Below are 121,896 nucleotides of genomic sequence, written 5' to 3' on the forward strand. Positions count from 1 at the left end.
TTAGTGACCTCCAGTGCTTTAACTTCTCCCCTTGCTACAGTGATGTAGAAGTGTACTCTAGGGTGTGTCAGTACACCATGACATCACTGTTGGGTGTGGTTGCAGGTGCAACAGAGCACACTTCTGGCCACACCAAACTGGGTGCAACACACTTGACAGGGAACCACTAAGCCTGGTATTGATTAGGAAGGGGGAAACAGATCTAATCTGTTTGCTAGCTCTCTGTTGCTCTGTTGAAAAACAGCAACTTTCCAGCAACCCAACAAAACTATCTTATGTTCATATTGTATCTCGTTTGTATCTTATATAGCTGTATCTTGTAGTTCTTCACTCTTGCAAAGATGACTGGAGGAGTAATGGAAGTTTGTCCATCCAGTCGACACGTGTTTTATGGACTTTGAGAATGCCTTTGACCGTGTCTTGTGGGGCATTCTGATGGAGTACAGGCTGTTTGGGCCATTCAGTTCTTCTATAGCCGGTGTGAGAGCTGTGTCTGTATTCTTGGTTATAAGTGAAACAAATTCTAAGTGGGTGTGGCCTCCGCCAAGGTTGTGCCTTGCAACCAATTCTGTTTGTTACTTTTAAAGAAATAACCTCTTGGTGGATCTGAGGAGTAGAGAGCATCTAGTTTGGTGACCTCAAGATTGCATTTGCTAATGATGTAGTTGTTTTAATTCATCGTACTGTAATTTCTTGCACACACTGGGACGATTTGCAGCCAAGTGCAAAGTGATTGGTGTAAGAGTCAGTGCATCCAAACTTGAGGTCATAATACTCAGCCAGAAAACAGTGGATTGCCCCCTTCAGGTTGGGAGGGTGATGTTGCCTCAAGTAAAGAAGTATCTTGAAGTGGGTGTGAAAGTCAGATTGTCAGTTTCAGAAAGTTACATAAATTGTTGGACACTGAGGTGAGGAGCTTAGCCATCCAGAAAGACCTTGGAGTGGAGATGCTTCTCTATGCCTTGAAAGGAACCAGTTGAGGTAGTTTTCCTGTGGAAGTATTCCAGCCACATCCAACTTTGAAGAGACTCCAGGACAGACCCAGAGCATACTGGAAGGATTATATATCCCATCCTGTCTGGAAACACCTTTGGATTCCACTGGGAGAGCTTCACGATGACACTGGGTAGGAGGCTGTCTAGGCTACCTTGCTGCCACTACTGGGGTTATACTGCCACAGACTGACCAGGGTCAGGCTCAGCCACCTTGTTGCATCCTGAGGGCACACACAGCCACTTTATGCCCCGCAAACCTTTATACCCAAAGAAACACCATTGAAAGTCTCAGGGACAGATGCCTCTCTCCATCTCACCATCTATGTCTCTCTCGTTTTCAGAAATTAATCAGGCAACGTGTACTTGGGAAATGAGGTGACATTTTCCTATAATGAGAGCAATGGGTGGAAGGGAAGGAATCACTGTGTTTCCAGGGCCCACCATCGACAGAGATTGACATTTTCCATTACAGAGTCAAAATGTACATGTGTTGCTCCATCTCAGCTGCTATGTTTGTGTGTGTGTGTGTGTGTTTGTGTGTGGTTTAAGGTTCTTTTGGCAGCAGACGGCAAGGAGGTCATCCATCTTGTTACAGCCATATCCCAAAGTCTATGTGTGTGTACGTGTGTGTGTGTATGCACCGGGGTGTTTGTGCATGTGTGTTGCACTTGTGTGTACTTGGGTGCAAAGCATGTGTGTGTTTGTGTGTGTGTGGAGAGAATGGTGGTAAGGTGAAAAAGCATGATTTATGGAAGGGAGTGGTGCTGGAAAGCTCTAGGTACAGCGACGCCTGTAAATCCTGATAAAAAACCTGGATAGAAGCAATTTAATGCCATCAATCTTCCTACCTAGAAGCTGTGATATATTGGCAGGTAGAAAGGAGTGTGTGTGTATGTGTGTGTGCATAAAGGAATTAGAGGTAAGCTAAACGCATGCCCCAGGTAAACAAACCTGCTTTTAACAACTAGTTCAAATGTTAGTTGGCGGCTGCTTTGTGGATTTTACACGCAGCTATAGATCATACAGTATACCTAAATACACCTTGCTTATACAGGACAAGTGTATATTTTGTTAGCTATTTTCAGTGAAAAAAGTCCAGATATTGGTAAATGTATATTTAGGTGGATGTCATCCAGGTTACTCTGTTATAACAGGGAACATTTTGGTCAGGGACAGATATTTGTCATGTCAAAATTAAACGTTGTCCAAGGGTTACATCAAATTTGTCTTGGAGCCGATGTAAAGGCATTTCCCTTGACATGACATATTTGTTATAGCCTTGCACCTACAATAATGTACATATACAGTGTGTTCCAGGATTGCATGCCTCATCTCAGATATAAATACTTGCTCATCTCAAATATAATTATGCAATAAATCTAAAGCCCAGGTAGTGACCCTGAGAGACTGCAATGTTGCAATTTAAAAGCGTTGGGTGAAACTAACCATTTTGCTATTCCTAACTTACCTACCTACCTTACCAGTATATTTGTCCTAGACCATATGGCAATTAACATCAAAAGGATTGATCCCTTTAGGAGTATGGATGTACTCTGTAAATTTATTAGCTGCCTATTAAATTTGTGTGGACAAAATTGACATTTTGGCACGAGTACAATGCAAGATGAAAGCTGGAGTGTCTAAAAAGTAATCTGGGCTATTTCTTGTGAAGGAGTAGAAATTTGGCATGATGGTGGCACTAGATAAAAGGCCATAGGGTTACCAAAATCATAAAGAATCATCTGTCATCTGGGGATCATGAATGTAATGTAGTTATTTAGGGGTCTTGCTTCAAACAGTGGTTGAGACCTTCCAACACGTCCTCATACCTAAACAACAGACTACTACTATGTCGCTCACCTGACTTCCTCCTTTGCTACCCTTATAATTACTATGGCCACTAGAGGTCGCCGCCTAACAATAAACGTAAATATGGGTCGTAATAAGCTGCTTGCACAGACATCCTATACGGCTGTATTTTTGGGGGAGGACAATCTGGACCTTCACAAGGTGTCGTGAGATTAATCTAAGACATTACAAGATTATTATTGCGATACAAAACGATTTTGGTTTTCTCCAGTCTTTGCTTTTTTTCTTATTGTACATTTTAATACTATATAGTTATATTTCTTCAGACCTCTAGAAGAAATGAAACATTCAAAAGGGGAAAATCATTCTTTGATTTAATTGCACACAACTCCTAGACATGCAACCTGTGACGAGGGATTACAAGCAGACATCGCTTTGTATTATGGCGTCACAATCTGTCAAAAATTGTTCATGTATGAAAGATTAATCGTGTTCTGTCCACAGACATCCATACATTTACACTGATGTGCATGCATGAATACATTGTGTTCTCTATAACTTAAATGCTGTGAATCTAGGGCATAATCTGACCGTGAGCGCAGGCTGAAGGCTAAAAGAATCACCCGAAGTGAAAACAGCCTTGTGTTGTAGGCTCCCTTAAGGCAGATGTGACTTTACATTCACTTGCCTCGGGTTAATAAGAGTATGATTTATAGCATGACAGAGTTCCATCTATCTAACAACAGCTAGTGTCACTACTCAGCTTTGCTGTTCTCCACTAAATGGCACTAAATACTTCAACAGCATCTCAAACAAAAAGCGTCATGTAGACCACTGTTGGGGCATTTTTTGGTAAGAACTTGCGTTAATGTAAACACACTTCCAATAAAGGTTGAAGACAGGAGTTGGCCTTTTAAGTTTTTTGTGGAAGCAAAAACTACCAAACAACAAATTAAATTATAGTGATTACAAATCACATAAACAATAGTTAGACAAATTGTATTGTAAACATGAATCAGTACAGTGACAGGAAAACCGAATTCACAAAAGTATAGACTAACTGTGAAATTGTCATGGCACAGCTCTACCACTCCTGTGGCCTCCGGTGAACCTCCACTCAGAATCTGACACACCTGCTACTCATCTGCTGCTACTCACCTGTTCTCCATCCACCAATCAAGACCATGTAGTATATCTAGCCAGCTCTTCTCACCAGTCTTTGCCAGATCATCTGTTTACACTAGTGGTATGACATCGCGGCCTCTGACCTTGCATTATAGAAAGTTTTCCTGCATGTTTCCTGAAGCTGCTCCATGTCAACCAGCTGTCCTCGTCCAGTCTACCTTCTCACAGAGCTTCCCTCCACACACCTGATTACTCTTTTGACTTGTTCATACAATGAACCGAAACTAACCACTTCAACTCTCTCTGTTGTCAAGTCATATTAGTCAGTTATATTTTGTATTAATCTGAATCTGTAAAAAGTAACCAGTAACTATAGCTGTCATGTAAATGTAGTGGAGTAAAAAGTACAATATTTCCCTCTGAAATGTAGTGTAGAAGTATAAAGTACCATAAAATGGAAATACTCAAGTAAAGTACAAGTACCTCAAAATTGTACTTGACAGCACTTGCGTAAATGTGCTTAGTTAAATTCCACCACTGACTATGTCACATGTGCATACCTGGACATGATGTTTACATGCTCCAGATATTCCAAAGTGCACTTGTAAAGAAATTAACTGACAATATGATCAGTACAAAAGCTTGTTAGGGTCACTGTTTGGGTAAAAATTTTGATTTTTGGGTGCATCCCAGTGGTTCACCCAGTAGTGCACACACCCCATGTAGAAGGCTGGGAGCTTACTGCAGCGGCTCAGGTTCGAGTCCAACTTGTGACCCTTTGCTGCATGTCATCCCCCTCTCTCTCTCTCTCTCTCTCTCGCTCTCTCTTTACTTTGGATGACAGAAACTTAAAAAAATATTAAACGTGATCAAGGTCACGCGGAATCATTTAAATATTATATTTAATTGTTCAATTTGATCCAAGACCAGTTAGTTCCTCTGTGGTCTGCTCCAACAGTGTTTTGTGTGAAGATGAGGTTGCATCGACAGTGTTATCTTTCTGTGTGACAGACTTGACAGGAGAGGCCTTGAGAAATGATTTAATTTGACTCCGCAGGCACTAAATCACACCCAGTAAGAACATCTACTCTATACACACACACACACACACACACACAAGTGCACTTAGACACACACACACACACACACACACACAAAATCAAGCACAGGCAAACATCCCACATAGACATAAACACCTGGCACACAAACACACTGACAAGACAGTAAACCATGAGCCTGTCCACACTGCTGTATTGCTGAATTCTCTCTCTCCATCTCTCTCTCACATCAGATTTCTAACGGTTGTAATCGTCTAAAAATGGAGTGACAGAACTAAGCTGAGCAAGTGTTCTCGCCACACGAAGTACGACTTCAGCAGCCTGAGATTTAGGAGACAGCACGCTCCCTAAATGTGTTAAAATACCCAGCAGATCCCCCAAATCCTAAAGTTTCCTTCCACCTTACTGGGTGACTTTCAAATCATGAACAGTGAGCGGGGAAAGAAATTTGGGAATGCTGTTTTACTCAATGACCAATAAAATGCCACGTTTATGTCAGATGGGAGTTACCGCAACTGCCAGCTTCCAACTTGTAAAAAGCAGTCATGTCAACATTCAAGTTGCAATAATGACTGGGAAACTGATTTTTTGGAAAGCTTCAATACATCTGACAGAAGTGCCTAAATAATACATAAATATGGATGCCACATGCCGGCCAAAGTCTGTCATTGAAGGCAATTAAAACCAAATTTAATGGCCATAGTGCTATCTAGTGCAGAACTATATCCACTATAGTCCAGAGTTGCTAGTTTGAGGGTATTTTTAAACTTCACACGACAAAATCTGCAGTCTTACAACCCTCTTGAGTTGTCTGGTCATGTGAGCACTCACCAGTCATAAATATAAGAATGCGTGTTTATACAACGCCGAGGGGCGTGACAAAACGTCAGTATTTGACGCCCTGGGAATGAGAACGCGCTGCTGTATAAGCACAAGTGCAGCCATGTTGCTATTTGCCAAAGGTTTGGGTAAAGTGGTGTATAAATATAAGTATATTTAGCGTACATTTCATTTAATGGTAATGCTTTACAGTATTTCACAGGTCTGTGAATTCCTCATAATTTTCCAATAATTTCCTAGAAAGTTTCCTGGACAGAACCATACAATTTTTCACTAATTATAGGTCTAATAGAGGCAGTGTTATATTTCCAGCTAATTAATTCTAATTAATTGCTAATCTAGTGTAACCTAGAGTCTTTTAGTCAGTGCACAGCAGGTCAAGTTTCCAATAATATATGAATGATGAATAGATATTTACTACCCAATAAAATTCACTCACATTTGACTTTCAGAAAAGGTTCGCACTGCGTAGCACAAAAACTGTTCAGGGTAAAAGGAAAAATGTATGGACTGTGGTGCTATGACAAAATATCTAAACTTGACTTGAATGTGATGTCTTTGACACCACTGGTGTTAAATTTTGTTTGTTTGTTTGTTTGTTTTTTTGCACACTTTTGTCTGGCATTTAGAACCAGAACCTGATTAGTATAATTCAATTTCATAATTCAAAAGACTCACTTTTCCACCAACAGTAGATTTTTGATTAATCTTATGGGAATGAGGCATCTGATCATTTGTGCATTATTTCATTTCAATTTGTTTGTTGGTGTCTACATTTCTATTTATATCCCATTTTTCTTAGCTGTTCCTAATTTATATTTGATGCCTCATTAGCCCCCATTCTCTAACTAGGTTTATTAAAGTTTAATTTTGTCATGGATGTATTTACACCTTTCCCCAACACATAAACAGACACATCATCCGTCGCCTGACAGTGTGTAGAGGAGGCTGAGGAGAAGGTCCTGTGTAGGAGAATAAAGTGTCAGCTGGAAATGTCTTGTGATGGGCATCGGCTGTCCAAATGACATCAGTCCAACATCCCGCCAACTTTAAGCCCAGCGTCCACACACCTCATGACAGATAGATTAAGGTTTTGACAGCCTTAAGCCTTCAAAGCTCACACCTCGACACATTCTTCTTTGAACTTTTACTTTGCTGCTCTATTTCTCTCTCTCTCTCTCTCTCTCTGTCTCTCTCTCTCTTGACCAATGCTCACTCTCTCACTGAGAATGACAGACCTGTACGTGGCAACAGACTGACTGTCAGACAGACACAAAATGTCTTTCTCTGAACTAACCTGGCCTGCCCGTCTCTCTTTTCACACACAGACACACACATGCAAGTCGTAAATGATTCCAATGTAAGACATCATGCTGATTTTTACGAGACATTAACAGGACAGTAAAGATTTAGCTTTTCGATAGAAATGTAGGAATCATGCTTTTAGGTAATATAAAACACTAATGCATGTTGTTTTTTAACTGAAACATAAGGCCTTCAATTATGGAACAGTGTAGGGTTAAAGTTAAAGTTAAATGCATTTATAAACATTAACAATGTAATTGGTGTGATAAGAGCTATTTTTGTTTCAGCATCATGATATTTTAGGCTAAATGCACCACAATAAAATACCCAACAATACACAGTATACCGATAAGTAAAAAATCAACATTTATAGCCAGCGACAGTGACAATTCAAGCCACTATGTGTACAATTTTTATGTCATTATTTGGTGTTTTTCCTGCAGTTCCTGAGTTTAAAGGCAGCCACAGTTACCACAACTTTACAGCAATATTAATAGCTATTTGAAAATGAAGCGATAAAAGTGCCAAAAAGGACTATTGAGACTGGCTGCCTATTTTGAAGCTGATGACTGATCCTAATCATTGGTAGACGTCTCTGATGTGTGTGTCACTAGCACTGACCTAAACTGGTCACTTACACACAGTGGTGGAAGAAGTACTCAAATCTATTATGTTTTACTTTTACTTAAGTAAAAGTAGCAATACTACAGTGTAGATAGATAGATAGATAGATAGATAGATAGATAGATAGATAGATAGATAGATAGTATAGAATATATATATGTGATAGAAGTATTCAAAATATAAGTACTCATTATGCAGAATGGCCCATTTCAGAATAACATACATTAAATCACTGGATTATAATTATTGATTCATTCATGTGTAAGCATGTTGCAGCTGGTAAAGAGCTAATTTCAACCACTGTATATACTGTTGGGTATCTTAATCCATAATAATACATCATTATGTATTAGTTGATTTATATTTTGTGTTAATCATCTGCAACGTAACTACTAACTAATGTTGTAAAATAAATGTAGTGGAGTAGCAATGGTCAATATTGGCTTACAAAATGTAGTGGAGTAGAAGTATAAAGTAGCTCAAATGGAAATACTCAAGTAAAGTACAAGTACCTCAAAATTTCCACTGCATACACAGCAGTGGATTGGTAACTGACTTGGCTAGAGGTACTTCTTAAAAGAATATTTCCATATGTTTACTAAAACACTGTTCACTGTCTGGATTTAGCTTAAGAGGAGCAGCTAAAAAGTCAGATAACATTAACACTGTTTTTTTATAGTAAATATCTAGATGAAAGCTTTAGATGGTTGATTGCCGAAATGAATCCTGTAATCATTCTTTCCAATAGCAACACAAAAGATAGCTGACTGAAAGTAATGTTACATCTACTGTACATCCCTTTACATTAGCTTTAATGTTTGGTTTGTCTTTGCTCTTCACTTATTCTGAGCTTCATGGAATGACAGACAGCTCTGACACCTATCTGGAGTCTGGCTTCAAACACACCTTACACACACACACACACACACACACACACACACACACACACACACTCACCTCCCCTAGCGCTCTGTCACCTTTGTCTATCATCAGCTTGTCTTGACTCCAGACGCAATCACTCAACAACGGCACACTGAACACTTCCAGCAGAGAGACCACAGCCAAGTGACTTTGTGCAACTGCAAACACCTGACACACACACACACACACACACACACACGAGACTCTCCTAGTCGAATCCTCAGAATTAAAGATGAGCAACTGCATGAGAAAATATCTGTGGTTTTTTATAAAGAAGTTCAAGCCTGTCTACATTCAAACTGAAGGAGAAACGTTTACTGTGACTCCAGCATTTTGTTAAGAAACCTCCAATCACTGAGCTTAATATTCTGTTGTGTGCACAGTCAACAGCAAGCAGAAGCAAAATATTAGCTTTGTAAAGACCTGATAAAAACTTTCAGCAGTAGAAATCAGTTCGCTTTCAGATTCTGGGTCAATGTTAGAAGAATTCAGACACTCACACCTCTGGCCGACTTTTTCTCCATATGATAGCCACATTAATTTACAGTGGGGAAAAATACATTGCAACCACTGGCTCTTGCTTTGCAACTCTGCACACTTTGCTCTTCTTGGGGGGGGGTATTATGGACAAGCCTCATCTTGTTTCTACCATAATAGGGTTATCTTGTGAGTTTCTCCTTGTCTTCTCTGAGGGTTTCAGGAGTGTTAGGAAGCCTCTCCTCTCCTCTGCAGTAGGGAGGGCAGGCAGCTTTGTGATAACCTTGCCCTGTCATTGCGTTCTTAGAACAAATCTGCTCTTATCAGGATCTTGTAGCAGGCAGCAAATGCAATTTCCCTGCTCCCCTGGCGGGCGCCTGCCTCAAATCCTCCACGGGCAATCTGCCTGTGTGATCTGACGTCTTTAAGAGGGACTTGAACCGAAGCAGCATTAGCCCATCTGACAACTAGCTCTGCCTCTGACGAAGTGTCAGCCTCGCCCAGTGCGCTCCCTCCCTCTTTCTCTTTTGTTTTCACACTGATTGCTTTCTATCTCTTTCATCTTTTCTGTTTATTAGCATCTCTCTTTTTCTCTCTTACTGTCTTTCTTTCTCTGAGGTGCCACTTGTCTGTTCTCAGGCCACAGATCACAGGAATGTATTAACAACTTCTCTTGTCTATCGTGCCCCTTTCCCTCCTCTCTCACAGGCCACTTCTCTGTCCTCACTAAGTCCCATTTCTCCACATTACAGCAGATCTGTTCAGACAGGCTGCTGAGCTGAGGGTGTGTGCATGCTTGTGCCTGGAAGTGGTTTTGTGTGTGAGTCATGTTTCATGGTGTGAGCCTTATGCTTCAAATAAACTACCTGTACACTTCATGCCAGGACAATGAAGCAAAAACAGGCTTAGTCAGGCTTTTGTTCTCAATTTTACCAATTTATTTTATGATTATTTTCACTGTGTTCATGCTTTTCTGACCTGCTGCATGAGAGGAGAGAAAAAAAATGTACATCCAAGAGACCTCAAAGCTAATTGCTAGACTGGGGTTTGACAAGAGTAGTCGAGCCCTTTGCAAGTTGTGAGAAAGTTGAACAGGGCTCATATTAACCTAAAATCACACAGTAGGGCAGCAACAAAGACAAGAATCCCATCCTCATTGACTTAAGTTTCAGTAACTTTATACTTCTGCTCTGACTTAACACTTCCGTGCTCTTCTATCTTGCCTAATGTTTTAAATTCTGGCAGTAATAGTCACTAACAGGAAAGCTCAAAAATAAAGTGCAGAGAAAGTTGAACAAATAAATGCAAGAACACGTTTTGTTTTCTGTCTTTGCTACAGTTTTGGGTCACAACTTGTTGATTTTACTATCTTTGTCTTATGTGATAGTGAACTGAATATCATGTGCATGAGCAATGTGATATTTAGAAAACAATTCTCACTATTTTCTGACATTTCATAGATCAAATGATTAATCTATTAATTGAGAAACTAATCGAAAGATTAATCAACGATGAAAATAATCGTTAGTTGCAGCCCTAGTTAATATTGTTGAGCCACTTGTGAGATTTTATGATATCTTCACCCGAGTTATTACAATACATCCTGTGGGGAACAAAGGAATCTCTGCATTAAATGACAGTTAATCTAATTGAGAGTTGAGACATTTCACTCAGAACCAAAAATGTTTACTTGCGGGTGGAGCTACATGAATCAGGGGATCACCAATTTAGGATTTACCCTCTGCGAGCCATGAATGTCTGTTCCAAATTTTATGATAATCCATCTAATGGTTCTTTAATATTTCATTCTGGACCATATTGGTGGATTGTCCGACCCACTAACATTGCCATATCTAGCACCATGCTGCCAGCATTGATAAATACATGTAAGATGCTAAACTAGGTGTGAGTGTCAGAGGATTTCTTTCCTAGGACAGAAATAACCCTATTTAGAAATTAGAGCCGCAAAATGGACATTACTCTAAAGTTTGTATGTATGTGCAAAGCTCCATTATATACCTTTCATAGAAAAACACCTGATTAAATCCACAGGAACAAAAGCAAACTTGTTATCGCTCAACTCTCTGGTCCTGGCAATAGCATCACTGCAGGAGCCTGACAGCAGCCAGATAAAAGCTGGAGTCACACAACCCTCAGAGAGATCATGTGGTGCTACTGATGAGATGCTCCATCGCTTTACTCCCCTCGTGGTAACGTGTTGTTCTCTGATATGGAACCAAGAAAGAAAACTGGAAAATAAAAGTAAATATTATTATTATTTAGTGTGTCTAACTTTTCCCCAAATACTTTTTTATAATTGGTTGTGCTGTAAGTAGTTTGAAGTAACAAATTATAGCTTTAGCCACACTTTTTCACTCATCTGCCTGTATTTTTTTTTGTAAGCCTTTTCAAAATAAACCTGATGGAATTCCTTTAAAGAAATCACTCAGCATTTTAGGAAATACACTTATTTGCTGTCTTTCTGAAAGTTGGAAGATCGATACCACTCTCATGTCTGTGCATTTAGTACAGAGCTAGCCAGGAGGCAATTAGCCTAGCTTAGCATAAAGACAGTAAGCAGGGGGGAAACAGCTAGCCTGGCTCTCTCGAGAGTTCAAAAACACAGCTCCCAACACTTCCAAAGATCAGTTATTATACTATTGCATCTTATTGTTTAATCTGTACACAAATGAACCAAGACTACAAGACTGTGGGAAGTCACTGCACCCAGCTGTTGTACAGATTGAGAATGAGAACAAAGGAGAAACAATGTGTTATTTAATGTTTTTTAGAGATCTTGGTAGCAGATTTTTTGAACATTGGACAGAGCCAGACTAGCTGTTTCCCCCTGCTTCCCGTCTTTTTGCTAGGCTAATCACTAGGCTAATTGCTTTGTGGCTCTAGCTCCATACTTAGCGCACAATCATGAGAGTGGTATCAATAGTTTATATAAACTTTACATAACATTTCTATGCTAATTTTGCCTGATTACATCTATGTGGCTTTTAGCAGGAAATCTCCAAATATGACATTAAAGTTTTTGGAAAGGCTAGATATCATACCAACTGGGCAAAAAGGTGTTGTGACAGTGGATGTGGCTCCTTTCAAATGGGTTCACATAACACAAACTGTGCCTATCAGCCATCGCGATCAGCAGACATGAAATAAGGGTAAATCGTTCTGGCCCAATTATTACTGGTTTAAATTAGCTGCTATTAGCTGTTATTAGCTAATTAGCTGCTATTCTTCTTAAACTTGGTGCAGCTTAAGAGGAGCATGTGCATGTATGCACTGTATAAAGCTAATTGGTACAGATATGTGCTGACTGGCTGAAATTAAAATAAATGTCTGGTCTCACATCCCAGTCATGACAGAATATGAACCTCCTGTTGTGAAACAAGCTGGAAATGGACGAAGGAAACAATTATTAAAATTTGTTGAAAATCCAATCTGTGGTGCTGGCATAACAACAGCATATGTTGACAGGTGCACAGCGCTGGCGGAGGTGCCATCTTGTTGATTGTAACATGTTCAGGTAAGATTTCATGAGAAATGTGCAAATTAGAGCACCTTCTCTCAAGTCATAGTGCATTCCTGTTGTCGTGTGCTGTAAAGTTTAACAGTAAACGCTTTCCATGCAGCTTTCAGTCATTCAGTGGTGGAAAATAACTAATAACTAATAATAATAATAAGTATATTTACTCAAGTTCTATACTTAAGTACAATTTTGAGATACTTGTACTGTACTTGAGTATTTCCATTTTCTGCTACTTTATACTTCTACTCCACTACATTTCAGAGCAAAATATTGTACTTTTTACTCCACTACAATTATTTGATAACTTCAGTTACTGGTTAAATTGCAGATTCAGATTAATAATACAGTATATAATCAACAAATAAACTTTGATGTCATATTATAGATTAAGATAAAACTTTGTTGATCCCTGGGAGGGAAATTCACAAGCTACCCAGCAGATTGATCCTCGTGTTCATAATTGCAGACTGCGCAGATGGAACTCTATACTCTACTCTATTCTTTATTAAATCATACCCTCGAATCTACGCTTATGTGATTGGCTGTAATGGAAGGACGCATCTGATGGGCTACATATAATTCCCTTTTGAACAAAATGCATTTGTGAATTCTTCTGTGCACATTCATGAATATCAAAACCCATCTGATTTCACACTGTAAGGCTGTACTCTCGAGATAAATGCTAACGTCAGCATGCAGACACGCTCATGTTGAAAATGCTAACATGCTGATGTTTAGCATATATCATTTTTACCATGTTCACCATCTTGATTTAGAGTGTTAGCATGCTAATATTTGTTAATTAGCTGAGGCTGATGGGAATGTCATTTTGACATGAACCAAAGTATTGGACAAAAATGAAATTTTGACCTGATGATTGCGCTAGATGAAAAGTTCAGAGATCACCAAAGTTATTAGAGTTTATCCTGAAGTGGACAGTTGCCACAATATTTCAGTCTGGACTAAAGTGGTGGACCAGTCTACCTACCGACTGATTTTGCCATCATTAGAGCCATGCCGCTAGCATGCTATTGTATAAAATGAAATAATTCTAATATATAATAAATATAACAAATACAACAAAAATCATCATTTACACCTGTGATGCCTCACCTGGAGATTTATGAAGTCAAAAGGGAAGCTCTGAAGTAAATTTCCCTTTGTTCTCCTACCCTGTGTGCATAGCACTGCTGAAATAAACACACTAAACAGTACATTACATTCACAAGCTGTTCTGCGCTGTCCTCCTCACAGCCTCCCCTGATGGAGGCAAAGTCAACGATCAATTCAATCATAATTATGAAAGTTATTTTGGCCCCAGAGAGCACTCACAATGTGGGGAGAGAGTGGAAGTATACCCATCCTGTCATTTTAATTAGATCCAGATTTACCTTTCACAATCTTAAAAAGCCCCACTGAGGACAGGAGAAGTTCATTTGGCTTTGTGTTTAGTTTCTAAGCCTGCGCCACAGTTTGCTAGCAGAAATAGGATGTTGGCTGGGAAACACAGCTCAACAAGAGGTTTTTTTCTTATTAATATGGTTACAGATAATGAGAAGTTTAAGAGGATGATGCAATGTAGAATTGTTTATATCATTCTTATCTTTACTCTTCACCAGTTCATGAATTGACTGTTGTCATGTTAATAGAGAACATTGCAGACCAACAAAACATAAATCTTGGCTAGAAGTGAGACTCTATTAAAAAAGGTTAATAATGTCAGCTTATTGTAGCTGTCAGCAGAAATATTTCCTGATTTACAAAGAAAGAAAGCAATTTCCTCTCTATGACTTACAACTCTTAAATAAATAAAATATTCTTGAAATAGAAAGATTACACACAAACTTAATCATCCACATTGAAACCCCCCAGTTCCTGTTCTTTTTCCCAAATGCCTCAGCCAGAAATTGCCTTGATTTGTATTTTTTCTGTTATTTGAACCTTTTAAATTGGTCAAACAGAGGAGAGAAGATGGGAAAGGTGGGGAGTAGGGTTAACTGCAAGTCAATTTACTTTATGAACTTAAATAGCCTATGTATTGGACCTAATGGTTCAAATTATAGGAAGTTAAGTAATATTTTTTCACAGGTGGAATGGGAAATGCTCAGGTGACCTAAAATTCTGGTTGTGACCACTGTGCCAAAAATAACCGCAGAGCCCAGCACTGTTGTTTAAGGATTGATCTCTATAGATTCTTGGCAGTGACATCCAGTCTTTATGCAAAGCTAAGCTAATTGCCTTCTGGCACGGTCTTGAGAGTGGTAGCAATCTTCCCATCTAATTCTCGGCAAGAAAGCGAATAAGTGTATTTCCCAAAATATTGAACAATACCTTTAACAAATGAACCTTTCTCCATTTCGTGCACAACATCATCCAGTACTGGAATATTAGGAAGTGTGCAACTTCTGTTGTCCTCTGCCAAAGTACACGATGCATAAACAAGAAGCGTGAACACACCGAATAACCAGGATGTCCAATGAACGGCAAACCATTTGGAGATTGGTTACAAACATCGACAGAACAGAAAACAGACGGTACCTGTAGAGGACTACCAGTCAGCTGTGTTTACTCAACCTGTTCTCTCTGTGAATGTTCCAAAATCTTGACTCAAATAGAAAACTTTGATTTACAAAGGCAGTTCCACAACAAGCATATACAGACACACAAATTTTTACTCACACACACATCAACACACAAACTCATGCCACTTCAATTAGATTCTATTGGATTTTATTAAATCTTCCTTGAGCTTTCACTTCACGGCAGCATCCATCAGAGGATTATTATTTATCTTGCTGTCAAGAACTGGCAGCTCGTGGAATCCCACAGCGACCGAGAGAAAAATTGTGTGTTTGTGTGTGTGCGTGTATAATTATGTGTATGTGTATAGGAGTACTCCTGTGTGCAGATGTATGCATGCTATGTGTTTGTGAACTCTCTTGTGTTAAAGTTTAAAGCAAATGTATTACTCAGAATGGGAAATCATATTCTGTCTAATTGCAGACATTAGCACAGCATATTAGATCCATGCATGTCTATATTATGCAAATATAGTTAAAAATGCAAATATTTTCATTCTGCACTAATCGCTGATCTTAGAGGAGCTTATCTTTGATGTATTGTAGAATAGAAAAAGAGTAATACTTCAACGATAATTGGTGGATAAGAATACTGAAATTATATAATTTATTGTTTGCCCTCAGTGTCTCATTTGTGACCAGTGCTAGACAGCTGACCTTATCTGCACAGGCAAATATTTAATATATTGAATATGCACATAAATGCATTATACCACAGATGTTGTTGTCAGATGCATTTTAATGTTGCTGATAATTTCAATGCTTTAAGGAGTGAAGTAAAAACAGTTTAAAACTCTTTAATGTCAGTTCCCCAGAGTCCCTATATAAAAGGCCCTCCTGTTCCAAAAACAGAATTTTGAAGCAGTGTACCATATTTCTGTGTGTGTGTGTGTGTGTGTGTGTAAAAATGGAAATGTACATTTTTTTTCTGTTTGAAGATTTAATTTTAAGACAACTGTGATGGAAGAAGTAATTAGGTACTTTACTTACATAAAAGCACCAATACCACAATGTAAAAATACTCCATTACAAGTAAACGTCCTGCATTTAAAACCCTACTTAAGTAAAAATACAGAAGTATTTGTTAAATATACTTAAATTATAGAAAATAAAAGTACTCATTCTGTAAAAAATTGGCCCTGATACCTGATATATTAACACATATTTATATTTGATTATTAATACTGATGAATCAATGTTTAAGTAGCATTTTACTGGTGTGGCTGGTCGAGGCTGAGCTAGTTTTAACTAATTTAAAGTTATTTAGGTAATTTAGTCTAGTGGTTCTCAACACAGGTTGGGCCCCATGCAAAGGGTCACAAAATAAATCTTAGGGGTCATGAGATGATCAATGGGAGTAGGAAAAAAGAAAAAACAAAGTTCTGCTACACAAACTTGTATTCATTATTTGGTCTTGCTTTTTTTTGTGCAAATATTGGATTTTTTTTGGGGGCCTCGGACAGCTATTTAAATGAAACCATCTGAGACGTTTAGAGGAGAAATGTCTCTTTGGTGGAACTGCTGACAACCCAGAGACATCTGAAACATGACAAGGAGGTTTGTAAGAGGTCACAAGCAAAGATTGGGAACCACTAGTTTAATCTTTAACAATGCATTGTATTTTAAAAGCCTATCGTGTGTTTTTATGTCAAATCCTAATCTAAAAAGTAACAACGCCTGTCAAATAATTGTAGTGGAGTAGAAGTATAAAGTAGCATCAAATGGAAATACTCAAGTGAAGTACAAGTACCTCAAAATTGTACTCACGTACAGTACTTGAGTAAATGCACTTAGTTACTTTCCACCACTGACAGACAACCCTCCTCCCTTCATGCCACACAATCTCACTCTTCACTACTGCAAGGAAAACAATATGCAGAGATGACGATCACTGTTCTCTCCCTACATAAAATATCCTTTACAGGAAATAATAGTCATCTTGTGTAACATTTTGATGCTACTCTGAGGCATCAAATGATCCCCATGGCACTAGCATTTCTCAGCATTAAAAAGGAAGTGGTTACACTGGGGATTGAAGCACTAAACAACATGGGAACTTCAGTGACCAGTACACGAGGGAAAAAACAGAAAAAACTAAATCTGAGTAATTTAAGTCATTTTTTCCTTCAATTGTGCTTCATCGGGACATCTTAAAGGCTGGAAAGTGTAATTTGCTTCAAATTGCTGGAAGTTGTTGAATTTGCATGTAATTTATGGGTGATATTTGATTCCAGATCCGGAGGTTTGAAAAGTTTTTACCGTTGAAGATGGGCTCTCAGAGCACCTTAAATAGATGAAGAATGAGATGAGTGGTTTGAGGGGAGAATACTTACAGCAGAGATGTTTTTCATTATGGGAATCCTGAAATGCTGTCGCCTGTAGCCTCTCTGTATCTGGTTTGATTGAGGAAACCTTTAAATATGTACTGAATGGGATCTCCTGGACTCTCCTCAGGGATCCCTGGCAAGCCTCAAATTTGATGTTGAGTGCTACTTCCCTTACTGTATGTAAATGTCTCAGCCTCCAGCACAGCGCTGATAAACAGGATCTGCTGGAGCAAATTAGCTGAATCCATCAACCTACCATTACCTAAGGTTAACTGCTGAAACATTATACACCAGGGCCCCTTTTTCTTTCAATCAATTCCCTACATATAGATCTCCACAAACCCCTCTGGGCACAACACCAGGCCAGTGTCCACTCAGTCACACCTATACACACACACAAACACAAAGTAAAGGAATAACACAGGCCAGACTTAAAGGAACAAAACTAAACATACTGCACCTCTGGTCATAAAACAGTAGCTGTCTGCTGCTTTTGTTTCCCAGCAGCTGCCACAGGTCAGAAAGTAGTTTATTGGGGTGTTGTCCTCCTGTATGTGTGTATTGAAGTGCATGTGCTCGTGCACATGCACTTCAATAGAGCTTGTCATAATGTAGCAGATAAGTGCTGATATGGCTGTGGCTGACACTATTATACACCACCACTGGGGAGACGGATATGGATGGAGAGGATGAGGAGGAGGAGGAAATGGGTGGGCGGATGGATGGATGGACTGGAGTGTGTATATAAGCAATTTGGTATAGCAACTTTACATGAACCTATATGTTGTCAGAGACTGAGTGAGTATGAGAGAAAGGGCAATATGGATGGAAAGTGGTGGATTTGCTGGCAGCAGTCTCTTACTCAGCAGCAGAGCCACAAAACATGATGAAAAATGCTGCTGTGATTGTGTGTGTGCGTATGTGAGAAAGAGAGTGTGTACATCAACAACCTGCCATGAACAAAAAGCTCACAGAGAGGCAAGTCTGACACCTAGAGGTTGGTTATATGTAGTGATTTCTCCCTGCACTGTCAAATAACACCAGTTCTACTCTGTATGTGAATGTTTGGTGCAAAATAAGGTCTTCCATGCTATATGATCAATTATTTGTCAGTGATTTCCAATTTGGGAACACTGTTGGCAAACAGATAATGTACAACAGTGGTTCCTAACCTAACTTTCACCTCTTAAGGCTTCTAAAAATCCTTCAAATGAAAGACCCTTCTCAGGAATCCCTGGCAGTCTTCATATCTAGACATCTTTCGACCTGCAAATCACTAAATCAATGCCCACTGAAATATCTGCCCTGCTGAATTTTCCTTCAGCGAGACAGCGAGTTCCTGCAGCAACACGGCTGCCCCGGACACTTTTGGGGGAAGTCAGTCAAGTTATCCAACTCTCTCTGTTTTGTGTGCAACCTGCAATGACCAGTGAGAGCCACGTGAATTGGTACCCATGTTTTTCATCACTCGCACAGGGAGAGACCAGCAATTGTGGACCTGAAGAATCAAGTTCAAAGTATTTAAAACTTTCTCTGTTAATTTGCGTAAACACATCAGCATGATTAAATATGATCACATCATGTTTTAATAGGTTAAGATCAAACGGTTTCTCTCAGCAGTCTGTCACAACAGGTTTGACTATCAAACAAACATTGGATGTAAAAGGATGAAGGAGTGAATTTTAATCAGTCTGAGCAAATTGACCACCCACCAGTTTATCTACAAGACACAATCTGGGCTGAAATTTGTATTTCAAAACACTTGTATTTGTATTTCATCAGAAGGTATAGTCGGTACTAAACGGCCTCACCCAACACATACACACTTTAATGAGTCAAATATTGAGACATTACACAGTATAAAAGCTGTTATTGAAACAATTAACCACAAATACACTCACACTGTAGACTTGCACTTTGGATGACACGTGTTCACATGCAGATTGCTGATCTACAAACATTTCTTGAGAGCTGCTTTGTTGTTGGTTGACTTAACCTCAGTGAGTGAAGCCTAGTTTAGTATCTGGAAAATTTTACGATCAAAGAAGTTGGAGGTTGCATTTATATTATTTTTGCAATCATTTCTGATTTTGAAGTGTAAGCTTTTAAAACTTCAAGATGAACAACTTAGTATGGGCTACACTGATGTTAGTAGCAAGAGCATCAGACTCATATTGGCTACCTTCCCTCGTATCATTAGTCATGAGCATTTGGGATCAGTCAAAAAACAAAAAACAGATGATGTCCCTTTATTTCAACGACACCTGCTCATTGATAGAGCATTGGTGTGTGTAACTACTAAAACACAGTCCAACATTTTAACAGAAGAATGAGAGTTAGGCTTCTGAAATTTCTACAGACTGTTTTGAGGCTGAACTCAGTTGGTTTCAATGCAAGTTTTTCCACGGATGTGACAAAATGCCAGCTATCCCATGTAAACACGGCTTTGGCGTAGAGCTGGGTATCAAACCCCAATACCTTTTAAGTACCGACCGAACTGTGTCAAGTACCGAAAGTTGGCAGAAAACAATGCATTTGAGAAATTTGGCTTATTTTGTGGAAACAGGAAAAAGGGATTTTGTAGAGAAACATGTTTAGATTCCACAGATGGAGGTATCAAAAAATGGATTGTTAGTATTCCCACAGAAACTCCGGTATCATATTGACAACAATATCAAAATTTTTCAAACTAATTGAAGTGCCAGAGAACCAGTGGCTGTTTGATTTTTACCATGAGGTTTAACTCAACCAAAGAGGGTTTTTTCTGCCTCCAAAAGCAGCTCTGCCTGTCTGTAAAATCCCAATCTGCACTGGAATAGGTTTTCAAGGTAACATGATAACACTGCTGGTTAACTACCAAATAAATAGCTTGAAAATAAGGATTTTTAAACTAATCTAATTTGGAAAATTTGATAAACAATTCCACTCTTCTGAACAATCAGCTAAGTAGGCAATCATGAAAAAAAATCATGTGTTGTCCTGGTACTTTTAAAGCTCCTTTTAAATGAAGTCCTGACCTGTTAGTACTCTCTGTGACATTTTATTAGCTTTGTTCTTCTGAGTTTCTATGTTACATCTACTGCTATTTTCCTTTATTTTTGCCTTTTCTTCCTTCCCTTGTAACAAAATTATATCAAGTGTGTCTCGCTTTGAATATAAATAAAGGCTTAATATTAAACAACTTCAATATATTCTGTTCAGTAACTATGAAGCAACTTTACTAACTACTCTAGACTTGAAAACATGAGAAAACATGTAAATTATCTCCAACAGTGAACAAATATTTCAAATTTATTCCCTTTGGTGTAGCTGGTAGTGCTTCAGTATAACTAACTGCAATTTTATATGGAGTTTGGCAACTATGTCACACTGGCATAAGACTTGTAGCATTATCTCCACTGTGTAAACAAAGATGAATGTACTGCTTGTCCATGAAGCTCAGAGTGTTGGCACAAGGCCTGAGGGTGGGTGGAAAACTTGTACCAGGGTGGTTTAAATCCAACAGTGACACCTGGTACAAGCTATTCTTGAAGTAGGCCTTGGGTCTGTGGCAAGTTCAGCTCACATATATATATATATATATATATATATAAAAACTCTTTCGGTCATACAGTGCAAAAGAAGATGATCATTTTTACCAAAAGCTAAAATATGTAACCACCCAAATCTTCTTATCCACCCATTTTAGCAACTTTTGTTTCACAAAAAAAACAGAAAAAAACAGGATGAAAGAGAAAACAGTGAGTCAAAAGAGAGTGAAGATATAGGTCCATGCCACATCGCATGAATAAATTCATTAAAGTCCTCCAAAAAAAAACAAAAAAAAAAACAGAGACAAGACAAAGAGAAACTCACAGCTAATGAACAGAGACAGACTGAAGCTCAGATGAAAGCAGACTGAAAATAACACAAAGAAAAAGCACGCTGACTGTTAGAGGATACATATCAAATGCATTAATGGAGAATGGCCACTATCCTGAGTGGAGTTGGCACATTCAGAAGCTTTCACAAGGCTGCTCATAGCAAAAGGTCAGTTATTCAGAATGAGCCAAAGAGCTTAGCAATATACCTTCAAAGGCCTTACTGAGCATCTGGTTTTATGTACATATATAAAACATATTTAATAGAAGGGTCTGAAAGAGAAAAAGGAAAGAGATGAAGAGAAGAAAGTGAAATTAAAAGACAAAGAAAATAAAAGGGGCTGAGCTTTCTCCAGATGGCAATTCTTTCGTTTCATCTCTCATAGAAAGCAGTTAGGTTGGACTGCCTAAGGGATAAGCCGGGCCAACCGAGCAGAGGAGAGCTGAGACATTGTTGCATAACGTCGATGCAAGTAAAAAGATTCGACCCTTCTCAGTCCACTAATGAGGTCGGTGAGTTAGAGGCGGGCGACAACAGCTTTCTGAGTGGGGAGTTTTCCTCCTAGACAAAGAGACAAATTTGAGATTTGTTTTAAAGGCCTGGAGATTGAACCAAAACACTTTTTATTCCGGCTGGGTGTTTAAGGTCCAACTGACAGCTTGTTTCTTACCTAGAGTGTCTTCCAATGAGTTCACCTTCACCTTGTTGACCTTTAAAGTCCCCTGCCCGACTCTGAAGTAAAAACATTGAAGTGTATGGTTATTTTCAGCACAAAAGCAAGTTGGAGTTCCAGTGTTATTTGTCCTTATACACATTGATGGTCTAAGGATAGAGGGTGTTGAATGATGTACAGATTGTAAAGCCCTTTGAGGCAAATTTGTAATTTTTGCCTAAATAAATAAAATTGTCTTGACACCAATACGCCAGAAAATCTTTGTTTCTTTTCACAGCTCAATTACACAATAAAAGTGAAAATACCTCAACAAATCAGCTCAAAACTTATATATACATATACGTATAGCGCCTTTCTAGTCTTTCGACCACTCAAAGCGCTTCACACACTACATATCACATTGGCACACATGCTCATCAGTTCAAGGAAATTAATTAATCATTCTCACACACACACACACACACACACACACACACACACACCCCTCGGGAGCAACTTGGGGTTCAGTGTCTTGCCCAAGAACACTTCGACATGTGGGCTGGGGGAAGCCGGGATCGAACCGCCAACCTTTCGATTGGACGACCCGCTCTACCACCAAGCCACAGCCGCCCATATGTCACTAAAGAACTGAAGAAAAAACAAACTGACAATTTAGCTTCCCAAAATGCAGCAATAACCAGCATGATATACTGAATATGACCACTATGACCACACAGATAAAATCATGAATTAAGCTAATAGGTATCTGTATCAACATACTTCACATAACATGTGTGGTATTAAATTATTTAGGGCTTCTCGTAGTTATTGTTGTTAACTGCAGTTAACTGTTATTGGAGTGTTGTATTTATAGGTTGTGTTTGTTTTTACTTCAGTCATGATCCTTGTGTCCCACCCTTTGTGGATCAAAACCAACATACCCTTTGATTTTCCGTACAGCTCCGAGTCTTAGCAAAGCTGCCAGAGCGTTCTTCTGGAGGTCAGATGACAACACCTCAGTGTATCTTAGTCTACCTGGATAACGCACATATACAACACACAATTAGTACATTTAGTAGAGGGCTGAAGTAAAAACACAGGCAGAAATAATTCGACAAATGAGAAACTTTTAAAGGAGAGATACCTGCTAGAAGATGTTTGATGATGAACTTGCGGACAGCAGGAATAAACTGTTTTTCTGTCAGAGTCTCAGGGGCCTCCTCACACAGGAACCGGAACAACACCTGCGACCACAAGTACACACATGCAACTATTAAGATTAATGATGTGTTAACAACACCCTCTAGACGTCACCTGCAGTTTAATTCTCACAAAAAAAATGAGTTCTCTGATGATAAGATCAATTTTTTAATGAAAACAAGCATGATGTTTGCATGTACTTTAACTGGTGTACACACTGTATGTGTACGTATGTGCATGTATCTGCCTTAAGACATGTTAAATGCTACCTGGAATTAAATTTAATACCTTGTAAGAATATAAATATATAATCGAGTTTTCAAAGAGTGATACTTGGAAAATAAAGATGCATGATGTACTACTTTTTTTTGAATAATTAAAGAGTGGACATGCAGTGCAAAAATCCCTGTTATCACACGGTGAAAATAAGACTTATAAATTCTCTGATAGATTTACAGATCTTTCCAGAACATTTAAGCTTTTTAAATGTTTACAAAAAGAGTGAAGGATATCCTATCAACTCAATGAAACGTTGTCAATATTTGATGTAAATTAGAAACAGCAAATGGGCAGTAACAAAACATAGCATAAGGAATTTTATAAGACTTCATAAAGCAACGTTTCAACTCTACCGGGAATTCATTAGGCCTAAAAAATGTTAAAACTAAATAAAACATTGTCTAATAAAGTTCAGAAGCTTTAATCCAATGTGCAGATACTTTCTGCTTTTTCTTTAACTCAATCTATTGTGCACACAACAAACCTTCTGTATACACAACACGACACACCAAACATTTACAAAGCTACAGTGTGTGTGTATCCCTCCTCACCTGGTATCCTTGTAAGAAGGGATCTAACATACTGGTGAGGAAGGCCAGTGTTCTGTGTCCTCTTTCTGTTACCAGAACCTCCTGCTGGGTAACCTGCAGAGCTCCAGTCTTCACCAGCAGGTAACAGGCCTCCTCAAAGTCCTACAAGACACACAACATGAGTGAAATATGAAACCCATACTGCATGTCTGAATAGCCATTCAATAATATATTTATTACAGGGCCATATAGTATATAAATGTTGTTTCTTACCTGCACTGTAGCTCCAGGACAGAGGATGAACTCATTGGAGAAAATGTTTCTTAGGAAGCTGAAACTGTTAAAGACCTCCTCTGAAAAAAACCCACATAATAATTAACATCCAACTTTATTTATAAAGCACATTTAAAATAAACAAACAACAGCAGTTGACAGTACAATAGCAAAAACAAAACAACAAAAAAAACTGGAGAACATGCAAGAGAAGCAGCCGATATGTATTTTAACGCCTGTGTAATAGGTAGCTTTTTAGTGTTAAAAAAACAAAAAGGTGTGCTCAGCAAGCCTTAAATTCCTCGAAAGACACGAAAATCTACTGTAAGTTGTGAAAGTTAAAAAACGTTTATTTAAGCACCAAGTTCCATTAAATTAATAAATTCCAGAAAGTGGTGTGAAACTTTAACAACAAAGCAATTTAATTTCTGGTTTTCTCTCCTTTACTCGCATGGGCTGCGTTGTTATATCACATTATATAACAACAGGCACAGAGCAGCACATTTAAACAGCAGCTTACGTTTGTTGTTGGAGGAGGTAGTGTGGATGGCTGAGGCCAGCAGAGCCGGTCGGAGAAAGATGTGCAGTGCCTGGTTCCTGTAGGAGGCACAGGAGAGTATGATGACTGCCTGGCTCAAGAGCTCCTCTTCTGGAGTGACGGTGCTGTGAGGCCCCCCTGGCCCCGCTTGTCCTCCTGCTTCAAGACAAAGTTTAAAGTCAGACGATGGCAAAACAGTTTCTTTTTATCGTTTCTTGCATTGGTAAAGCTTTACCTGTACTTAAATTATCAATCTATGATCACAGGAAATTTGCTTTGTATGTACTGGACTGTGCGTTGCTCGATGTGTAAGTGGCAGCTAGATGCCTTAAATGTACTTAAATGTAACTTAACTTTATAGGATTGCCCCACTGTTACATGGAATAAAAATGACATACAGAAATGAAAAACAGAAATCAAAGCAAGAAACACAAACAAACAAATACAAACCTTGTTCCATTGCCAGCTGCACTCTTCCCTCACAGATCCTCACTAGACCCCGATGCAGGGAAAGACTGGAGGAAACCACCTCTGATGGAGGCATGTGGTCTGAAGGAGAAAAAGAAAGATCCAAATAAACATAACTGGATGAGGAAGAGAAGAAGAAAGGGATGGTGAAGTGTTTACTGGATCTCCCATCACAGACGAATGTCCCACTGCTGCTGTATGTCCCGCCATAATCACATCAAACTTAATCAATATGCAAATCTGTGTTGCAAGCTGGTTCTGATCCAAATCTCATCACACCATCTACATCATATCTCCATGTTTAGGGTCTGTGGTTTTAAGTTTAAGCTTGTATCCTTTTTGGTTCTTGACTTATTGTGTTCACAAGAAATAAATGAGTGTGTGTCTACAAACAGATGCAACCATAAGCATGACTTTTTTTTTACATCTATCATTTAGTCTATTGTCCGTGCAGTTTATATATCAAGTTCACTGTTCCACTAAGTGTTAGAAGTGTTTGTATTTTAATTTATAGTAATTATTTATATTCATTGAATTTCCAGTTAAATTTACTGTTACAATTTGCTCTAATCTTAAAGGGACAGTTCACCCCAAAATCAAAAATACATATTTTTCCTCTTACCCATAGTGCTATCTATTCAACTAGGTTGTTTTGGTGTGAGTTGCCGAGTTTTGGAGATATCAGCCGTAGAGATGGTTGCATTTTTTGAATATAATGGGACTATATGGGACTTGGCTTGTGGTGTTCAAAGCGACAAAAAAATACATTCAAAAAACTCAACACTAATGTCGCTTTCCAGAAATCATGACCTAGTTACTCAAGTTAATCCATACATTTGTTGTGAACACTTAAGAGGGAGTACTGGGCTCATACTGTACCAGGCCAGTGGAGGAAGGCTCCGTACTGCCGGGAAAGGTCCTTGAGCCACACAGTTTGTGCAGTCAGCTCGCCCAACGCTATCCCCCGTTTCTGCCCTGCCACCTGGTTCTGGTGGTGGTTCTGGAGCAGCAAGGAGGCCAGAAGGACCCACGGCTTCAGGACCATGTTCTCCTCCTGGGCCCGCACCAGCCTGTAGGCCGAGTCATTCACAAAGCTGTTGATCTCCTCGCTGGGCTTCCCGGGGATGTGTCTGGACATGGAAAGCTTACAGTTAGTCCATGTTTTTGAATTTTCAACTACATCAAAACTGCATTAAATCAAGGGGAAAACTGATCAAATGATATTCGGTAGATGTGAACACTGAACTCACTTAAGTGTATACAAAAACAGGGAGCAACATTAACATCCAACCAGAAACAGGATGAAAATTAGAGTACAGCAGGTAGCAAGTAGTTGAGATAGTAACACATTTTTTTGACATCCGGCCCCCCAAGGCTTGAGGTGTTTACTTTCAGTTTTCAAGAACGGAAATATCATAGAAATTTTCCAACATTTTTTACTGTAGATTTTTAAGTATGAACATTAGAGCAGGCACAGGACAGAGCGACAATGCAAACGTTTGATTCTGTGATCTATTCTCCATATATTGTTGTAACTTCACACAAGTCATAAACTAGACTGAATGCAGCTCCAAAATATTTCACTTAGTTGAAGCCTACTGGCCTTCCTCTCTCAAAGAAGATAACAGCTTTACTGATGCACAACATGACATGTGAAAAACTATTAGTGCTACTACAGTACATTGTATTCTAACTATTCTAGTAACAGTTACATGCTGGGTTAACAAGACAGACATGAGATCAGTACAAAATGAGATGTCTAAGAGTTCTTTTAAACTACACTCATAATTTAAGGTTGATATATCATACCTCGGTACCAGGTTGAACTGGCTGCGGTTAACTCTGCCCTGTGCTAAACTTCTAACAGACACAGGTTGACCAAAGTACACATGGATACTGCCGTAGTCTTCACTGAGGATCTTTCTGGCTTTAAACAGACCCTACAAAGAAGAAATTACATAGATGTAGTGATGTGCAGTGCAAATCAGAGCAGAGAGCCACATCTCAGCACATATGTACAGGCTTTATTCATGCTGCAAAACATGACTTGTGATTTCAAGATTTTTACAGGTTTTGCATAACCATAAATAGCAGTTATTGTGTTTCCATTTTCCATTCATCATTTATAAACAAGTCAGATGTTTAAATGACTCACTGAAGTGGACTCCTTGGGTTTGGGTACACCTAGCAGCTCTCTGGCATAAAGCGTCTCCTCCAAGACCCTCTCATAGCTGATACTGACTGGGACCAGGCTAACATCAAACACCTCCCCTTTAAGGAATGGATCCATGACTATATTCAACAGACCTGGAAGAGGACAGAAAGATGAGAACTTTATCGAATAAAATGTGTCACGTCAGTCAATAAGTTGCACTGCAGGAAATTAGGAATTTGTAGAACTGTGTCGAAATATGTTGAAAATATACTTTTTGGACTTTGCTAATTAGTAACGATGCTGGGATTCATATATTGTACATTTTCACTTTTTGTGTTGCATATATGTTTTAACAAGAAAATGTACTGACAGGAGAAACTATAGAACAACAAAACACAGGACCTGATCAGGGTCTCATCAAACATCTGACTGCAGATGTTTGACAGGTGACCTGTGGATTAAGAATTTTGTTTTTCCATATAAAGCTAGGCGAGTTTACAATTGCTTTTTCTCGTAACTTACCTAACTTGGGAGTCAAAGACTTGGACGTTCGGCTTCTGGTCCCCTCTAGGAAAAACTCAACTGGTGCAAATCCATTCTGAAGTGTAAAACAAAGGCATAAAAATCAAAAATGTCTCTTCTACATCTAAAAAGATACAGAAATAATAATTTCACATAAGTCGTATGGACCGTGTTCACTCTCTTTGAGCACTGTGACCCAACTAAAGAACAGGGCTTTCAAAAACTTTAAATGACCACAACAAATGTAACTGCTCCTCAACCTTAGGAAAAAAACAGCATCTTCACCTTGAGCATGGTCTTGACATACTCTGAGAAGACAGCCCAGTACAGTTTGTCTCCGCCAAACGACCTCCGAATGAAGAAAGCTCCAGACATCCGCAGCATCTCCCCAACAAATTTCATCCCCATGAAGTCTGCAGGGATATATATAACTGTAGGTTTATGTGCAAATGGTGAGGGTGCTGTGTTGGACTGCATTATATTTGAGGAGTGTTTGTAATAGTCAGCCCCTAATTTGACTGTATTAGAAATACCTTTAAATATACTGCAGTTTACACAGACACTACTACTATGTACAGCCTCAAAAAAATACCATAAAGTAGAATCAACACCTCTCTGACACAGCTTGTATGTGTATATATCTGGTAAGTCAGCGTATACACTCTTGTTCTTTTCTATGCTTACCCATGCCGGCAGCGATGACAGGCAGAGCCAGGTCGTAGGTGTACAGGATGTATGACATCAGCAGGAAGTCCATGTAACTACGGTGACTGGGTAACAGGACCACCGGGTGCTCCTGAATGGCCTGTTGGAGCTAACAATGAAGCAAAGAACAGTTTGTATGTGTCAGTCATCTTAATAGTGTTTTTTAACTTTTCACTCACACTTTAGTGTCTAGCAAGTGTGTATATTCTCACCCTCTGGATGCCCTCTTCATTGACACAGATGCTCCTGAACAAGGTTTTAAAGACCTTGCTGAGCGTGAAGGCAAAGAAGCGAACAGTGCTGAGCTGCAGACAGTGAGCCATCTCCTCCAAGATGGCCGACGCCTCCTCCTGGACATCATCAGTAGCCCTGCCTGTCTCTTTGGAAACCTTGACAATTGAAAATAAAACGTTAACCCGTCCAGTAGAAACAATAAAAAGAAGTTATAAAGTTTTTTGAATCTGGTAAATGTATTCAACGTCTGAAAACTAGAACATATCACTATTTTTCAATTTCCTTCTTTCTGCATTCTACAACTTTGTAGTTTGCCAGCTGTGTATTTGCAATAGCTTTAAAAATTTTATTTTTAGGAGCTAATTTTGCTATGAATTAAGAAACCATTTTCTGTTAATTAGTTATAAAAATGTACATATCTGTACCAACTTGAATATGGTTTAATAATTAAACCTACCAATAATACTAGAGTATACAATGATTTCCCTGTAAGCTGATAAATTAATCATGTCAGCTACATAAAGAGTATAACAAATATTACACTGTAGCTTGCACAAAGCTGCTTTTACAAATTCTTGTATACTATATGAGAGTCAATGCAGAAATCCTCCTGGTTGGATTAAGCAGTCATATCACTGAATCGCTAAATCACAAAAAATGTAATAAAGTCTAGAAACTGCACAAAGTTAGTAATTATCCTAACTACCCTAATCTTGAGACCACATCCAGCAGGAATAACCAGAATGGCAACCTACTGTCAGTCAACCTCTAATTTACCTGATTGATGACATAGTGTAGCTGATCAGACTGAAGCACCATGGACGTCAGCATGCTGGCATTACAGGGCGTCACTCCTTTGTAAAGAACAGGAGTGTAACATCTGAAGGCGTATCTCAGGTCGCTGGAGTTCCTCCTCTCCTCCAAAATGTCCTCAAAGTCATCTCTTTTCTTCAGCATAGGGTCTCTATGCTACAAAAACCAAAACATCATACTACATTAGAATCAGACATCATATCACATATCCATATTTCTCAGTTGTTTATCATTGTAACCATCAAATATTCATTTAATGTACTTTCTTGTTGACAAATTCAGAGTACCAAGCAGTAACTAAAGCCATAATTGGATGGGATATGTTCTGTACTTTTAGTAAAAGTTAAGAGAATGCAATGCCCTGGTTTTCACTCAGACTCTGTGACACTAGAGACTACAAAAAAGACTTATGTGTTGACAGGTGAGGTGTTATTGATGTACAGACAAATATATAGTGTACACGTTAGGGCACCAGTCTCTGCAACCACAGCTATCAAAATGTGTGACCCTTTCTGTGACAAAAAAGGAAAGTAGCAATACCGCAATGTAAAAATACTCTAACAAGTACAATGTAAAATGTTTCATGCTGTACCTCTTCAAGGTGGAGCTCATTTTAAATGCTTTATATACTGTTGAGTAGTTTAATCTATGACAATACTACAACACTAATTTTATGTGTTGCTCATTTTGTATGTCAAATCTTTTAAAAGTAATCAGTGATAAAAGCTCACAAAAAACTATAGTGGAGTAAAAAGTACAATATTTCCCTTTGTGTAGTGGAGATGGGGTATAAAGTACCAAGTACTCAAGTACAAGTACCTCAAAATTATGGTTAAGTACAATACTTTAGTGCATTTTAATGTAAAGCAGATTGAGTTTACTTGTAATTAAAGGTGCTCTGTAAATAAAATTGCCTTCCCTTTAGTTATTTCCACCTCTGCAAGATAGGAAAGAAAACTAGCAGACAGTAATACCTGGAGGAGCAGTATTGGTAAAACACTGTTGCAACTGCAGGGTTACATCTTTTTAAAGCAGGAAATCTGTTCATTATTTCAACTGTTAAATTGTGACGAAACACAAAAACACTGATACAGTAGGAAATCCTGCATACTTGCAGAGCAGCATTAACCACGATGACAGAAACCGAAAGAGTGGTATACCAATACTGTAATAGCTTTGGTTACATTAAAACAAAATGTCCGACAAGCTACATGCATAACGTTACCGAAATGTAAAGTGGTGATTGCTTAACAGTCTTTTGTAGTATTAAACTGCCAAATTAAATTGCACGTGATTCGTGTCAACTACAATACAGGACAGTGTGTTTCGATGCTGTGTTGTTACATGTTGCAAGTATGAATTTGGTATTCACTTGTTTAAATGAAATGTCAAATGTCACACAGTGTGCACTGACCTACAGCAGAGATCAGAAGTTAGCTTAGCCCTCTGGTAAGCAAAGCATACTTACCGAATAAACAGCTTTGGATGCCATACTTTGTCACACTTTACAAACATATAGACGCTGCACCCAGTGAAGTTATACGTGCACGAGTATTTGTACGGTTCTTCCTATTGATATAACATTTCTAGTTGATAACAGCACCTGAAGAACTTCGCATGGGCGTGTAAACTAGTATTTCCGTGGCATTTCCGTAACTACGGCAGCCGGAAAGGACCAACCCGGTCGTGTCCCACGTGCTTTCACAGTTTGTTGTCATTCATAATAAACGGCTGTTATCGTTGACTTGAGTCCCGATAAGTTTGTTTAACTTGCTTGTATCATTCGCTTAAAATGAACTCCAAGACAAACGGAGAAGAAGACGAAGATTGTTTGTTTCTTGAACACGTCTTGGATAAACTTTATGACTTTGGTAAGTGCAGTTAGCTAGGTAGCTAGCTTTACTAGCTACTTTAAACATCTGGTAGTCTAAAACCGACTATTCCTTCTTTCTAATGTGTTTTACCATGTGTATGCTGGGACAGTATAGCTGTTAAAAACAAGAATAACGTCTTCGTTGTGTTACTGATGGCACTTTAACTAAGCTAAAACAATTGAACGTACGTTAATGTTACCATTAACTTAAATTTACCCCATTGCTAACGTTAGCATTGGGGTAGCAATTGTTAACCTATCCATGGTCACCAATCACTGACAGCACAAAAACATTCAATCAAAGTGAGTCGTTTTTATCAATTCATGTCGTAAAGGTGATTGTTAGTGAATCTAGCGTGCTGTCAAACGTTTGTACCTAACGTTACTTAGAGTCCCTGTAGTGTGTTTATTATGGAAAGTTAAATTATTCCCTTAAAGTCCCTCAGGAATATGTTTCAGTTGTGAATCAGTCCTGTAGGCATCGTGCAGGTATTGTGCAGGGCAATGAATTAATAGAACAAAAGGCATTTAAACACGTTTTTTTTTCTAGTAAAGATTGTTAGAATAAATAGATAAACCTCTGTTCTGCTGCAGTTTTTTTAACTACAAACTGTCATGATGGGTATACAGTGCTAAGCCCCAAACCCACAAAGACTTAATTTACCCATGGTTTATTTGCAGGTCTTAGTTGATATACCTGTTCATAAAAATCTACATAATAATTATAATAATACTAAGCACTAACAAACGTTTGCAAGTTGCTCAGTGGCCACTTAATCAGGTACACCTGCACAATCGAATGCAATCCAATACAATCTGTAACACCTACACTAACTACAATCTTAGTAATAAACATATAGTTGAATTAACACCTCTCTGACAGTGTCAATATAAACTGAACATTATGAGCTTTGTAAAGGTAGAATTTAGTTGTTAGAGTTGTCATATTGCATTGTTTAGATTATGTGTATTAAATTAATGTGTAATGACAAACACGTGGTGATATCTGACATCCAGTAGTTAACCGTAGCTGTTGTCTGGATTGAAGGTCATTTTCAGCTATTTCCTCATGTGTCCTTCACTTTACCAGAGAAAGGATGTTAAGAGCACAGGCAAGTTAATCATCATTACTAAAAGTCATAGGGACTGGACTGAGATTTATTTCATGCTCAAGTTGTTGACTGATGGTGCAGGTAACGGGCCAGCATCAAAAAAGAAGCTAAAGTCTCAGAAGAAGAAAAAACAAAAAACATATGAGGAAGAGGAGGAAGAAGAGTTCCCTACAGTCAAGGATATCTGCAGTGACACTGAAGACAACAGAGCAGCTCATGTTGGTACTGAACATCAGCAGAAACAACCAAAGACTGAACAAACAGGTAGGCATCAAAGCAACTGTGTAACACCACCACTCACATGTGATAAAGACTTAATATCTACTTTGACTCATTTTGTTTCCAGGAATCAAGCCAAGGGTGCTCAGATCATGTGTCATGGTATATTGATGTTTAAAAATGCTACATTTAGCACTTAACCTGATCAATAATTAATGACTTATCTGAGCATCCCAGGCTCCATATACTGTATATGCACAGCTGTCACTAAAATATGCTTTCCAGCTCTCTCCTCCTCCAGCCTCCCATCTTCCAACACTCATTTCTCCACTTCTCCTTTAATCATTGTTTCAATGTATTATGTCGTGCTCAGGTCCAACTTTCCGGCAGGTGAGCCAGGTGGAGGTAGTGACATTTCAGGACCCCACAAAGAAACGGAAAACCAAGCAGACGCCAGCCCCAGACAAAATGCCTGTAAGTCTATGCTACTTTAGTCTACTCTGTATACTTCATTATAAAAGCATAGCTGTGGCTGTCAAAGTTCAGCTAAGACTGTTGATATGAAGGCCAAATCCTATTGATTGAGGTAACAATATGGCCTGTTCTCTGGTGCATTAACTGTGCATTGCCTTGCCCCACTAAGGGTAAAGGTCTAAGAGTGACATATTGGAAAATGTGTGTCCATAATAGAAAACTTAGGACCCATTACAAATTGTTATATTCTGGTTTACTGTGTATTATACTTGTTCAGTGTATTATACTTGTTCAGGCCTTCACAACATTGTAATGAGTTTCTTCAGTCTTGGTATGTTATATGGTATGCTCATAAATAGGGCTGCAACTAATAATTATTTTCATTATTGATTAATCTCCTAGTTATTTTGGTCTATAAAATGTCAGAAAATAGTGAAAAATGAGTTTGTTATAATTTCTCACAGCCTGAGTTGATATATAAAAATAACAAAAAAATCATCAAATCCTCACATTTGAGAAGTTGGAACCAGAAAATGTTTTTTTGTATTTTTGCTTGAAAAATATCAAAATAGTTTCGGATTGATTTTCTGTCGATTGACTAATCAGTTAATCTACTACTATTGTTACAGCTCTACTAATAAATATAAAAAATCTTTCATAATAGAGAACTATTCAAAATATGTCAGGAAACCTGGAAACCTCAGTTTTGCCCGTCTGAGATGTCTTTATTGGATTGCATTTTTATAAAAAAAATTAAAAAGACCATAACAAGTGTGACTGATGAGGTCAGTTTTTTTTTTTGTTTTTTTTTTTTGTTTTTTCAGAAAATCATTCTGGTTTCCAAAATGTAATTTTAGTAGTGAAATCCTCTGTTTTCATCCACTTCTACTGAAAAATGTCATGTAAATTGAATTGAAATGATCTGGACCTAAAAATATTGTATCCACCTGTACTGATAAAATTATCAGCTGTTTGCATTGCATTTTACATTGTGTGTTGCCAGTCAGATTTGGTGATAATTTTGCAGAAATTATATACTGCACAAAGTGAGAGTAGATGAGTAGAAAGAGTAGATGGTGGAAGGAGTGAAGTTCATTTTCTTTTGCAAGAGATGTGACAACATCCTCTTTGCCACATGAAGCAACAGAGTTAATGGGAAATGTGGTCTTTTAACTCTTGTCACTAGCACTGACAGTTTTTTTTAACAAAGGACTGTATCACGGTACAACAAGTAATCTATTTGTGCAAATGCAGAACATTTTTCATTATGAAACCTGACCTCCTCCATGCTACTGTGTGACCCCTAGTCAACCTTCTCTGTTCCTGTTCTCCTTGTCACCATCCATTCACTTCACTTTACCTCTTCTCTTGTCTTTGTTGCCTTTGGGTGTGTGCCGTCCTCACTTCAAGGCCCTTCAGATAACTGAGAATATGGAAAGCGACCAGCTAGAAGAACTCAATTTGGAAAAGGTGACAGTTTTCTCGCAATTTACTGTATGTGTTTTTGTCAGATGTTAAGTTCAGCATTTAAATTGATGATGCACAAAAGCTCTTTGTAATTATAGGGTTAACCTTTCAGTCTTGCAGTGTGTGACTTGATTCTTCTCATGGCTTCATTTAGCTGCCTTGTTATGTGGAAATTGTTATTTTGTGATTTTGTATGTGACCATAAATTGTTGTATCCTGAATTAATACAATTACCTTACACTTATCCCTGATATGTTTGGCCTTATACTGTTTTTGTGTATGTTCGTATCAGGCTCGTCTTGAGGTCCATCGGTTTGGAATCACAGGCTATAAGAAGGAGCAGCAGCGTGTATTTGAGCAGGACAGAGCGGTCATGCTGGGGGCCAGAGTAAGGAAAATCCTCTACATATATAATTAGCATCACACCGCTAGGTTCTTCTGTAGCACATACTTTTTAATACCTGAGGGATCAATTCACAACTTAATTATTGTCTCTTAATCAGCCTCCTAAGAAGGAGTATGTCAACTACAAGATGCTGCAGCAGAAGATCAAAGAGAAGAAGCAGAAAGCAAAGGAGGAGGTTCAGCCGGTAAGACTAGCACCTTCAGTCAGTCTCAGGTGTAATCCAAACCAAACTGTTCCAGCTTTACTTACCAGTAACTAGATGTATTTTGTTAATGAAAAGGTTAAAGGGGCTGTGATGTCAAATGAGAGAGAAATTTCCACATTTTAAAATCATTTAAAATAAAATCTTATTGTGCCTATTCTTCTTGTTATACCCTGTACCACTGCTCTGTAGGACCTGAAGAAAAAGAAGAAGCCGAGTAATCAAAGGTGGGTGAGGCAGTCATTTCTGAATAAATCTATAGACATTTTCCTCTAGGATTTGATTAGAGATCACAGGGCAGTGGGTTGTTGTAAAGAGTATTGAGACTAACATTTCATTTGGAAGACATAGGCGGAAACCAACATGTCAGCAAACATTTTCTCTTTATAAGTGTCCTTGTATATCTGTATATTATTAAAATATTGTACATAATTATCTAAGCACAGAACACATCCTACATTAACAATAATTTATCATGATATATGGATAGAAAACACAGGACTAGTATTTTGTCTAACATTCTTCTTCGAGATTTAGCAACAGAAAGTCCACAATTAACATATTTATCCAGGCTGTCTTGTTGCATCTCAGTGGTTGAAACCTGTGTTTACCTGTGCTGCCACCTCCACCAGGGACAAGAAGAAGAAGGTGTCCTCTGGTTCTGGCACGGCCCCCACAGGTCAGGTGGGCCGCTTCAAGAACGGCATGCTGGTCCTCAGCTCCAAGGAGATCCAGAAAATCAAAGGCAACAAGCGACGCAAATAGGTGTGGGTGAGTGTGTTCTTGTATGTGTTGAACATCTAGTGATAAGGTTAAAGGTGACTGAATGTGGTTGCTCAGGTCCTCACAAGTGTCATGGTTGAACTGTGTGTGCTTATGTTTATATTTGCAGGTGAGCAATTAAATCCTCCAGGATGGGAAAATATAAGCAGACCAGAGGAAGAAGTGGTATCAAAGACTCCATCAGTGACTCAGCTTACGGCAGGACTGTTGTATGAGGAAGTGGACAAGAGCTGAATACAACGTGAGCTGTAAGGCTGATCTCCAGAGGAGATGTCACTGGTCTTCAGTAAAATATGGGAGTCTTACTGGTGACAGACTGCTGAATCAAGAATCCAATTTATCGATCTCCAAAATGGACCCTGAATGTACCGTGTGGCCGGACGTTAATGCACAAAACGGGAGACTTTGTCAAATCATATTCCATCACAAGTAATTTATTTTGTTTTATAAATGACCAAAAAAAAGAACACAAATGCGTTTCTCGTGTTTTACACTGTAAAGGTTTTAAAATTATGCAGTTACAATTCATTTCTCATATACAAACCATGTAGTCGTACAAAACATTTACATTGGTAGGAAGGGAGGGGATCATAACAGGACAGATGGGGGGTAATTATTAAAATAAATTAAGAAACGCATACAAACACTCTGAATTGGACCATGAGAAAGCAGCACTGGTCTTGCCAATGTAGTTTTTCTCCCTTATAAACCCATATGTACACGACTTCTTGACAGAAGCTGTGCTCTAGGTGTAAACATTACAAATCTTTACAGAAACCAGTTCATTTCATGTTATTTAAGAGAGAACTTAAAAGTTTATGGATTCTGAGCAACAATGATGATGGCGAAACAAGAGGTGTGATCTGGCAGTGTGCGGCTGGATGAGGTCACAAATTCTCTCACCATTTTCTTGAAGCAGCTTTTGTGTTATTTATATATTTAAAAAAGAAGAGCATGAGGAAATATGAAGCTTATCTGCAGCACATCGCATGTGTTTCAAGCTGTAAGCAAATCTGCTTTATGTTGAGATTTTGCAGCCAGCAAGCCTTTTTTTACCTGCAACAACCCTTGACAATCAACATAAACAGTGTGTGTGTGTGTGTGTGTGTGTGTGTGTGTGTGTGTGTGTGTATATATATATATATATATATATATAAATAATCAGTAGCCATTCAGCTTTTATACTAAACAAATTAAAGAGGGTAATATACAAAAAAAATAGTTATGTAATTAAATATATTTACATACTTTTATAGAGTAAATAAATTTGCCATTTTTAAGTTAAATAGCGAACAGCAGTGACATGCTTTTTTCCAGAACCATATTTTGAAGTTAAATTAGTAAAATATCTCACATTCATGGGTGGGTAAGTGTTGGGTAGAGGGACATGCCATACAAGCAATCTTACAATACCATATCTAGACAGGAGTGACTACAATGTGACAATGTTTTAAATATGTGATTTTTGTCTGTATCTGTGTCACAAAGTATTGTTTTAATATTATTTTAGAAAAAAACTGTATTCGGAAAGGAAAAGGCGTAACCTCATTTGACCTGATACACTGTCTGACTTTCTAAACCTCTGCAATGCTGTGAATCTAAACACCTTAGTATTAGCTTTTATTCCCTCCAGTCATGATTTTGTCTGTACCATTTTGACATCAACACAGCCCGCAGACATGTAACCCCAAATCATCCAGACTTTTAGAAGAAAGAAATGGTTTCAATGTGGTTATGTGATAGACATCTCCCTTTGCTCGTGGGCCTAAAATCTATTCCTGGTTAAGGCTAAATCAACCTTGGGGCAGGTTTCTCCTCTGGTGTGGGAGGTGGGAGGACAGTCAGAGGCAAAGGCTAAGTAGAGTAGAGCCGAGTAGCCTGAAAGCCTCACATGATGCAAATGTAGCCCTTAGATGGTAGCTGGCAGTCTGGGGCACGTCAGGAAAAATTCCCCTTTGGCAGATGGTTAGATGTTTGCTTTCTGGGTTAGGAGAAACTGGTTAAAATCCTGACTTTTACACTAATGCTGCATTCAAGTCATCTGGAAAAAAATGGCAAATGTAAGTGCTAGTGGAAAGCACTGCTAGAAATAGTCTTTGTCTTCAGCAATTCTTGACAGTTTCAGTTGGTAGACCATATACAGATTAATGCCAATTGAAATTAATGTATTTAGATTTTATTGCCTTGATTTATTGTTAGCAATGCAATGAAATGCTTCACTAAACCTGCAATAACTGCTTTTGTTTGGCCATTTGGGGGCAGCAGAAACAAACCTTTTGGATACGGTGAACTATTTACACATCCAGCAGACATGGAGCAACGTTAGCATTCATTTGGAGTCATGTTTTTGGCCAACAGACAAATGTAACTACAATATTCACTCTTCCTTTAACTCTGTTTTTGGTCCCCACCAACTCCTGAGATCCACTATGATTACCAGCTAACTGTGTCAGTCTGCTGTTTAATCCTATTTCACTGAAAATAATGCTGTGAGAGTGAATCAAAACAGTAAAGTTAAAAGTGAGAAAACTAAAACAATGAGCTGAAAGATGCTAAAACGCTCCTTAGAGCTGAGGGGAACTGTAGAGTTGGGTGATAATTCTCTGTGGGTTCATCACTACAAGCAATTCCTTTCACTTTACAGTCATTTGAGCCATTGTTATTAAAAAAAAAAAATACAGATTTTAATGACTGTAAAATAATCTTTCCTACATAATTCAGCATCAGGTGCAAAAACCAGTTAAGATAGTTGGGCTTTTTGCAGACTTTAGTGATAGCCTAATATACTTCCTGTTTGCTGTTCTGGGACGTAAACATCATAAATTTAACAATCTAGGTAACAGCTTTGATTCATAAATAAATACATAATCCCATCTCCCAGAAAGGCTCAATCATTATTCTTCAGTATATTTCTTTGTCAGTTAAAACTAGAACCCATAATCGTGAAGTAAAACTAACCAAAATTGAAAGATATTACCTTATTATACTACTCTAATGATCTACAATTAAATAATTTCAAAAAATGTAACCACAGGCTAACACATTTATAATGTTTCTGCTGTTGTATTGAAAATAGACCTCACTAATTCCAGTAAGAAATACCTACTTTAATTTATTGTATTTCTGTACAGTCACCTGGCATATTTAAAGTTTGTGTTGAATTGAGAATTTAAAAGAATACGGGTGTGGTAAATAAGATATAAGTGCTGCCTGCAATCTTAATAATTTGTCAACATATATAAAAACCTGTAAAATGTAAATGACTGCTATTTTATATCCCTGATTAAATGTTTGAATATCATGAGATAGTTGATGATATAGTAAGAGATGTAAAACTTTCAGAGAAAATCTGACACCTCGTCAGAAAAATGTTTGCTGACATTTTTTAAAAAGTCAGCGATTAAAGGTATGAAACACAGTTTGCTAATCTGTAACAACAGGATTAGTTCAGAAAAGCATTAATCCTGTTGTTTCCACCATCCAACAGCAGAGGGCGAGCTGTGGTAGCAGTTGGCTTTCACATCACTCATTGCAAAGACAGTAATACAGTACACTATTTACAATACAGCTTCAGATATTTTGTAAACTTGTTTGATGCTTAATCCATGCTTGATATCACACATCATAATCATAATTCACATATCAGTATTTACAGTTTGTGGATTTCCCACATAAACCCAATCTTTGAATGACAGGTCTGTCTGTGCCTCTAATTACTTCTCTCTCGCACTCACAACATTATAGGGAATAGAAATATTTCAGATAAAATCCAAGATTAAATAACCTAAAAACAAATTTCTCCATTCTCTGCTGCAATAAGATAAGTAATAAAATATACATGGGTAATGTATGTTAAGACAACGTCATAAGTCCTTTGTCACAGTGGTTTGGTTGAATTTTTTAGCTACTGTCCTCTACAGGCTGCCGTATCCAATCCCTGATGAGAAATGTAGCAGCAAATGGTAGCTTTACCTGATGTGACTTTTCAAGATCATTTTCAGTACGACAGATTAAAGGTGCCTGAAATTTACGCATCTGAGATTCTACAGAGAGACTGAGAGATGAGCACAGAATAAAATTACCATGAGACAACCACACTTTTCTCATCTCCTTTTGATATATTATAGTAGCTATTAAAACAAACAAAAAAAAGTAAGGTCTGGCTCAGTTCCATTTCATTTCAGCATTTTCTGACGTTCATTCCTCAAGGTGAAAACATTTCTTCATGAGACAGGTTGAATACAGAGGCTGGGAGAGGCTGCACGGAAAACATCAAGGCAGGAAATACTCCTGCAGGCGATTCATCTGCCTCGTTCCCTCACTTCGATTAATTCAATAGGACAAGGTACAAATTGTTTGCACACAAGTTTGTAGTTTTGGCAACCAAATTAACACAAGTCCCCACAGTTTATTAAATGCTGCAGCCGTATTTTAACCTCTAACCTCACTGATATGCCCGTGGTTAAGTCATTACAAACTTGTGCTGTGCAGCCAAATATTATCCAAACCCACAGAACTTCTCATTAACTCTTGGCAAGAAGTTAAATAAGTGTACTTCCAAAAATGTCAAACTATTCCTTTAACCATTTTAGATGACAAAATAAAGCATGGAAAGTTGCTGCTCTCATCATCCGGTCTCTGGTGAGTCTCTCCCTTTTATGCTACCACTTGAGGCAGACAGACTTGTAGTGCAAATGAACTGTGACTGGTAAATCACAGTCTGCCAGCAAAAGTGTAACTAAATACCTCCCTTCTTAAAAAGACAACGACAAGCCACTTCAAAAGTACTCAACCAATCCTAATCGAGAGACCACTGACTGCCGTAAAATGCACCATAATGAACTTACCACTTTAGATTGCAAAATAAAACATTTCCCCTGTAGGGTGCTCTGCAGATCTGTCACACAACTGAAATGGAACTAATCCTAATCATTCACAGCATGACCTCAGTGCGCAAACTTCTGTGACAACAGCACCAAACAATCTTTATGCCACTTTGTATGAGATAAGGAAGAAGGAAAAACTGAAAACAGAGAAGACAGTGCTGTTGGAGCCACAACTGCAATAAAAGTGTGCAGCTTTTAAATATTTCATGAGTGAAACATCCCGCGGTGCCACTACAACTCCTACAAAACACCCTCTTCATCTAGTTTTACCTTGAAAGCTGTAAACACACCTGAAAGAGAAGCAGAGCAACCATAAGCACTGCTGAATTGTTTCTCCCTCGTTTTTTCGCCTCCTGAAATCACCTTGTTGTTGTGGACTTTTAAAAATTACTGTGGTGTTTTCTGATGGTATATCTTAAATTAAATTGCTAAAAAGCTCAGAAAATCTCAAATAGCTAAATTAAAAGCAAAAATAATTTTCTAGCACAGTGTGGGAATCTTCACCGCTGATTCTGTCAGTGAGAGGGTCGCTTAGTTTAGTCTCTTGCCTTGAGGAGAAATTTCAGGCTATTTTCCTTCTTGTTAAAATTACTGGAATAATAACATAAGTGTTATTAGTATCCTGGAGTTCACAGGGAAAAAACTGGGATATGAAAAAAGTATGGCAATCCACAGTAACTCCAGTCCTCTCTGTAGTGACATCCACAAGCTTCAGTCAATTTATTTATAGCCAATAATAACTCAGATTTATTCCTTCGTCCCAAATTATGGAGCAGGGTTTCACATTGAAGTGTATCCAAGACAAAGGGCACCTTGAGAAGGATGGGAGAGGGGTAAATCCCATCTGACGTGAGCAAACTGCATATGACATCGTTGGTTTGTATCCAGGGCACGCTCCGAGGGAGGACGGATCTCCTACTGTTTGATATTCTTTGGCACCTCCAGGCCCGTCAGTAAGGTCACCTGAAACACACAAACACAGCAAACACTCAATGAGATCATCACTGACTGAGACTGACGACAGACTGTGAAGAGATCCCACATAAAAGCCTAGCTCTGACAAGTATTCGACATGTAGTTTAATTTGGGGACGACACATTTGAGCACTTGAGTTTTTGAAACACACTTGACAAATACTTGAGATCACACACTTGATAATGAGTTGGATTGCGGTCACATTCACTTGGCGGCCAGCTGGATTAACCCGTACTCAATGAGCTACTCAATGACAGCGATGCTACAAACATATGATGATCTTATAGAATATGATGCATTGCTGTAGATTAAACTACCCAACAGTATATAAAGTAGTTCAAATCAGCTCAACCTTGAACATCTACAGCCGCAAAATGCAACACACACATTAATGCAGCAGTAATATTAATCCACAAACATCAGATATAACAGTAAAACACTGACAGGGACCATTTTACTGCAGAATAAGTGCTTTTACTTTTGAATAAATAAATTAAAAAATAAAAAATACATTTTGCTACTAATACTTACATACTTTTACTTAAGTATGGTTTTGAATGCAGGGCTTTTACGTGTAATGGAGTAATTTCACAGTGTGGTATTAGTACTTTTACTTAAGTAAAGGATCTGAATACTTCTTCTACTTTGCAAATCCAATTTCATGTTGAAGAGGGATCATTCCTGTCTTGCTCTTCCAGATTTGTATTCCTCCTGATTATTACATTATTATCATTATTATTAGTAGTAGTAGTAGTTGTAGTAGTATTAATATTAATATTATTATTATTATTATTATTACAAACTTGTTATTTTTGAATATATAATTAAACATCACTTGACTAATTATGAAGTTTCAAGGATAAGAATGATTTAAGGTAGCTGATTGTCAGCAGTGGCACGACATTGCTGCAGCAGTAACAATCAATATATAGATGCCTGCAGAAGTCTACCAAATAGTCACTGTTTTTTGGTAGAAAACATCAAGAGAGATTATGATTGACATCAGCTGACATTCATCTGGTTGTAAACATTTAAAAGAGCTACAAACTTTTGCAAAAAGATAAGTAAGTGGTTTGATGCCTTCAAGTGCTCGTCCTAAACTCCCACTTCCAAGCTCAGATGTCCCAAATACAACGTGGTGCTTTATCCAAGTGCTTTAGGTCATTAATAGCAGCAAAACAGACTACAGCAACAAGAAGGTCTCCTTTAGTATTTTGGAAATCAGAGGACATTATATGCTACAACAGCAGAATAAACACCAGTCCTGTGACTTATGTTTAGAATGGCTATTTTTATTATCAATTAATTGACTAATTGTTAAATATATAAAATGGCAGAATGAACTGAAAAATGCCCCTCACAAGTTCTCAGAACCCACTGTGACATTTTCAAATTGTTTGTTTATTCAGGATATTCAGTTTACAGTGACATGAAACAGAAAAGAAAAGCAGTAAAGTGAAATGCTGGAACCAGGAAATGTTTGGCAATTTTGCTTTGATTAATTTTTTGTTGATCAACTTATTGATTAATTAATTATTTCAGCACTATTTGCATATCTAAGAGTGTGACTCCAAAGTGCATGATTAGAAGTATAAGAAAAGAAAAAGTAAAACAGATACAAGAGAATGCAATCAGTTGTACTCAAACTTCAGTGCTCTTTGACACTACATGTCTAGTCTTAGCAGCTCTGGTATCAACAGAAAGACACACATACACATCACATACAGGCACACTAAAGAATACATCATAACTGCCATCCTACACACACACACACACACACACACACACACACACACACTGACCTGTACATTTCTGTTGAGGCTGACAGCGGGTACAAAGACCCCGTCCAGGCTCTCGAAGGCAGTCGGTCCATGCTGCTCCTTGTTGATGAAAAAAGTCAGTGTGTGTTTGATCAGATCCAGCAGGATGCCCACAGTCGAGCCCTTAGTGATGCCTCCCTCCGCCCTACACACACACACACACGCACCAACAACAAATAGATCAAACTGGTATATTCTTTCAGTGGACCAAACTCCACCCAAGATGTTTAAAATTGTATTGTTTTATTCTACATAAGCCAATAAAGTGGAATGTGCTTAAAAGAAAAAGAAAAGCATTACAAATTCAAATCACATATTTAGTGATTTAGATTTTTAATCATTTGTGTCCATAAAGTCTCAAACTCCATTTGTTTTTACAAGCTCATCAAAACTTGGGAATTTAGACTACATCAACCCAGTCTAGTCTATGTGGAAGGGTAACAAAAATGGACACTACTGAAAACTACTAATGTTTTATGTCCTGAAAGAAAGATACTGTGCTACTGAAGTTGTGTTTTTGCTTAGAAGCTAAGGTGTGAAATCACCTCTATATACTGTACATGTACAGTAAGTGCTCAAACAGCTACGTTTCTCTAAGCTAAGTTCACAAACACATGACACCTGCCTCAGGACTGGGCTGAGTGAGAGTCAGTGTTCTGAGAGAGATGAAAGAATCAATATGTGGTAAATAACAACACGAAACACATACACGAGATGATTAACAATATGAAAGCAAATGGCACAGTGAATAAATCTGTAGTCTGGATGGACCGAGGTGGAGGAAGAGCAGAGGTTTTACATTTTTCTTGTGAAGAATAGACTTTTTCCTTTTAAATAAATGTTTAATGAGGGTTTGATAGTTTCGTTGTGACACAGAGATGGTGCAGAGAGATGTTTTGATGTCTCCTGCAGTCTTCTTCTACTGCTCCCTGGTGTGTTTGTTAGTTGGTATTGTATGAACCCCGGAGGTCCCTCTGTCATCCTGTGTATGTATCATTATCCTGCGTGTGTGTGTGTTTGTGCGTGTTTACTTCTTTGCTGTGTGAGATATAATGCAGAACACATAATGATGAAAGGAAGAAGAGAATGCCACCTTACAAAGTCTCTGTCTCCTGCTCTTCTTACTGACATATAAGTGCTGTTTATAAATTAACTATGTAACATAATCTTCCTCAGCCAATGGAGTTGCCCTATGTAATTGTAGATGTTTTTCCCGAGGGTTTTAAGGACTTCTCGTCTGTGTTGGTTTCAAAGTTTAGATTAAAAAAGGCGATTGAACTTTCAAGCGAGAAAAGAAGTGACATTTGAACAATTACATGGGGTAACTCCATCTGCTGAGGAAGACCATGTGATACAATTGAAAGTTCCAGAACAGCAACAGAGTGGAGTGGACCTTTTGGCGAGTGTTTGGTCAACATTAACAAAGTATTTAGTTTTAACTTAAAAACACCTTTAAAAATATGCATTATTAGAAAGTGGCCCCAAAGGATGTAAAGGAAATGAGTCTGAAGTTATTTTGTGTGTCTGTGTGTGCATGTACATGTCTGTGCGCGCTGATATCTAATTTCTTATTAAAATCTAATATCAGCTAGTCAGTGTTCTCCACCTACAGCTGGAAGAACACACACTATATACTGAAATAACAAATCTTATCTTTAAGTTATATTCTGCACCTACCTGTTGGTGTGGGAGTTGTTGTGCATGAACCAGGAGCGGTTGTTGTCCACATACATGGCCCACGCCTTGTCATCTTTCCCCAACATCATGTCTTTCATGGTGTTGATCCTCGCCACGCCAAAAGCAGGGTCCGGGTGGTTGTCATAGCGATCGATCCTGACCTCCCAGTAGTGGGTGCCCTGAGATTCAAGTGGAAGTAGAAAACATTTTATTAATCTCGGTGTGGAAACTGATTCAGTCACATACTCACTCATATAAGACAAAACAGTGCACGCTGGTTGAAATCTGATTTACGTATAAAAAGGCCAATCACTAGTGATATGATATCATTATAACAGATAACGAATGTGATACGAAACCAAATTTTAAAAAGTGTGTTGACCTTGGAAAAAGCAGCGGTTCCCAGTACCACACGGTCATCATAGCTGTTACAAGAAACTGTCTGGTTTTCATTGGACAGAACAATGTCCCGATGAGCTGTGCTGGGGTCAAAGGTGAACCAAGCCACTGTAGGAAAGAAACAACATGATGTCACATCCACCTGCTAATCTTCATTTGTTTTGAACAGAGAGTTTTTTAAGAAAGACAGAATAAGACATTCTGAAAGTCTGTGCCACAATTCAGACACAATTCAGACATAAAAATGCTTTTTTTTAAAGTTTCACACTTGTTTATTTAACAAGAAACTTTGATATGTTACAATGATTGAAATAATTATTTTTTTAAGCAGTCAAAGCCTAAAGAAACAGAGCAGATTCACTGTTGTGCTACCCAAATATTTTAGACACAGTGAATAGAAATTGAAAAGAAATGGCAAATGTACACTTTGTCAACACCTTCATTGATTCATTTTTAACAAGAAATAGAAATTCAGTCAGGACATTTGACAGATCATACTTGCTGTCCCTAATATGCACAGGACACTGTGATTGGATTAATATTAGCTGGTATATTAATAATAATAATTATAATATAGAATTCTTCAAATTTATCTTCTGTCAACATAAAATGTAGCCCAATCTTGCCCAATATTTAACATGTTTTAAAAGTTTTTTTCATTAAGATTACTTTCTTAGTGTAAAGTGACAGTATACCTAACAAATAATAACATTACATACATTACAAGTATATAATACATTAGATAATACATGTATTAAGAGTTGGGTCCTTCCAGACAGAGTTACGTATGAAAATACATGTCTGGCAATTTTATATAACATCATGTCCAGCGGGCCACAACTGTGTGAGTGAGTTTAGCTACAGGGTAAAAGCGCACACACACACACACACAAACACACACACGCGCTGAACGCTGAAACATCAGGGACACATTTACTATCTAGGCCTGAGGACAGCGATGCTTCATCAGCTAGCTACAACCTCATGCTGCATCATTGATTAAGTGGTGACACATTCAATACTCTCTCTCTCTCACACACACACACACACACACACACACACACACACACACACACAGAAAGGATTATACCACTATTTTCCTTGTCATGCCAACAAGTCACATCCCATAATTTCCTTTCTCTGTGTAGTTGTAGGAAGCTACAGTCTTCGAGGAAAGAGAGGGAGGAGGCAATGAGGGTGAGAGAAAGAAAAAAGAGGGCGAGCAGACAGAAAGAAACATGACAGAGAAAAAGAAGGCGGGAGGGATGAACGGTTATCAGTCAGAAAACAGACTAATGCCCATTGTTATTGTGGTTGGCAAAGTGAGACAGTGTGTGTGTGTGTGTGTGTGTGTGTGTGTGTGTGTGTGTGTGTGTGTGTGTGTGTGTGTGGAGTAGTTTAGGAAATCTCATCCCACTGCGGTTATGGAAGATTTTGTCATTGTCCCTTTTTTCCCTCCTTTCTCTGACTCCCTTCTCTTTCTTTCTTTTCATTCCCTTCCTTTGCTCTCCTCTACTTTCTTCTCCATTTCTTGTCCTTTCTTTTGTCCTCCTTTGTTTCCTTTTCCATCACTTCCCTTTCTTGTCTTCTCCTCCCCTTTCCTTTCCTAATCTCTTTTCCTTCCCTTTATCATCCTCTCTTCTTCCCTTTTCTTTCCCTTCCTTTCCTTCCTTCTCCACTCCTCTGCTATCCTTTCTCTTCCTTTCCTTCCTTTGTCTGCCTTTCCTTTCTCTTCCTCCCCTCCCCTCTTCCTTCCTTTTCATCGATTCTCCTCTTCTCTCTTCAACGTCTTAGTCCTATAGTATAAAGCACTATATGCTTCTTATTCTGCCTTTACCATAAAAAACCTCCAGACTCATCTTCTAAGAAGCTTCTCTAATCAGTTTTTCATGGTACAAATTAACATAAGTCATGAAACCTGTTTAACAAAGATCATCACAAACAAAACTGTTCACACACACTATACCGTCAGAGGTCTTGAGCACCACAGTCTTGCTGTACGGCCCCACACCGATGGCATTGTAGGCTTTCACCCTGGCATTGTAGGAGCTGTTAAAATGGAGGCCGTCCACCGTACAAACTGTCTCCTTCCCCACATATACCTCCTGGACACACACACATTTTAGTACCATCATTACAAATGCGGATGATGTATGTTCGCTGCTTAAACACACAAGATATATACATGGACTCAAGAATTAGTTAAGGCAAAAACACATGCTTAAAATGTTTGTTTGCTGATGACACACATTTAACTGCACACATATAACACACACAAACTACCATTTGGCTTTAGTCAGAGTTAAGCAGCATAAGGATTATTAATAATTTAAAAAAAAAAGGGAAGACTAGCTACAGAAGAGACATCATTTACTGCATTTCAGTATTGTGTCAAGCCTTGAACTCTGTTTTACACACAGACTTTTCTGACTCAGTGGGTGTTTCTGTGTTGCACCGACCCTGTACTGTCCTCCATTGCCGTCGTCCAGCTCCAAGATGTAGCCCTCGATGGGGCTGCTAGGGAGTGCAGTTACCCTCCAGGCCAGTGTGGCGCTGTTGTTCCTGGTGCAGCACTTCTCCAGCTGCAGGAGAGGAGCCGCCGGCACCGGGGGTCCAGACTCTACTGTGGGGAGAAATAGATGGATGAGACGTAAAGATTGTAATTGGGGGATGGGGGATGTGAGGAGGGAGAGATAAATGGGTGGTTGGATGGTGGAAGAGAAAAGGAAGACAAACAGGGTGATGTTGTCAGCTGGCTGATTGCCTTTAAACAAACGGAAGGGAGAGAAAAAGGAGCTTTAATGTGGATTTGTGCGAAATAGAAAAGAGCCTTAAAGGTGAAAGAGTTTCAGGTTCATTTTCAGGGCAACAGCTGGGAATCAGTGGATTTAAGTAGGCCATGTGAGGACATTATACCCCCAGAAGTGCTAGTGGTGCATAGGGTTAGACCGATAAAAGCTTTGAAGACTAGTAGTGGATATTTTGTAACTGATGTTTCCAGCAGCAATTATTTGAACACTATTTGGCTCATTTCCTGCCAAGAAGTGACCCCAAATTACAAGTATTTAGTGTACATTATGTTCTTGTCAAGGTGGTCTTGAGATACAAACTCCCGATTGAAAGACAGACTGATGAAATAGTTTAAAATTAGTTAAAAGCTTAAGTCAGGGCAGAATTCTTGGCTGGTTAAGAAAGTCATGAAAGGGAGGAACCAGCATCCTATCAAAGGCTTTTTCTAACAAAAAGAAATATCTGTCCAACCCCTTGAGGTGGTAAAACTCGTGCTAACAAATGGGACAAAACTGCATTCCAAAAGGAGCTGAAACAAACACACAAACAAAAACAGGGTAAAACTAACCACTGAACACACAAGTGAAGATCTTGGGGTGATGAAGTCTGCTTCATATAATTTCTTTATTTGTTATCTGATCTTTCTAGACCAAAATAAGAGTAGTGAAGACACAGAGGAAAGGCAGCAGTCATGACAGAGGGAACAACATAGCAGGATCAGTGCAATATACAGTGCATGTATCAATATTTAAATTCAATATTTGTCACAGCATTTGCAGCCAAAGTAGTTCTTTCATTCATGCACAACCACAAGATAATGAACATTATCTGTTGTTAAATAAAGTATAGAATACTTATTTGAATTCATCTTGAAACACAATTTTTATATATTTAAAGAAAAGTAATACATACTTAGATTGTAAATACAATTTTAGCATTTGTATTCATTCTCTTTGCAGGAGGATGTTCTTCTGTCATCATTTTGTGTATGCTATGCTTTAAATCCATATTTTTCCACATATGTTACTATAGATTTATTATATTCTTTTATTTTAATTATTTATTTTATACAACAATTCAATAACAATTTTTTACACAATATATTTTCTCGTTCCGGGAAAAAATAATATTGGGAGGATCGTGTTTTATACACATTTCCTCTGATTATATTTACATCCTGTGTTTTGCATTACTACAATGCAATGCAACAATTACAACAGCATGAACAATGAATGAAAAAGCTTGAATGGTAAGAATGGTAATATGATTATTTACATTAAAAAATCAAAGAATTAGTAACCAAAGACTAGCATGGGAAACAGAGAAGTACTTCAGGCAACAAATTTTTGTAACTTTGTTGGAAACTTTGTGTTCCAGTGAAGGCAGCGCTATTCTGTAGAGGTGCCATTCATTGGAGAGGAGCTGGAAAAACAATAACCATGCAGAGGAAAGAGACCAGATAGACATTGTGGGACAAAAACACCAGTGAGTTTCCAACCAGAATGGCTGTGAGGACTATCGGGGCTGAGGGACGAGGAAGGAGTGACAAAATAAATTCAAGGAAGGAAAACAGAGGTTTACTGGGAAAAGTCTCTGAAATACCTCCTGGGCTCTCTGTCGCCATCTCAGCCTCAGCACTGCCTGATGCCTGCATTTGTTTCAATAACGGATTCTCCTGCACATCTGGAAATATGACGTTGGTTTGGATGTTTTAATACAAGAGCACATGGACAGAAGATGGCGTATAAAGCAGCTGGAACCGACAGTGAGACCAGTGGAGAAATTTAGATTGATTGCATTAGAAATATGATAAGAAGATAAGAAGTCCATATTCACTGAAGCAGTGAAGAGAGTGTGCTGTAACACCAACATGACCACTAAGACATGCTATGTACTAACCACACACAAATTAATAGTCTCCCTAATGGTGGTAAAAAAAAATAAAAATAAAGCCTTATGATCCTTCATATGCAAATGATATGTAAATCTCATTATTTTCGCCATTTCATATTGACTTGTAGGTCAGACAAAATTTTATATCAGAAAATGTTTTACTTACATTATAAGTTATTTTGTAAGATGATGTAAACATTGTACAAAGTTCCATTCATGTAAAATGTAGTGTCATCTGCATATTAGGACACAACACAGGTTTTCACCAAGATATCTGATAGAATAGATCAGAAAACATTGAAACTATAAAGAGACTTCTTCAAAATAAGACGGTGTAGTCCCTCATTCGTCCAGGAGTGTTCTATCGTAGAAAAGGTTTCAGTCGTAGTCATCTGGACACTGTTTTCAGAATCAAGACGTTTCGGCTCCCATCCGGAAGTCATTCTCAATTGTGAAAAAATTGGACGGGAACTGGACATTTAAGCTAATCTGAGTTGCATAAACCCTGCCCTCAGGAAGGAATCTGCCTGAGTATCTGTTAATAGCTAGTTTCACCTGAAACTGACCTAATAGTTTCAAGATGGCCCAGTGATCAGTAATCAGGCCTATTGTTCTCTGGTTCTCAGGCCTATTGTTCTCAGCCAGAGAACAATAGGCCTGATTACTGATCACTGGGCCATCTTGAAACTATTAGGTCAGTTTCAGGTGAAACTAGCTATTAACAGATACTCAGGCAGATTCCTTCCTGAGGGCAGGGCTTATGTAACTCAGAGTAGTTTAAATTTCCAGTTCCCGTCCAATTTTTTCACAATTGAGAATGACTTCCGGATGGGAGCCGAAACGTCTTGATTCTGAAAACAGTGTCCAGATGACTACGACTGAAACCTTTTCTACGATATAAAGAGACTTCAAAGCGCAAATGTGAAGGCTTGGTCATGCATAAGACTATTTGTATGCTTAGTGCTCTAAGTATGTGATGGTATGTGATCTCAACTTGATTTGCATAAATCACTTTTACCTCAAGCAACTAATGGGAATAACAGAAATTTAACAATTCCTTTTGCAATTCCTTTTTTACAATCTGGTTCTTTTTTAATCATTTTCATCATTCCTGTTCTACATTTTACGTACCAACTTAATTGCTGAGATACAAGAGAATTTACCTTTAATCAGAACCTCAAAGGTGTTTAAGTTACAAATTCTTATCTTTACTATTCATTTTTTATCACTTCACACTGGAGCATCAAATATTACAGGGAATACTATGAGAAATTAATTCTTTCTACTGAGTGTTGAAAATATGAAACACACCATTCATTCATTACAATTCCTTAAGATAATATAAACTAGATAATGATAAAAAAACTAAAGCCAAAATTTTGTTTTTCAGCTCTTTTGTAATGTATCCTGAGGTTTTATGTGGTAACGTGAATGCAGCAGGAATATAATAAGAAGCAGTAGTAGTTCTAAACAAAAATTTAAACAGGGTTGTAGCTACCATTGACACTGAGGTACTGTCCTCTGTAGTATTTCTGGGAATGTAGAGGTTTTAGCATTCTGAGGAAGGTTTTACATCCTACAACAAAAACTTACACAAGCTGGATATTTTTTGGGCAACTTTTAGACTAAACTTAAAATGTTACTATGAGCCAACTAAGTAAATAAATAAATGCTTTGTAACAGCATTTAGACCTTCATGTTGGGAAATAAAAGGGTAATGCTTTATTTTATGGGTCAGTGATTTCCTAATAATTTCCTTGGAATTTTCCTGGCAAGAACTATGTAATCTGGTCCTAATTACAGACAAACTTCAGAGGTTTTGTATTAGAGTTTAGTTAGTTGGGTTTATAAGCAGTTGTTGATTTACAGAGGACATCAAGACTTAAAAACATGTGATCCAGAGCAACTCATTAACTTCAGATGGCCAATGATAACTTATAATGATGGAGAATAATTTCGGGTGAACCAGAACACCTCCTACACAGTGTCGACTAAAATTCAAAGACATGAAATCAAATGATCTATCTTTAAACTCTATTGCTTTGTTCTGGATGATCAGTGGGATGTGAAGGTGGAGACATATACAGATGTGTTTGATGTCACCGGCCTTAAAGAACAAAGGAGTTACGACCAAAGCCTCTCTACTACTTACAAGCCTATTCGGATTCACTTGACTGGAGTTCAAATTAGAGAGTCTCCTTTAAGTACAACTCAACCAGGGCCATGACCTGCAGATCTGGGTCACAGTCTTTATTTATGGCCTTGAATTTGTCTCTGAGGTCCTCACTTTTTATGAATCTAATGGTGCTAGAGATAAAAAATTCTTTGAAGTTCAACAGCTTACTTCAAGTGGCTCCCAAAGGGAACCATGAAGCATTATAAGCATATTATAAACCCATTATGAGTGCACAATCACTATAATCACATTATAACAATTATTAACTACACAGCACTAAACTGCATGTAGCTTTTTTATTATGTGAAGATTATATTGCATATGCTTTTAATGGATTTGTAATATTTGTAATGGATCACAACACATTTTGAATAAATGCTGTTTTACAACTCATTAAGCAAACAAAATATTGCATGTAAAGTCTTAATGATTGACTGAAAAGAATAATGGGCATTATTTGATATTTTAGCAAGGTTGAATCAACATCTACAAAGGAAAACACCTGATCTTTAATGCCTCAGTGGAGCAGTATCAAAATAACATGTGCATAGACCTGATTACATATTTAATGTACATTAACAATACATCTGGGTAATCTCAGGGACTGCAATGGAATGAAGGACGCTGTGTTTACCCATGCACACCAACCGGTTGCTGGGTAGCAACAGCCAATGAATAGCTAATCAGTTGTGTACATTGTTGTACATCTTGAAGAAACCTCAGAAGGGAAGAGTGACAGAAAGTAAATGTTGTTTATTGGTTATCAAATATATCATCAAGGGGCATTTTTCTTTGCTTCAGGTCAAGGATGTTTGTGTATGTTTGTCCATGTCAGATTGATTTATTTATAGAGGCCGTTTAAAAGGGCCTTCCTCTTATTTTACACATGATGTTTAGTTTCCTCGTCATGTGGAGTCCTACTCAGCCTGTGAAAACAGCTTTATAAAGTGTGTGCTCAGGAGGAAGCTTTTTAAAGTCTGAGAAAATAACCCTGATGTTATCTCGCATTGGGCTTTGAGACTTCAAAATATTAACAGAAAATTTGTGTTACAAACTGGGGGCATGAAGTTTGAATGACATGGGCATTTACCAAGCAGGGAGGGTCTTATGCTGCATACACGCAATGTCGGCAGAATGGGAAGAACAGGAAAACCTCCCATTAATTAGCTACTTATGCAGTATTACACATTTGAACTAGTGAAACCAGACACAAACAAACTCTATATAGCTCCTTTAAAATTAATGAATCTATTGTATTAGTGTTGATTTTGGATTTTTGGAAGGTAACAGCCAGCAATGGCGTCTTAGCATCCATTTTGTCGATATTCACATGTATGTAGTTCTTTTCACCAAATTTCTGATATTTCCAATCGTAATTACGGTCTAAATAATATGTTGTGAAAGGCATAGTGACACAATTGAGGTGCATTATGGAAAATGTAGGATCCAGGGTTTTTGGAGCTTGACGCATACCATGGACAAGTCAGGATATCTCAGCCTCAGAAACACATTGAATAATATAAGCAATCCTGTTGTCATGACTCAAATATAGTTGTAGAATGGGCCTTAAAACAGGATTTAAAACTGCCAGTTGAAGTGTGAGCTTTTGTGTGTTCACCTTTGCCCTGGCAGAAGTCCAGCTGCAGGATGGTCTGGAGCAGCGAGTCGGTGTTGAGGGTGAGGTCAAACTCAGGGCCTACTTTTGGCTCCAGGGCCCCTTTCACCCATTGGTCCTGAGAAGACGTCACCCGCTTGATCAGAGCATCTGAGATCTAAGCACACACACACATAGACAAGTTAAGGTGTGCAGACATGTAGAAAAGGTTAAAACACACATGTGCACAGTGAAGGAAGATGAGCATGGGAAAAGACATTTACAGTCAAACAAACACAGGAAAAGAGAGCATCTGCATTTACATTTCGTTTACATTTCGCATTTAAATTTACATTTAAATATACGTTGAAGGCTGTGATACCCTCCCTGGATGCAGAACAGCTTCTCTGTTCTGGGATCTGTTCCATTAGCCTGGCTTCATTACGTTGTGACTAACAAGTGAAATGAGGCACGCATCAGTGTAGTTCAAATATTTAAGGCTAAGAATTAGGGCGATCGTCTGCTGGTAAGAGCGTCACTGACTCAGGGAAAAATATCTAAGTGAATACATAACATTAAACTACACTCAACTGCAAAAAATGTGATTGCTGTCTTCTTTAAAGGCAAAACATGAGCCAAGGATTTGAAAATTTATCCTCAAGCATTAAAACGTAAATTCCTTAATTTAGCTTCATTTTTCCACTTCCCACAAATTAGTTGCATTGTCTTTACAAATGTTCCTGAACTTACATTTAGAACTAATATCCACCTTTGATTCCTTAAGAGCCTCTAGTTAGGATTTAGGTGTTGTGAACCATAATGAATCACATAATCAATACATTATAAAATATTCAGATGAAATGGAAGCAAGGGGATGTGTGTGAGTGTATGTATGTGTGTGTGTCCCTTAGGAGTGTCTTTGATCTCTATTTCATCTCTCCCTTTCACCTTACTCTATTTCTCGCTTGCTATCCCTCTCCAGGAAGAGAAATGATTCATAACCAGAAACAGAGACACTAGAATTTCATCTCATATAATTTAATAGAAATCGAAACAGCTATAAATGTAGCTCAGGAGAAGTTTAAAAGATCTTTATGTGTTTGCTTTCTGTAGGAAATGTTTCTTCTTCTTGCCATTTAACCCTTGTGTTTATTTGATATTGGCTGTTTGGGGTCCCATACACACCACGTAAAAATAATAATAATAACTGCAAAATCAACACTTTTCTCCCCCTTTCCTAATAACCTCATTAAAACCCAATATGTAGAAAAATACTGAAGTGGTAACCCTTCCTGATGCGACAAACTGGGCTTGCACATTTGATGAAGGTTACAAAAATGGAAATGAAACCATAAACATAAATACATTTATTACACCAAATAAGGAAATATTTCATGGTTTATAAGTTATATGAGCAATGCATGAAGAAATACACTACCGCTCAAAAGTTTGGAGTCGCCTGTCACAGAAGCTTGACTCGGTACAGTCAGATGGCTGAGAGGAATACTCTATATTTTTGAATGGGGTTTCATGCTTTTAGGTTGTAGAAAGCCCCCCTTCACAAATAGATGTTATTTTGTATGAAGGCTTTGCAAAAAAAGTAACGTTTTGTACATGGAGAACAATGGTTCAACCAGACTGACAATTGAAAGGGCAGAAAGAGAAAAGATACCTACGAGCAACAGTTAAATACGAATATAAGAAATCAGCCGTCATTGGTAAAAGAAAATGGAATCTTAGTAGGTTCCTGTTTCAGTGTCAAGTGCACAATAATGCCTCTAACAAGCTGGAATTAACAGGCGAGTTGCTTTAGCAAAGCTATTCTTAAACTTCAAAACAAAAATAGTAGGGCAGTCTAGGGTTAGCACTACTGGAGTTGGATCACGGAATAGCAGCTTGTTACAGTACAGACAGGCAGGGGACACCGAGCTGGACCAGAATGTTCTTTATTAAATGACAGCCAGATATAGTGGGTGTGGAGAGAGGGAAGTCTGTAGGAGGGAGATCACTGGAGACAGGCGAAACAAAGTGTTATGCCGAGTGGCATAGAGAGTCCTAAACTTGAATGAGGTCGGACACATACTGAGGTGAGTGCAGGTCTTTTATACTGGCTGTGATTGGAACTAATGGGGAGCAGGAGTGTAATTGGGTGCAGGTGTGGGTGATTAGTGGATGGTGGAGCCTGGCGTATCTGTGATACAGCTGAGCATACTATGGACTGACAAATCACAGTTTAAACCTATTCAATCTAACCACTGAGTAGACTGCAGAGGGCCCAAAGACTGGACTGGAAAACAAATTAAAAATCAAAGAGTATTTGGGGGAAAAATGGTTACAACAGTATTCTACCCTGTCAACACTGTGGGGACATTGACTAAATGGAAGTTTGAATCATTTAATTATTCTAAAACTCGTTTGAATGTAAATAATACATTGTATAACGAAACTATTTTTATCTATGTTAAAATAGCCGTTATTGAAGGAAAGAAGAAGAACATCAACGTAACAGTTGACTTCTTTTGTTTGCCAAGCAGTAATCCACAGACAAATAAATGTACAGTATGTCATACATAGTCACGTTACTTATATTTGAGAGGTATAAAACGCCACTAGACTTATTTGGGATTTGGAAGGGGATCTGCTGCATAAAAAGTCCTGTCCACACCGATCACAAATACAGAGCATATACAAATCCACTTTATTTAACCATGTTTTACAGATGTTGTGACCCCAAACAGAAGTAATGTGACTTTTTTTTTACTGAAAAATGTCAGCAAGCAATTCGTAAAAGGTATCAAGCTGATAAAACAATGTTAAGTGTGTTTTTGAGCTTTTAAAGGATCCCAAACAGACCATCAGGGTTAAACAGACATTTTGTTTCTGCATCTTTCTTCTAAGCAGTTGCACATGTCACATTTGACCTCTCTCAGTTTGACCTAACATGCACCGATCAATAACTATTGATCAGCCATTGAGCATCTGAGACTGCTGATAACTAAACATGTCGGGTCAATTAAAAATAGACCAGCTGCAGTGTTAGTGAAGCAAATCAGATGCATCCTGTGTTGGTGTGTGTGTTGGTGCACGGATGCAGTCAGACGTGTGTGTTTTGTTGTTTCTCACTTCAGTGGTGAAGTCTTCCTCCTCTGACTAGCTTCAGAAACATCAGAGGCTCCCTGCAAAGCTGATTTCTCGTCTTAAGTTTTCACGCTTCCTCCTCCCTTTCAACTTTCACGTTTACATTTTTGGTTGTAAATACTTCAGAAAAAGTTTCTTTTTTGAATGTACAGTAAGACCCCATAGTGTGTTTGCCTTGTGTATCATCTCTGAAACTTTAGTCTTAATTTAAGTTGTTTTAAAAGAGAACACTGGAGCTTCTTTATCTTCATGATGATCAGCCATTTCCCTGAAGAAACTAAAACCAAGAATGAATTAATTTTGCCACAGCCTGATATCACGTATGCCTGTGTTCCATAGAACTCCTTTTATTGTTGTTTTTATCATTTATAGATGATAATGAAGTTCAACAGAACAGAGGCTGTAGGACAGATTCATTGTTGGCTTTAGTATCTTCAGAGACACTGTTAATAATAAATAGATTTTAAAAAAAATCTCAACCTCATTCTTTAACATCCTTTAATTTGAATTTTTCATATAAACTAGATGATTACATGTTCCCTTTTGAACTGAGAAAATTCTCCTAAAGTCTTGTACTACACAAACTGTTTAACCCATTGGACTATCTGATAAATGCATTGACAAAAAGCTCAAAACAGGGCTGTTTTTTTTAGCTTGTGACAAGTTGGCATTTTGGAGATACATGTTTTTCACAGGACAGTACAGTTTTGCACTTTGCTACATCAGAAAAGAGAGCTTGCAGCTTTCAATCAAAGCATTACAAGCAAAAGGAGAAACTCACCCAAATGACTAACTGGATTTGATAAGGTGTTTTCTTTATCCAGTTGCTATGTGAGGCCCTACATTAGGAGACCGCAGATGTCAGGAAGGAAGTCTTACACTCATACAATCTCACACACACAGACACACACACATACACGCAGTGGGTCAGATACCTGGAGGAATCCACTGGGATCGTTCTCTTTGAGGACTTCCAGACAGTACTCCATCATGCCGGTGGTCTGACGTAGCTTCATGGTGCAGTGGGTGATCTGGTCACGCACCACCTGACAAAGACACAGATTAGAGAAATTAGTTGCTGAAAGTTATGGCATAGAGCAAGACTTCTGTAATGTTTCCAATGTTTTTAAACCTCAAAAAGACAATTGTTAGACTATGGACCCCTAATGTGACAAGTTTCTTCATGTTGAACTTAAATGCAGAGAGTAAATGACTTGTAGAGATTGTGGCTTGTTTTTCAAACCACATTCTCTACAAGCAAGCAGTCTTAATATACTTGGTTATACTTTGTGTAAAGTATAAAGTTCCATGATATTCCCTAACTTTAGCGAATTTATGAATTTCCTGTATGTAACGGCTCAGTAACCCGAGGACTAGACAAATAAAAAAAAAAATTCACACAGCTTGTCATGGCTGAATCCAATAGAAAAGGTAATGTTCCAAGCTGTAAAAAAAAAAAAAAATAAATAAAGTTCATCACAGCATTTCTACCACCTGCTGCTGTTTGATTATTAGCTAATCAAGATTCAACATCACACTGAGCGCCTCATATGCCGCCTGCTCTCCATTTAAGCAGACAAAAGACAAAAAGACGCTATGGCTAGGATTGCTCAATAGATTATTTGGCACAGTGTGGTTGGAAATGTGCTAATGACATTTAATAGCATGAAGTACACAGGAAAAAGAACTTGGACTGGCAGTTACTCTTGATTGCTCTTCTTCAGGCAGCATGTTGTTATATATATTTACCAGGAGTGTAATTAGGAAATGGGGAGCAGGTGAGTTAGTGGCTGGCAGGAAAAAAGGTGCAAAAATTAAAAACCGGCTGATGGTACGACTGTATAATGCCATATTTGGAGCACATCTTTCAAAATCCCATAGTATTCCTGGCACACTCTCACCAGTAACCCTGTTTCAACATGTGAACAGATCAAGGTGAGGTAAGTATTTTACAGAAACACGTTATCAGCCTTAACCAGACAAAGTTAACTTAATCAGATGTTTCTCTCACTGTTTAGCTCTTTGAATGCCTCTCTCCTTTTTGTCTCACACACACTCAGACACAGACATCACATGCTATCCACTGGCTGAACTCTGAGCAGGAGGGAAATGGGATGTGGACGGGTGTCACAGCCAGTCGTTGGAGGCTAATTGAAACTCAGTGAACTGTCACCGTCTTATTAGCCTTTTGTTTACATTTCGTAATACCTGCACCACATTTCAACAGATCAGCAATCTTTAATTAACTGCTCAAAATCTTGTGATGTTGGTGAATCCAAGATAATTAATTACACCGTTAACCAACGGCTGCCTAAATGAATCAGAGAGTTAATTAGACCGAGTTTTGGTAATTATTCCCCTCGTTTATTTGATGCTTAATGAGATCACAGTTAATTATTCACCTGTCAACTACTGTATAAATTGAAATATGAAGAGCATGAAGAGTCAACTGAAAGAGGATCAAAACAACCTACAATCTGAGCTGAAGATTGTGTGTGTGTGTGTGTGTGTGTGTGTGTGTGTGTGTGTGTGTGTGTGTGTGTGTGTGTGTGTGTGTGTGTGTGTGTGTGTGTATGTGTGTGTTGGGTCAAAGGTCAAAGTGGTAAAATACATTTTACAAAAAACCCTAAATACATTGTTTTTTAACATTTTTGTTAACGTTCCACCTTTTCAAATCACTGTGTAAAAAGCAGCTTAAGACCCACCTGTTTAGACTTTTTTTTTCTTTGTTTCACATTATTATTATCTATATTTTATGTCTTGCTTTTCTTTTTTATTGTGAAGCCCTTTGTGATGTAAAAGCAAACAAAGACAGGAAGTAAAACTACCAAACACGAAGCAAGGAGAATATTTCGAAATAAAACAGGAAATAACCAAACACAGACCCTCAATCCATGACATATAAATAAACCTTATATTTCTTCATTAATTCATTTATTTAATGTATTAGCTATGTGTTTGTCTTTTATTTGTTTTGTTTTTTTGCTTTAATAACTTACAAGCCCAACAAAGGTGCACTTACATGTGTACAAGTTTTGAATTAGTGAAGCAGGTTCTGTAAATCAGTTTTTTTGTTTTTTGTTTCTTTTACATTTTCTATATTTGGTGGTGTATGTATGAAAAGGTTTGGTTTAGAGTTGTGTCTTGGGTTTTGTACAAGGACTTAGAATTAGGAGGGTTAAAGCAGAATCAAAGGTCAATGAAAGGTCATTAAAGGGAAAACATTTAAAGAAATAATGTATTTTTGTAGCTATATGTCACCTTAACAGCTGTAATTCACCTATAGCAAAATACACCCACAGACTCAAATTATTTACCAAAAGAAAATTAGCTTTTCAATTCAAGTTGGCAAAAGCCCGCTCTTATCTCCTGTGTAAACAACATGAAGTATGAAGCATGAAGCCGGAGTAAATCTCAGATTTATTTCAATTTCCTTCTGTCCCGCTGAGACGAGCCGTCAGCTCCCTCCCACACACTCCTGCAGGCCTGGTTCAAGGGCTTTTTCAATACAATACGTTCCACATGCATATGAAATTAATTTGAGGGTGCGAATACTGAAACATGTTAATGCAAGCCCAGATTTGCGATACCAGACAAATTGCAAACGTGACTCACAGCCTCTTCATCACACATTTCAGTTCAGGTTAGACCAATATATTTGGGATGATTTTGGCCATTTTTGGAGCGCAAGTACACAGTCCTTAGATTGGCATGGAATAGTACAGACAATACTGTATATAAATCCCTACATCATGGTTAAGTGGGCTAGAAAAGAAATGCCATCAAAATATTTATAAACCCTGCAGGAGGTTTGTACTGGATGTATGCAGGAACACAAATGCTCATCATGCTTGTTACTGGGCTTTCTTTTGTATTTGTGTTGTCAATTTTGAATGCAATATTTGTGTTTCGGCTGTCTGTAAGTAAAGTGTTACAGGTAACCTCTAGATTTGCACGCATTTAAAGATACTAATCAGCAGCACAAATCATGCAGGCTTGATCTAAAAAAAAAAAAATGACACTATTGGCTTCTGACTTCAATAACCGAGATCAGATGAACCCTAATCTCATTCATAGAAGGTAGGTAAGGGTTGGTGTTAAGCATGTGATGGTTGGAGTTATTGTTTCTCCCTGGCTCCCTATCAGCTAGGCAGTTAAAAGAGCACTCCACAGCACTCCTCGAGCTGCAAGCCTAAAGCAGACATGAGAAGCGGGCTACAGAGTTCTGGTAAACTCATTTGTTTGTAACTTCACAACCCCAGATTTTTTTAATTTTTAAACTTGTAGTCTTCAGCACCAGCTGACACCGACTCACACAGCTCCCCCTGGAGCCACACAAGTCTTTATACAACTTTTTCACATATGCCAGTACTCCCCAAGACCAGTAAACAGACTGATGTATAAAATTGGTGTAGTTGCCCTTTAAAAAATAGGGAGCCCTACCAACTGCTACAAAAAAGGGGTCAGGCATCCACAATGAGGTGGCTGAGGTAAGGCCAAACTATTAGCGAAGGGGATAAGGGTTATGGAATGTAGGTCCTCACAGGTATAGAAGTACAAAAATGTGTGTCTAGTACAACTGGCTCAGAAGAGATCAACAACACAACCCTGTAACACACTGCCACACGCACACACATTCCTTCTATGTTACATTCCTGTATACCACTATATAAACTGCACATATAAAACATTTCTTTCACTGTGACTGTATGTGATGGTGGGCAGTTATATATATATATCTACAGATGGAGGTATATTGTATAACACCATCAGGCATCAATATGTGATATTTAACCCATGTATCACTCTTACACTAACTGTAACCACAACTTAAGCAACAATAATGACAACAATGAAAAGCACTGACACTGTCATCTAAAGTAATTATTGTAAATACTTACAAATGTAATTACAATTTATTTTTATTTTTTTTACCAAATTTGCTATAAAATCGCAATTTTAGCAAAGATCCAGATTATAAACAGCCACATACACTAACACAGACAAATACAGCGAGTATTTCTGGCTGTTCTTAGAAAGAGGAAACCAAAATGTGTTGCTTTTAAGGGATTAAGCTCTGGCTTTGGTGATTTTTATAGACATCTGCCTTTCTTGGTGTAGACACACTCTTTAGATTTATTATCAAAAACAGATTAAAAGGCTTGTAAGTGCTTTAGAAAAAAGGAGAGGGCAGGAGAAGGGTTAGTTCAGCCAGAAAATATGAAGAAATAGATCATCTTTTACAGCCTGATCCTTCCACTGGCACTTTTAAATGAAAAATAGTTATGCTTTCTTGGAATTGCCGTTACATAATTTACATTTTTGCTTGAAACCATCCAAGAACGAACACAAGCTGCGTTCACTCCCATAATTTAAAGATGTATAGTTTGTATTCTGAGTTGTGGGTTTAGTGTGAAAACTGCGAATTATGTGTGAAGATTCCTGGTTAAAATTAAATGTATGACAATATGACATCCACTTTTCAGCCATTTAAATATAATCCAATATTATGTTGATGCAGTTTAGAGGTTTTAGGGGAATGTTATTAAAAATGTGTGCTGGATGTTGTGATAGTGATACAAAGCTACAGTAAATATACACATCCAGTCAAAAAAGAAAAACACTGCGCATCAGCATTTATAAACACATTTTAGTTCCTAACTGCTCTATCCGCAGCATCCCATAAAACTGTAGAGCAGCATCAGCTTCAAAAATCAGGTCTTGAGAGGGTCATACATGCTTTTATATCATTGCATCTTGATTATTGTAATTCACTGTATTCAGGTTTAAGACAAAAAACAATCTCACGCTTTCAGTTAATACAAAACGCAGCTGCTTGGCTTTTAACAAATTCAAAGAGACAGGATCATATCACCCCTGTTCTGGTCAGTTAAGATTTTACAGATTACATTTAAAGCACTGGCTGCTTAGGTATATTGCTGAAGTGCAGCCTCAGATCTTCAGGCAGGGCTCAGCTCTGGAACTCCCTACCTGAAGATCAATCAGGTAACATCTTTTAAATCACCTCTTAAATCTTTTTTTAATGGAAATCCAACGTTTTATTTTTCTAGTTCCACTATGTTTAATGTGTTTTTTATGATATTTTACTGTATTTATCTTATCTGTAAAGCACTTTGTAACGTTGTTTCGAAAGGTTCTATATAAATAAAGTTTATTATCATTATAAATGCAGTACATTACCTCCTTGTTTTGTTTACTCATTTATGTTTTCTATCATTTATCAGTTTGCCTATTTATATTGTCTGTCAAATCTTTAATTTCCTGGAAATCATAATCAGTGTTGGATGTCTGATAAAACAGATTTAAGCATCATCGGCTGCTTTATGTGACTCTCAAATTTTGCTTTTGAGTCGTAAGCATTTAAGCCATTGCTTGTCTGTTTTCTTTTGTCTCTACGTGAATAGGAGCCTGTAATTTTATCAGTTAGAGATAAACAGTGTCCTGAATATTTATTCGTGTAAAAATGTGTTTTAGTTTATCAGCCATCTATAAGTAACTATTCTTCTCTTGTTCCAGCCCTGTCACAGCCTCCAGCTCTTTGCCCTCTGGCTAAATCTCAATCCCCAGCCTGCCGATAATGACAACAGCTGTCCTTGGGGCTTCCGTCCAAACAGACACCCAGCTCCCCCCTCCCCCGCCACCAGCCAGACGGTCAGTCGGTCGGTGGGCACGTTGAGGCTGGGCAGGCGTCCATGTGATTCACTAGGATTTAGGAAAACCCCAGCGGTGGATTTACAGAGGAAAGTAAAAAAAACTAGATTGCTAAATAGAACTACCACTGCTTTAGGAGCTGAGATTTTTTCATGTATAAAAGTCCTGAAAACATATTCTTCTAATCCAGTTCTTCCTTTAAGAGATGAGCGCACTATTAACTGGTTATTTCACATGATGATATTTTTGTATTTGTGTTTTGTCTGTGCTCTTCTCACTAATTTGAATTGGGCATGATGTATTTGAGGGGGATGTTGTCAGGTATTTTCATGCACCAATCAGAATATAACCGCATAAAAATCTGTTAGTAGTTTTGTTAGAGTTTGTAAGTTATTAATATATAACTAAGGATGTTTATTTCTAACTTGATTATTGTTTATTTAGTCATATAAATATTTAATGCTGAAGAGAAATACTTATTATTTGAAACAAAGTTTTCTGAAACTTTACAAAAATGCTTAATTTTTTTTTAGAACCATAACACATTCACCTTGTTAATTCCTATTATAGATCAACAGCCTTTTTTTTACCTGAAGTTATTTTGACAAGTTTCACAGTTTTCTTTTAATCTACTCATGATTATCAAGATTGTGTTGCTGATATACTGAGATATACATGAAATAGTGATGGAATAGAAAGAGAGAGAAACTGGTACTGCACATAATTGCAATTGTGGGTGGTGGGAGCGGATAGGCAGGAAGATAAAGCAGACAGACAGACCAAATACCATTTCTTACAATCAAATAACCCCAAATATGTTGCTCACTTTAAGCAGGAAAGGAAGGAAGGAAAGTTTGTTTTTTTCCTCGTCAGTAAAGAAATTAACCGATGAAGAGAGAACTGTTTGCAGTACTGACAATGGTTATTAGAAATTCAGCAATATATACTTCTCCATCCAGCTGATGGAACCAGAGCTGATTCACATTTTATTTTATTATCAGAGTTATCAGAAGTTCAGTTTATTGAAAGGTTGAGAAGACATGCAGCTACACACTGACAAACCGAGAAACTAAGAGATCAGTCAGTCCCACCTTCAGTTTGTACTCCTTCTCCTTGGTGACTTTGGTGAGCAGTTTGGCTTTCTGTCTGGTGAGCGCCTCGATCAGAGAGTCACACTGAGCCACGAGGCAAGCTTCAAACTCCACACCGTTCTCCTGAAGCAACACACACACACACACACAATCAGAAGGGGCATCAAATTGTATCGGACACTTTTGCCAAAACAAAGCTACTTTAAGGCATCCCAAAGTCTTTTTCATTATGGGTATAATCAACATCGTGACTAAAATAGATCTGTTTGTGTATTTTGCCTCATTTAGCAGCACAGAGCTGCTTTGTGTTTGTTAGTGATATGTTAATTTACCACCCAGATCTTGTTCTATTTTTGTTTCCACCGCACAAACAGTGGTATTAAGTGTTAATTATTTCAATAGACTGCAGACAAAAATTAATTATACATCATGTTTGTACTACTGCCATACTCACCACTATTTTTCTTCAAGACACACATCCATATTATACATCATAAAAATACGGTATACATACAGCACATGGCCAAAAGTATAAGGACACCCAAATTATCCACGTGATTGTTGAACATGTCATTTCTGCATGCACATTACATTCATTTGTTGCTACAACAGCCTCCACTCCTCCGAGAGGGATTTTACAACCCGGCTGCAGGGATTTTTCGGTAGTTTGTTGTTCATATTGGAGAATCTGGGCTTTTACTAATGCTAATGACAGATTTTCTGGGACATAAATCAAATTTAAGAACATAAGAACAATTCTGATTCACAAAAATTTTGATGTGGGTGAGAAAAAGAATTATTGGTCTGCTCATTTTTTATTAATCATGAATTCTCTTTTTCAGTTTTTAGAGACAAATTTAAGACAAAAAAGAAAGCATTTGTCAATGACAGCTGATGTTTTGACCTGACGTGTTTCAGCGCACATATCTCACAAACCACAGCCCTGCAGCCACCTTGTAGCCTTTCTAAATGCATCAGGCAACCCCAGTGTACTGTAGAGACTGTCCTCCCAAGAGCAACAAAAGCATCATTGTGTCAGCAAGTGCCCCAAAATGTCATACATTTATGAAGTCAGGTGATGTTGTTAGAGAGCGACAAAGTCTGTGTAGGGAGGAGGTCGGGGTGGATGGATGGGTCAAAAAAACATTGGACTTTAACACGGGAGATCACTCTTTTGTTTCCCATTTAAAACCCGAGGTCAATGTTGTGCCCTGACCTTAACCAAGTGTTTTATAATGTCACCATGACAACAAAGGTCTCCTAACCTTCAAAAGTAGTCATTTTAACCCAAACAACAATGTTTCCCTAAACCTAACCAAATCGTTTTTTGTGCCTGAATCTAACCAAACCTTAACCACAGAAGCGTCAGATCAGAAAACACATTTATTTTTCAACAGTAATTTGAAACGGTTTTGTAAGGCACAAACACATTATATCGTTCTGCCGATTGGGATGTCAGATGTCGTTTAATTAGGACGACTTGTACTGTTGGTCTGCGTGCAGTAGTTACAGTGGTTTGCAGTTAATGAGAGAAGGATCCACAGGGGCATTTTATCTGAGCATAGAGCCCACATGATGAGGAGATAAGGTTTTAGATAGTAGTGATTTCCAATCAAGCGTCCTCCGCTGAGTTCAGCTCTATAAGAGGATGAGTGCTGGAGATCTTTATTCCTCACTCCCACACTTTTCTTTCTCTTTATCCATCCATCTCTCTCCCGGATCTCTGCCTTACAGAGCAACAAAGAAAATGTTATACAATCTTCTTCATTTTGCAGTAAGACTCTTAATGCCAGCTCGTACTGCTGCAGCTGACAAGATATGATAGTGCAGGCAGTGTGTTTATGTGTGCATAAAAGTGTGTGCATGACTGGCAGCGGGAGAGATCAGCTGCACAGCAATGCCGTCCACAGGCAAAACACACACACAAATATATACACACACTCCACACATTTGGCTGATATGGTTTGTTTTAGCTTAGTGATTCAGTGGATTTGCCTCTCAGCTGCACAGTGTGAGGAGTCCAAATGTGTCTCTGTGACTGATTTATTTGGAGCTTATTGCCCATTAGCAGCAGGTTCCCCAAGGAAAACGTATTTAGTCTAGAAAAACATCAGTGGTAATGTAAATTATGTAAAGACCTCTACATGTGGAGGTAACTGATCAGACATGGATATCGGTTTAGGAACAATCTTGCACAGCCAGACCTTCATTTCTTCAAGCTCATGGAGATCCAGAGAAAATATTGATACCGTCGAAATCCTGAGGTAGCCATGTGATTGGCTGCGGGTTTTGAAACAACCACTTTCAGAAATGGCGCCTCTGGTCTGAGCAAAATCAGGAGTTGTGTCCCAATTCCACCTGCTAAACATCAAACTAACTGTATACAGCAAGTACTATGTATTCTTTATAGTATACTGTTTTTGCAGTTGCAAAACTGTTTTGTTTTTTTGCTTCCAAGATCCTTCTGAAGTTGTTTCACCACACAAATCTTTGTTCAAGCTGTGAGCACTGCCTCAGAAGCAGAAGTTTTTTAGTACTTTTTGAGTATACTTCATTTAGTCACATTTTCTGTGTAATCACACTACATACTCAAAACCTGCATAGAATTAGTATGTAGTATGGTGACAAAAACATTTCATTCTATCAAACTTAAAACTATCTGGACATCTTCTAATCTACAGTTGTAGAGAAAGCTACAGAGAAAAGTATGAACAGTATTTTTCACACAGAATTAAGTGTACAGGTGTTATACAGTGGTGTTACCTGTATCTGCTGAAGCATGTTCTTGAGTTGAACCAGGAACTCCTTGGCATCTTTAGCTCTGTCGGAGACACCGTTCAGTGCTTGGGAGATCTGGCACTGCAGAGACACACAGAAAAAAATAAAATTTTAATAATTAAAATACATAAAAATCGGGACTTTTCAGGCCACTTAAGTCATCTTAAATTCTTTGGCGAGTATTATATTTACTTTTTAATAACTACAAAAAAGAAATATATACATTTTTAGTGACATGAAATCTGTACCAATCAACCAGATTATTGTCCCAGCTACAACTCTAAAAGACATTTTTCAACACATTTAGTAAAGAAAAACTTAAAACTTGTTCTTAAAATCTATAGGAGTCTTTGCCTTAGACATGACACTACGGCCTCCATTTTTTATTTTCCTTTTTTTGATAGAAAGTACATGCAGAGAAGAAGAAAAGGAAACTATTATACAAAATCAAAAGAATTCAAAACACGCCTATTTTTTGTTAGTTATTTCTGACATCACCTCTAAGCAATACAATTTATATGTTACTGGACATAACCGGATATTACTGTAACACTGTACGGATAAGGCTGAATCAAGGCTGCTTTCCTTCTAGGGCAAACTGTGCAACCAGTACAACCAGTGATACACTGAGGCTTTGAGGCTTTTCCTAAGATGTCGGTTATGTAACCATTTAACCCAACAGACTATTCTCCCTGGATGCTCAGATTATGTCTGATCCTAGCCCAGAACAAGGCATTGTTTTACTAATAGGGATTAAATTTATAATACAGATTAGATGAAAATCTAGATTAGAGTCTAGAAAATCCATGCTCAGTTTGAAAACGCCATCACTTGTTACTCTGTCTTTATAGCAACAGTAACACTTCCAGACTGAAACAAATGAGGCAGAATAAAACAAACAAGCAAGAATGAATAAAAAAACTAATCCTAGACATTTGGTTCTGCTAATGCACTGATGCCAGTTCATTTATAAAAATTAAAAAAACATGTCACTTCAATATAAACTGTATATATCATCTTCAATATAAGCCAAATATTTTGTCAGCCAGAGTTTAGATCTGAGTACTGAGACTAATGCATTTGACAAACTTTGATCCTCACTAAATTGTCTCTATTTACTCTCCTAAATAGAGCACTTCCCCCAATTTTCTACCTAATTTCCATGGAATAGCCATAGGGGATGTATATTTGTAATGCAAAATATCCTCTATATCACAATCAACAGCTGTTTGAATCTTCTGTCTGCTACTGATTTGATATGAAGTCAGGGAGCTCTAACAACTCGTCTAAAATGAGTTTGATAACCAACGTTTAATTTGGTTGACTGAATAATCTCATCTTGTTGGTCACCAGTTAATTTCCAGAAATATATGTAAGCCGTATGCAACATATGCATTTTTATCCCATTAATGCATGTTACTAACTCAACATCTTCTCTCTCCCGTAGCTTTGTGCTTTCTCGTTTCTCTCCTCTCTCCTTCTGTCGCTTTCAGCAGGTATTTCTACCTCCGGAGCTGCAGAGTCTGGATCTGTCATTGCAGACCACCTGCTACCCCCCTGTTCCTGCTCGACAACTGCTACTGCAGTTGTTATTATTAGTCTACTACTATTATTATCATTATTATTCCTATCACTATCATTCATATTGTTATTATTATTAATTTATTAATATTAATATTGCCACTACCATTACATTATTACTATTTTTAAAATTCTAGGTGGAATCTCAACCCTACCGGTAGTGGCAGATGGTCGCCCACCCTGAGTCTGGTTCTGCCCGAGGTTTCTGACTCTTAAAGGAAGTTTTTCCTTGCCACTGTCGCCAATGAATATATTATAATGAGTACGGTCTAGACCTGCTCTTTAGGAAAAGTGCAATGAGATAACTTCTGTTATGAATTGGCGGTATATAAATAAAATTGAATTGAATATGGAGGGTAAAATATTGGTGGTACAGATCATACTGCAGCTGTGCAAACTATAAACATAAGTTAATTAATATATTTAACCTCTGCAGTCTTGCTCCTCTGCATATTTAAAAAGCTGATTTCAAGTCTTTAAAGTCCAGCAAACATAAAATGCTTCAGATGCAAAATAAAAGTCCTTAAATAAAAATAAATAATGCAACTGTGCTTGGACTACGCTCTCATGTTTAGTCAGCAGACATCCCATTTTTAAACTTGAAACTATGTTTTCATGGCATATATGACCTTTAACTGTGTGGTGTTGGCTGACATGGACCTCCTCTGTTTTAAAAGTATAAAGAAATCTCTAAACCTACCTACACCACGATGTACAATTCCACCTTAAGGAGTGTGCAAAGTCTTTGAAATATCTTAAAGTTTATGAATTCTCTGAAGTAAACAACAGTTTATGACAAATTAAATTCACCTAAGATGCTAGTTGGATATTAAAAATTAAACTTATATCATATAATGGACAGTGGCATGTGGAAATGGCAGGGACTAACACAAATAAATAAATAACGACACATTGAAGAGGTGGTCCAGATGGTCTTTAGTCAAAACACTGCAGACAAGAAGAGCAAATGATAAAGACACCAAACATTCCCAGTCACCTCTCTGGTCACGAGGCCGCCATTCCAATCAAATACCTAACAGCTTAGGAAGAGTGTGTGTGTGTGTGTGTGTGTGTGTGTGTGTGTGTGTGTGTGTGTGTGCATCAGTCACTGGTAAATAAGAAAAGACAGGACAAAGGAAACACACACACACATGCCAAGCTGTGATGAATCTGCCTCACTGTCGCCACACCCACATTTCCCACCTGCTCCTCTTTCTCTGAACACACACACACGCACACACACACACAGAGCCTGAAGACGATATGAAGTGGGTAGACCTCCTTTTGTGTTACTAGAAATCATAAATAATTTGTGTATTGATTATATTCTTTAGAGATGTCAAATCTTAACTTGACTAATGTACTAGATTCTCAAATCATTGATACAAATGATTTTTAAAAGGATCAGCACAAGCACAGCGCCACATACATCAAACCAACAACAAGTCCTCTGTTTTAAAGCTGTAAGAAAGTGCTGAAAATGAAAAGAAAAGGTTAAAAAAATCATATAATCCTTCTGCCATCACTCAGTTATTATTAATAAATGGTAGCAGAACTGATTAAATGTTAGGCACTGCTGTTATTGTTTAGTAGGAATTGATATAATGTACCAAATCTCTTGTGTGTGCTTTGTATAAGCCCTTTGGCTTTCCCTACACACATCCATTGATCTCTTTTATTATATGTTTTTTACCATTTACTAATAGGATTCTGTGAATCATTAAGGAATATACACTTAAAGTTTAAACAATGTAGAAAACGTGCAAATGAGTTTGATGTGAATTAACATTAAACCATAATCAAGTAACCTTAGGTAATAATCAATTCACCTTGTATTAGTGTTGATTATTATACATTTCTTCCCTGTCACTATTCCCATGGCTATATTTGAAAGTAAATCCATCCATCCAACCACATCTCCACAATAACCACTCCACCCCCACACCACACACAGACACACACACACAGACACACACACACACAGAGTGATATCCATCCCACGTGTGGGGGTCATGGTTCATGAATCAACCCAACCCTTCTGCGGAGCTTCTCACTGTTCCTCACCAAGACGCCATCTGGCCCAGCAAGCTGTCTGGTCTGTGTGCGTGTGTGTGTGTGTGTGTTTGCATGCCAAGATGCTAACAAGGGGATGACGGATGTGCCATACGAGGGCTGCCCTGGCACATCCCCTCCTCTCTTATTTGTACTATCTGGTTCTTCATTCATTTAACTGCAACACTGCTCATCAGGTCAAAGTTCTGAGCTACATCCACCCACCTGCCTGTCTGCTCCTTCGTTTAGACCCCTTTTATTCATTCATTGATTTTCTTAACCAGCTAGTTCTTTTTCAGAGTGGTAGGGAGCTGGAGTCTATCCCAGCACACATTGTGTGGACGGCAGGCTCTTTTTTCTTCATTTAATCAGGTAAAGTCTCATTGACATTAAAGTGGCTGTTCCAAGACAGACATGGTCAAAAAGGCAGCATAAAACACTGTTAGGACAAAAAATAATAATACAAACAACAGCAACACACTTTACTAATCTGAATGCAAACCACGGCCTCTGGTTTCAAAGTCCTGCACTTTGTTGCCCACCATCCACACAAACCACCTCCTATGACTTCTGGGAGGTACATAAATGTATGTATGTATGTCATTCATACAAAAGAATCGTTGCCTGCGAACATAATCTGTAAAGTTAGATACTTTACAACAAGCTGAAAATAGCCACTTAACATTACTTTGCAGATATTCAACTTAAAGCAGTGTCGTCCAGCAGGCAGACAGACTCCTAATGCTAAAACGTGTCTTCACCAAGGCACCAAACTCTCTGCTCATGTGGTCTATTTAATTAGCTATAATTGAGCAGCTGTTTAAATAGATTACAGCACTGATCACAATGTTCTCGACATCACCAGATTTTGTTTATTTGTTAACTCTAAAGAGGCCAAGTCTCCATCATCTGACAGCTGTTTTGTTTGCAGTAAAATATATTTGCTTTCAAATTGTCCTTCAATGGGTTTTTCCTTGCTATGAAATTACCCCTTTAATTAACTAATGGCTTGTTGTTATTGCCTTAGTCTTTCTTATCTTAACGCAGATTAAGGGGTCATGTAGCAAAATTCAACATAACTTGTTTTGGATTGATTGCTATCTACTTTTATTGAAAAAATAACATTCTCAACTGATTTTAGAATAAAATGCAAAAACCTTTCATAAGAATCAATATTTAGAGGTTTCAGTTCATAGGACACCTCTTACCAAGCCTAAATACACTGTCATCACAATATCCAGGTCTAAATTTGGCTAAAGTCACGAAGCAGCAACCTACAATAGACCCCAGAAAAACTGTATAGCCGTGTCGAAATGTGACAAGTCTGCCCTGCAGGAAGAAGACCAGTGAGCCACTGAAGAGATTTGGAACAAAAGAGAAACACCAGAAAATCATGTAAAAGAAAAGGAAATTGAAAGTGAAAAATAACAAGAGATAAGAAATAGAATTCATCTGAATGAGGATCAACGCACCTGCAGAGCAGAACTGTACATTTAGAAATCCAGTTTTTTCCCTCCTTTGTTTCTTTTGTTCTCCTCCCCTTGACCTTTTCATCCTTTATTACTCCTCCAAACAGGAGTGTCATTTTTCTTTTTCCCGCTGTCAGCACCCTTCAGCACTCCTCTCAGAGACAAGTGCTATTATCTCATTATCTTACTATGGGAGCAATGAAGGACCATTTATTCAGTCTGTGACATTCAGAGAGACCAGTGACATTCATGGAGGCACAGCTGTGTTGGTTCACTGATACGTTTCAGCTCAACGAATTGCAGGATACAGGGAAGGAGGCAGAAAAACTGATACAGGAGGAGAACTGCTTATGGTGCTGAAACGGCGGCTAACTGGAGAGCAGGATGAGTGTTTGAACTTCCAGAGACTGTGATTTCCCTGGATCTGTCAGTGTAGATATGCTCCCTTACAACAGACTCAGTATAACAATATGAAATTATTGCTCATATTATCGCTATTATTTGTAAACGGCGACTGTCGACATGCAACGACTGCTGAAAGTTGATTTAATATTTAGTGTAAACGATGATGATGATAAATGTCTTAAGGTACAAACCTTCAGTCCAAAGAAAATGCCTGCACTCAGCATCGAAAAAGGATGTGATGTCACAAGTGCGAAGAGAGTAATAAATCAAATAATCGGCACAGCGATCGCAGACTGTAAACAATCTGTGAGAGCGATGTTGTAGTCTGTTAATGCAGACAATAACAATCCTGTCTACCATGAATTACATTTATATACCACTAAAAGTTTTCGCCAAACACTTTATGGAGGAAATGTAATTTCTGCCTGATTACTGATTATGTTTACTGGCAAGGTTTTTTCCAGTCCATGTCTACCACACATTCGCAGGGGGGAATGGAGACGGGGGTTCACGTCCTGCATTTTGCAGTTGGGTTTAGGTAACCAAAACTCCTTAATTAAGGGGTTGTGATTTTCGTTCTTCAAGTCACTGTCGACTTTTTTAATATTTGTCCAAGAGAATAACCTTTCCCTAACCTTACCCAAGCGCTTTAAGTGCCTAAACATAACCATAAAATCATTCCTTAGTTGCTACGATCAAATATTGGAGGGGAAAAAAATGAAATACTCAGTTCTCAGTAATGTCTCAATGTTTTGCAGATACATTCAGTATAAATATGTTGAAGATATGTTCATTAATGTTTAGGTTATTTGACTTCTGAATTTCAAACATGTTGCACTTTAAGGTATATCGTTTTTAGTTTATCCTATATATTTATTGTTCTTTGTGTGTAAGATTATTGTAAAGTGAGCCTTATGAAACCTGTTCACAGTTTCACTTGTGAATAAATTAATTTATGAAGAAGACAGAAGCTCTGTGTGCTACAACTTATTTTTGTCCTATTTCTTGGATGAATTTGACCATTTATTATGTATGTTTGAGGAACACTTTTACCAGATGTGACCAGACTGGTGATTCAACACTGTTATTACAAAATGTTTCATCAGAAAGGGCCCCAAAACTTCATCTATATATAGGTCACTGACGGAAGGACCTTAGGTCAAAGTTCCACAAGTAGACACTGAGGATGTGCAGAGACAGTTTATCACTGCTGAACAGAAAAAAGTTGAGTGGTTGGCGTTTTTACTTGGACTGAGGTCAGTTTTCAACAATCAGAAAAGATTTTGACTGATGACTTTGAGAATCACGAATGAAACACCTACTTAAGATCATGTTCACATCTGAAAAAAAATGTATGCATTTACTCTCTAAAAACACTGCATGGTTCAATTTGAACCAAGGATTCTTTTGAGTGCATGTGCCAAAAGTTATTGTTCAGCTACTTTTGGAAACTTTGTTAATATTGTAGAAAAACAGTTGTGGTGAGTAATCTCAGAGAGAAGATGGGGGTTACTGTGAACCACAGGAGAACAATAGGCAGCTTTTATGCGTTTGGCTGTCAGCTGGGGAATGGTTGATGGTGGTATTGACCTTGTAAAAAACGATACCCAGGGGACATGGAGGAGGGGCTGAACCCCCTCGTTTACCTCTCCACCTCCCCTTTTATTTCTTCTCATTTGCATTCATAAGCCTTTACGTCCTCCATTATCTCTGTTTTCATTTATCCACCACTCTAAACACTTCTTGCTCTGTTTCTCAATAGGGCTTTTGAATTGGTTCTGATATTTTTCAACATTTTTTAACCTGACTATTTTCATGCCAAATACAAATCTCCCAAAGCTACTTTGCTCAAGTTAGTAAGTGTGGCAGGAGCTGGAATTAGTGCTGACCAATCAAATTATTTCTTCTCTTCCATTATAAAGCTCTGCACCAACAGAAAACTGACTTCCTTGTGCAGAATCACCAGATGTAAACATAAAGTATCTTAAATTAAATAGCACATCAGTTTAACATGTTGCTCAGGTCCTTCAAGATCCATTGCCCAATGTAAGGGAAAATTAGAAAGAAAAAAATTACACCACATGAAGCGCCAAAGAGAATCAGTGGCAGATTGCAGGGTGAGTTTGGCTGCAACCAAGACCCGGTTCCTGATATATTACAGAAGATGCAGCTGCCTCCACAATCTCCACTCTGTGTGTCATGGTGCACACTCACAGTCTGCTCATGTCTGCATGTGCTGGTAAAAATACAAAAATAGCACAGAACACAGGCCTATAAAACACCATCATGGGATAGTACAGCTCTCCACTATGGTAGTAACCATATTCATAAATTGCTGTGTTGAATCTGAAATTAGATTTTGTCATGAGAATCATTATCATTTCAAATGTTCCCGTAAACAATCAATGTTGTATTGACCAAATTCATATTAGATACAGTATGTAATCAATCATCTTTACCAAATCATAGGTAATCTACAATGACTGTACTAGAGCTAATTCTTGATAAAAGCCCAACAACAACGTCTTAGATTGGTCTAATCCAAATTCACCCAACAACCACATGAATGCTTGTGTTGCCAAAGCCGTAATTGCTATAAAAACCGATAGCTATATGATTAAATTTATACTTTATACATAAGATTACAGTAACATAGCAGTACTCCATCAGAACAATCAGTCTTTCCCTCCCTCAGTCTAGTCAGCCAGCTGTGTTACAGTATTAGTGTTTCACATCTGGTGGAGGTCAAAACCAATCTCCTTTCCCCTTCCTCCTCTTCATCCTCTTATCAACCATCGCCCAGCCTCCCAGTCCTATGCTGCTCTGCTATACAGCCATTTTAAGGCTAAGCTTCAGTAATTACAATATTTGCACATTAACAGTTCAAGCAAGCATGAACCAATAAATGAGTGCCAATGCCACATTTACCTTTAGCCCAACCAAAACAAACCAAGAATCTATCAGCTGAGCCGAAGTAAACAATTGCTCAGTATTGGTCACAGAAGAAGAATGCAAACTAATAATAACAAAAACGGCATGCACCAAACCCACAAGACTAACAGTCTACAGCCAAGCTAGCAGCTCTGTTCGGCTGTACTTAGGCACAGCGGTACTTTGAGCTAAATGCTAACATCATCTTGCTAACATGCTCACAATGACAATGTTTACATGCTGATGTTTAGCAGGTATAATGTTTACCATGTTCACCATCTGAGTTTAGCATGTTAGCATGATAACATTTGCTAATTTGCACAAGACACAAAGTACGGCTGAGGCTGATGGGAAAGTCATTAGCTTAACAGGTGTCTGGTGATAAACCATTATTGTCTGAACCAAATTTCATGGCAATCCATCCAGTAGTTTTTGAGATATTTCAGTCTGAAGCAAAGTGGTGGAGTGACCAACCGACAGACTGACTGCTAATCCTAATCCAGAAAACCAATATGTAGAGCAGAAGTTATTCTCCATTTATTTATTTATTTAAAAGGATCCCAATTAGCTGATGCCAATGGCACCAGCTAATCCATACAGAGCAGAAAGCCTCGATACTATTAAATACTGCTATATGAGGCTTTTTAACCATCTATATGTAAACCATCAATATTTATAGCATAAGCTTCAGTGCTCAAACATGTCCGGTGCAGCTGTGCAAAAAGGAAGTGTTAATTTACACTTCTGCTGCTGCAGATATTGTTTTGCAAAGCCTGCTTCATCTCCATGAGTCAGCACCTTTTACATATTCATAAACATTTTAACTGAGTGTGCCGTTTATGAACCATAAAATATATTACTAATACATTACTGTAAAATGTGAAGTTCAACTTTATGTTCCTTTATTTATCAATAAATCAAAAGCAGGTCCCAGCAGAGACAGAAAAAGCTACTTCACTTGTGCTTACTATGATGAGATCTTTCACAGTTTGCCACCCAACCAGAGCACCACACTGTCACATCCTCTCCAGAGAAATTGATTCCTTCCCAGTCATATTAGATAAACCATAACATGGATCAGTCGCTACATCCAGAACTGCCCGAATGAGCTCCAGGAGGAAGGAGGAAGCATCATTTTATCACCCCGACTTTTCCTCGTGAGGGTTAGCTTCTGAGGAGAGAGTGCCGAGGCAACAAAAGTGCTGCAGAGCAAAGAACGGCCCCTCTAATCAAAAATTGATCAGGGCATCTTCCATATTAATAAATGCAGAGAGGGCGTAATTGTCATAAAACAAGCGCAAATTAGGTTTGTTGAGATGATAAATCTATTATGGACTATCATGGGATACTGTATATTTTTCAGAATGCCAACAATTCCTTCACTGTTACACTAATGCAAATGTTACAGAAGCTGACAAATGCATAGTAGCTGGCATACACACATAAGACTTATCTATACACTTCTGTTTAATTTATTGGGCTTCCTAATGAATGAGCAGCTGGTGGTAACCATGGTAACGATGCTCATTGTTCCACTATAGGATGTCCACACTCTCCTCAGAGGTCTGGCATCAGCACTCATTTTGTTACCAAAAATAGATCACAAATACTCTTTCTCTCTCTCTCTCTCTCTCTCTCTCTATCTCACACCCACATACACACACACACACACACACACACACACACACATACACACACACACATACACTGTACTATACTGGGTTAACTACAGTTACACACACAGCCTTTCTGCAGAGCATGTCTGCTGTGTTACAGCCAGAGAGGAAGTGCAGTAAAGTGTGCATTAACCTACATTCAACGCACAAGTCCACACAGCCTTGAGTTGCTCTGTGTCACGGTGTGTGTGTGTGTGTGTGTAGTCATGACATTGTGAGGACAGAAATCTGTTAAGAAGTCATATTATGGGGACTAAGTTCCCATGTGGGGACAAAAATTCGGTCCCCACAACGTTAACCATATATTTTAGGGTTAAGACTTGGTTTTAGGGTAAAGGTTAGAATTAAGATTAGGTTCCACATCCTACATCCACTTAAAAAAGCACTCCACCTATTTATCATCGCACTTCTATAACATTGTCGGAATCACGATGGACAGTTTTTAAGAGTATCAAAATTGATGCAACAGAACCAGTGATATCGGCTTTTTTATCCCAGGCATACTGCTTCCTTGTGAAAACATGGTGCCTACATTACCCACAATGCAACTCGACTGCTGACAGAACTGTTGGAGATGTCAGGTGTGTTATGCTAGTAGCAGCTGATGTAGCCTCGAGCCGCTAGCCTCAAGCAAAGAGCAGGCTGCAGAGGTCTGGTAACATCAATTATACAAACACCACAGATTTTTTTTATTTTAAAACCTGTAGTCTTCGGCCCCACCCGACACTGTCTCAAGTGACATCACTTGAAGCAATTTCAAATTTTGCGCAGCTCCCTCTTTTTTACTTTACTTTTAGTCTTTTACTTTAATAAAGTTAAAGAAAAAAAAGGCTACATGCAAATAAGTTTAAAAAAAAAGGCTAATTTATGGGGAATTAGTTCAAGCAAAATCCTTGTTACTGCTGAACAAAAGCATCTTCCAAATGAATAAACATAAATGTCTCATAAATGCTTGAATTCGTTGAGAGCTCCATTTAAAAAACAGCTTTTTCCACCAAATATAACTGTAAAATCATTTGCAATAAATGGTGAATTCGTTGACATAAGTTTCTCTGACAGCTGAACTGACTTTTGACTTTTTGTCCTCCTTTCCTTATTATAGGCTATGTCAATGTAATTTGTTTTCCTGAATGTATTAATAATTAAAGAAGTCATAATTTTCATAGAGGCAGCTGGAGCCTGGATAAGGAAAAACTCACAATTAAATGTAAAAATGTTCTGTATTGAATATTAAATAAATAAAAGTACAAAACAGAATTGGGACTGGGTTAAATAAACCTTTATTTAACCAGGTTTAACCGAGCCTTAAACAATGTAAGGTAATTAATATAAGTCAACAGAATGTCCTCATAAGTACTGTACTACATTTTAGTGCGTGTTTCTGTGTGTGTTGCTGGGCCTGAGGTAACAGGCGAGCGAGGCTGACCTGTCATGGTTGGCGAGCTGCCATCTGGAATGAGGTTAGTCAGGCTCGGCCAGTCGACACAGTTCTGCACTCGCCTTAAATTACTTTAGTAACTGCGTCTCTGAGAGATGAAAGCACCTATTTTTGCTGATAAAACTGTAGTAATTTCTTGTAATGCAGCCTGAGGCTCTGGATTCAGTTTCAGAGAACATATTAGATAGAAGACACTCCACGTTACACTGAAAAAATCAGTACAGTGTTTTCATCTTGTGGTCGTATTAAGACATGACATGAGGTTACCTGTTTTTTCTAATATGTACAAGTCATCATTAAATTTAAACTTGTTCAGACTTGGGGTTTTAGGGGTCTTTCCCCGCTCCTTGGCATACAATGACCATAACATATCTGTAGGAAATAGGAGTTGATGGGGATGTTTATTACTGAAGCTGTCAGCTGTACCATTTCTAGTGTCTCTGTCTGTTTGTCCCCTGTTGGTTCCCCTCCTGTGTTTGCTGTGTGTGTGTGTGTGTGTGTGTGTGTGTGTGTGTGTGTGTGTGTGTGTGTGTGTGTGTGTGTGTGCTGGCGGGGCGTGGCCTCCGGTGAACTTCCAATCAGAGACTAACACACCTGCTACTCATCTGCTGCTGCTCACCTGCTTTCCATCCACCAATCAACACCAGTATATCTACCCGGCTCTTCTCACCACTCTTTGCCAGATCGTCCATTTACCCAAGTGGAACTACGCCTCGGCCTTTGGCTCGGCTCACTGAAAGATTTGCCTGCATGTTTTCTGAACCCCTGTAACTCTCTGACTCCCTGTGTTCAGGTTCATTCCTCTCACCTGCCTCCAAGTTTCTCACTGGCTTTCCAGAAAGATCTCACCACAGAGCCTCCGCTGCTCCACCTCAGCCCGCTGAGGCAAATATTCAGTACATCAGTGCAGTATCACTTTAAATACAGTGAGTTTCCGATCCACATAAAAGCTTCATGAACGGAAATAAACTACATCATAGATCACAACAAACAGGCAGCAGGCAGACAGTAACATGCTTGTCAAAATGTTTTGTCCTGGCGGACGAGAAAACAAGCGAGACAAAATGTTTACTGTCAATGTTAAATGATGTAACATGAGAGGAACTGACAATTCTGGCAAGGGAAAACAAAATCTGATTTCGGTGTTTACACTGGAGGTGCATTTTAAAGCCACCAGTGAATGTAAAGGACTCATATATATCTCATATCATATCAAAAAACAGATGAATGCCACTGTGGAAAGGGGACGTACAGTATGATCTTTGTCTTGCGTGTTCATCTTCATTCCTCATGATTGATGGCAGAATTGTGTCTCAAGCCAGTGAATCTGGTGTGCAAACCAGCCTTCCTGCACCCCAACAGCAGTCGTGACTCGTGTTGCTATAGCAGAATAAATCTACATCATCTCTTAAAGTCTTAAAGTCAGCTACACACCCACTGACCGTCTGGATGTCTCTCTTTCTCATTATCACACACTTGGTGATGCCACACACAAAATTTAGGTTACGTTTAATTAAGATCTTTAGTGCTAATTTGTTTTGTATTATTCCTCCATCTTTATTGGACATCTGTCTTGAACACATACGAGCTGACATTTCTGTAAACTTGCTGACAAATCTTACTGGCATGCTTTACTTAACATCTTATTGTGCACATAAATTATAAAACTATTTGAGAGTGCATCAGTTGACATGAAATTATATTCTTGGACAGAGGAATAATAGCCTAATAGAGGCCAAAAATACAGTTGTGAGCTCAACTTCCACTGTGAGATTTCAGTCTGGAAAACACCCTGAGAATCATTAGAAACCAACAAGCTACTGTATGGGCAGGGGTTTATATGACGTCGACTCACCATTTCTCAACAACCGAATCTCATCAACTACTACATAAAACAAGACATTATAGATCTAAAAAATGATGCATGCTTCACCAACATCGTGGCCTGTTTGTCACCTGAAATATATTAAGAAAGAGGTTCTAGTGCATGAAGACTGATTTGGTGGCAAAGCAAAATCCAAGATTTCAATCCAGTCAGGAACAGAAAAGGTTAATGTTCATGTTTCTGCAATTGTCCATCATCTCATCTGGTTAAAGACGGATCCAAAATCACTGTCGTTTACATGTAATGATGCTCAGATTATTTCTGAGCCTTTCCACATCTCAATTACTAAAATGAAAGTTGTGGACTGAAATAAACCAGAAAGAAGACATGTTACTCTCGTTTGCAAGTAGCAATCTGAGCTGAATGACACTAATCAAGACAATCCTCAAACAATGATCTAATAAGAAGGATGAATTACCAAAAATCTTTATGACAAATGGTGAATCTGAAACATGATTTTCAGCAGGTGACTGATGAAACGGACTTAGGGACAAACAGTATGGGAGGCTGAACATCAGCTCATATTTTGGACATGAGAGAAGCGACTACAACGACAAAAACAACAGCTTTGTTCCACTGTCTAAAACAGCAGATAACAACAGTTGACTGAAAAGGTTTAGAAACTTGAGAACAAATCCCAGCAGAACAACATGAAGATGAATCTGAGACATGACAAACAGCCTCCTGTCTGAGAAGCTCAAAACACCAAGGGAGCAATTAAAATCTGGTGCTGTATACAGATCCCACATCATTCCTCACAAGGTAATGGTCCAATCTTTGAGGTACCACACAGAAATCTTAAAAAGCCACCAGGGCAAAGGAGAATACAACCTAACATCTTGAGGAACGGGATATTATTTTGATCAAGGCTTATCTGCTAACATGCAGAAAGACACAAGCCTACACTTGCCAAAAATATGCAATTACAGGGGAAGGCAGATGTTAAATCACATGTTGCTTAATCAGCCAAGCTGAAGGTGTTTGGACCCGAGATAGGGAAAGGTTTTGTCATTTCCAGGAGGATGTGAAAGATCTTTATGAGAGAGGGAGTGTTAGAAGGATCCAACACCTGTACACACTGGAGCAGATAAAAGGCAACCTTTTCTCCTAGAAAATACATTTATACACTACTCATTTTTTTATGCCAAATACATTTTGATGTAAACTTAAATTACTGCCTGGATTATGTTAAGTGGCAATGGTTTTTTACCACACACATTCATAGGATAGTGGTCAGGGGGGGTGGTGGCCGTACAAAGCAGACATGTTTGACATGAGAGACTGGGGTTCATATCCCGAGGCCTTCCTGCGATTAGGTTTAGCACTTTGGTTAAGGAAAGATTGAGGTATAATTTAACTGTTAATAAAGGAAACACCGCATGTCTCATGCTTCAAGTCACTTTTGACATTTTTAATATTTAACCAAGACCATAATCATTGCCCAATCTTAACCGAGTGCTTTGAGGGCCTAGACATAACCATAAAAAAGTTTTATCATGCTTTGGTTGCAGCGAGAGGATACTGTATTGCAAGAGCGAATATTGTAAGAAGACAAATAAAATACATCTTCAGTAAACATTTTACTGATACGTTCCACATTTTGAAACTTGGCACATACGTTCATTAAAAACATTTTGCTGATATTAAACAGAATTCAGTTCAGGATGGAGTAATGGAACAAAACTAAATTAATTATCAGCTTCAGTTCACAAATAACATTGTTACTGTCCACCACACATTCTTAGGCACAAATGTTAATATGACAAAAGTCAAATCTGTTTAAAATCTAAAATGATCTTAAGATGACACTATAAACACTGAAACACACACAGCAGGAGAAGCAGAAACTCTGCATTTGTGGTTTTTAATATTTAATTCTTGCTCTTTACTGGACTGAGCTAGGTCACACATACAGTATACACCCACTAAAATGCATGTGTTGACACATATATGTGTATGTGTGCATGCTTGAAATAGACAGTGTGTTTTCTACTTGACTGATCAGAGGAAACTGGATCAGTGTGTCTTCCTCTGCATTCCCTCAGTGAAAGTTCATCCGCTTCACTTATGCATATTTATGCCTTCTGAATGTGTGTGTGTGTGTGTGTGTGTGTTTCGTGTTCTTATATCCCAGTGGGGACTTTAACCTGAATGCACACTCACCCATGGGGACTTGTGTCACTGTGGGGACAAAAATTGAGGTCCCCACAGGTAGAGACTGCTTTTTGAGGGTTAAGACTTGGTTTTAGGGTACAGGTTAGGGTTAAGGTTAGACACTTAGCTGTGATGGTTAAGGTTAGTATAAGGGGCTAGGGAAAGCATTATGTCAATGACTGTCCCCCACGGGGATAGTAAAACAAACATGTGTGTTGTGTGTGTGTGTGTGTGTGTGTGTGTGTGTCCCTCTGAGTGTGGAGCAGTGGGATAGTCACCCATTAAGTTTGATTTACAAAAAATACAATGATGATCCAAATGTCTTTCCTTGATATCTCTCTGCATTAGTCAATTCTCAAATATAGGATTAAGCATAAAATACACACACACACACACACACGCTCAGAAATGCACAAAATGTTGCAAATGACTAATCATACATATTTATACATAGCTAAACTATAAATGCATATGCAAAAAGCACAAATAAACACTCACACACACTCATGCAGCTGCTTCATGTTAACTCCCCAAGTAATTTGATTGCTTACTAGAGATCTGTTTAAACCACAGGAGACATAATGTTACTCACAGTCTACTCACAGTCCCGCTGTAAAATGTTTCTCTCTACAAATCTTGGTCATGTTTTCTTAATTACCAAACTTAAGGGCTCTTCATTAGAAATATTTGTTTATGTTGTGTGTTTATGTTTAGAAATATAGATATATATATATATATATATATGCCAATATATTGTTAGTACATTTTTTAAGTCTCAAATATCAATATTAGCATCTGCCTGAAAAATTAAGCTTCTGTCAGGACCTCTTAATTACATATTTTGAAATGTTTCATCTTCAACATGTGGAGCTGTACATCATGATTTGTTATGTGATCTTCTTGGTTGTTGTTCTCCAGTGTCTTGTAAGCTCATACAGGCTAGGCACCGATAAATCAATCAATCAGTCTACAATGGAATCAGGATTCAACCTGTTCGGGTAAGCTTTCACAAAACACCCAATATCTGGTAATTCCTGAGAAAAATCCTTTTGGTGCACAGAAGGACAAGCATTTTGTTTTGAATAAGTAGAAGAAGAAGAAGGAAAACTCAGAAATACTCACTAAAACAGAATGAACAAAAAAGGAAGAGAGTGCTACCCACCAAAATAAAAACCAGCTCTGCAGTACTGACCTCACTGAGTGACACTTCAAAAAATCAACAGCCATTTCAAAGACGCACTTGATGCTTGGAGCCTGATCAAGTGCCGACTGAGAGAGAGGAAGACAGCCTTTTCATCGATCTCCCTCAACGTGAAGGACACCGTATTAACTAAGTGGCTGCCATCTCTTATTCATACGCTGCTCATTACTTATCAACGCCCTCTCACTCCTGTACTCTGATGGGATTTTCACGGTCCATTTATGGGACAGGGTGATGGAGGGAAAGATGGAGGAAGGGCAGGAGGAAAGGGGGTAAATAGAGACAGAGAAGGAGAGGTAAAGGGATGCAGACATATAGAGACGGTGAATGATGAGCAAAAGAAGCTGAAGAAAGAGGCTGAAACGTGTGACAGATAAATGATGAATGAAAAAACCGGAGGCTTTCAATCACACAATAAACAAGATAGACAGAGAGAGATTAGTCCCAATGACCCACTTAGCAGGAGACTTTGGCTTTGAATTTACACTTATGAAGTCGGGGTGTGATGATCATGATAATGATGGCCTTCCTGGTAAACACAGGAAGTGGTCTGAAGAATGGGCTTATACAAAATCAAACACTGCTCCTGCAGCCTCTTAAATACTAGTTTTAGTGGTATTAATTTTCCTTTAAGCCCTGATTCCTGCCCAATGAGTCATTTTTAACCATACTCTCATAATGAATATGGTAATGATATTATTAAAATGTTAAAATACTGTTAAAATGCTACACATATCACCCCTTGTGCAATCAAATCTGGGTTTTCTTCAGCATAAAAATTTTAACAGTTCATTCAAGTCCCACTGTAACCCGAGAGGAGTGAACTTGAGCTGACCCCGATACTGGAGCAGACCTTTAAATTAATGAAAGAGTCATTAAAAAAATGAATGAAATCATAAATCACTTTAATCATCCTTTAATGAAGCAGGCGGGTGATTTTTGGCAGGCAGAGGGAGAGTGGAGGAGGGATTAGGTTGGATGGAAAACGTGGTGTTATCACCAAGTTTTAGCCAAATCTTGTCCCAGTAGGCGGCTCAGAGAATGAATGATTCTTTTTATTTTTGTGTGTCATGAATGTAACTATGCTCCAGATTTATATAAGCCAGATCCAAAGTGCTGAATGTACATTTTAAAACAACTACAACCAAACCAATTTGAATACTGTTTACCATCATATTTTCAGACCTTCTACAAGAAATATCATATAATATTGGAGAAATCAGAATAAATACAAACAAAATAATTCATAGTGCCTTCTTTTCCAAGTTAGCAAACTTGAGTTAAACAGCCTTTCCAATTTCTTCATTTTTTATTTTTTTGTTGAGCCGTTTCATGGAAAATTGTCGCTTTGAAATCATCATAGTACGTACAATACAAAAGAAAATGGGACTCGCTTTCCACTTCTCCCAAATCACACAGCTCACTGGGTTTATCGTCTGCCAACCTCAACAGCTAGAGGGAGAATACCAGTTCTCATCTGTGCTACTAAAGATTTTTGGCTTCCATATAAGCGAAATAAAGAACATATGATTCAGGGCCATACTTTCTTTAATATGCAGTGGTGGAAGTAAAAGTATCAGTACCACAATGAAGTCCTGCAATCTAAATCCTTAAGTAAAAGTACAGAAGTATTAGCAGTAAAATGTACTTAAAGTATCAAAAGTAAGTACTAAAAATTCAGGCTGTTACATTTATCGTATATATTAACGGAATATTATTACTGATTCATCAACATGGGAGCAGCGTTTAAACGTCGTCAAGGTAAAGCTAATTCTAACAACTTTATATAATGTAGTTAAATCTATAACAATGCATATTTCATAAACTGATCATCTGTTTTACATATAAATCTTGATCTGAAAAGTAATTATAGTATGAAATAAATGTAGTGGAGTAGAAGTGTAAAGTAACATAAAATGTAAATACTCAAGTACAAGTACCTCAAAACTGTACTTAAATACAGTACTTGAGTAAATGTAGGCTACTTAGTTACTTTCCACCACTGATAATATGCATACATGTAATTCAAACAAGGTATTTTCAAACCATATTTCTTCAAACTTGAATAAAAGCTTAGTTTTAATTCTTATTCCTGTCCTGATCCGGCCTGAGGAACTACATCAAACTCCTCCTCCTACACTACAGTCACTGTTCACATCACACACATACAGATGTGGGCCAGTAATACATGAAATGCCATGTGACCTATTCAAGTAATGACTCATCCACACACACACATACACATGCCTACAGTAATTATTATGTGTGAATCAGTCAGGGTTCTCTAATTTACGATTTGCCCCACATAGAGTAAACTCAACACAGAACAAAGGTTTCTCCCTTTTCTGTGACTAACATTTGACCTCATACTGTAGCATCCTCTCCCTTTACTGTAAATTCACTTGAAACATGACAAAGCAGTTAGCAAAAAATGTAAATAACCAGTACAAATATGACTGCAGAATGCATATAAGATGAGGAACATGACAACATGTAAGGTGACAACTAATATACATCACTATAATAACATAACAGTTTAAAGACCATGATTGATACAAGCTATTCAAAGCCAGTGAGGGCACATCAGGTAATAAACACTGCTGTTGAGTGTGTGGGTGAGTATGTCTGCTTATAAAAACATGCAAATACCTAAATGGCTTTAGGCCTTTTGGAGGGATCTATGTGTCCCTGACGTGTGCGTGTGCGTGTGTTTGTGAGAGAGAGAGAGAGAGAGAGAGAGAGAGAGAGAGAGAGAGAGAGAGAGAGAGAGAGAGACTGTATGTAATAGTGCGTGTAAGCCATACAGCTCATTAGGACTCACTAGTAGCCTAATTGCTGATACTATAAATGTAATTATGGCTTTAAAAGTCATTCAGGCCTGTTAGGCTCAGTTTGTATGTTACTGTGTGTATGAGAGTGTGTGCGCGTGTGTTCGCTCACCTTGTGTTGTTTCCACATCACAGCCAGCGGTTTGACGTCGTGCTTGGCGTGTTTTCCCTCCTCCAGACACTTCATACACACCGGAGCCTTGCAGCTGTAGCAGTACATGTTGAAGTTTTCCGCTTCGTGATCCACGCACGTCGCCGGTTTCCGTGCGGTAGCGGGCGGCTGCTGACCGCCGCTTCCTCCTCCGCTTGCCGCGCCTCCTCCTGCCGCTTGGATTCGCGGCGGCACCAGGCGGTGCTTGGCGAGCGGACCGCGGGACGGGTGGCACCGCTGCTGGCAGGCGTTACAGTAGAAGACGTCGCACTGCTCGCACATCACCGCTGCGTCCACCGGGTTGCGGTCGCACAGCTGGCACTTCACCGCGGTAGAAGAGGAGGAGGAGGAGGCGGCGGCGCGGTTCTGCTGGTACCGCGCCACGATGGCCTCCAGCAGCCGGTTCCGAGGGAAACCCCGGAGCCCCCGCTCATCCAGGGAGACGCTCCGGTGGCACAGCGGGCAGGTGAGGGAGCAGTGTCGGTGGGGGTTGGCCGGCGGAAACACCCGCACCCCGTTTGGAGACTTGAGCTGGCACGGCGTGTAGGAGCCGTACCCGCTGTCCGTCTCGCTGTACAGACTCATCTTGTCCATGTCCAGGTAGTCATAGTCGGAGCTGCCCGAGGCTCGGCTCTGCACCGAGGTCTCTCCCTCCGGGGTCTGCACGGTGATGTTCCGAGCACACACCAGGCAGACATTGTGGGAGCACGGCAGCAGGATGGGGTCCTTGTAGAGAGAACCGCAAACTGGGCATTTTAACTCTTCCTCCATCGCTCCCGTCTGTTTCGGTGAACCAGGAGGAGAAGCGGCTTCAATGAAAACACTCCAGCACCGACTGACACGGACAGCTCCCTGAGCGGCTCTGCGCAGGCGCATATGGGGGCGGGGATTGTGGGGTTTGTGTTTTGAGTTGATTGATGGGGCTAATTTAAAGGCTCTTAATCTCAGATCTCCCTGACTGTCATGACATGAAAATATATATATGTATATTTTAAACTGCCAAAATATACTTCCTGTAGGCCTAAATGTTATTTCAAAATGAAGGTCTATGCTGTCTCTAAAGTCGTCTCCACACTGCCAGGAATAAAATTCCTTAATAATAAAATGTATTATTAATATTATTATTAATTCATTCATTCATTCACTAACATGTAACCAACATTTTAACTTTGTACATTGTCAAAGTGGAACTAATTTTAGCTACTTTAAATTATTTTGGGTGGTTTAATCTAGAACATATGTTTTGAATAAAAAAGTAGTTATTTGCAAAGTAACTAGTTCCTATAGTCAGATAAATGTAATGGAGTAAAGCAACCTTTTGAAATGTAGTGGAATAGAAGTATAAAATAGTATAAAACTGAAATCAAGTAAAGTACAAGTCCCTCAAAAATGTACTTTGGGTAATGTAATTTTCTACCGCTGCAAGTCTGTTTACAAATCCTATAGCCTAACCTATGTATCGTTATCTACTGTGTGGCTCTTCTGGCCAGAAATTCAGCAATTAAAAAAAACTCCCTTTATTTCTGTTAGTAAAGGAAAAGTATTTTATTGTTAGCCATCCTTAAGGTTGTGCAGGGAACAGAAAGGCCATGATTGTTGATCATCATGTCAACAGTAATGGTGGTCATGATGATAATAACGATGATCATTTATTGCGACTGCCTGATGCTCTGCATTTGTTCTGCCTGTCAGTCTGAGACAGATGATCACGGAGGCAAAAATAGCACCAAATAAAGATGAAACTGCTAAAGTTAAAACTCTGAGCACAGAGTAATGAAGACTTCAGATGTTAAGACCCTCGGTCCTATACCAGAGAGGACAGATGCTCAAAATGGATGGAGATCTGTAGTCAGTTCGATTCTGTTACCTTTGTGTTGTGTGACATCAGCCCTCTGTGTTAGCTAAACATTTAATTGAACATGCAGGAGCCGTGACTGAAGTCCCTCAGGGTGCAGCATTAATCCCACTCACTGGGACAGCTGTTCCATTTATTTGCCCTGTTAGCATCCCATTACCTAGTTACAGATCAGAATTTAATGCAAGGATATACGCAAACTTGCACATTTTTACACACTTACTTTCCTAACCTAACCTTTAACCACAATCTAAGGCTCTTTTACAAGTGAGAACTAAGTTTCCTCTTGTCATTTTGACAACATGTACTCTGCGAATCACTCAGTGTGATAGCTAGAGATGAAAGCTCAAGTTAAATTGTCGCTTTGACAGTAATGCAGTAGTCTAAATGGCTTTTGAAAGTGTAGCAATCTTTGTGAGATGCTCCCGAAGAACATCCAAATGCCCAACAGCACTATCCCCTTAAAATTACAGTCAGAGATGAGTTATTTTTAAACTGCATTATACAGAAAATCAGGCTACATTTTCTGTACTTTTTTCATTTCATGTCAAAAGTATAGTCATCTATCCAAAGGAGAGAGCAAGGACAAACAGACTGAACATGCCCATCATTATCAGCAGCGAGTTACAGTGTCCATGTAGATTTGACTGAATCCAAAAGTCAGCTGCTAATCTGTAAATCGCTATAGATAGAAAGATAGACAGCTGCCTGCTGCGCCTGGAAAAGGGCGCTGATGAGAGTGATTAGTAAAGTTGCAGGCTGAAAACCAAAACAATGAGCTGAAAGACACTATAAAGCTCTGTAGAGCTGAGGAGAACTGCAGAGTCAGGTGATAACTATCTGTGCCTTTCACCCCCCATTGTTAATATCAAAACATTGATTATACAGCTTTAAAGTTACCATGCAGGGAATATTCACATGGTTTTATCATCTTTCAAATGATTCTGATGACATAAGTTTTTGTTTGAAGAAAAATCCTGGTAAAAAGATGGCGCCAAAGTATAGAATTTTCAAATCCTACACATAGCAGCTTTAATAGTTGAAAAACAGTGGTGGAAGAAGTACTCAGATCTTTTACTTAAGTAAAAATAGCAAAACCACAGTGTAGAAATGCTCTGTTACAAGTAAAAGTCATGCAATCAAAATAAAGTAAAAGCATTAAAGTATCAACATTAAAATATATTACATGTATATATGTCTGTCATAATATATTATAAATATATAACATTTTTATAAATGTATTATACTATATTATTGGATTTTAATTATTTATGCATTAATGTGTACATCACTTTAATTTTGCAGCTGGTAAAGGTGGGGCTAATTTTAATTACTTTATATACTGCTGGGTAGCTTTTGAATTTCCTTAACCTATAATAATACATCATAATTTATTTGTTAATTATATTTTGTATTATTAATCTGAATCTGCAAAGTTATTAGTCACTAAAATTATCATTTTTATCATCAGTTAGTTACTTTCCACCACTGTTGGAAAATATATAAAAGTAATAGATAACTACACTCTTTAAAATGTCACTATACTGTAAGTAAAGCACTCGGGACAGTTTATAATTTAGCCAGTAGTTTCAGTGAGTTTCACATTCATAAAAGCATTAAGTTTAGTGCAAATGCGTCACTTTTTTCCACAAACAATATCTATATATACATACACATATACAGTACACATATACAAATACACACATATATTACTTTATTTATTTAAGAGAATGTACTCCTGACATGTTGTATTGAGCATCTCCCAGCTGTACACTTGTAGAACTGCATGTATGTGAAGCAAGATGAGGCTGGAAACAATTCTCTAAAAAATTAAACATGTTTTTATTGTGTAGTTAAAGAAGAACTGGATGAAGATGCTGATATGAAGTATTCAAGTACAGCACCTTCACTACAGTCTCAACCTTTGCTGATGAAGAAACTACCATCTTTTTCATCATGTGAAATATTTACTGTACATTCCTTCAGATTGACTGAATGAACTCCTCTCGAACAATCTCACCAGCCTGATGCTTCTTCTCTGAGGATAAGCTGATAACTTCACCCGAGGCTTTCCTCGAGCCCTCGATAACATCAGTGATTATAATGAGATGAGCTGTGAAGCACAAGAACAATCATGTGTTGAATCATGAACGGGGTCTAAATATATCTGCGTCTGCTATCGTGGCACGTTAGGCTTTGTCGCTGCTGGGAAACGTTTTACGCAGAAAGAGGAGCAATTGTTTTCATGTTGCTATAACACAATCTAAATTTATTCTACTGCAGGAACAACTGCAAGGCAGACTGGTCAAATGATTGAATTTAAAAATGTCTCTTGCTGTTTTACGCCAAATGAGGATGTTAAGAGCAATTATTTTCCCTTTATACACACTAAACAATACAAATAACTATAACTCTATTTTATAGGATGTTTTCCAGGAAATACCACAACACTAGAACTGGAAGCAATTATAAAACCAACTACTGACAAAATGACTGCAGTGCTATACTATAAGTTTATTTGTAATATCATTACTTGATTTAGGAGTAAAAAGACTGATTTAACTGAAAATTGTCCATCAACCAACATATTCTGTATTTTTACATTCTAAGCCGCCACTAGAGGGCAACATTGCCATGAAACCAGGATCAATAAATAAACTGTGTGAACTGCAGTGCTTTTTTTTTGTACAGCCACAGGGAAATGTTTTTTGTTACCATGTGCTCAGTCCTTCTCTGGATCTGTTTGAAGATGATTTCAACTTATTTTTAAGAAAATCAATCCAATATAAAACCACTATTTATATACTAACACACCTTGGATGATTAGTTTGCCAACGATTAGTCTGAGGATCAGAGTTATCAAATCCTCTGCAACCTTGATTTTTCATTCATCACAGCACAGATCTATTGAAGATACAGTAGTGACTATAAAGTTGTTTGATACTGTTTACTTGTTGGGGGTTTTTTGTGTTGTGTTTTTTTTTTTCCTTTTTTTATTGAAGTAACTACTTCACAACTCAACAAATAAAGAGTATCAAAAATTTTTTTAAATAGAACATAAAGAAAAAACAGTGATGCTCATGAAGCAAACATGTCAGACAAATACAAAATACATGTCTTCTGAGTTCTCTGTCAATATAGTACGACAGCCTTGTGTATTTAGGCTCAAGGCTCAAGTTTTGGCAAAGTTTAACTTTTTAACAGAAACAATGAAAAACAGTCAGTTCATGTTAATTATAATATAATAATAATTTCAGAAAAATTCTACTTGGCTCCTTTAGTTACTAGTAGTTTCACCAACATTGTTACGGGCTGATAAAAATGCAATAACTTTATGAAATATTGGGGTGAAATATTTTCAGCTTCCAAAAGGGAAGAAAATTTTACTCTTTACTGTTTCTTTTACATAAACAGACATTGAGGCACAGACAAACTCATCAAACAACTGCTTTGTTGTTCAGTGCAACTTGTATATTTCTGAAAAATACAAAAAAACAAGATTGTGCTTGTGCATGATGATCTTTATTAAATTTCATGTGTTTTTGTTAAACACATACTATTACAACAGTGAACATTTACCAGTGCATTTGCTTTTCAGTCATCCCTTTTAATCAGTCCTATTATGCTAGAACACTATTTAGAGTCTAATAGTCCAGTAGTGTCAAAATCAAAGCTGGGTGAGTTTGAATCAAACTTTCAAACAGCATAAACATTAGCTTTTCATGGTGAGTACACACATATTCCATGAAGATCAGATTTGTGCCAAAGTCTGTAATAACATTGCCCGTCTGATCAGAAAATTAACACACATTGATCAGCTGTTTGTCTGAAATGTGTCCTGAAGAACTATGTATCCATTGCACAATTACACAAATTTGAGGAACAGTCCACGTCTTGGTTATTACTACACCCTGACATGAAACACACAGTTTAATGTGCCTAACTGTAAACTCAAAAGGGATTTTTCACTGACAAATGGAACATGTTTGTTGCTCAAAAACAAATATTGGATGCAGTAAAAGAGATTTGTGAAAGCAATACTAATATCAGATAATGTTTCATCAATATTAGCCAATAGGCCTTTTTGTGAGAGTCTGTACAAATTCAGGTGCAAAGTAGCTTTTTACACATACCTATCTTAAAGGTATCTTATTCTGCTGTTCTCCATGTTGCATCCTGTCATTTCTTGTCCTGCAATCTCAAAACAACCAATATCTAGCGGTTATTTCTGAAAATGGGAGTTGAAATTGCCAGAACAGTCAGTAAAAGAACATTTAAGTGTTTTTCAAATGAGCCACAGAAGTTCCCATCAGTCTCAGACCACAGATGTGGTACTCTCTGGATTGACTCGAACCGGCCTGGTGCTCTTCCTCAGGTCCTGCAGCTGTTTGGCCGGCTTGCCCACGCCCTCCTCAAACCTCCGCTCCACCACCGGCAGTACGGTGTCGTGGAGGAAGGTGGCGTTCTGCAGGATGAAGGCCTTCTTCTCAGGGTCCTGCTCACAGCGGAGGCTGTAGTCCACGTGCTGTACTGCCACCAGGATGATCTCCCTCAGGCTCTCCAGCAGCACCATGTGCAGCTCGGGGAAGTAGAGCTTCAGGCCTTCCTCCAAGAAGCTCATCATCTGCTTTGTGAAGGCCACGATGGTGTAGCTCAGGTTTACCCAGCAGTCGTCGCCAGTGTACTGCTCAAAGCTGCCAATGCCACAGCTGCGCATCTCGTCCTGCAGAGAAAAAGATTAATATGGTAATGTTTCAGCAGATAAAATGATTTAACATGGAGTTGATTCATGGAAGCTTAAACATTTAAACACCCAGCATCTAGTAGGTCTGTCCTGGGAAAAATCCTCTGCACACAGGTGAAATCACTACCTACAGAAATTTAAATAAGTAATTTTAGTGCAGCAGAGATTAGTTTAGTTCATTTTTCAATTAATCAATCAGTGTTTAGTTTATAAAATGAGATATGATGGTGAAAAATGCCCATCACAATTTCTCGTCCAAAGAGTCCAAAGTTACGTCTTCAAATGTCATGTTTTGTGAGACCAACAGTCAAAAACTCAAAGATATTTAGTTTAAAATGATATAAAATGGAGAAAAGCAGCAAATCCTCACACTGGAGAAGCTCCAACCAGAGTATGTTTTGACTTTTTGCTTGATAAATGACTTAAACAATTATCAAAAGGGTTGCTGATTCATTTTCTGTCGATCAACTAAACAATAAATTGACTTAATTGTTTCAGCTCTAAACTTCATCAACAGAAAATTTAAGGAAAACAAAGTCACAGTACTGAAAACGCTGTTTGACTGACATCCAATCACCACTGAGATCCAACAGACAAAACATGAAAAACAACATAAAAGCCAAATCCACCTTGAGTTTAGTCAGAGCCTCGGGGGTCATGAGGTTCATTCTCCTCCACATCTCCTCAGAGTTTCTGTGCTTGGTGGCTTCCATGATAATGTCCTTGTAGCTCAGCAGGGCTGCCTTGATGTCTTTGACCAGCAGGGACTGCAGAGTGAAGGTCAGGTCCAGGCCGATCTCAGTCAGCTGCTGACAATGCTCCTTAGCAACTTTAACACACTCTGCTGCTGTCGAGAGGCTCTCCTTACTGTCAAACACCTGATAAAAGACAAAAACCTCTCTTTATTAGCATATTTACAGCAAACTTAACAATAATAAATATACTTTCATATGCTTTCGAATGACATATTTCCATATCTGGTTGCCATATCTGAGGATTTTACCTCAGCATCAGTATTAAATCATCTTTCCATACCTTCAAAAATCCCATATATAACACACTGTTACTTGTCTGTCTGACCTTCTACGTTTTATCCTCCAACTACCTGCTTGGTGAAGGCGTCCACAAACATCCTCATGGCTGATCTGGACCAGACCACGAAGGCAGAGTAGCAACCTGTGTTCCCTGCAAAGTCCATCTCAAACTCCTTGGCTGTCTCCAGCAAGCTGGTGAAGAAGATGTTGCAGAGTTTGTGGATGTAGAGCAGCGTGGCTCCTTCAATGCGAAGCTGCCGTATAGCCGTCTGGACTGCAGCAGCGCGGTTCTTCAGAAACAGCTCACAGGCCTTGGTGGATTGGCCTACAAACACAGTCGAAAACAATTCAAATTTACTGCAAATATATGATCTAATGTAGTGAGACAGCGCATATTCTTCATAGCATTTATGCTATAATTCTGGACTTTGACATTTTCTGATTACATACTATACATATGGGGTTTAAGACTGGTTCTTACACGTTTCTGAGATATATATATATCTATATAAACACAAAACGTTAAAAAAGGAATTTATTTTTGTCTATGGCAATACATTGAATACTTGGCAGGGTGGATGAGCCTTTGAAACAACATTTAGAACATAATTTAGGAAAATAAACATTTATAGAAAATATATTTGAACAGTTAAATGAATAAATAAAAAGTGAAATTTTGAGATTTTTTTTAAATACTCAGAAAATGTTACGAGTTTGGTGGGTGACAAGTCAAAAATGTCTTTCTAAGGGATTCTGCTGGGACATTTTGGACTCACAACGTAAAGTATTTCTAAACTCCTGGCCGGGTCCCTGTCTGTTAATTTTTACTGATTTTCAGATCATTTGTATTTTTCATTCTCTTCCTCTGTCAATATGTTCCCAAGCTGTAATTTTGAACACCACAGATATGTGCTTTACTAGTAGGTTTTAATACTTGAACTGTGTTGAGTTTGATAGACCTGGTCCAAATAATCTAATTTACTTTGTGCACATGGATCATCAAAAAATATATCCACTCTAAGCTGTACTGGAACTATTGTCTGCACCAAACTAAATAAACTAAAATAATATTAAATATCAAAATTTCATTAAATTTCATGATAGATAACCTGAGAAACTATTCTGACAGTATAATAAAATGTAAGAGGACATCAAGGTTTATATTCTTAAAGCTCCAAAAACAGGAATCTTAACCTGCAATTATTCTTAATAGTTTGAGTACCTAAACCCTGACTGGAAAAGAAGATCTGAGGATTGCACGTACTCAAGTTAAAATGATAAGCTGATTAATCAATTAGTTAATAGCCACAAAATCCACTAAAAATATTATAATTATTATAATAGATAATTGATGAATTGTTAAGTCATTTTTCCAAGCAAAATGCCAAACAATCACTAGTTTCAGCTCCTCAGACAAAACAAGCAATTTGAAGATTGTAACTGTAATGGACTTTTTTCACTATTTTCTTGCATTTTATAGACCAAACAATTCTAATTTATTTTTAAAAATGATTGCTTGTTGCAACCCTAATACACACTAAATATGTGTGAAACATTGCAGGCACCATTTATTTATCTACAATCACACTTTGACAGCCTCCAAGGTCAAAATCTTGGAGGCTGCAATGTTTGCATGCTTGCTCCAAGTATTTAAAATAGATTTAACTACTACCTGCAAAATGACTGCAAATAATATAGATGTGGGAAGTGAATGAGAAACACTCCACTCCCTTCACAACACTGTGGTTGAACAGTGCAGCTCGTAAGTGTGAATATATTGAACTGTGAAGTGGAGTGGTGTAACTGCGGAAAAGCAGAGTTGACTTTTTTGTTTATGTGTGAGGTGCTATTGATGAAAAAATAAATAAAAACAAAGCAGGACCTAGTCTGATCAGCTGGGACACGGCCCGCCGGGTGGCTTTAGGTCCACCGCGAAGAGACCGATCTGGAGACAACTCGAACACCAGAACCTCTGTCAGCTGCCGCACACGCTCATCCACCTTCAGCCTCAGCTCTTTGACCCTCTGGGTGACCGGCTGGTCTTTGAGATACTCGTTGAGCTTGTCCAGCAGGTCCACGGCGCCCTCGAAGTCTCTCTGGGCGATGCAAACGTCCAGATCCTCCGGCAGCTCCTGGATCCACTCAGGACTGAGGTCCACGCTTTCTTCAGCACCGGCTGGCTCGTCATCCACATCGAACGGATTGGTGGACACCTCTGCCCTTACGGGAGAAGAAGGGGCCTCCTCCACTTTCTTGTGCGTGTCCTTGGTGACTTTGTTCTTCTTGGTTTCGTCCAGGATCTCCAGCCACTCCTTCTTGATTTTGCTGTTCTCTGCCTGGAAGATGCGACTGTCTGGGAACATGAGGATCTTGAACATGTCCTTCATGGGAGGGTTGTCCTTTACGTTGACCACAGCAAAACTCTCCAGGTCGTACAGGGCATTGTATTTGTACTTCACGGTTCCTCGACGGTTTGGCAGCCAGGTGGCGATTAACAGGCAGTCATTCATCAGGAACGCGTGCACCTTCTGTATGGGGGACATGTTGTCAACATCAAACTCCACAAGGTCACCATTGTAGACTAGGTGCCTCCCTGGGGTGTCCATGATGTTTTTACCCCCCTCCACTTTCTCCAGCAGTGAGGTCAGCGTCCTCTGCTTCACCTCCTCTGTTTCTTTGGGGAAAGCAGCCTGCATCTCTTTAGAGGTCTCATCCTTGTCTGTGGACAGCAAGGCCTGAGTGATGCTCTCCATGATGCTTTTCTGCTCTGTCAGGATGTGACTCAGCTGGTACATCTCGCTCTCCAGGTAGGAAATCTCTTTGGCTGTTTCGATGAACTGTCTGTAGTTCTTATAGACATTTTTCTTGAGGTTTTGAGCCGTTTCGTCGGCCAAGTTTTGGATTTTTTGACGATGCTCCTGCAAATCTCTGTCGCCATCGGACTGCTGTGACAGCTGCTTGACGTAATTTTGCGGGTCGAAATTAGGCGATTCGAGCAGTTTCCGTAGTCGGTTCCCCGTTTCCGCCATCTTCTACCGTGTGTGTATTTAATTATTTAAACAAAATGTTGACAAATTAGTGATAAATGTAGACAGAGGAAAAGTTCATCAAGGTTCCTCGATTCATATCCGCTTGCAACCCAAACAGGAAGTTGTAAACTGGTTAACACCCTGAAACGTCACGGGACTCAGAAAACAAGATGGCCAACAAATCACATACAACAAACATTTTTCAAATAAATTTGGTCTCTTATACAAGTCAACATCGTTCTTTGATTATAGCACTTGAAATACTAACTATAAGTAAGACTTGGCTAGTTGCTAATTTTCATTTATTTAATCACTGAACTACAACAGAAAAACCCCGAGTGGATTTTAGATTGGCCAACTACTTGAAATAAAGAAGACAACAAATCCCAGAATTCCTTTCTACGATTTCAACCCAAGCGAAAGTATTGTCAAGTTTGCGAGAGTTACTCAAATGTAGGGCGGAAAACAACTGTCATAACATAGGCAAAATGTTACAACGATTTAAAAGCATTAGTATATGCCGCAGAACAACGAATAATCGTACTTAAAATATACATTGAACAAAACTAAAAGTAGTTGTACTAACCATACACTTCTCTAAAAAAAAAAAAGATGGCTGCAGCTATGGGCTTCACAGTCTATGGGGCTACAGTTATTTTCAGAGGTTTTATTTTGAAATCCGTAACGGATGTTCTTTGGTTGTATTGTGATATACTTGACACAACTGTTGGCGCTAGTTTTGGACTGACAGTTCGCAAACAACTTCGTCCAACATGGGGATGTGGATGTTATTGCCGAAATCATGACAGAAATCCGAGTATTTCTACGGATAGTATATTTGACAGACTGTGTTCTGGCTCCAATGATTCTGTCGTTTGATATTTGAGAGCCCTGTACAAGCTACGTTAGCTAGTTAGCTTCAACAAGCTAACATAACGTTAAACGTCAACCAAAGCTACTTGGCTAGCTACCTCAGCTTACATCAGCCTTTCTACTGTTTCTGTTGTAATGGATGATGATTTGCTGCTCGCCATTCAGCTACAGGAGCAGTTTGACAATGAATACGAGACGTCATTGCTTTCATCAAACGGCTTTGATGATAATGGCTTCGGACAAAGCAGTAAGAAACGGAAAGTGGAGGTAGCTGGTGGTGGCAGCAGCAGCGATGTTGTTCCCTACTGGAAGCCGACTGTCCAGCCCGAGAGGCCGCTGTCCATCGTGGACGAGACCTGGGAGATGCTGGACCCCAGTCCCGATGTCAGAGCTATGTTTCTGGAGTTCAATGATATGTTCTTCTGGGGGAAACTCTGCGGTGTCGAGGTTAAGTGGAGCCCAAGAATGACACTGTAAGTCACCTAGTATGTCATATTTTCTTTTGTTGTCAAATGCCAAAACTACACTGACTTGTAGTTAGGTGCAGTAATGCCCTTACTGAAAATAAAATGGTCTGATTTTTGTATGGGGTTTGGTGTGACCATAGAAGAGAAAGAAGGGGCTGCGTCTACCCAGTAAATCAGTGCTGCTGGGTGCAAATGATATATCCAGTGGGGTTTATGAAAGGGCTGTGTGTCCTGCCTCTGATGTCTCCTGCTCTTTCTATGCTTTTCTCGTAGGTGTGCTGGTGTGTGTTCTTATGAGGGCCGAGGTGGACTGTGTTCAATCAGACTCAGTGCACCTCTGCTGAAGCTTAGACCGAGAAAAGACCTGGTGGAGGTGAGGTGGATAGTTACACCGATCTTGCTTTTTAAGAAGTACCGAGCATTTTATCAAATTCTAATCTTACACCTTTTATTCAAAATATTTCAAAAACCGCTTATTTGAAGGCTTGAAATGTATGCAACCAGTTTACTAATAGAGATTAGAGAGAGATTAAAAAACATAACATTCAAAATATATAAACAGGTAAAGAAAAGTATCAGGTTAGATCTCCTAAAATACACCCAAAAGCAATTCTTCCTCTGAATCTCAGATAGAAGGTTTTCATGCATGTCAAGAGACATTTTGCCGTCAGCAAAAGAGCATGTGTTAGACAGATGTTTCTAGATTCATTATTATATTTTTGTTTCCACAGACTCTCCTTCATGAAATGATTCACGCGCTGCTGTTTGTGACCCAGAACAACAGAGACCGAGACGGTCATGGCCCTGAGTTCTGCAAACACATGAATCGGATCAACAAGTCCAGTGGGACAAACATTTCTGTAGGTGTATTTTCTAATACAGGTATTTATCTGATATTGTCTTGTAATAATAAAATATCCTTCTGAAACGTCTGTCATCTTGTCAGATCTACCACAGTTTCCACGATGAGGTTGATGTGTACCGGCAACACTGGTGGAAATGCAATGGGCCCTGCCAGAACCGCAAGCCCTATTTTGGCTACGTGAAGAGGGCCATGAACCGGGCTCCATCTGCTCTGGACCCCTGGTGGGAGGACCACAAGAGGACGTGTGGAGGGACCTACACCAAGGTCAAGGAGCCTGAAGGATACGGCAAAAAGGGCAAGAAGGATGGGAAGACCTCGGAGAAGAAGGCCTCAGGAAATGGAAAGCCTTCAAGTACAACGACAGGTGATGAGCTTGTTCCTCTGCTGTATGTTCGGCTGTAATAGCTATAAATGTTATTGTGCATTTTCAAAATATTGTAAGCTGTATGGTGTAGAATAAAAAAACACACTGGGCGTCATACAAATACAATTAATGATGACACAGATAAGGTTTAATTGACATGTACAAAAAGCAAGAGAGAGCATTTTAACCATTATTTTTCATGTTTTGTTTTCTCATAATAATAAAATGATTAGGTCACGATCCCAGAAAAAAAGTATTTACATATGTCTAAAATATATTTCTTGTGATTATTATAAGAAACCAAAAGTCCTCTTTACCCATTACCTTTCTGCCAATTTAGGAATAGTTTAACATTTTGGGAAACACGCTTAATTGCTTTCTTGTCGAGTGTTAAATGAGAAGATGGAGACTATTCTCATGTCTGTATGATAAATATGAAGCTACGGCCGGTTAGTTTAGTTTAGCATAAAGACTGGAAACATTGGGAAACAGCTAGCCTTGCTCTGTCCAAAGATAACAAAATCCACCTTTCAGCACCTCTAAAGCTTACTAATCAACCCGTCATATATTGTTTGTTTTATCCGTATAAAAACTGAAATGTATAAACAAAAACACATTGTGGTTTTATGGAAGCTTTTGTGCTGGACTGTTTCTTGGCCATGCGCAGTAACTTCCCGCAAACCACAACTTGTCAGTTTTACACTTCAGTATCGACCATCTCATCAAACTCTCAGCGAGTAAGTGAATAAGTGTATTTCCCAAAATGTTGAACTATTCCTTAAAGGCAGATAACACTATTTACTTAAGCTTTTAGATTGGGTAGCAGCTCTTCACCACATGTTTTAGAGAATCCTTTCACAGCATAATGCAATGATTTATTTGGTCAGACATCTCAAAGGAAGTCTGTTGCCTGACTCTGAATTTGTCCCTTTTTCCCTCTCAGGTTCTGGGTCACAGGACATAAGGAACATTATCCCATTTAGTGGCAAAGGCTTCCTACTTGGAGGGTCACAGTCCTCCACGTCTTCCTCCCCATCTCACAAACCAGTAGTGCCTGTTGTGAAAGCATCCTCGTCCAGCCCCATCTCTTCTCCAAAGAAACTCTTCACCCCTTCATCTCCAGCTAAAAGTCTAAATTCTCCTGTTCGCTCTGGTCTGGATCAAAAAGGAATCTCTAGTGCCTTTCCCGGCATCAGACCAGCTACCTCCATGGGGCAGAAGCCACCTATAAAGAGGTCTGTCAGTAACACGAGGGTTTTTGTCAACATCAACGGCTCGCCCGTGAGAATCCCCAAACCCCACGGCAGCAGCGGTAGCCAAGAAGCAAATAAAATCAAACAGAGGTCCATTGAAGAGCTCTTCAGCAGCACAAGCGTCAGGATGTCAGTGAGTCAATCCTCCACCTCAAACACAGAAACTAAAAGAGATGCACTGACATCACCAAGCAGTACAATGAGTGCTACCTCTGCTTCTTCCTTCTTTCCTAAACAACAAAGAAACCATTCAGCTTCCTCTCCCAGAACACCTAAGCCTAGTCCTAGCAAATCCAGCAATTCGAATTATTCTTCTGTGGTTTCAACAGGAACCAAAGGCAGCCCTATTAAACCAACACATTCCAAGTATTTCAATCATTCTGATAGCGACGGTACGTCAGGAGCTGCTGGTGGGGGTCAGACATCGAGGAAAAGGTCGTGGGACGACCGCAGCAGCTCAGCCAGCATCTTTGACTTCTTCCAGAAGACCTCAGGCAGCGATTCAGCAGCGTCGAGGGAGTCCGTAAAGACAAAATCACCTGCAATACAGCAAAGAACTGCCACCACCTCATCCTCATCCTCCTCTACTTCCTCCCTCCATTCCTCTGCAGGACTGCACAGTTTTACCCCCTCCTCTTCATCCTCTTCCTCCTCTGCACTGCTGGTCAGCTGTCCTGCATGCCAAGCAAAGGTGCAGGAGTCAAAGATCAACGAGCATCTTGATTCCTGCCTCTCCTGAAAGAGGAGGCGCAGATTGGGAGTGTAGGGTGTGTGCAGTAGAAGGGATGCTGCAATAAAACCAACTTTTAAAATGTTTTGAGAAGTTTCAGCAAGTTTGCTGCGTTGAGTTTTTAGGATTTTACGTGACGTTGCACTGCTTGACTTTGAGATCTTGGATATTTAGTGAAATAACTTTTGATTTGAAAATAATGGTTAGACACCGTTTTACTACCAGATTGGATTGTTTTCTCTGTTGTTGTCACTGTTACCTCACTATAATAATGACAATTGTTCTCTCACAAGTGCCTGTCTGAGAGCTTGTGCCTTACTACACCAAGAGAACAGCAGGTTTTAACAGATAATGTAAGTTAATTGACTTTTACTGTCATTTTCATCAGGCTAAACAAAACAAACAACATTCCAGTAAGTTCTGTCTGGTGGCTGGTACAGTACCAGTTTGTGTACTTTACCAGAAACTGAAGCATTCTTGTTTTAACTATGCTGAATACTTAAAGGATGACATTCTCATGTTACTTTCTATCATACTGATCAGTTCTGTGAAAAACCTCTTCAATTGTTTCACTGTAGGGCTAACTACTGTACAACCTGCATGTCTGGGATCACAGGGTGCTGGTCTCCTTTACATTGGACTTGACTCTAATTGAAAGCTACAACAGCAGGGTTGCAGTGAAGCAATTGATGAGAGTTGATTAAAAATTGATTAGTTTGTTGTGAAAACAGACCAATTACGGTTTAAATCGAGAATCTGCTGTGTTACGTGCGTAGAAAGGTTATTTTTGCGTCCTCTGGGGGAGGATGGCTTTCCACCTCAAATCTGCATCTGCTGCCCGTCAGGCAGCAGGGAGACACTGACTGACCTCTGCTGATCTGAGGGAATCAGATTTCAAACTTGCCAGCTATTTATGTCTGCACGTCTTCACATTTACACTGCACCCATCTGCAGTGCCTTATGCTAAGTAATTCAGTAATGCACTGGTATTACTGATGAACTTCATCAGTCCGATCTACAGTATAAAAAGTGAGGATGGTTTACATGCTTTTGTTGGCAATTTTATTTTTAGGGAAATGTTTAGATTGCAAAATGCTCATTTTACTGCTACAACATGAGAATTTTATATGTGTTCCAGTTTTTATGTTGTGTTTGTTTTAAAGGAAATTGCTAAATATGTTTTAGGTTTTGTTTCCAAATAAAACATTTTTACTGAACTGTTTGCCTGAATATTTTGTATGGAGCAGAATTCAATGCCAGTATCTTAACAATTAATCATCACATCAAACTGTTAAAATAATAAATGAATCCGTACATAAAAATAGATATCCACAGTAAACAATGCAAAGCCAAACATTAGTTAATAAATACACATTGCAATTGACTAAAAGGCAAACATTGTAGTGAAGGTCAGCTATCAAATAATGAGTACAGAAGTAGAATAAAATAAAGGTGCTAAACGCTAACATACTGGTGTTGAGCACATATAATGTTTACGACCATCTTCGTTTAGCGCGTTAGCATGCTAACCATTTCTAAGCAGTTTATAAGTATAGCTGTGGCTGATGGGAATGTTAGTATTTAAACCAAAATATTGGACAAATTGAAATTCTGACCTGATGATGACACTAGACAAAAGGTCATGGGCTCACCAAAGTCGGTTTAAGGGGTCACAAGCTAAAAAGGTTGTGAAGCACTGCTACTCAGAGTAAAACTTGAGCTACAGTAAAAAAAAAAATACTAAAAAAGTACAATAAAAGCAAAACTATTTTAACTATAAGTACGTAACTTTTTTGGAAGTACAAAATAATGACAACAAGTCCCAGTAAGTGTAGGCTAATTGGTTACTTCTATCTTTGGCATTGCAGGCAAACTACTATGTAGCTGCTTACAGTCACGGGATGGATAATGGTTTGACTAAATGAGAAAACCTTTAAAACTCCTTTTGAGCACTATATTTTTAGACCACCAGCCAGAATGGATGTTGCTTTTGCAGTTCAAGTTTATGTTTTTGATTTGGGGATAGTAACATTAGTTTTAAATACAGTATCAATGTTGCCTCAAGCAGCTTTAACCATCTGGTCTCATCACGCAGAGTCTTAGTAGAGTGCATCAAAGAAACCAAGACCACTGTGAGCGCTCTAAAGTGTGCATAGTGAAAGGAGTTGTACTGGAGACAGGGAGAGGGTGTAACAGAGCTGGTGGGTGAGCAGAAAGAGGGGGAGGAGGGGAAGGGCAGAGGTCAGACAGCACGAGGCCAGCTGCTGATCAGGACCACGCCCTCAAAAGCCCTGACAAAGCATGTCAGCACACACCCATCCCATCTCATTTACCACAGTCCGCTGCTGCACAAATCTTTGATTACCATCTGGCTGCACGTGCATCACCCTTTGAAGTGACGAGTAGATCTGGGAAAAAAAGCATGAATTTTCTCTGGTGTTTGAGGTACCAAAATGTGATGTTTAAAGAAGAAGAAAAGGTCCTGTTTTGTTATTTCCAACCGTGAGCGCTTGAATGAATAAGAAGTCCTATTTCTGACTTCTGCACTTGGAAAGCAACAGCTCACAAGGAGCACTTAAAAGCAACATACTGTACTTGAAAGCACAACAAGTCATATTTCTGACTTCTTCACAACTCAAGGAAAGTTAATTTTCACCTGATGAAGGCCTAAAAACCAAAAAGTTGTTAATAAAGTAAAGCACAACTGACCCAACAGTGTGCAGGATTTTCTGCTTCCCTCAATGCCTACTAATTTGACTTGATGGTGAGGAAGAAGTATGCAGATCAGTACCAATACAACTAAGTGAAAATATTCTGTCACAAGCATAGTCCTATTTAAGTAAAAGTACAGAAGTATTAGCTGCAAAATGTATTTAAAGTATCAAAAGTGTAAGTATTATTTTACTGTTGTAGCTAGCCAAGGTGGAGATAGATTTAACTGATTCGTATCTAGTTAGGTAGTTTAGTTCAGTGGTTCCCAACCTGGGAGTCAGGTCCCCTCCAAAGGGTCACAAGATAAACGTGAGGAGTCGCGAGATGATGAATGGGGTAGGAAAGAGGAAAAAACAAAGTTCAGTTCCACACATTTCTATTCAATTTTTGGACTTTGGACTGATTTTTTGCTTTTTTTTGTTCAAATTGGCCTCAAACTGTTTTTTAAATGAAAACATCTGAGGAGTTTAAAAGGGAAATCACTCTTTAGTGGATCTGCTAACAAATCATACACATCTGAAACTGACAAGAGACCCCAAGTGATCACAAGGCAAAAATGTTAGGAACCACTGGTTTAATCTTAGACTGAAAAGTAACTATAGCTGTCAAATAAATGTAGTGTAGTAAAAAGTACAATATTTCCCTGTGAAATGCAGTGGAGTAGAAGTATAAAGTAGCATAGTATGGAAGTGAAGTAAAAGTACCTCAGAATTGCATATAAGTACAGTACTTGAGTAAATGTACTTACTTTCCACCACTGACTCACATTCCCACAGTGAGAAATTACTCATTGTTTCCTGTCGTCAACAGAAGGAAGAAGCTGTTTTACCCATCGAGTGGCTCCAGAGCAGGAGAATGTAGGTACATTTTTGGGCACCACTGGACCTGCACGCACCATTGATGTGTTTTTATTATATTTATATCATAGACATGGCTTCCACATGTTGTTTGTGTGATTTTATACTATACAACATACACCCATTGTCACTACAATTACCATAAGTCATTCTGATCCCACTCCTGTTTGAGTCAGGGAGGAAGCTGTCATTCTCCTCCCCTCCAGAGGCCCCTCAGCAGAGGGAAACTCATGTCAGTGACAGCAGCTGTTCTTACCGGCCACTCCTCTTCCCTGACCTGCTGTACGCTGACACACTATAGGAAGCTGACCTCCTCCAAACACACACATACACACACCCTCCCTCCTTCCTTTCAGACCTATTGTGTCTCTCCGGCAGTGATGCTTCCCAGACAAGCTCCAAGTTCAATGTGATGTTGTTCTGTCTGCCGTCGCAGCAGCTAGATGGAACTGAAGCACATTTTGGGGTGATTATTTCTGATAGAGGTGCCAGTGTTTTCTCTGCAGAGATCATTTATCAACAAATGTTGATTATGTTGGTTATGTTTTCTAACTTTATATTTTAGTCTATGCGATGTAACATTTTTCAAGACACCAGCTTACAGGGAGAACATCTCAATTCATTTGAGAGTATATAAATGTTAAAAACGGCAGTACATGTTCACTGGAACCCAGAAGGTGGCACGGAAATGTTTTCCTTTAAACATGTATTTATACAGTGTGTGTGTGTGTGTGTGTGTGTGTGTGTGTGTGTGTGTGTGGCCCTCAAGCAGAATCTGAATCAGGTTTATTGCCAAGTAGGTTTTCAACACACAAGTAGTTTTCCTTGATATTTTGGTGCTTAACGGTCACAATAAACATAGTAGGAGAAAAGAAAAAGAAACAAGTACTGCAAGTGAATAATCTTAAATAGAAAATAGAAATTTAAAATCAAAAATATGTAAAATATATCTGTTTTAAAATTTGTTTGCAAAATTGGAGACAAACTCTTCAACATACAACACAAAACATGTAGTGTATAAATATCAGTAGCTAATTTCTTTTAATTTAGTCTGAATTGTCTCTTGATGTGAATCTTTTTTAGACTCTTTAAGCTTGTTTTTTCGTGGCATCATATCGCCTTATGATAAATCATCATAAAGCGATATGATGGCACGATACTGCCATATCTTGCCATGTTCAATGGACGCCTGTGATTTCATCCATGATTTAGTGTGGCGGAAAACCTCAAATGACTTATTTATTATGGAAAATGTTGAAGCCGATATTCTATGCGTAGTCGAAAATATCTTACGAGGCAAAGCAAATTTACAGTATTTGTACCACAGGTCTGCAATTAATGATAACTTTCATGATCAGTTCATCTGTTAATGTGTTATGATTATTTTACTCAATTAATCACTGAGTTTATAAAATGTCAGAAAAGTGAAAAATGTCACAATTTCCCAGAGCCCAAGGCGACCTCTTCAGATTGTTCGTTTTGTCTGAACAACAGTCTGAAACCCAAAGATATTCAGTTAACAGTGATAGAAAACAGATAAAAGCAGCAAATTTGAGAAACTGGAGTCAACATATGTATGGCATTTTGCTTGAAATATGACTTAAATTATTAATAAATTATCAAAATTGTTGGCAATACATGTTCTGTTGATGGATAGATTGTTTCAGCACTATTTTATTGCATATTTTATAAACACAAATTGATATTCAAAGTGCTAAAGATAAGGCATGAAACAACATTAAAAAGACAATAAGAAGTAAAATTAGGGGGGAAATGGAGAATAAAATAAAATGAAGGTAGACAAAATAAAAGACAAGCAATGAGAGAATGTATGATGGGAGAAGTCTGATGGCCTTTTGTGCCTACATGAGTACTTACTGTAATTTTATTTTGGCCTTTGGCAAGATATCGCTTTCCAGCAGAGACATAAGCGGATATCTTTAGACCATTATTAGCTGGCCTACGCCAAGTGATGCAAACTCGTTGTGCTTTTTAGAAAGGCAGATTAACACAAGCCTGCTACGGTTACATGCATCCCCAGGGGGTGCCATCATACGCCTAATCCTTTGATCTCGGGAGGCAGTGGTGATGGTGATGATGGTGATGGTGGTGATGAAAGCTTATAGAGGGGTCCTTCTGCTCATAAAACCCCAACAAAACAGATTGTCCTTCATCAGTCTCTTTAAACTGTGCAGCTGTGGACTGTCAGCTGATGGCTAATTGTTTTAAGAGCAGGATTAGGCTGTACAGAGAGGAAGCTTTTCAAGGGCGAATATAACATATGATACTGTTGACTGATAGTATGGTATTAAAATAGTCCAGCTAGTGTGTGTAATGTTAATCATTCATATACAGTACTGAATACTGCTGTAGTATCATGGTATAAATTCTTGTAGCGGAGGCTAAAGCATTTTAGCCAGGAACCTAATGCTAACAAAGTTAGCTAGCTAAGGCTGCCTATCTGACGCTAACTTTAGTCAGAAGACTACACCAGCTAGTAATATTAATCATCCATATACTATACTGCATGCTGTAGCATCATGGTATAAATTATTGTAACAGTAGCTAAATCATTTTAGCCAGCAAGCTAACGCTGACAAAGTTAGCTAGCTAAGGCTAATAAAAGTTCACAGACACCATGCCTCTATCTTCTTATTATCATCATCTTCAAGTGCATTTTTCTTGTCTTCTTCAAGGACAACAATGGAAATAAGACTGTATAACCCTTGACATTTTGTAGATGTGTGGGATTTAATGTCTTTTTTCTCCTAATGTCAAAGAAACTAGCTAAACAAAAAACTTCTAAGTAGCATTAGCTAGCTAGCTTTTTTGGGGGGGGGTTCTAAGTGATTGGAGGTTTAAGGAAAGGGACAAAGTTGTATATTTCTTTTTACACTACATTTCAGTTACTTAACTAATAATATTATGTAATGGTATCTTAAGCTAAATTTCTTGTCTCATGACCTTTTACTACATTTTGTCACTTTCAGGTCTGCATGCTAACATCACTGATTTTGGAATATCCCTGACACCAATGGTGGAGGAAGTATTCAAATCCTAAAAGTACTAATACCACGCTGTAAAAATACTCCATTACAAGTAAAAGTCTTGCATTGAAAATATTACTTAAGTAAAAGTATCTAAGTATAATCAGGAAAATGTACTTAAAGTATTAAAAGTAAAAGTAGGCTACTAAATGCAAACGAATAGCCCCTGTGACTGTTATACTTTTATATATTATATCATTAGATTACTGCATTAATGCAAAGCCTGCAATTTCACATCTTTCAGTGACAACAGTGTATGCAAATGAAAAGCCTGTTTCTCTTATGTAAGAAACCATCATTTTTTGCTAAAATCTATAACACAGACATGATATGAATGTTGTTCTTCTCATCTCACTCCCAAGAGAGAAAGTGAATACACATATACTTATTTCACGACATGTTGAGCTATTCCATTATTCCTTTTTTTTTTTTTTTACCAATACTTTGATTTATGAAAACAAAATATCATCAAATTCTTACTTTTAGGAGCCATTAAGGAGCAAGAAGTCTTAAAGAAACAAAAAAAAAGAAGCTTGAGACCCCCCCTGGCTGTTGTGCAGGGTGCTCATAAGTGTGTCTTAACTGTCTGTAGGAAATGAGTCAGGTTTCATTCATTTCAGTAGAGCGATTAGGAATACAAGGCTTCAGGCTTCATCCATCTGCCTGACTCCATGTGTGTGTGTGTGTGGTACAGCACATGTTCCTCTTTTGCCGAGGAGCGTGTGTGATGCTTTTGTGTGCTGGTTTCAAGGTTATTGTTGTGTTATTGTTGTGACGGGAGCTGGGGGTGCGGGAAGTGAAGCCCACCATCTGTCCTTTATACTCAAACTATTGTCCTGCACACACACTCCCATCATGACCTCAAACCCTCTGTCTACACTGCGGGGGGAAATCCATCAATTGGTTTTATTGTTGGGACTCAAATAAACACAGTCTTCCATTAAAGCAGTAGGTAGACAATCAACGCTAAAAAAATATTGATCATGTTAACAGGCGATAATCAATGTTTCATTATTAGAGACAGAACAATACATGCAAAGATGAATACATTTAAAAGATCATGAATTACAATTGTCTTGCTTAGTCAATAAACTTGAATAAATTATGAATAAACAGCAAATATTTATGATATTTGTACATTTTGTGTTTATAAACACACTAGTTTTATTTAAGATTTACTTTGAAGTTCAAAGGAGTCATTTTTATTTGGATTTAAATGTGTCAAGTTTCTTCAATTAATTATTTATTTAACTCAAGAGAAAGTGTGTATCAATTATTCAGTATTTTAAATGTGATACCCAAATTTATTGTATTGTTTCATTTCTCATTGTAAACATTTGGCAGTGGTCTTGTATCATCTCTTGTCTCTGTTTAAATTTAATTGTATTTCTTTTTTATCTGTTCTTTTCTGGTGTTGAAACCACTTTGTATAGTGAAACAATATATATCTATATAATATGAAATTATACATCAATAAACATGATTGTTAAGACAAAGAAGGTAAAAAAAAACAGAAGAAAAAAAGACACTGTTTTCCTGCCTGTAAGTATTGGCAGGGAGACGCCCAGCAGCCAGTGTTAAAAGGACAGGAAGCGGATTTTATTACTCAACCAGAATCCAGTGTCGTCAAGTTGCAATAATTAACTATAACAAGACCGAAAGTTAAAATTCAAAATAAAAGATGAGTATTTTTTTCTTAGAATGGCAGTCTGTACTTTGGACAATGCTACAAAGCATATTTCCTAAGTTTGATCTGTATTGATTTTCACAAGTTTGAACTATATTGGTTTTCAAAGGGTAATACCGTAGACTGTATATAAAGATCTGTATCTATATATACAGTCTATGGGTAATACCCATGTCAAGATCCACATGTGGTTAATGCTTATGTTGTAAAATTATGGACATTAGTAGCACTAGTAGTGGTAGTAGTTGTCTGCCTGGAGATTTTTCCACAAAGGAAACATTTATTTTTTTTTGGCTCCCACAAAATGTCAACGCCATACAAAGACCCCAAAAAAGACGTTAGTTTTTAACTGTGGGAGTAAGATCCAATTTTCATTCATTTTTCCATATCATTTTATCTTTTTTTTAAATTCTCATTGCCTGTGTTCTTTTGCCTCTCTAATGGTTTTATGTAAGTGAGTAATTACTTTATGATAAAAACATTTTCTTAAAATGGGATTTTGTTCAAAGTGCTGCATAATTACAATAAAACACATGTGCAGCCAATATGAACTAATTAACTAGTTATTTATATTTAATATCGTCCAATTTAATATGAAACCAATCAAATTATACTATATCATATCATGGGTGGAGATGGCCCATTTGTAAGATGGTCAAATGGTCAAATGGTACATTGGCAAAATATGTCTTTCTAACCCTGACTCAACATGAAACATTCAGGTTAATATTGTGAATTGGAAAAAATGCTTTCCCACAGATGAACCCACAGATTATACTTTAACTTGTGTTTTACATTTAGAAAGAAAATAAACAAACACCCCCTACAACATGTTCACCAGTGATGCTTTTATTTTGATCATCATACCGGAAACCGAATGACTTGATTCCGGATAACTTGACGTGGCGTTGCTGTCCGCCCTGGGCAGAGAAAACCACGGCTGTTGCTCGGCTTGTTAGGTGCGGGACACGGCTGTTTGTAGGTTTTTTAAGGACTAAACTGTCAGCTTCAGTGTAAATACTAACATTTCTTCGCGTAGTAACTCCCAGGACAATGAATGGTAAGTCAGCGAACGGTTCGGTGGGAGGAATGGCCTGTATCGAGGGTCTGCCCCCGCTGCCCAAGAGCCTGAGCGGCTTGCTGAACTCAAGCGGCGGCTCCTGGAGAGACATGGAGAGGATGTACGTAAAGAAAACCATGATCCAGGACGACCTGAGCCGAGGCAGGAACAACTCCGACAACCTCCTGGCGAACAAGCCGGCCAACCTCGACGCTGCTCTGGCTCTTCTACGGAAAGAGATGGTAACATTTCAGGGAGTGTTCATTTTATTAGACGACAAGAAAGTGCTCCGTTTGTCACCCCTTGTTTGTCGAAAGCTGTTTAATCCCAACGCGCTGTACATTCGTATTCAGCCAAATCCCCCAAAGAAACTCTGGTAGTTTAATGTTGCCTTGCTTTTGGGCAAATTTACAAGCCGTTTAGCACACAATTTAAGTTTATTTACAAATTATTATACTCCCCTGGTACATTCGGCATATATACCATTTACCATACACCACATTTCATAAATAAAATATCACTTTCAGATATGGTTCTCGCTTTTTTGCAGCAGCCCACTTAGATTTTCTAATGGAGGAAGATGTTACAATCGAGCAAGCCCAAAATTACGAGCATTTTTGTGCATTGTTATCAGTTCCGTTTGTTTGTATGTTTGCCGAGATTATGAAAATACCCTGTTAATTCCCAATTTGTATCACTTCACTTGCTAGCCCGTATACAAACTCGTTTGTAAGCATAAGAAGATAAAACACTATTTTTTAATATGGAGTCTGGCACAAAGAATAACTTTTTTTTTTTTTTTTATACAAGAGAAAACAGGATCAGGAACAGCTTTGCATTGGATGAGACACATTAATCCATTAGGCTTGAGCTGATTTTTATTCTAAGCTCAGTTTAATACCTTTTTAGCTTTAGTATAAAAGTTTTGTTTTTCATGACACATGAGCTAGCATAAAATTTGTACTAATACATGTTATTATATTCACTGATGTGTAAACAGAGTGAGACACTGTCTACACACTCTTTACACTCCCTTGCCAGCAGCAGGGATTTTCATAACCGAACCAGACCAGATTTCATTATCAAGGTAGACTCCTCCATGGCTCTTGGTCAATACACAATAGCCTGTCTCCTCATATCCAGTAATTTAGATGAAAAAGGTTAAACTGTTGCTGAAACTCTATCCCTTTGCCATTTTTATTACAGGCTTTACTAAATCCTATTTCTGCTTCATGTGCTTTACTCTCCCTGCAGCAAGTTCCCTACTCGAGACATATTGCTTTGTTGCTGTTAATGTATTACTTTGAGTTTGTAGTTCACGTTGTCTAATAATTTGTCAATGTCCCACTTTTTAGAATCTGTAAGCTGCTCCCCCAGTTTATGGAGCACAGTGCTGCTCGATCTCAGCTGTTTGAACTGTCTCTGACTTGCATGTCTGCCCGCTGTAATTTGTTTGGAAGACAATGCAGTGACCCTCAGTTCATACTGCACTGTCAGCTGAGTGGTGTGCAGTAGAAATCCCCTTTTCAACCCTGCCAATAGATGTTTTTAGCCTTGAGTTAGTAATATCGAAATGTCAGGTAGGGGTACAACTAAGGATTATTTTTGATTACCTATTTATTCTGTTGATTATATTTTAGAGTAATGAATCGTTTTAAAATTATTTGTTTATAGAATGACAAAATAGTTTTTAAAAAAAATGACCATCAAGCCTCACTTGTTTTGTCTGACCAATAATCCAAAAACCCAAAGACTTATATATAAATGCAGCAAATTCTCACATTTAACAGTCTGGAACCAGTCAGTGTTTGGCATTTTTCTTCGTTAAATAAATCAAACGGTTAATTGATTATCAAATCTTTTGTCGATAATTTGTCTTTTCATCAAATAATCAATTCATCGACTTACTGACTTAGCACTGCTGTCGGGTTATTAATGTCATATGCCCTATAGTTGTCTGTAGAGAGCTGAAGCAATTAGTCGATTTATTGCTTTTTTTGATTGACAGAAGATTCATCAGCAATTCTTTTGATAATCGATTAATCGTTAAAACACCAAAAATGGCTAGTTCCAGCTTCTTGAGTGTGAGGATTTGCTGCATTTCTTAGTAAGCAAAATCTCTTCTGGTTTTGGACTGGTGGTTGGACAATATAATGACATTAATTGTTAGTTGCCACTCTAGTTGTCTGGGGCTGTATCGAGAGTCTGGAGTACCAATCACAGATTATTTATAAAAGAAAGATCTTGTATCACTTATAGTTTTTAAGCTTTAAGGAAAAGGGCGGTGTAGTCCCTCATTCGTCCAGGAGTGTTCTATCTGCTTTAAGGAAAAGCAGATTTTATGTTTAGCTCAGGCATTTTTTGGTAGTTAGTACTCGTGCATGTGCATACAGTTGATTTCTGCATTTTGTGTCAGACCTGCACTGCACCTGAACAAGTTAGCATTTTTCCTTGTGGACCTGAAAGTAGCTGAAGTTTAGAACAAAGTATATTCTAAAATTACAAAGAAAAGGCCTTTTAAAATAGGTGGACAACTCTATCAGAAATGTATCATGTATTAATTAGGATCTTAATACCGCCTTCTCTAGGTGGGTTTGCGTCAGCAGGACATGTCCCTGCTGTGCCAGCTGTGGTCGCTTCACGAGTCAATCCAGGAGTACAAGGGCAGCTGCCAGGACCTGAGCGCCGCCTCCAGCCTCAGCATGATGGAGAACGGCTACTTCGATGAGGATGACGAGTATTACCCAGAGCCTGGCGCCACTCCCACCGGGGAACAGCCGGATGGAGAGGTTGGAGACGAAACGGCAGCAATGGCAGCGGCCAAGAATGGGAGCAGCGGCAGCAAAGACGACAGCTGGGACTCCTTTCATGTTACCATCTGAGGCCTCATTTTCAGCATTTTTCTGTAGATGGATACATATTTCGGGAGTAAAAGACTAAGTTGAACTGGAGGAAAAGTTGAGCGGCTCTGGAAACCTTTTGGCCTCCGAGAAGGAACTGGTTGATAGCGGCTTATGGTATCTCTTTACCATAATAGACTATAAATATAAAGCTCCAGCTTAACCTCAGCTCCTCCTCAGGTGAAACACACCCCTGCTTGTGCTGCAGAAGGTTTTTTTGCAGCGTGACCAGGAGCTTTATCAGCTGTGAGGCCGGATGTTTTGACACGTGGTTTGTTATCACCCTCTCAAACTCAGGAGTTGAGATGGATTGTATTCTGAGACTCCGTATACTCAAAATTAGGCAATATATATTATTTCTTTTTATAAACAGCTCTGCTGCTGCTTCTATATCGAGTAGTTTTGCTCGCCAGTCAAATGTTTTTGGCAGAACCTTTTTACATATACAAAATATATGAACAAAGTTGTATTATTTATTATATAATATAAATAACAAGATACTTGCTTTCCTGTTACTCTCTTTGGAAGTTTTGTACTGAAACTCTACCCAGGTACAAGGGTACAGCATTTACAGGTTGGGAATTGGGACTTAAAAGGTGAACACGTACAATGGGACTTCTGAACTCTGCAATCGGTGTTGGTGCAAAGAGATGATTGACTGTGTGGACATGCTGATGGAGACAGTGTGTGTGTTCCTTTTAAGTGGTGAAATCATTTATTTACTTAAATCCAGAAGGTCTGGACAGAAGTTGTCTGACCTCAAGAAAGGAGAAAGAGGTGAAGTCCTCAAACCTGTTCACGGTGTAAAAATGCTTGAAAACTTGAATGAGTTTTGGTACAGGAGCGAGGGCTACACTTTTTTTGCCTTTTTAGATGGATCTTATATTTGCTCTGAAAATGTGAAATGTTCAAAATGCTGGAAACAGGTTTAACTGTTGGCATAGGTGCAAAACCTGGAAGCCCAGTGTACTAAGCTGCAGATAGTGTGCTTCCATGAGACTTCAAAGCTGTTAGTGCTTGGATGCATTACGGGCAACTTTGATGTGTCACTGTTTTCTGACTGGGTGGTGTAAAAGGCCCAGATGGTTTCGATCGGGCAAATTATGCATTGTATTCTGCTGTGCTAATCCCTTTTATGATACATCAACTGGGTCTTGTTTTCATAGTTATGGCCATCATTCCTGTCGATAATAATTTTATACTCATCAAGTTAATTGATCTGGGGACGTGGCAACATCGCTAAAAAGAAGTCAGACAGGGATGATAACATGAGATGCCATGTTCCCATGTGCAATATTATCATAACTGATGGAATGAATATGAAAAAACTATGAAAATAAGGCTCAAGTTATAATTAACAACAATTATCCTTCAACATAGCCAGGTAGCAAATACTTAACGGGATATACTGACTTATTCAGCCATTTTCCTCATAACCAGCTTTGAGACTTTTATTCTCAATATACTCTTATAAAATAAATGTTGCCAAAAATTGAGAAACTGTGATTGGCTGTGATCAACTTCTCACATAATTTGCACTCGCTGGTTGGAATGTTTGTTCATTTATCACAGTGACATCTGATTGGCTTGTGACGGTCAGAGAGTTTTTGCAAAGTTCACTTTTGGTCTAACAAATTAGTTTCTGTGGTCACCGTGGCCTTCAAATGTTGCTCGCAGTGTAAACCCAAAGCTGTAGGTCTAAACCTGGTAGCAAGTATCAATTGAACACAGGGTACTTTATAATACTTTGTATCCTACATAAAAATCTTACTTGATCATATCATAACAACACGTGCAACTGGCTGAACATTATTGAAGACATGTCAGAGGGATGTAATGGACAATATTAAAGTGTTTCAACATACCTGCAAACCTTCTAGGGGCTGTTTAACTATCTGAGCCTCATCCTAAAACTGATTATTACTTATTTTAGACTCTGTGTATGTTTTTATTTTTAATTTTTTTGCTGTTGTCCTGTGGCTGGCGAAGATGTTTGGATGTGCAAATATTATTACTTCTGCGACACGTGAATGGTTTGTGCAGTCTTCTTTAATATCTAAACTCCACAGCAAACGTCTCAGCTGAACCTGTAGCATGCAACAGCACAGCTCAATACACAGCAGCTGTTCTAGCACTCAAAATACAAAATGACTTTACTCTGTCAACACCCACCTTCCACTTTGAGACGGTGTGGAAAGTTTCAGTAGCGTGTCAATATTATGTCTGTAGAGATCTTATGACGTCATCTGTTTGTAGACTGGTCCACTATTTGCGTGCTTGTGGAACACAAACCAAAGAAAGTACAGCAATCAAAATGAAAGTATTTGGTTTAAGGTGCTGAAGAAGACATTGTCCTAATTAGCTGCTCTCAAATGGTTACATTTTACTTAAAAGGTACAGTAATGAGATCTGATGTCTTGAAGAATGTCTTTACAAGTCGTTTTGCAGCTGATGAATGGAGTTGTCAGTTACCATAAACATAGTATCAGTAACTGTGTACAAACCCCAAATTTCATAGTGACCCACAGTAGTTATCACACAGACATTACAGCAGTGTAACATTAAAGGAGTAGTTAGACATTTTAGAGAATGTGCTTATTCGCTTTCTTGCAGAGAGTTAGATGAGAAGATCAATACCACTCTCATATTTATTTAAATATGAAGCTAATGCCAGCAGCCACTTATCTTAGCTTAGCATGAAGACTGAAAACAGGGGAAAACAGCTAGCTTGGCTCTTTCCAAAGGTAACAAAATCCACCTATTGGCACCTCTAAAGCTCACTAATTGGCATGTTAAATTTCATTTGTTTAATCTGTACAAAAAAGTTTAAAAACGACATGTGGTTTTACTCGGTGTTATGTGTGGGACTAGAAGAAAGCAACAAGACAAGAAAGCAAATAAGCATATTTCCCAAAAAACTATTCCTTTAACAGCTTAATAATTTCTATCAAAAATGTATATTTCAAGTATTCTTCCTTTTTCTAGTTAAAATTAACTGCATGAGGTTTTCTTACTCTCACAAGCACCTCTCTGGAAATCATAACACACCACTACCTACTCACTTTTAAATCTGAAAACTTGTCCCGTTAATATCCATAATGCAAGTTTCTAAATAGAACCAGAAGCCTAAAAAGTTTTCAATAGAATACGACTCCATCATCTAATAAGTTGGATTGAATGTTTGCTCTCTGTTATTTGCTACAAACCTTTTGTCTGTACAGTAAACCTGCATCTGAATGCTACTAATCAGTTAAAAACACCTATTTTATCACTGCAACCTATCGCTAATCCGAAGCTAATCAAAGCACATACGATCAAACAATATAATTGATTCAGTTTAAAACGTTTGAGTAAAAACCTGACCCCAGACGTTTTATTGGATGTCTACACAATTAGTGCCTTTTGTAAACCTGCAGGTTTCAGACCTGTGGCTTGCTGTTCAAGATGGGGATGAGAATATACCATAAACTGTTAATCATTTGACTCGCTTGACATGCACTTGCTTCTTAAAGCTGCTACGTGTAGAATTTGAAACTTGATGCCTTTTACAACCTCCTAAATCCCTTAATGGTAGAGTATTATCAGTGTCTGGGTAAACAAATGTTACCAGTCATTGTGCTCCAACTAGAAATCCAGAAAATCCCAGAAGAGCTGCTTAAAAGGTGTGCTTAGAGATTTGGAGGTTTGCTCTGGCCTTTTCCAGGCTCTGCCATTTATTGTTTTCTTTTTTTACTCCTGTCAAAGGCTCCTTTTTCATTTTATTGACGAGGATGCAGCTGTTGGGAGTGGTGTATTTCAGATGCTTCCTCTATGAAATGTGAGTTGCTTCACACACTTGAAGCAGTTCTCATCCTGTCTTGGTTGATGCTTTCCAGAAATTGTACACATCAAACGTGGGCTGCAACATATACATAGAATAACTCAGTCATGGCATCGGTTTCCTACATTTATTCTGTCAAAATCAAAATTTTAAGTCTTCTACATGTAGCAGCTTTAACTTCTAAAACTTGTAGCAGCCTTAAAATCAGTCATGTCATTTGCAAAATATGGTGCACTCCTCATTTGTTCAAACATTTCAAGTGTTCAACTATAATTTTGCACTTGTTTGTGGTTGTTCTGTGCGAAATCCTGCAAAACTACAACTACCTGATCCTCTTTGAGTTGGTCTTTATTACACAGGAACACAGTGCTCCTTGTACACTAACTCTACTGTAACTAAATCCAGCACAAGAGAGTTAGAAAGGAGTTTTAAATTGAACACCAGCAAATTGTACCCAATATCGTACCATTAGCAGTTATAGAGCAGAATAGAGTGTGATTTCCTGCTTTTACACCCCCTTTCATGTGATTATTGGATGTGTAATGTGATGCCATCTCAGGGTAAACGTGTGGCTCCTGATAAGAAATTTTCAACATGTCTTCACCCTGGAGGGACAAAAAATTCTTAAAACATTTGAACACGATTGTAATGTGACACGCTTTGTTATTTGGTGGTGTTTTTTCCGTTCATGTGAAGCCTCGTAACTACAACGGATTTATTTCTATTTACATACAAATAAATCAGCAAGGGCTTCTTTCTAAAGCCGCCATTTTGCACCAACTTTGAACAATCACATGAAGAAATCAATTGTTAGAAGAGGCGGAAAGACCAATTTTTCTACTTGAAGTGGCCTCAATAGACCAGAATGCAATGCAACCACAAAGATTGCATGTTTTGACTAAAGTGAGGGGTATTACTGTAATGACAGTCACGCCTCAGTGTTCACTTCACACCCCTTTACTTTAGTGGTTGTTAAGAGGCACTCTGGGAATTATAGGAAGGATGTTGAAGTGGGTACATGAAATAACTTAATCAGAGATTGATGATATTTAATGAGAGAGTGTCAGAGAGGAGATGTATTAATGAAACATGTTGCTTTATATCGAGATGAGCTGTCAAAAGCCCATGTTTCGGTCACCTAAAAATGTTGTGCTTCTAACTTTTGCTTGGCCCCCTGAAAAAAGCCCCAAAATGCATAAAAACACAGGTTTTTCACAAGAACAAGTAATTATTCTCTTGTAGCTGACCTGTGTTGAGATCTATGTTTCATCAGTTGAATTTTAGCATGTGAATCAGGCAAGAAAAACACTTAGAGGCATTTTTACAGCCCATTGTTAGCGTCGGCATACTGAGCATTCAGATTATTATCCACCTTTTCTAATTACTGGCTGCGGCTGTTAAATTGGTTTGAATCTGTCATTGGAAAGTGAAATGTCTTCATATTTATACTGTATATCATTCATCATAATCATTCATTAAACCACTATAGTGGAAAAAAAGGTTTTAATGTATTTTGTGTTGTGTAAGCAAAAGTTGTTTAGAGAACGTGATGCCTGTGTTGTTACCATCCATCATTACTCCTGTTCTTTAATCCATGAATGACCATACTACTGTTTCTTTGGACAATTAGTCTCAATCTTATCATAGTTATTATACTGATATGAATTTAATAAATTTGTTCCATACTTCTCAGGTTTGGAGTGAGCTTTTTTTAATTCTTCTACATGAACACTTTGCAGAATAGAAACTGAACCATTGTAAAATGGCCCTAAATCAACCTAAAGTGTGTGCTTGACCAGAAGACAGAGAACACAAGAAGCTTGTAGAAAGTTTGTTTTCTTTGCACATTTCTCCCTCCATTGAATATCTGTCACCTTGTCTTAAAAACCTGGAACCTCACATTAAAAATACATCATTTGAGAGTCTTAATGCCCCATGTTGGTCTAAATGTTTTTCAGAGGCTTTTACAACCTGATATGGATACAATTTCATAGCCATGCTAGCAGCTATGTGGTGCAGTGGTGCTTTAGCTAAATGCTAATGTCAACATGCTAACATGCTGTTTAACATGTTTAGCAGGTATAATATTTACCTTATTCACCATCTTAGTTTAGCATGTTAGCATGCTAACATTTGCTAATTTGCACTAAACGCAACAGTTGAGCCTGATGGGAATTTCATTAGTTTTGGAAGTATTTCGTCATAAACCAAAGTATCAGACACAACTGAATGGGATCACCAATGTTATTACAGTTCACCCTAAGGGAAATATAAATGTCTGTATCAAATTTCATGGCAAGTCATCCGATAGTTGTCAAGACATTTCATTCCTGACCACAAATGTGAACCTCATGCTGATGCTAGTCAGGGAAAGTCTGGATCACCAAAATCATTAGGCTTCATCCTCTGGGGAACATGAAAGTCTGTACAAAAAATCATGGCAATCCAACCAATAGTTGTTGAGATATTTCGGTCTGGGCCAACATTGCCGTCCATACACCCACTAACATTGCTAAAAAGTAATAAAAAATAACAAGACAGAAAATATCAAATATCATCTTCATTCCCAAAACCC

At 38.3% G+C, this 121,896-nt stretch overlaps 6 protein-coding genes and 1 long non-coding RNA gene across 11 annotated transcripts; 4 read left to right on the forward strand and 3 right to left on the reverse strand.

The window, feature by feature from the left end:
* Window positions 1–19,166: 19,166 nt before the first annotated feature.
* On the reverse strand, window positions 19,167–31,436 carry gnpat (glyceronephosphate O-acyltransferase). 2 transcript variants are annotated; one of them, XM_044168899.1, is made up of 17 exons: window positions 31,297–31,436; window positions 29,793–29,984; window positions 28,994–29,170; window positions 28,761–28,890; window positions 28,362–28,489; window positions 28,077–28,152; window positions 27,555–27,706; window positions 27,209–27,339; window positions 26,279–26,529; window positions 25,382–25,480; window positions 24,914–25,087; window positions 24,394–24,473; window positions 24,142–24,282; window positions 23,256–23,355; window positions 23,053–23,146; window positions 22,130–22,191; window positions 19,167–22,020 (listed from the first exon to the last, which is right to left on the reverse strand). In XM_044168899.1, the coding sequence occupies exons 1-17, from the start codon at window positions 31,318–31,320 to the stop codon at window positions 21,977–21,979; spliced, it is 2,055 nt and encodes a 684-aa protein (XP_044024834.1). In that variant the 5' UTR covers window positions 31,321–31,436; the 3' UTR covers window positions 19,167–21,976. The 2 variants fall into 2 exon arrangements, with proteins under 2 accessions (XP_044024834.1, XP_044024833.1); XM_044168898.1 differs by having other exon boundaries at window positions 24,914–25,090.
* Window positions 31,437–31,470: 34 nt separating this feature from the next.
* On the forward strand, window positions 31,471–36,831 carry lg16h1orf131 (linkage group 16 C1orf131 homolog). Of its 2 annotated transcripts, none has more exons than XM_044168902.1 (9): window positions 31,471–31,699; window positions 32,895–33,077; window positions 33,406–33,506; window positions 34,917–34,976; window positions 35,266–35,361; window positions 35,477–35,563; window positions 35,774–35,808; window positions 36,214–36,352; window positions 36,474–36,831. In XM_044168902.1, the coding sequence occupies exons 1-8, from the start codon at window positions 31,621–31,623 to the stop codon at window positions 36,344–36,346; spliced, it is 774 nt and encodes a 257-aa protein (XP_044024837.1). In that variant the 5' UTR covers window positions 31,471–31,620; the 3' UTR covers window positions 36,347–36,352; window positions 36,474–36,831. The 2 variants fall into 2 exon arrangements, with proteins under 2 accessions (XP_044024837.1, XP_044024838.1); XM_044168903.1 differs by having other exon boundaries at window positions 36,214–36,346.
* On the reverse strand, window positions 36,778–89,120 carry LOC122862961 (E3 ubiquitin-protein ligase TRIM9). 3 transcript variants are annotated; one of them, XM_044168895.1, is made up of 12 exons: window positions 87,986–89,120; window positions 68,239–68,334; window positions 65,476–65,598; window positions 58,648–58,758; window positions 54,599–54,752; window positions 50,514–50,594; window positions 48,581–48,744; window positions 48,088–48,226; window positions 46,105–46,229; window positions 45,723–45,901; window positions 44,028–44,190; window positions 36,778–42,213 (listed from the first exon to the last, which is right to left on the reverse strand). In XM_044168895.1, the coding sequence occupies exons 1-12, from the start codon at window positions 88,898–88,900 to the stop codon at window positions 42,166–42,168; spliced, it is 2,298 nt and encodes a 765-aa protein (XP_044024830.1). In that variant the 5' UTR covers window positions 88,901–89,120; the 3' UTR covers window positions 36,778–42,165. The 3 variants fall into 3 exon arrangements, with proteins under 3 accessions (XP_044024830.1, XP_044024832.1, XP_044024831.1); XM_044168897.1 differs by lacking the exon at window positions 50,514–50,594 and having other exon boundaries at window positions 48,581–48,741; XM_044168896.1 differs by lacking the exon at window positions 50,514–50,594 and having other exon boundaries at window positions 87,986–89,119.
* LOC122862968 lies at window positions 88,813–93,683 on the forward strand. The gene is made up of 2 exons (XR_006374885.1): window positions 88,813–88,920; window positions 91,733–93,683. It is a non-coding gene; the product is annotated as an uncharacterized LOC122862968 (long non-coding RNA).
* exoc8 (exocyst complex component 8) lies at window positions 93,380–98,819 on the reverse strand. The gene is made up of 4 exons (XM_044168900.1): window positions 97,540–98,819; window positions 95,729–95,982; window positions 95,253–95,501; window positions 93,380–94,602 (listed from the first exon to the last, which is right to left on the reverse strand). Exons 1-4 carry the CDS (start codon window positions 98,684–98,686, stop codon window positions 94,195–94,197), a joined length of 2,058 nt encoding a protein of 685 aa, XP_044024835.1. The 5' UTR covers window positions 98,687–98,819; the 3' UTR covers window positions 93,380–94,194.
* Window positions 98,820–99,384: 565 nt separating this feature from the next.
* Window positions 99,385–104,455, forward strand: sprtn (SprT-like N-terminal domain). The gene is made up of 5 exons (XM_044168901.1): window positions 99,385–100,032; window positions 100,300–100,399; window positions 100,758–100,886; window positions 100,973–101,255; window positions 102,199–104,455. The coding sequence occupies exons 1-5, from the start codon at window positions 99,695–99,697 to the stop codon at window positions 103,245–103,247; spliced, it is 1,899 nt and encodes a 632-aa protein (XP_044024836.1). The 5' UTR covers window positions 99,385–99,694; the 3' UTR covers window positions 103,248–104,455.
* A 7,970-nt stretch (window positions 104,456–112,425) lies between these two features.
* fam89a (family with sequence similarity 89 member A) lies at window positions 112,426–121,013 on the forward strand. The gene is made up of 2 exons (XM_044168907.1): window positions 112,426–112,843; window positions 115,190–121,013. Exons 1-2 carry the CDS (start codon window positions 112,595–112,597, stop codon window positions 115,481–115,483), a joined length of 543 nt encoding a protein of 180 aa, XP_044024842.1. The 5' UTR covers window positions 112,426–112,594; the 3' UTR covers window positions 115,484–121,013.
* Window positions 121,014–121,896: the final 883 nt, after the last annotated feature.

Source organism: Siniperca chuatsi, linkage group LG16, assembly GCF_020085105.1.
Source record: "Siniperca chuatsi isolate FFG_IHB_CAS linkage group LG16, ASM2008510v1, whole genome shotgun sequence".
NCBI classification, from domain to species: Eukaryota; Metazoa; Chordata; class Actinopteri; order Centrarchiformes; family Sinipercidae; genus Siniperca; species Siniperca chuatsi.

Excerpts from the sequence above, each read along its gene's own strand:
- gnpat (XM_044168898.1), bottom strand. The coding sequence starts at position 31,320 with ATGGCATCCAAAGCTGTTTATTCG. Across the intron at positions 27,707-28,076 it reads GTCTTTGACTCCCAAGTTAG|GTCTGTTGAATATAGTCATG; the intron begins GTAAGTTACGAG and ends GTCCTCTTCCAG. Across the intron at positions 22,021-22,129 it reads CTCATTGGAAGACACTCTAG|GAGGAAAACTCCCCACTCAG; the intron begins GTAAGAAACAAG and ends CTCTTTGTCTAG.
- lg16h1orf131 (XM_044168902.1), top strand. The coding sequence starts at position 31,621 with ATGAACTCCAAGACAAACGGAGAAGAAGACGAAGATTGTTTGTTTCTT. Across the intron at positions 31,700-32,894 it reads GGATAAACTTTATGACTTTG|GTAACGGGCCAGCATCAAAA; the intron begins GTAAGTGCAGTT and ends CTGATGGTGCAG. Across the intron at positions 33,507-34,916 it reads CAGCCCCAGACAAAATGCCT|GCCCTTCAGATAACTGAGAA; the intron begins GTAAGTCTATGC and ends CCTCACTTCAAG.
- LOC122862961 (XM_044168895.1), bottom strand. The coding sequence starts at position 88,900 with ATGCGCCTGCGCAGAGCCGCTCAGGGAGCTGTCCGTGTCAGTCGGTGC. Across the intron at positions 50,595-54,598 it reads GGACTTCTGCCAGGGCAAAG|ATGTGCAGGAGAATCCGTTA; the intron begins GTGAACACACAA and ends TCATATTTCCAG. Across the intron at positions 48,227-48,580 it reads GCAATGGAGGACAGTACAGG|GAGGTATATGTGGGGAAGGA; the intron begins GTCGGTGCAACA and ends GTGTGTGTCCAG.
- exoc8 (XM_044168900.1), bottom strand. The coding sequence starts at position 98,686 with ATGGCGGAAACGGGGAACCGACTACGGAAACTGCTCGAATCGCCTAAT. Across the intron at positions 95,983-97,539 it reads GTCCCAGCTGATCAGACTAG|GCCAATCCACCAAGGCCTGT; the intron begins GTCCTGCTTTGT and ends CTGTGTTTGTAG. Across the intron at positions 94,603-95,252 it reads AGGCTCTGACTAAACTCAAG|GACGAGATGCGCAGCTGTGG; the intron begins GTGGATTTGGCT and ends TTTTCTCTGCAG.
- sprtn (XM_044168901.1), top strand. The coding sequence starts at position 99,695 with ATGGATGATGATTTGCTGCTCGCCATTCAGCTACAGGAGCAGTTTGAC. Across the intron at positions 100,033-100,299 it reads TGGAGCCCAAGAATGACACT|GTGTGCTGGTGTGTGTTCTT; the intron begins GTAAGTCACCTA and ends CTTTTCTCGTAG. Across the intron at positions 100,887-100,972 it reads CCAGTGGGACAAACATTTCT|ATCTACCACAGTTTCCACGA; the intron begins GTAGGTGTATTT and ends TCATCTTGTCAG.
- fam89a (XM_044168907.1), top strand. The coding sequence starts at position 112,595 with ATGAATGGTAAGTCAGCGAACGGTTCGGTGGGAGGAATGGCCTGTATC. Across the intron at positions 112,844-115,189 it reads CTCTTCTACGGAAAGAGATG|GTGGGTTTGCGTCAGCAGGA; the intron begins GTAACATTTCAG and ends CGCCTTCTCTAG.